This window comes from Bos taurus, chromosome X, assembly GCF_002263795.3.
Source record: "Bos taurus isolate L1 Dominette 01449 registration number 42190680 breed Hereford chromosome X, ARS-UCD2.0, whole genome shotgun sequence".
Taxonomy (NCBI): domain Eukaryota; kingdom Metazoa; phylum Chordata; class Mammalia; order Artiodactyla; family Bovidae; genus Bos; species Bos taurus.
Window position 1 is genome coordinate 19,702,854 of NC_037357.1, and position 121,896 is coordinate 19,824,749.

Here is a 121,896-nt window from a genome sequence, read left to right on the forward strand (position 1 = left end):
TTGTACAACCCCATTTTGTCCTACATAACAGAATTAAGATCCAAAAAGATTTGAAAATTATGGGCTGGAACCAACAAGATGAAATATAAGAGAGACTTTGTATCTGTTAAAGTGAATTAAATTACTTGCACTTTTAAAATTGCCATGTCATATTGCTGACTCACAGAACTTGTGGTCAATTGAAGCCCCTAAGTCTTTCCCCATGCTGCCAAATCAGGTCTTCTTCAGGCTCTACTTTAAAATTGTTAGACATTAAAGACTGTTTTTATTAGTTTAAACTCATTTTCCTAGCTTTTCTGGATGTTTTTACTATTTTAATTTTTTATTAAGCTATAATTTAAGCACAGAGGTCTTAATTATACAGCTTGATTGATCTTCACACATGGAACACACACACACACACACACACACATCACTGTGACCACCATTCAGATCAAGAAACAGAACATTACCAGCACCCAAAAGGCTCCCTTGTGCCTCTTTCCAGACAATAACTCCCACCCCAAGTAACTACTATCCTGATTTCTTACACTGTAGATTAGTTTTGCCTGGTTTTGAACTTGAGATAAATGGAATCATACAGAATGTACTCAACTTTGAATGACTTTCTTTCAAAGTCATTCAAATGGATGAATGACCCATCCATTGTGTCTGTGAGAGTCATCTGTACTATTGCAAATAGTAGTAGGATGTTCTTTTTTGTTTCTAAGTAGTAGTTCATTGAATGTATTGCCACACTTTGTTAATTCATTCTCCCATTGATGGGGAATTGGGTTGTTTCCAATTTCAAGCTAATACAAATAAATGCTGTCATGAACATTCTTTTACATGACTTTCAGTAAATATATGGGTTTATTTTAGGTCTAAACCTAGAAGGATACTTGCTGGGTCATAAAGGACATATATGTTTAGCTTTAGTATATGCCATCAAACAGTTTTAAAAGATGAATGTGATGATTTACAGTCTATGATAGCCAGTTTCATGTGTCCTTGGCTAGGCTACAGACCCCAATTATTCAATCAAATACTAATCTAGATGTTGCTATGAAAATATTTTGTAGATGTGTTTAAAGTGTATGATCAGTTGACTTTGAGTAAGGGACATTATCCTAGGTGATTTGGGTGGGCCTGGTTCAGTCAGGTGAAAGCTTTTGACAGTAGAGTTAAGGTTTCCCTGAAGAAGAAATTCTGCCTCTGGACAGCAGCTTCAACTCATGACTGAGAGTCCCAAGAGTTCCCTTCCTGTTGGTCTACTCTGTGGAATTCAGACTTGTCTAGCCAGCCCCCACAATTGCATAAGCCAATTTCTTGCAATAAACCTCAAAATATATTTTACATTGGTTCTATTTCTCTGAAACCTTACTGATACAGATTTTCTATCAGGGAAGTACTGCTGTAACAAATGACTAAGTGGAAGTGACTTTGTAAGTGGGTAATGAGTGGAGGCTGGAAAATTTTTGGAAAGCATGATAGAAAAATCATTTATTGGCCTGGACAGACTGTTGATAGAAATAAGAATGTTAAAGATTCTTCCAGGGAGGGCTCAGGAGGAAGTAAGAAGCATTGGAGAGAAAGCCTGTATCATCTTAGAGAATTTATATGGCATCATAAAGAGAATGTTGGTAGGATAATTTATCCTCTTCATTTTTCAAATATTGTTGTTCAGTCACTAAATCATGTCTGATTATTTGCTACTCCAAGGACTGCTCCCTGTCTTTCACCATCTCCTAGAGTTTGTTCAAACTCACGTCCATTGAGTCAGTGATGCCATCCAACCATCTCATCCTCTGTCACCCCCTTCTCCTTCTGCCTTCCATCTTTCCCACCATCAGGGTCTCTTCCAATGAGCCGTCTCTTCACATCATGTGGCCAAAATATTAGAGCTTCACCCTCAGCACCAGTCCTTCCAATGAATATTCAGGGTTCATTTCCTTTAGGATTGACTAGCTTAATCTTCTTGCTGTCCAAGGGACTCTCAAGAGTCCTCTCTAGCACCACAGTTCAAAAGCATCAAATACAGATAAGTCAAAATGTAATTCTGGAAAATGTTCAAGTGATCCATAAGAAGGCAAGAAAAAACAGAACAAAGAGAAAACAATAAGCTAACAGATTTAAATCCTAACACCAATAGTTGTATTAAATTTAGTTGGTCTAAATCTATTAATTTAAAGGAGAATGGTAAGTGAGTAAGTGACGTTGCTCAGTCATGTCCGACTCTTTGTGACCCCATGGACTATAGCCCCCCAGGCTCCTCTGTCCATGGGATTCTCCAGGCAAGAATACTGGAATGGGTTGCCATTTCCTTCTCCAGGGGATCTTCCCAACCCAGGGATTGAACCCAGGTCTCCAGCATTGTGGGTAGACACTTTAACCTCTGAGCCACCAGGGACGCCCAAAAATTAAATAGTATGACCCAACTTAATGTTCTCTCCAAGAAACCCACTTCAATCATAACAGCATAAGTAGGTTGAAAGTAAAAGGGTAGGAAAAGATATATCGCACACTGATTAATTTTCTTTAAAAGTAGGAGTGGCTGTATTAATGTCATATAGAGTAAACTTCAAATGAAAACAGAAACTTACCACGTAAAAGAGGGAATATACATAAGGATAAAAGGATCAATGCATGAAGAAGACAGTGATGCTAAACATGTATTCATCAAACAACAGAGTTTCATCTACATGAAGCAAAAACTAATACAGCCAAAACGAGGGACAGGAGATCCACAATTATAGTTGGAGACTTCAGTGCCGTATTCTAAGCAATTGATAGAAAAATTAGATAGAAAATAAGCAAGGGTATATAAGAAGTCAACCATATCATTAACCAACAGTATCTAATGGACATTTACAGAACTGTCTGGCCAATAATAGCAGAATACACATACTTTTGAAGTGCCCATGGAACATTCATCAAGATAGACTCTGTCTTTGGCCATAAAACAAACCCCAACAAATTTAAAAGAGTTCCAATCACACAGAGTGTGCTCTCCAGCCCCAGTGGAATCAAACTATAAACCAACTGGAAACTAGAAACTAACACAAAGATAACAGAAAAATCTCCAAACACTTGGGAACTAAGCAACATAGTTCTAAATAATCCATGGGTCAAAGAAGGAGGCTCAAGGGAAATCAAACAAAACATTGTACAAAATAACAGTGAAAGAATAACACATTAAAATTTGTGGGACACAACTACAGTAGTGCTGAAGGGAGATCTACAGCACTGAATTCTACATTCGAATTTGCAGCACTACATTAGAAAATTAGAAATGATGCAAATCAATAATATAAGCACCCACTTGAAATGGAAAGGCAAGAACTTGAGCTTAAACCAATTTTGAAAAAGAAGCATGAACTGGGAGAGATAATGCTACCATCCCATGGAAGCCTTACTGTATAGCTTCGGTAATCAGTTCAGTGTGGTATGGGCGGGGGTGTAGATACACAGACTGGTGTTTAGCTGGGGTGGGGCAGGTGTTGTCAAAAAGGTTTGCTGTTGTATTAGGCCACCCTTTTTCTAGTCCTTTGGGTAGGGAGAGAGGGCCCCTCAAGGAGCTTTTCTTGTTTGTGCCTGTTGATGGTTCCAGGTTGCAGACTTTCCTGGCTCTTTGTTCTGGATACATCAGAGGCAAGGGGAAACCCAGAGAACTCACGGCTTTGTTCTTCCTGAAGTCCTGGGTTCCCTAGTCAAGTCCATCTTCTTCTTTCCACCTTTTAAAGTCTTTATATTTTTTTTTTATGTCAGATTTTTTTTTTTTTTTTAGTTGTTCGAGGGGCTTTTCCATGTTGATTAGACCAGGAAGTCGGATTTCTTTCTGGGTCTTTTTGAAACCTAATTCTGTCATGTAAGCTATTTAACCATCCCTTCCAAGTTGTATGCCCCTCCCAAATTCAATTAATTTGTCCTCTGGTCTTTATTCCAGTTATTGATAAGAAATCTTGAGCAGAACACAGAGTTATGGAGTCTGTCTCTCTTTTCTTTCCCTTGTGCTTTATTTATTGTCTATCTCTGGCCTGTTAGTGTTTTCTGGCTCACATCCCAAATTCTGCATATTGGCTCCAATTTGTCTATTCCATGATTACTCTCTTCCTATGAATTTATTCTTGGTCTATCACAAAATAGCCCTGCCAAGAAACTCCCATTTATGGTTAAAATATATGAAAAACCTTTTGCTTACAAAAAGATGATGTGATGGTGGTAGCTCTGTATATACATTAGCATGTGGGAACACTATTTGACCAAGAGAACTTTTTTTCCCTCCTCACCCTTCTCTTTTCTGAACCTCAGTCAGGCCTGGAGCATAGACGCTTCTAGACTGCCAAGGAATGCTCATATGAGATGCATCTTTTCTTATGGTCTAAGATTTTATTTTCAAAATCTATCATTTCCAGTGAATTACCAAATGCCAGACACTGTGTTAAGAGCTTTGCATATACTCTTTCTAATCCTCATAGTAGTGTCAGGAAAAAGAAATGAGTATAATAACCATTTTTCAGAGAATGAAACTTAGGCACAGAGAGGGTGAGTGACTATCCCAAACTCACACAGTCAGAATTTGAACCCAGGTCTCTATAACTACAGATCCCAAACTCTTCCTCATGATGTTATATTGCTTTCCCTAATGACTTTGCAATAAAGAGACTGAATCCTTGACTTGGCATAACAGCTGACCCAACTGGCTACACTAATTCACCGTAAGCTCTTGGGTCTCATTGCTGCCTTAGCGTGAATTTCTTTTTCAGCTTCAACCAAATGTGGAGCAGGGCTATGAAGAAGAGGGAGAAGGTTTGGGGAATTTTGATTAGGAGGAGCAAGGGAGTATGGCACCACAGGGATAGTGGTGGTGGTTTAGTCGCTAAGTCATGTCCAACTCTTGTGACCCCATGGACTATAGCCTGCCAGGCTCCTCTGCCCATGGGATTCTCCAGGCAAGAATACTGGAGTGGGTTGCCATTTCCTTCTCCAGGGGATCTTCCCAACCCAGGAATCGAAGCTGGGTCTCCTGCATTGCAGGCAGATTCTTTACCAATTGAGCCATGAGGGATAGTAAAAACCCGGATTATGAGCCACAATTCCAGGGTGGTAGGCCTATCAGGGCAGTGTTGAAGCAAGTGCTCTCACAGGTAAGGATAGGAGGAGGACTGGGCAGAGAGTAAGAAGAGCTCATTTTTTAAAGCATTGTAACATTTTTAAAGTGCATTTTTATTGAGGTATTAGTGATTCACAGTATTATATTAGTTTCAGGTTTACAACATACTGATTCCAAATTTTGAAAGATTATACTCCAATTAAAGTTATTATAAAATATTGGCTCAATTCCCTCTACTGTACAATATATCTTATAGCTTATTTATTTTATACGTATTAATTTGTACTTCTTAATCCCCGACCCCTCTCTTGCTCCTCACCTCTCCCCAGTGGTCAGCACTAGTTTGTTCTCTAATCTCAGCTGTCAGTAACAAGCGGTTTGACTTTGGGTGAATTACTTGGCCTGTCTGCATCTCAATTCTGTCATCTGTCATTGAGATGGTTGGTATATCAGAGGGTACACGCAGATATCCTATGGGCTTAATAAGGCCAACAGAGTTGTTTTGTTTATAACTCTGGCTACATCAGAGTTACTAAAAATCTGATTTTAAACACCTTTAGGAGGGACATGTGCTTTCCAGATCAGCACGTGCTCCACCATGCTGTCTGTCCGCCTTATGTGGGTGGCTGCACTCAGTTTATCTACCAGTTCCTGAAGGTGTTTTGGGTTTTGGCCATTGGCCTGGCGCCTCCATTAACTTCCTAAAGAGATGTCTGGCCCTCATCTTCTATGGATGTTATATTCATCATCATCATATATAAGTCTATGCTAGCAGGCCCCAGATGGTGAAGGAAAGTCAGTCCTGGACTAGGCATTAAAAGGGCTCCAGGCTAGCATCTGCCTCACGTCACTGAGCAATCCAAGGTGAGTCGGGCAACTTTCTGATTTTGTTCACTTATCTGTGAAATAACATGCCCCACTATGTTCACAGTGTCATTGTGGAAACCAAATAGTATCAATAGTATGAAAAATCACTGAAAACCAAGTGACTACCTAAATGTGAGGAATTGGTTACAGCTGCTTTGTTGCCAATAGACACCAGCATAGAAGTGCCTGTTGGTTATAGTGGGTGCCATCCTGATGGGCTGTGGCATCCATTGTGGTGGGTTGGTACCTGCAACAGATCAGTTGTAGGGTATTTTGAGTACCACCCCAGTGGTTGTCTGGAAGGACAGACAAGGACACTGTTGTCTAAATACAAACTGGTTGGCTGCACATTATAACATTTCAGTGTAAAGATTTATACACACCTAATTTGACTTTCGGAGAAGGCAATGGCACCCCACTCCAGTACTCTTGCCTGGAAAATCCCATGGATGGAGGAACCTGGAAGGCTGCAGTCCATGGGGTTGCTGAGGGTCATATACAACTGAGCAACTTCACTTTCACTTTTCACTTTCATGCATTGGAGAAGGAAATGGCAACCCACTCCAGTGTTCTTGCCTGGAGAATCCCAGGGATGGGGAAGCCTGGTGGGCTGCCATCTATGGGGTCGCACAGAGTCAGACATGACTGAAGTGACTCAGCAGCAGCAGCATCAAGTTGACTTTGTTTTTCTTTTTCCTGTGTAAGGAGTGACACATTTGAAAAGGACTATTATTCAGAAGTGTGGGGATTCAAATGCAGTTGAGATGGTCAGGCAGGACCTCTTAATGTTATGTCACCAACTGTAGGAGGCTGCCTGGTGACCTTCAAAAGATATCTCTGCTATCTAACCTTTAGAATCCGTGAGTGTAATCTTATTTGGAAAAAAGATCTTCACAGATGTAATTAGGTTAAGGGTTCAGAGATCATCTGGATTATCTGGATGGAACCTAAATCTAATGATGTGTCCTAATATAAGACAAACATGACATAGATAAAAGGAGAAGAGGAGAAAACTGTTTGAGGATGGAGGCAGAGATTGGAGTGGTGCAGCCACAAGCTAGGGAACATCTGAAGCCAACAGAACCTGGAGGAGGCAAGGCAGGATTCTCCCCTAGAGCCTTTGGAAGCACAGCCAAAACTAAAATAAATAAATAAATACTGAAAAAGAATCACCAAGAACATAATGCCATATGGTATTCTAAGCAGGGCATGGACTCCAGTGTGACAGAAAGGAAGGATGAAGGGAGAGAGGGAGGGAAGGAGGGAGAAAGAGAAAAGAGAGGCAGGAAGAGAGGGAGAGGGGACGACGGAGAGGAAGAAGAAAAAAGGAAGGGAGAGAAGGAAGGAGGAAGAGGAGGTGGGCAGGAAGAAAGGAAGTCTCTATGTTTTCAACAAGCTCACAGTTTAGTAGTTCTCAGTTCAGTCACTCAGTCGTGTCCGACTCTTTGCAACCCCATGAATCGCAGCATGCCAGGCCTCCCTGTCCATCACCAACTCCCGGAATTTACTCAAACTCATGTCCATCAAGTCAGTGATGCCATCCAGCCATCTCATCCTCTGTTGTCCCCTTCTCCTCCTGCCCCCAATCCCTCCCAGCATCAGAGTCTTTTCCAATGAGTCAACTCTTCGCATGAGGTGGCCAAAGTACTGGAGTTTCAGCTTTAGCATCAGTCCTTCCAATGAACACCCAGGACTGATTTCCTTTAGAGTGGACTGGTTGGATCTCTTTGCAGTCCAAGGGACTCTCAAGAGTCTTCTCCAGCACCATGGTTCAAAAGCATCAATTCTTCGGCGCTCAGCTTTCTTCACAGTCCAACTCTCACATCCATACATGACCACAGGAAAAACCGTAGCCTTGACTAGACAGACCTTTGTTGGCAAAGTAGTGTCTCTGCTTTTGAATATGCTATCTAGGTTGGTCATAACTTTCCTTCCAAGGAGTAAGCGTCTTTTAATTTCATGGCTGCAATCACCATCTGCAGTGATTTTGGAGCCCCCAAAAAGTAAAGTCTGACACTGTTTCCACTGTTTCCCCATCTATTTGCCATGAAGTGATGAGACCAGATGCCATGATCTTCGTTTTCTGAATGTTGAGCTTTAAGCCAACTTTTTCACTCTCCTCTTTCACTTCCATCAAGAGGCTTTTGAGTTCCTCTTCACTTTCTGCCATAAGGGTGGTGTCATCTGCATATCTGAAGTTACTGATATTTCTCCCGGCAATCTTGATTCCAGCTTGTGCTTCTTCCAGCCAGCGTTTCTCACGATGTTCTCTGCATATAAATTAAATAAGCAGGGTGACAATATAGGGATAACCATATAAACAATTAAAATGCAATTTGATAAAATTGGTGGTACAGATATTTTCAGGGTACCATGGGAACCCGTAGGGAGAGGTCCCCACTCTGTGAAAGAGGCAGGAGCTGTGGAAGAAAAGAAAAGCCTTAGCAGAATAATTCACTAGGCAAACAGAGGGTAGCAGCCCCAGCTGAAGAAGTACCAGCAAGACTTGAGAAGACAGGAGATACGAGCAAACACCAGCAATGTGGGAGGACCAGAGTGCTCAGTGCTGTGGAGGAGTGTGGGGTTTGGAGGCTCACAGGCACAGAGACCTTCAGTGCCACAGGAAGGGGTCCGGATGGTATTCTAAGAATACTGGAAGCCATTGGGGGAATTTAAGTGGAGAGAAATGAGAATGATACAGATCCAGGATTAACTTCTAAACCAATCATTTCTATCTTCTGTAGGAAGAATCAGTTGAAAATAAGATCAAGCCTGGAGCCAGGAGACCAGATAGAAAGCTGTTGTAAATATCCAGATAAGATGTGTTATGGTGGCCTAGACCCTAGCTATTCAAAGTGTGGTCCAAGATCAGCAGTGTGTATGTCACCTAGGAACTTGTCACACGTGCAGAATCTCAGGCTCCATTCCCCACCTGTGGAATCACAATCTGCAGTATAACAAGATCCCCAGGTGTCCATATTAAAATTAGAGAAGCATTGGCCAAGACTCAGTGGGGTGGGGAGGAGGATATAGACATGAGAGGGTTATTAAGGTGGAACTGACAGGATCTGGTATCAGATGTAGTGATCCTTTTAAAATTAACTTATTTTTCCAGCTACTGACATTTCCATTTTTCATCAGTGAGAGCTCTGACTGATGACACACTCCCCTGGAGTAAGTTCACACCACAGCTGAGGAGCTGGCCTCTCTGTGGGTTTGGAGCTATCTGTAAGACAGAAAGCCCCTGCAGATGGCTCCTGATACAGCTCAAAATCAATAAAATATAAAACAGAACAGTATAGGATAATTCCATGATTTTTTTGTTTGTTTGTTTGTTTGTTTTTATCAGAGCAGATTTGGATTCCAGTTGTTTCAATAACTTCTTTAAATCTTTTCAAAGACAGCAGTTGACTTTCATTTAAAAGCACTGGAGGAGAGGGAGGAATTGAATTACCTTGAGAAGTTTGGAGAAGTAACATGTGACCTCTTTATTCTAGTTGCAAAGGACACAAGGTTTCCTTGCTTTCATTGTGACTATGTTTGTCTGTGTACGTGTGTGTGTTAGTCGCTAAGTCACGTCTGACTCTTTGTGACCCCATGGACTGTGGCCCACCAGGCTCCTCTGTCCATGGGATTCTCCAGGCAAGAATACTGGAGTGGGTAGCCATTTCCTTCTCCAGGGGATCCTCCCAGCTCAGGGATCAAATCCAGGTCTCCTGCATTACAGGCAGATTATTTACCATCTGAGCCACCAGGGAAGCCCTTCATTGCGGCTACATATCTTAAAACCAAGAGTTCACAGGTTTCTATAACTGCTGTTCAAAATATGGGAAATGGTGGGTGGGTTGCTCTGAAGCATCCTTAAATACCAGAGGCTCCAGAGAAGAATCATTCCCCGTGAATAATAATTCCCATATGCCATTTTTAGAAGGAAACTGACTTCACCCATGAGTCACCATGTTTATTTCTATTAGATTAGGATGACAGTTACTTCAGCTGCTGACCTCTTGTTTCTCTGTCCTCTGAAAACTCCAAGGAAAGTTGTCAATTAATGGAAAAGAATAGTCTCCATTAGATCATGGCAGCCATGGTGGAAAAGCTTGAGACTCCCTTCTAATTTCAAGTTAGGAGGAAACTTATTCAGACATTTGTTTAGCACATATTTGCTGGATGCCTACCAAGTTCAAGGCATTGTGCTAAAAGGGTTCTTAGTTGCAATCAACAGGAACTAACTCTGGTTAACCTAAGGAGAAAAGTAATTCACTGGCAGGAAATCAGGTAGCAAACAGAGTTGACAGGAAGGCTGATAAGCCAGGCTTGGAAACGGTCTGAAACTGAGGGAAGTTCAGGGGTCAGCATCCTAGCCAAGCTCACACCCAGCAACAGACTGGACACTGCCCACCACCACTGTCACCACCAACCACTGCCAATGACAACTTGGATGCTACAGCTGCTGCCATCAGAAGGAATTGGGAACTGTCCCTTGCTTCTTTGCAACACTGGCTTCAGATTCCAAGTCCCGACAGGAGGCCTTGGTTGACTGAGCCTAGGTCATTGCCCATGTCTGGGCTGCCAGAGGTCAGGGAGAGTGAATGTCCAGCATTTTCAATTTTCTCAGTGGAAGGCGGGCCCTGCTTCCCATCACAATTCATACAATGGGAGTTCCCTATCATACTCTCTCCCGAAGTGTTCTCATCCTGCCCCTTGCGTTCAAATACAACATACTCATGGGACCCATGTTTCTTTCTCCAGCCAACATCTCTACTGAGCTTCAGACTCATATGTCTACAGGCCTTCATGGCATTTCCATTTGGATGTCTAATTAGCAACTCAAACTTTTCATGGCAGATAAGAAATTCTTGATTCCTCATCTCTGCTCCTACAAGCCTCCATCTCCCTCACACAGTCTTACCTCAGTGAACAGCACCACCAATCAGCTACAATCCCAGGAATTTCCCTCCATTTCTCTTTCTCCCATCCTCCACAACCAGTCCCTAAGGATTTCCCACCAGTAGCTAAGGATGTCCTCTGATTTCTACTCCAAAATATATCTCAAATCAGCCTTCTTCTCCACTTCTCAGCACTACTGTTGGAGCTCAAGCCATTAGCATCTTTTTGCCTGTAACAGTCACCTGTGCCATACAGGGCACAAGTGGAAGCAGATGGCACACTCAAAAGAGATTAACTGAAAAGAATATAATGATTATTAACTATAATTCTGTATATATTATTATTGCTATATATATTATATATTATTACTATAAACCATTATGTGTAAACCATTCAGTTCAGTCACAGAGTCATGTTTGACTCTTTGCAACCTCATGGACTGCAGTATGCCAGGCTTCCCTGTCCATAACCAACTCCCAGAGCTTGCTCAAACTCATGTCCTTCAGGTCGGTAATGCCATCCAACCATCTCATCCTCTGTCATCCCCTTCTCCTCCTGCCTTCAATCTTTCCAAGCATCAGGGTCTTTTCCAATGAGTCAGTTCTTCACATCAGCTGGCCAAAGTATTGGAGTTTCAGCTTCAGCATCAGTCCTTCCAATGAATATTAAGGACTGATTTCCTTTAGCATTGACTGGTTGGATCTGCTTGCAGTCCAAGGGACTCTCAAGAGTCTTCTCCAACACCACAGTTCAAAAGCATCAGTTATTTGGCGCTCAGCCTTCTTTATGGTTCAACTCTAACATCCATACATGACTGCTGGAAACACCATAGCTTCAACTAGACAGACCTTGTTGGCAAAGTAATGTCTCTGCTTTTTATTATGCTGTCTAGGTTTGTAATAGCTTTTCTTCCAAGGAGCAAATGTCTTTTAATTTCATGGCTGCTGTCACCATCCACAGTGATTTTGGAGCCCAAGAAAATAAAGTCTGTCACTGTTTCCACTGTTTCCCCATCTATTTCCCATGAAGTGATGGGACTTCGTTTTTTGAATGTTGAGTTTTAAACCAGCCTTTTCACTCTTCTCTTTCACTTTCATTAAGAGACTCTTTAGTTCCTCTTCGCTTTCTGCCATAAGGCTGGTGTCATCTGCATATCTGAGGTTATTGATATTTGTCCCTGCAATCTTGATTTCAGCTTGTGCTTCATCCAGCCAGGCATTTCGCATGATGTATTCTGCGTGTAAGTTATTAGCAAGGTGACAATAAACACCCTTGTCATACTCCTTTCCCAATTTGGGACCAATCCATTGTTCCATGTCCGGTCCTAACTGTTGCTTCTTGACCTACATGCAGATTTCTCAGGAGGCAGGTAAGGTGGTCTGGTATTCCCATCTCTTGAAGAATTTCCCACAGTTTGTTGTGATCTACACAGTCAAAGGCTTTAGTGTAATCAGTAAAGCAGAAGTAGATGCTTTTCTGGAATTCTCCTGCTTTTTCTATGATCCAGCATATGCTGGCAGTTTGATCTCTGGTTTCTCTGCTTTTTCTAAATCTACCTTGAACATCTGGAAGTTCTTGGTTCACATACTGTTGAATCCTAGCTTGGAGAATTTTGAGCATTACTTTGCAAGCGTGTGAGATGAGTGCAATTGTGAGGTAGTTTGAACATTCTTTGGCATTGCTTTTCTTTTGGATTGGAATGAAAATTGATCTTTTCCAGTCCTGTGGCCACTGCTGAGTTTTTCAAATTCACTGGCGTACTGAGTGCAGCACATTCACAGCATCATCTTTTAGGATTTGAAATAGCTCAGCTGGAAATCCATCACCTCCACTAGCTTTGTTTGTAGTGATGCTTCCTAAAGCCCACTTGACTTTGCACTCCAGGATGTTTGGCTGTAGGTAAGTAGATCACACCTACTAGTAGTCAATAGTGATGGTGTAAACCATTAACTATTGGTCATTAACCAAGGTGAGAGCAGGCCTAAGAGAACAACCCAAAGATGGGGAAGTCTTGGGGAAAGCACAAGGAGCTGCAAGAACACAACTCCAGCCAGGACCTGGCTGAGGAAGGAAGGAAATGGGGCAGGGAGCAATGGCAACGAGTTCCCACATCCCTCAGCTCTCACCTTTGATCACCTGCCAGTGCCTCCCGTGGCCTAAACTCAACCAGAAACCAGCCAGCAAAGAGGCCCTGGAGATGCTATCTATGGGGATCAGCCTTCGAGGTCAGAGAAAGGCAGACAATGAAATGATATAGAAGATAAAGAGGTTAAGGGGAATAACCAACACATCTTCTGATTGGTCACTTTACTTTTCCTATTCCCAATCCCCCAAACTGATTCTCCACAGAGCAACAAGAGTGATCCTTTATAATGCAAGTCATACCATGGGCCTGTTTAACCCATCCAGTGGTTTCTCATCACACATAAAATCAAATCCAAGCTCCTCACTATGGCCTACATTGCCCTTTGTGATCTGGCCCTGCTTCTTTGATTCATCTCCCACTCCTTTTCCTTGTTCACTAAGTTCTAGGCATGTGCCAAACTCAGTCTTATCTTAGAGTCTTTGCATTTGCTATCCCTCTGTCTGGAACATTCTTTCCTCAGCTGACTGCATGGCTTTTTACTTACCCAATTTTAAACAGTCCTTTGTCCAGTTATTTTCTATCACAAGACTTTCTTTCATTTTCTTCATGGTATCAAAGGATTTTGAAACCACCATTTAGTATCTGAGTTCCATTGAAGATGCCTGCGTAATTATCCAAGTATAGATGTCAATTAAATAGTTGGATATATGAAGTCTTTTTCGTGTTTCAGGCTTTGGGGCTTTCTGTTTTTTTCAGTGTATTTTAATTTAATTTTAATTTATAAAAATTCTTCCCAGGTGGCACTAGTGGTAAAGAATCTGCCTGTCAATGTAGGAGAAGCAAGAGAGATGGGTGTGATCCCTGGGTCAGGAAGATCCCTTGGAACAGGAAATGGCAACCCACTCTGGTATTCATGCTTGAAAAATTCCAAGGACAGAGGAGCTTGGTGGGTTATAGTCCATGGAGTCGCAAAGACTAGGACACAACAGAGAGAATGAGAGAGAGATGGGATTAATCATAAGTTTAAAGAGTTGTATACCTCCACCTAACCAACATCACAATCAAGCCATAAAATATCTCCAATTCTCCAGATAGTTCCTCCATGCTCCTCCAGCCACCCAATGATCTGATTTCTATCCCATAGACTCATTTTGTCTGCTCTTGAACTTCATATAAATGAAATCATATGGCATATAGTCTTATGTCTGGTTCCTTTTGTTCAACATAATATTTTTGAGATTCATCTGTGCTGTTGCATATGTATAAGTAGTTTGTTCCTTTTTACTGGAGATTAATATTCCAGTGTATTAATTTACCACAGCTTTCCCTTTTTCCTGTTCATGGATGTATATTTTGGTCCTCCATCAAAGGTCTGTATAATCAAAACTATGGTTTTGCCAGTAGTCATGTATGGATGTGAGAGTTTGACCATAAAGAAGGCTGAACACCAAAGAATTGATTCTTTTGAGCTGTGGTGTTGGAGAAGACTCTTGAGAGTCCTTAGGATGGCAAGGAGATCCAACCAGACCATCCTAAAGGAAATCAGTCCTGAATATTCATTGGAAGGACCGATGTTGAAGCTGAAATTCCAATACTTTAGCCAGCTGATGTGAAGAACTGACTCATTGGAAAAGACCCTGATTCTGGGAAAAATTGAAGGCAGGAGGAGAAGGGGTCAACAGAGGATGAGATGGTTGGGTGGCATCACCAATTCAATGAACATGAGTTTGAGCAAACTCTGGTAGACAGTGGAGGATAGGGAAGCCTGCCGTGCTATAGTCCTTGGGGTCACAAAGAGTTGGACACAGCTTAGAAACTGAACAACAACAACCAGTTTTTGAGTATATGAATAAGGCTGATGTAAGCATTCTTTTGGAGAAGGCAATGGCAGCCCACTCCAGTACTCTTGCCTGGAAAATCCCAAGGACAGGGGAGCCTGGAAGGCTGCAGTCCATGGGGTCGCGAAGAGTCGGACACAACTGAGCGACTTCACTTTCACTTTTCACTTTCATGCATTGGAGAAGGAAATGGCAACCCCACTCCAGTGTTCTTGCCTGGAGAATCCCAGGGACGGCGGGGCCTGGTGGGCTGCCGTCTATGAGGTCGCACAGAGTGGGACACGAATGAAGCGACTTAGCAGCAGCAGCAGCAACAGCAGCAGCAAGCATTCTTTATACAAGTCTTTTTGTGGACCTATGATTATAATTCTTTTGGAGAAACACCTAGGGAGTGAAATTGTTAGGTCACAGGGAAAATGTATGTTTAATTTTAGAAGAATCTGGTAAACAGTTTTCTAAAGTAGCTCACCATTTCCACCAACAATGCATGAGATTTTCCATTGCTCCACATCTTTGCTGACATTTTATGCTGTCAAGTATTTTTATTTTAGTTATTCTAGAGGGTGTGAAATGATTTTTCATTGCATTTCCCAGATGACTAATAACATTGAGAGTATTTTCATGTGTTTACTGGCCCTTCATCTACCTTCTTTTGTAAAGTGACTTTTGCCCATTTTTTATTATGTTTCTGGTCTTTTGTCTGTTACGTGTGTTATGAACACTCTCTCTGATCTGTGGCATGACTGTTCACTTTCTTACTGGTGTCTTTTGATGAGAAATTTTTTATGTTGAGGAAGTTTCATTTATCCTTATTTTTTCTTCTATGTCAGTGCTTTGTATGTCTTGTAAAAAACCTGTTGCCTATCCCTAGGTCATGAAAATATTCTCCTACATATTCTTCTAGAAGCATTATAGTTTTAATTATATTCAACTGAATTTAGGTATATGATGCATCTCAAATTAATTTTTAAGTAAACAGTGATGTAGGGGTTCAAGGTTCATTTTTTCTCATTAAGAATATCTGGCTATGGGACTTCCCTAGTGGTCCAGTGGCTAAGACTCTGTTCTCCCAACTCAGGGGCCCCCATTTGATCCCTGGTCAGGGAACTAGATCCCACATGCGACAACTTAAGATCCTGCATGCTGCAACTAAGACCCAGTGAAGACAAATAAATAAATTAAAATAAATTAAAAGAACATATATCTGGCTATTCTCAGTACCATTTATGAAAAGACTATCCTTTCCTTGTATAACTGCCTTTGCACCTTCATTGAAAATCAACTGTATGTATGTATGTATGTATATATATATATATATATATATATATACACACACACACACACATATAATATTTATTATATTTTTTACAGTTCTCTCTATTCAGGAACATTTCATGCAAAGATGGGCACAATAAAGGACAGAAACAATATGGACTTAAAAGAAGCAGAAAAGATTAAGAAGAGGTGGCAAGAATACACAGAAGAACTATACAAAAAAGATGTTATGACCCAGATAACCACGATGGTATGATCACTCACCTAGAGCCAGACATCCTGGAGTGCAAAGTCAAGTGGGCCTTAGGAAGCATCACTACAAACAAAGCTAGTCGAAGTGGTGGAGTTTCAGCTGAGCTGTTTCAAATCCTAAAAGATGATGCTGTGAATGTGCTGCACTCAATATGCCATCAAATTTGGAAAACTCAGCAGTGGCCACAGGACTGGAAAAGATCAATTTTCATTCCAATCCCAAAGAAAGGCAGTGCCAAAGAATGTTCAAACTACCTCACAATTGCACTCATCTCACACACTTGCAAGTAATGCTCAAAATTCTCCAAGCCAGGTTTCAACAGTTCATGACTGAGGACTTCCAGATGTTCAAGCTGGATTTAGAAAAGCAGAGAACCAGAGATCAAACTGCCAGCATCCGTTGGATCATCGAAAAGCAAGAGAGTTCCAGAAAAACATCTACTTTGCTTCACTGACTACACTAAAGCCTTTGACTATGTAGATCACAACAAACTGGAAAATTCTTCAAGAGATGGGAATACCAAACCACCTTACCTGCCTCCTGAGAAATCTGCATGGCAGGTCAAGAAGTAATACTTAGAAGCAGACGTGGAACAATGGACTGGTTCCAAATTGGGAAAGGAGTATGTCAAGAGTGTTTATTTTCACCTTGTTTATTTAACCTATATGCAGAATACATCATGTGAAATGCCAGGCTGAAGCACAAGCTGGAATCAAGATTGCAGGGAGAAATTTCAATAACCTCAGATATGCAGATGACACCAGCCTTATGGCAGAAAGCGAAGAGGAACTAAGAGCCTCTTGATGAAAGTGAAAGAGGAGAGTGAAAGAAGCTAGCTTAAAACTCAACATTCTGAAAACAAAGGTCATGGCATCTGGTCCCAGCACTTATGGTAAATAGATGGGCAAATAATGGAAACAGACTTTATTTTCCTGGGCTCCAAAATCACTGTGGATGGTGACTGCAGCATGAAATTAAAGACGCTTGCTCTTTGGAAGAAAAGCTATGACCAACCTAGACAGCATATTAAAAAAGCAGAGACATTACTTTGCCAACAGTGGTCTGTCTAGTCAAAGCTACGATGTTTCCATTGGTCATGTATGGATGTGAGAGTTGGACCATAAAGAAAGCTGAGTGCCAAAGAATTGATGCTTTTGAACTGTGGTGTTGGAGAAGACTCTTGAGAGTCCCTTGGACTGCAAGGAGATCCAACCAGTCCAATCCTAAAAGAAATCAGTCCTGAATATTCATTGGAAGGACTGATGTTGAAGCTGAAGTTCCAATACTTTGGCCAGCTGATGTGAAGAACTGACTCATTGGAAAAGACCCTGATGCTGGGAAAGATTGAAGGCAGGAGGAGAAGGGGGTGACAGAGGATGAGATGATTGGATAGCATCACCAACTCAGTGAACATGAGTTTAAGCAAACTCTGGTAGACAGTGAAGGACATGGAAACCTGGCATGCTGCAGTCCATGGGGTTGCAAAGAGTCAGACCATGCCTGAGCTACTGAACTGAAGTGAAGTGAATGTGATGATATAGGAGGTGAGTCTTTGGGAGGTGGCTAGGTCATGGGGGTGGAGCCCTCATCAGTGGGTTAGTGCCCTTATAAAGCAGACCGAGAAAACCTCTCTTTATCTCCCATCATGTGATGACACAGACAGATGATGGCCATCTGTGAACCAGGAAAAGTGCTCTTACCAGACACCAAATCTCTCAACACCTTAATCTTGGACTCTCAGCGCCCCCAAACTGTTAGAAATAACTTCTGTGATCATAAGCTGCTCAGTCTGTGATAATTTTGTTATAGCAGCCTAGACTGAAATGGGTTTGGACTCAACAGCAACACCTCTGCTATTCTAGGCCAAAAGCAAGCAGTGTTTACTCAGGAAGAGGTGACCATGGTGTTTTGTCCTAAACACAAACACTAATGTTCTGATATTCATCCAGTGTGAGGGCCTGTGCTGGGTACGGGGGATACGGAAATGAATGACAGACCCATTCTCTGCCATCGTGGAGCTCATAGTCTAGTAGAGAAAGCCAGATCATTAAGAAGAAAACAAAGAAAGAGCACTTCAGGTTGTAAGGAGAGCTATGACGGGAAAGAGAGGGAGGCATGGGCAGAGTCAAGGGGGGAAGGGAACCACTGCGGAAGGTCAGCATTTTTCAATAGAAATAAGACAAACTTGCTTTGACAGTTTTCATTCTAATGAGGGAGCCAGACTACAAACAAGTAGACAAAAGAATTAACCTAATTGTGGGTTATGATAAAGAAACAACAAAGAAACAAAGGATGGTCAGAGAAGGTCTCTCCCAGGAGGTGCTATTTCAGCAGAGACCCCATGGGTGAGAAGGAACAAGCTAACCCCAGAGCTGGGTAAAGAACATTTCCAACCAGTGGGAACAAGAAATCTAGTCTCCAGGATGGGGAAAAGCTGGTCATTTCCAGAAAGGAGGCCAGTGTGGCCTAGTGGACAAAAGGCAGTTTGGAAGGAAATGAGGTTGGTGAGATCCACAAAGGCCAGCTCACCCAGGGTGAGGAGCAGGATTGTTATTCTAAATGCACAGAGAGAAGAAAACAGTTGCTTGCAGTCTGCTGTTCCTTGGCCTTTTGGTCCAGACTGGTCTTTCTCAGTAAACTTTCATTGGACAGATGGGTACAGGTTGTCAGTGAGAAATATGAAATGTCTGAAAGCAGAATAAACTTGTTGTTCAGTCACTCAGTTGTTCCAACTCTTTTGCAACCCCATGTACTGTAGCCTGCCAGGCTCCTCTGTCCATGGGATTTCCCAGGCAAGAATATTGGAGAGGGTTGCCCAATTCCTTGTCAGGGGATCTTCCCCACTCAGGGATTGAACCCTCGTCTCCTGCATTGGCAGGCAGATTCTTTACCACTGAGCCACCAGGGGAGCACAAGGTATCAATTGCATACCATAAAATTCACCCATTTTAAGTGTACAATTCTCTGTGTCCCTAAGTTTTCTTACAGACATCTACATGAGAACTAAGGAGATTTGTAAGCAGAGGACAAGAACCTTTATCTTTCCTTCAAATAAGGGATTCATATGGGTAATCATACTCTCTGAGCAAACAGCTCTACAATTGTTATATATTCCTTCCAACTAGTCATCTTAAAGATACAGTATTTGTTCCATTTTATAAAACAGAGAGCCTAAGGAGCAGGGAAATTAAACAATTTAGCTGAAGTCAGACATTTAGCCAGAACTAGGACTTCAAAACTGAACTGTTACACAAGCCATATTCTGATTCTAATTGCTTAATATGGTTGGTTTTCCCTGTTTACAGATGGCTATCTTGTGTGTGTTCATCTCACTCAATTGAAGTCCGGAAATGTGAAAGGGCTCCAGGAATTCAAACAACCTTAAGGCCCCATTTCAGATTGCTAAACACAGATTAAGTGTGAGTAATACACTCCAATGCTATAAATGAAGAATAAGATGTTTGCCTCTTTGTTTTTGGAGTAATATATGAAGAGTTTATGTTGACCTTAAAAGTAGGTAGAACATTCCATCACACTGGTCCTGAAATCAGTTTCTCAGAACTTTGGCTAATGGCATGTAGCCATACAGGAATGTATAGATAATTGCTCCACAAGCAGAATGTGAAATATGAAGATATTATAGCAAAAGACCTTAGTATTTTCAAGAATATATTAACAGAAGTATAACATTCAATCCAAACATTTGTAAATTCATCCTGTCATTTATCCAGCAGTTTTGAGCTCCTTATAAAGTATCCTACAGAGCTAAGCGAGGATTTTACCATTCTGAAACCCAAAGTCCCAGAGCAGGACATGTGTATGATCTCTCTAGACTCCAGTCAGCATCGGCTAAGAGTTGGAGAGGGACAGGGAGATCAAAAGGTGTTTGCTGGATCACCTGAGAACCTAGCACAGTGCTGGGAATGAAGTAGGTGCTCAGTAATTGGATTTTAACCTGAAGACAATGGGAGGGAAAACAGTATTTTATTTTCTTATTGTCTGTGCCATTTATTTTTTTTTGTTTGTGCGTTTAAAAAAAACCCTTTTCTTGAGTGTAAGCGTAGAGGTTGGTGATTCTCACAAGCAAACCACACTTGTATAACCAGATATTTTTTAATATCACATTTTTTAATTTTAAAATTTTATTCTTCATTTTTAATTGTAGTATAGTTGATTTACAATGTTCCACGTGCACAGCAAAATGACTCATATATATATATGTATATATGTATATATACATATATATATATATATACACACATACATATGTACGGCATCCCTGGTGACTCAGTGGTAAGAACCTGCCTGCCTATGCAGGAGACGAGGGTTTGATCCCTGGGTGAGGAAGATCCCCTGGAGAAGGAAATGGCAACCCTCTCCAGTATTCTTACCTGAGAAATCACATAGACAGAGGAGCCTGGCAGGCTGCAGTCCATGGGGTCATTAAAGAGTTGGACACAATGCAGTGACTAACCAACAACAGCAACATATATATATATGTGTGTGTGTGTGTGTATATTTTGTAATATATATATATATTCCCTTTCAGATTCTTTCCCATTATAGATTATTACAAATATTGCATATAGTTCCCTGTTTTATGTAAATATATATTTATTTATATAGATATATCAGGTATATCTGTAAGCTGTTCAAGCTGGCTTTAGAAAAGGCAAAGGAACCAGAGATCAAATTGCCAACATCTGCTGGATCATCAAAAAGCAAGAGAGTTCCAGAAAAACATCTATTTCTGCTTTATTGACTATGCCAAAGCCTTTGACTGTGTGGATCACAATGAAACTACGGAAAATTCTGAAAGAGATGGGAATACCAGACCACCTGACCTGCCTCTTGAGAAATCTGTATGCAGGTCAGGAAGCAATAGTTAGAACTGGACCATGGAACAACAGACTGGTTCCAAATAGGAAAAGGAGTATATCAAGGCTGTATATTGTCACCCTGCTTATTTAATTTATATGCAGAGTACATCATGAGAAACTCTGGGCTGGATGAAGCACAAGGTGGAATCAAGACTGCAGGGAGAAATATCAATAACCTCAGATATGCAGATGACACCAGCCTTACGGCAGAAAGTGAAGGGGAACTAAAGAGCCTCTTGATGAAAGTGAAAGAGGAGAGTGAAAAAGCTGGCTTAACAGGACATGGAAGCAACCTAGATGCCCCATCAGCAGATGAATGGATGAGAAAGCTATGGTACATATACACAATGGAGTATTTACTCAGCCATTAAAAAGAATACATTTGAATCAGTTCTAATGAGGTGGATGAAACTGGAGCCTATTATACAGAGTGAAGTAAGCCAGAAAGAAAAACACCAATACAGTATACTAACACATATATATGGAATTTAGAAAGATGGTAACAATAACCCTGTGTAGGAGACAGCAAAAGAGACACCAATGTATAGATCAGTCTTATGGACTCTGTGGGAGAGGGAGAGGGTGGGGAGGTTTGGGAGAATAGCATTGAAACATGTATAATATCATGTATGAAACGAGTCGCCAGTCCTGGATGCTTGGGCTGGTGCACTGGGACGACCCAGAGGGAGGGTAGGGAAGGGAGGAGGGAGGAGGGTTCAGGATGGGAATGCGGGTATACCTGTGGCGGATTCATTTCTATATTTGGCAAAACTAATACAATATTGTAAAGTTTAAAAATAAAATAAAATTTTTTTTAAAAGCTGGCTTAAAACTCAACATTCTGGTAATGAACATCATGGCCTCTGGTCCCATCACTTCATGGGAAATAGACGGGGAAACAGTGGAAACAGTGGCTGACTTTATTTTGGGGGCTCCAAAATCATGCACATGGTGATTGCAGCCATGAAATTAAAAGATGTTTACTCCTGGAAGGAAAGTTATGACCACCTAGACAGCATATTAAAAAGCAGAGACATTACTTGCCTACAAAAGTCCATCTAGTCAAGGCTATGATGTTTCCATCGGTCATGTATGGATGTGAGAGTTGGACCATAAAGAAAGCTGAGTGCCAAAGAATTGATGCTTTTGAACTGTGGTGTTGGAGAAGACTCTTGAGAGTCCCTTGGACAGCAAGGAGATCTAACCGGTCCATCCTAAAGGAGATCAGTCCTGGGTGTTCATTAGAAGGACTGATGTTGAAGCTGAAACTCCAATACTTCGGCCACCTGATGTGAAGATCTGACTCATTTGAAAAGACTCTGATGCTGGGAAAGATTAAGGGCAAGAGGAGAAGGGGACGACAGAGGATGAGATGGTAGGATGATGTCACCGACTCAATGGATATGAGTTTGGGTAAACTCCAGGAGTTGGTGATGGACAGGGAGGCCTGATGTGCTGCAGTCCATGGGGTCGCAAAGATTCGGACATGAACTGAGCGACTGAACTGAACTGATATCTGTAAACCAAATTCTTTACTTATCCCTCCCCACACCATTTCCCTTTGGTAAACATGTTTATTTTCTATGTTCTGTATGTTTCTGTTTTGTAAACAGGTTCATTTGTATCATTTTTAAAGACTCTACATGTAAATGACATCATATATTTATCTTTGACTTACTTCACTTAGTATGATAGTCCTCTAGGCCCATCTATGTTGCTGCAAATGTTACCATTTTAATTCTTTTTTATGGCTGAGTAATATTCCATCCAATGGAGGATTTTTAACAAAGGAATAAGCAAAAATGAGTCAGACATGCCCTTTGCGCTGGAGGAGGTGAGACAGATGACCACAGGGGAGACAGATGACAAAACGACTACATTATAATCCACATGCTGAATGGTCTAATAGAATTGTGTCCGTGGTACCTAGGGACTTGGTGGAGAAAGTGGCTCATTTTACCACGACTTAATGAAGTCCTCCCATTTGTTATGGATATTAAAGGATAAGAGCTTGTCAGATGGAGAAGAATGGAGACAGAACTTTGCACTTAGAATGAGTGTGGACAAAGGCAACTTGGGAAGAAACCCGTGAAGGACAGTGCAGGAGCCCTGGAGCATGAACATTCTTCTGTTGACCCCAAAGCCCTCTCCATCTGATACTCTTTTTCCCTGCCCTCTTACAGCCCAACTTCTCCAAAGAGCCATCTCCTTAACACTGCCTCTTCCTCCTCAGCTCCCATCCACTCCTCAACCCACTTTGATCTATCTTCCAGACTGTACTTTATTGAAAATACTCTTGCTGAGGCAAGCCAACATCCTTGTTGGTAAATAGAAAGGAATGTCTTTTTTTATTTCTATCTTGCCTCTCAGTAGTATCCAGAAGTCAGTCATTGTTTCTTAGGCACAATCTCTTTTCTTGGTTCCTGTGACAACCCACATTGAATTTCTTCAAGCTCCTCCTTCAGTGTCTTTTGCTGGATCTCTCTCTCTGTTTTGCACAGAGAGTAAATTACGAAACACATGAAAAGTGTTTATAATAGTTTATGATAATAGTAAGCACTTAATAAATAATATTTATTATTATGTCAGGTTTTCTGATGGTATCTTTTTCATTTTACCAGTTTTGCTATTGATTTATTTTTAATTTATTACCCAATCTCTAAATTTCATTACTTCTCAGGATTTATGCTTTATATACCATCCATAATTAGAGTCACAAATTTCTAATCTCTAACCTTTTCATATCCACTGAGCCCTTTTTTCAAACAGTAGGCAGAGTATTCTTTTTGAGACTTAACATATCATCTATTTACTGCTGAAATATTGAGTAACTTTCCCCTAAGATTGGTAATAAGGCAAGTATGTCCATCCTTATCACTTTTATTCGATATCATACTGGCATACTGGAGGTTCTAGCCAGTTCAATAAGTCAAGAAAAAGAAATAAGAAGCATATAAATTATAAATAAAGAAGTAAAGCTTTTAATTCAGATAACATAATTGTGTATAAAAATGTAAGGAATCTAAAAAAAGTCACTAGAGCTAATAAGCAAATTAAGTAAGGTCACAAGATACAAGGTTGATATACAAAATTAATTGTATTTCTATATATCAATTATAGTAGTGAAAAATTGGGAAATGAAAATTTTAAACATTATTATTTATGATATCATCAAAAAACTTCAAACACCAAGAGAAAAATCTAATAAAAGACATTTAAGCTCTCAAGATTGGAAAAAAAACACATTACTGAAAGAAATTAAAGACCTAAATAAATGGAGAGATACATCGTGTTTGTGGATTGGTAGAATCAATATATTAGGATGTTAGTTCGTCCAGGAATGACCTATGGATTTAATGTAGTCACATTTATAAGCCCAAGAAATTTATCTTTGTAGAAATTGGCAAGTTGATTCTAAAATTTATATGATAATGCAAAGGTCCTAGCCAAACAATCTTGAAAATAAAAACTTTGGATGATGCACACTATCTGAATTAATACATACATACTCTAAATCTGGGCTTCCCAGGTGGCTCAGGTAAAGAATCACCTGACAACCCAGGAGAACCGGGGTTCAGTCCCTGGATTGGGAAAGATCCTCTAGAGGAAGAAATGGCAATCTACTCCAGTATTCTTGCCTGGATAATCCCCAATGGATAGAGAAGCCTGGCGGGCTACAGTCCATGGGGTCACAAAAAAGTTGGACATGACTTATCAACTAAACATAACTCTAAACCTACTGTGCGGTACATAAAATGGACAAAGAGATCAATGGAACTGAATCAGTTCAGTTTGCTCATTCATGTCCGACTCTTCTGACCCCATGGACTGCAGCATGCAGTCCATATCCCTGTCCATAATCAACTCCTGGAACAAACAAATCTCCCAGAGTTTGCTCAAACTGCATGCCCATCGAGTCAGTGATGCCAACCAACCATCTCATCCTCTGTCATCCCCTTCTCCTCCTGTCTTCAATCTTTCCCAGCTTGAAGGTCTTTTCTGACTGAGTCAGTTCTTCACATCAGGTGGCCAAAGTATTGGAACTTCAGCTTCAACATCAGTTCTTCCAATGAATATTCAGGACTGATTTCCTTTAGGATTGACTGGTTGGATCTCCTTGCAGTCCAAGGGATTCTCAAGAGTCTTCTCCAACACCACAGTTCAAAAGCATCAATTCTTTGGCACTCAGCTTTCTTTATGGTCCAACTCTCACATCCATACATGACTGCTGGAAACACCATAGTTTTGACTAGATGGACCTTTGTTGGCAAAGTAATGTCTCTGCTTTTAATATACTGTCTAGGTTGATCATCGGAGAAGGCAATGGCACCCCACTCCAGTACTCTTGCCTGGAAAATCCCATGGACGGAGGAGCCTGCTAGGCTGCAATCCATGGGGTCGCGAAGAGTCGGACACGACTGAGCGACTTCACTTTCACTTTTTACTTTCATGCATTCGAGAAGGAAATGGCAACCCACTCCAGTGTTCTTGCCTGGAGAATCCCAGGGACGGGGGAGCCTTGTGGGCTGCCGTCTATGGGGTCGCACAGAGTCGGACACGACTGAAGCGACTTAGCAGCAGCAGCAGCAGGTTGATCATAGCTTTTCTTCCAAGGAGTAAGCGTCTTTTTAATTTCATGGCTGCAATCACCATCTGCAGTGATTTTGGAGCCCCCAAAAATAAAGTCAGCCACTGTTTCCACTGTTTCCCCATCTATTTCCCATGAAGTGATGGGACCAGAGGCCATGATCCTCGTTACCAAAAATGTTGAGTTTTAAGCCAGCTTCTTCACTCTCCTCTTTCATTTTCATCAAGAGGCTCTTTAGTTCCCCTTCGCTTTCTGCCGTAAGGCTGGTGTCATCTGCATATCTGAGGTTATTGATATTTCTCCCTGCAATCTTGATTCCAGCCCGTGCTTCATCCAGCATGGCATTTTGCATGACGTACTCTGCATATAGGTTAAATAAGCAATGTGAACAATATACAGCCTTGATATACTCCTTTTCCTATTTGGAACCAGTCTGTTGTTTCATTTCCAGTTCTAACTGTTGCTTCCTGACCTGAATACAGGTTCTCAAGAAGCAGGTCAGGTGTCTGGTATTCCCATCTCTTTCAGAATTTTCCACAGTTTATTGTGATCCAACAGAGTCAAAGGCTTTGGCATAGTCAATAAAGCAGAAATAGATGTTTTTCTGGAACTTTCTTGCTTTTTCGATGATCCAGCAGATGTTGGCAATTTGATCTGTGTTTTCCTCTGCCTTTTCTAAAACCAGCTTGAACATCTGGAAGTTCATGGTTCACATATTGCTGAAGCCTGGCTTGGAGAATTTTGAGTATGAGTTTGCTAGTGTGTGAAATGAGTGCAATTGTGTGGTAGTTTGAGCATTCTTTGACATTGCCTTTCTTTGGGATTGGAATGAAAACTGACCTTTTCCAGTCCTGTGGCCACTGCTGAGTTTTCCAAATTTGCTGGCATATTGAGTGCAGCACTTTCACAGCATCATTTTTGGGGGATTTGAAATAGCTCAGCTGAAATTCCATCACCTCCGCTAGCTTTGTTATAGTGATGCTTCCTAAGCCCCACTTAACTTCACATTCCAGGATGTCTGGCTCTAGGTGAGTGATCACACCATCATGGTTATCTGCATCATTAAGACCTTTTTTGTTTAGTTCTTCTGTGTATTCTCGCCACCTCTTCTTAATATCTTCTGCTTCTGTTGGGTCCATACCATTTCTGTCCTTTATTGAGCCCATCTTTGCATGAAATATTCCTTGGTATCTCTAATTCTCTCTGAAGAGATCTCTCTTTCCCATTCTATTGTTTGCCTCTATTTCTTTGCATTGATCACTTAGAAAGTGTTTCTTATCTCTCTGCTTGTTCTTCTTTGAAACTGCATTTTTATGGATGTATCTTTCCTTTTTCCTTTGCCTTTTGCTTCTCTTCTTTCTCAGCTATTTGTAAGGCCTCCTCAGACAACCATTTGCCTTTTTGCATTTTTTCTTCTTGGGGATGGTTTTGATCACTGCCTTCTGTACAATATTATGAACATCCGTCCATAGTTCACATTAAGAGGATTTCAACACATGCATTTGGGAGTGGGGTGGGCATACAATTCATTCTAGCAAAAGAAATAAGAGTAAACAAGAAATGATCTTTCCTGTGCCTATTGTACACCTAAATTGTAGAAGACTTAAGCATGACTTCTGAATGCTATCATTGTAATGCAGAAGCACATAAGCAAATGTTTAGGAGACTGGAAAACTATTTGTGTTACTTAGCAGCTGTAATGTTGAGAAACATATTTTATGTCTTGTGTTCACTGTAAAAATATAAACAATCTTTCATCTTTGAGTGTTCTTCCAGCTCTTAATTTTTAGAATCTTTTTTAATATTATGGAAGTAGCCATGAAACCAAACCAGGTTAATACAAGCTACATTGACTAACTGAGACATTCCAGAGATTAATGGAGTTAACTGCTGTAAGTTGCAGCAAATAGGGAGGGTCCCAAATTTTGAAGGAGACTTTTTTTGAGGTGGAAGCACCTGCTGAGAGTTGTGGTGGGGTGGACCCAGCTCCCCACCTTGCCCCTCACAGCACTAACATGATTCTTTTGTCTTCCACCCCTGTATCTGACTTCTTGCCTTGGTAACTAGTCTTCATGAGGTTAACAGATCTTTTTTTTTTTTTAATTTTAGAAACACAAAATTATGTCATACTCAAATAATAAGACTCTAGGCATGTCTGTGTAGTTGCAGACACTTCACATGGGTTAACTGATTTAGACTATAACTTGTGTAGCAATTGCTGAGATGGTGGGATTTCTATAGAAACTTGCCTTGCTTGTGTCCTTTACCACTGGTACTTTTCCTTAAAGTTACATCTTCAGAGTTCCAAGAAGATTCAGGAAGTAAGCAGGCTTGCAGACTAAATATACCCTCAGTTGTGTTCAGCTAAAAACCCCAACATGTCTTTCTTATTTTATGTAATAATACATCAATGCAAAACACCATTGTCATTATTTATAGACTGTTGTATAGCTTGATATAATACTCCTCAGGTGTTGAGTGTCTTGAGCTATTGTTTTCTCAAATTCCAACGAAGTCTATAAGGATTCTGTACAAAATTCTGTTAAAATACCTTGTTGGAGAATTCCTGGATCATGGTTTTTCAACTCTGTATTTGATCCTGGTCTATTTGCTAAAGATAAAGAGAATGGAATCTGGAAACCGTGAAGCTCTTAGGTCCTGTAAGAAGAAGCCCTACCCCACCATCCCCACTAACCACTCACCTGGGGCTACAGAGTTACAGAACTTGCCTGTGCTCCTGTAGAGAGCTGTCACCCTGTTTCCATAAGATTAAGTGGGTCTCACTCCATTCTGTCTTTTCTTGGGACAGGAGAGACAAGAGTGATGTAGCTATTGTTTTGTTGCCACCTAAGGAAGCATTTGTTTTATAAATAAGCATCACCTTAGGAATCAGAAGGAATGCCATTTGGCCTTGCAAAATGCGTCAAGATTTATTCATTCATTTAGTCAACAAATATTTATTCAAATTTCTACAGGTGCCAGTCACCATGCTAGATGATAGTATACTACAGTGAACAAAGTTTGTGAGATAAATAAATCTATGACTTCTGTAAATGTGGAACAATATTATCACATTTTAACAGTTTTATGGGGGTATAATTCACATACCAGACAATTCATCCATTTAAAATGTACAGAGCTCTACGGTTTTTATTCTATTCATAGACTTATGAGCTGTCACCACAAACAGTTTTAGAGCATTCTCATCACCTCAAAGCAAAACCCTGAGGACACCCCTGGTGGTCCAAGGGCTGCGGCTCCATGCCCCCGATGCAGGGGCCCAGGGATCGATCCCACACGCTGCAGCTGGGAGTTCGAATGTCACAGACATCCCATGTGAGATCTGGCACAGCCAAATAAATAAACAAACAAAGACTGCAAAACAAACCCTGGAGCCATCAGCAGACACTCCCCATCCCCAAAAGCCAGCCCTAGGCAAAGACTTACCTACTTTCTGTCTCGAATTCTGGACACTTCATATGACTGGAACCATAAATATGTGGGGTTTTGTGACTGGCTTATTTTGCTTAGCATGTTTTCAAGGTTCATCCATATTGTAGCATATATCAGTACTTCATTCCTTTTTATTGACAAATAGTATTCCATCATATAAATTTACCACACTTTATCCATTCATCAGTTGAACAACATTTAGTTTGTTTTCACTTTTTTGCTATTATAAATAATGTCACTATGAACATATATATATAAAACATGTGTGTACACACACACATAAACATACATGTGTATATATGTGTGTACATATGTTTTCATTTTTCTTGGATATATACTTCGGTGTAAAATAGCTGGAACATATGTTAACTCCATGTTTAGCTTTTTGAGGAACTGCCAAACTTTTCTAAAATGGCTGCACCACTTTTCCTTCAGTAATACACGAAAGTTCCAATTTCTTAACATCCTGGAGAATACTAGTTATTATCTGTCTTTTAATTATAGCCATCCTAGTAGGTGTGAGGTGGTATCTCATTATACTTTTTGATCTTCATTTCCCTAGTGGCTACTGAAGTCGAGCATTTTTTCATGTACTTATTGGCCATTTGTATATTTCTTTGGAGAAGTATCTATTCAGATTCTTTGCCAATTAAAAAAGTACTTCTAATTGTGTAAATACACATAACATAAAATTGCAGTGGGTTGCCATTTCCTTCTCCAGGAGATCTTCCCAACACAGGGATTGAACCCGGGTCTTCCACATTGTAGGCAGACGCTTTACCATCTGAGCCACCAGGGAAGTCCATAGTAATTCGATATTTAATTTTTTTTAGAACTGCTATACTGTTTTCTGGAGAAGGCAATGGCACCCCACTCCAGTACTCTTGCTTGGAAAATTCCCATGGATGGAGGAGCCTGGTGGGCTGCAGTCCATGGAGCCGCTAGGAGTCGGACAAGACTGAGCGCCTTCACTTTCACTTTTCACTTTCATGCATTGGAGAAGGAAATAGCAACCCACTCCAGTGTTCTTGCCTGGAGAATCCCAGGGACGGGGCCGTGTGGGGGCTGCTGTCTATGGGGTCGGACACAGTCGGACACGACTGAAGCAGTTTAGCAGCAGCAGCAGCATACTGTTTTCTATAGTGGCTACACCGTTTTACATTCCCACCAACAATGTACAGAATTCCAACTCCTCCACATCCTTCTCCAACATTTATTTCTTTTTAAAAAGTAATTTTTAACTTCTTTCCAGCTTTATTGAGACATAATTGACATATTGTTTTAGGTGTACAACATACTGATTTTTAAAATTTTATACTGAAGTATAACCAATTAACAAACAACAATGATTTTGGTAATATGTCACATTGCAAAATAGATAGCACAATAAGTTTAGTTGACATCTATTAACTCACATAGTTACAGTTGTCTCCTTGTGATGAATTGATTAATTTAACTTTTTTTTAAATTGGAGTACAATTGCCTTACAACGTTGTGTCAATTTCTTGCTGTACAAAGAAGTGATTCAGCTCTGTGTATACATATATCCCCTCCCTCTTGGACCTCCTCCGCCCCTCACCCCCGTTTCAGCCTGTGATGAGAACTTTTAAGATCTACTCAGTCACTGTGGTTTTGACTTTGCAATTCCCTAATAGTTATTTTGAGCTTCTTTTCATGTGCTTATTGGCCACTTGTATGTCTTCTTTGGAGAAATGTCTATTCAAGTCTTTTCTTCATTTTTAAAATTGGATTGTCTTTTTATTATAAAGTTGTACTTTTTATATACTCTGTATACAGGCACCTTGCAAGCTATATGATTTGTGAATGTTTTCTCATGTGTGTGTTGTTTTTTCATCTCCTTGATGGTGCCTTTTTTAAACTGAAGTATATTTGATTTACAATGTTGTGCAAATTTCTGCTGTATAATAATGTGACTCAGTTACACACATACATATATTCTTTTTAATATATTCTTTTCCATTATGGTTTATCCCAGGAGATTGGCTACAGTTTCTCATGCTGTACAGTAAGACTTTGTTGTTTATCCATTCTAAACGTAATAATCATTTGCATCTACTAACCCAAATTCCCAATCCACCACTCTCCCACCCTCACCCCCCTAGGCCAACCACAAGTCTGTTCTCTATGTCTGGTGAGTCTGTTTCCATTTCATAGACCAGTTCATCTGTGTCATATTTCAGATTACACATATAAGTGATATGTGGTATTTGTCTGACATACTTCACTTAGTATGGTAATTTCTAGCTGCATCCATGTTGCTGCAAGTGGCATTATTTCATTCTTTTTACGGCTGAGTAGGGAGAAGGCAATGGCAACCCACTCCAGTACTCTTGCCTGGAGGATCCTATGGGTCGGGGAGCCTGGCAGACTGCAGTCCATGGGGTTGCAGAGTCGGACATGACTGAGCGACTTCACTTTCACTTTTCACTTTCCTGCATTGGAGAAGGAAATGGCAACCCACTCCAGTGCTCTTGCCTGGAGAATCCCAGGGACGGGGGAGCCCGGTGGGCTGCCATCTATGGGGTCTCGCAGAGTCGGACACGACTGAAGCGACTTAGCAGCAGCAGCATTCCATTGTATATATGTATTGATGGTGCCCTGTTGAGGCACAAAATTTGTCAGTTGATGTAGTTCAATTTTTCTATTTTTTCTTTTGTCACTTGTGCCTTTAGTGTCATATCTAAGAATGTTTTCCCTAAGCCAAAGTCACCAAGATATACTCCTATATTTTCTTCCAAAGAGTTTTATAGTTTAGTTCTTACACTAAGGTCTTTAATTCATTCACAGTTAATATTTGTATATGTTATGAGATAGGGATCCAAGTCCATCCTTTTGCATGTAGACATCCAGTTTTCCTGGCAACATTTATTGAAGAGACTATTCTTTCCTCACTGAATGGCCTTGGCATCCTTAAGAAAAAATAATTTATTATATATGCTAATAGGTTAATTTCTTGACTCTCAATTCCATTCCATTGTTCTATATGTCTGTCCTTATGCCAGTACTACCCTGTTTTGACTGTTGTAGCTTTGTAGTAAGGAGAAGGCGATGGCACCCCACTCTAGTACTCTGGCCTGGAAAATCCCATGGATGGAGGAGCCTGGTAGGCTGCAGTCCATGGGGTCGCTAGGAGTCGGACACGACTGAACAGCTTGCTTTCACTTTTCACATTCACTTTTCACTTTCATGCACTGGAGAAGGAAATGGCAACCCAATCCAGTGTTCTTGCCGGAGAATCCCAGGGACGGGGAGCCTGGTGGGCTGCCGTCTATGGAGTCACACAGAGTCAGACCACGACTGAAGTGACTTAGCAGCAGCAGCAGCAGCTTTGTAGTAAGTTTTTGATATTGGTAAGTGTGAGTCTTCCAATTTTTATTCTTGTTTATCAGTATTGTCTTGGGCTATTCGGGATCTCTTGTGATTCCATATGAACCTGAGGATAGACTGCTAGTTTTGCAAAAACAAAACAAACAAACAAACTGTTGGAATTTTGATAGGGATTTCATTGAATTAGTGAATCAGTTGGGGAGTATGCTATCTTAACAATAGTAAATCTTTTGCCCCATTATTGTGGACTGTCCTCATTTATTTAGGTCTTCTTTAATTTTTTTGTACAACATTTGAACAACATTTCATACTTCTCAGAGTATGAGTTTTATATCTCTTTTTAAAATTTATTCCTAAGTATTTCATTTGTTTTGAGGCTACTGTAAATGGAATTTTTCTTAATTTTATTTTCAGATTGTTACTGTGACATTTTGAATAAGAAGTAAAAAATCACCATAAGCAACCTGTAAGTTTAAAAATCAAAGGTTGTTCATATTTTTAGGTTGCTGTTTTTCATGGGTCCCAATGTTACAATAGTTTGCACAGTAATAAAACTTTAAAAAATCATTGCATTAGTATATTTTGTAATGTTGGAAACAATTGACTTCACTAATGGGTTTAATATTATCATAAAAATTCCAAGCCAACCCCATTCTATCTGAAAAAATGTTAATATGAAACTGCTTACTTTGGTTCTTCCAGAAAACTTATCTGCTAATAAAGTAGTTAATATGCTTCTTGGATGAGTGGGTATTTCTATATAGTTTGTTTTCTAGAGGACACAGAAAAATTCCTGGCTACCAGTATTAATCTTCTCTTTTCTTTAATGAACTGAGAATCTGATCCAGTGAGATTAAACTTTTTTTCACAGACCAAGATCTACTCTACTATTAAAGTTCTGGATGAATTTTATTTTTTGCACTAGACATAAATTCACAGCAACTGCTTACCCATAGAGGTTAGTCTGCCATCTCTTGTCCACTCTGGCCCTAAGACATCACAGCTAAGCATGCTCTCCTTTCCTTAGATTGCTGGCTTCCCTTGCTCTATGCTTATTTAGTGAACAACTTCATTACAACATCTAGCATATTGGACAGAACTCAAGTACACAGTGAATATTAATGTATCTCACTTGAAACAATGTCTTCTTTTTGATCTTAAAAAGGGCTCTATGCTAATTAGAGATTTTCAATGTTTACCCAGATTTTGTGTCAACTTTGAAAAGAAATTTCATTAAACTGGAGGCATTTGAGAAGTTGGAAAGAAACTTAGAAAGCCAGGGTAGGGATCCATGAAGCCAAATTCAGCCTGTAGACATGTTTTACTTGGCCTTGTGAATATTTTAAACTATTTAGATTAGTTGCCAACATTGACAAATTAGACAGTTTCACATAAAATCTGGATTTCTGGTTTTTCTTAAAAGAACGGGTAGCGCTGGCCATGTCAGGCCCACCTGCAGCATATGGGGGCAAGTATGCTCCTGGATGTCAAGGTCTTCGCTAACCTGACCTGTCTGACCCAGGTGCCTTTGAATCTGTGACTCCTGAACTAATTCAACCCCTTTTTGAGGTTTGGAGACAGTGTTGTAGCCACGCGTTCTGGGAAACAAACTCACTCAGAAGGACGATGCAGATAGTGGAGTGCAGTTTGTTACACCGGCGGGCCCAAGGCAGAGTCTGCTCTTAGCCAAGGACCTCAACCAGTTTTTGTGAAAACCTTATATACCCTGAGTGTATGTGCCCAAACCCACCTCCCCAAATTCCCTGAAACTAGTCTGAACAAAGGAAGAGAAAGATACAATCAAAGTTAACCCCTGATTCATATGCCTTAAGCCTAGGTAGTTAACAGTGGACAATTATCAATAGTCCTGCGGTCATACCCCAATAAGCATAATAGAATTTATAATTCTATTAGGTTACACAGATAATTAGGGTATTCTTTTAGGCAATGGAGAGTCTAGGTATGAGTCCTGGGGTTCTTCCATCTGGGGGGCCTGGTTTTCCCGTTGGTATGTCGTTTCCATAGATACTGGGCATATAGCTCAAAGTCCACAGTCCGGCCCAAGATGGAGTCCTGCTTTCAAGATGGAGCGTGTTCTGTCCGTTTCCTCCTTCAATAGGTTGGGAGAAATTATACAGGATGCTTGGGGCTGGTCCACTGCGATGACCCATAGGGATGGTATGGGGATGGAGGTGGGAGCGGGGTTCAGAATTGGGAACATGCGTACACCCGTGGCAGATTCCTGTTGACGTATGGCAAAACCAATACAATATAGTAAAGTAATTAGCCTCCAATTAAAATAAAAAAAAGAGGGAGGGAATATGTGTATACTTACAGCTGATTCACATTGCTGTACAGCAGAAACCAACACAACATTATAAAGCAACTATCCTCCAATTAAAAATAAATATAAACAAAAAAAAAACCCTAGTCATTAGCTAATTATCAATTCCTCAATTTATTTTAACTTAAAATGCCCAGAGTATTATTTATAAACAGATAAAATTAAGGAAGGGCTCATTCTTCTAAGTGTTCAAAGGATTTTCTTGCTTGAATGGCGTCTCCGTTGATGTGTTTAGGCTTTTGAAATGTAATTAACTGACAGAGGAGCTTAAAGGAGCCAAACAAAGGAGCTAAACAAAGATCGGTCACATCTAAAAATAATAAAATGTGCTCAGAATCATTATTTTTTAAAGCTGTCCCACCGTTTAACTCTAACCTCCTCTTTACAATTTTCTTTCTTTCCTCTTCTCTTCCTCTGAACCCGTAATTTACTTATAGACCTGGGTAACAAGTAATTTAGTACTTAAACATTCCTTCATTTAATAAATATTTATTTGAACACTTGTGAGGTGCCAGGGGCTGTTCTGGGAGAAGGCAATGGCACCCCACTCCAGTACTCTTGCCTGGAGAATCCCATGGACAGAGGAGCCTGGTAGGCTGCAGTCCATGGGGTCGCTAAGAGTCAGACACGACTGAGCGACTTCAGTTTCACTTTTCACTTTCATGCATTGGAGGAGGAAATGGCAACCCACTCCAGTACTCTTGCCTGGAAAATCCCATGGACAGAGGAGCCTGGTAGGCTGCAGTCCATGGGGTCGCTAAGAGTCGGACACGACTGAGCGACTTCACTTTCACTTTTCACTTTCATGCATTGGAGGAGGAAATGGCAACCCACTCCAGTGTTCTTGCCTGGAGAATCCCAGGGACGGCGGGGCCTGGTGGGCTGCCATCTATGGGGTCGCACAGAGTCGGACACAATTGATGTGACTTAGCAGCAACTTAGCAGGGGCTGTTCTAGGTACTTAGGATGGAATGGGAAAAGAGGCAACCTGTGCAGCTTACACTCTAGTAGGAGAAAGAGACAATAAGCAAATAACAAGACCAGTTCTGAGTTATAGCACTGTGAGGATAGAAAGATGGTGACAACACTACAGTGGACCAGTGACTTGGAGGTGATTAAATTTACATATTTACATACAGTGGTTAAAGAAGACTTGATAACAAGGAACCAGTCATGTGAGGAGGTGGGGGAAGATTGTTCTAAGTGGAGAGAAAAGCAAGTACAAAGGCCCTGAAGTGGAAATAAGTTTTGTGCAGTCAATGAAGGGAAAGGCCAGTGGAACTGGAGCACAGAGAAAAAGGGGAAAGGTGAGGGGAACTGAGATGGGGGAAGGAACCAAGGGCTCTGCAGGTGGTCAGGGATTTCCATTGTGGACTTAAAAAGTATTCACAACCTAAAACTTGATAGGTGTGTTTTATTTGGTGGGAATTTTTTAGGACTTAAGCCTGGGAGGCAGCAGCTTAAGTAACCCTGAGAGAACTGCTCTTAGGAAGCAGGGTAGTGGGGGTGGGAACCAGATTATATAGAAGTTTTGCAACAAAGGACAGGTAGTCTGGACATCAGAAGATGATTGTTACAGAAAACCAGATATCCCAAATGAAGGAATCTAGCGCTTTTCTATATATGGGAAGATGGCAGAGTCTGGGCTCACTGAAAGCATTCCTTTGAAATGCACCTCAGCTGTGTGGGGCCGGTATCCTGTGTTTTCACACCCTGAGCTCCCTTGGGGCTCACTGTGGGCTGTGGCTGCAGTTTGATGGCTGCTGGATGGCAGGTATTCTTTCCTTCCTGAGTTTCCTCAGGCTCACATTGGAGGGGTGCCATCTCTGATGACTGTGACATCATTGTTTACTGATATGACAGGAAATATTCCACTTCTCATCCTCACGATGGCCATGCCTGATATCTCTTGGGAGTCTTCCACAGCAGACTGCACAGTGCTAGGCTTCCCACGTGTCTCTAGCGGTAAAAAATCCACCTGCCAATGCAGGAGAAGTAGGAGAAGCGGGTTCGATCCCTGGGTTGAGAAGATCCCCTGGAGGAGGGTGTGGCAACCCACTCCAGTATTCTTGCCTGGAAAATTCCATGGACAGAGGAGCCTGGAGGGCTACAGTCCATAAGGTCACAACTGAGCAACTGAGCACACTCACACAAGCACTTAGTAATATGTGAAGAAATACTAATCAGTTCATTAGTATTTGACTCAACCAGTTGAGTCAGGGACCTTGCACAGTCATGTAGAAGCAGGCTGTCAGTAGGAGAGCCTGCTGTGGCAGGGCTGAGGAACACCCTATTTATAAGAGATAAAGTTCCTGGGAAAAAACAAGGGGAATAAAGCAAACATGAGGAGTTCTTTGCTCTTTATATCTCACATGGGTCATGAGACCTCTGTAATACTTCTATAGAGAAGTGAGCAAACCTGCAACTTGGCCCCTCAAATGAAGAAGGAGACACTGTAATTGAATGTCACCAGTGTCCATCATCTTGGGTATGAAAGATAGAAATAGGCCTCTTCCAAGAGGAGAAGCAGTGACCAGGTGGGGCTGCAGTGTTTGGCTGCGGACAAGCCTCTTGTGGTCTGGCCCTTGGGGGACTGCGGGTGGCATTTGGTTCGTGTATTGGTAGGGGGGAGGTTGACTTCTGGAATCTGCTCAGAGCTATGACATAGTTCAGAAATTAAGACAGAAATTTTCTGGGCTTCCCTGGTGATCCAATGGTTAAGAATCTGCCTTTAAATGCATGTGACACAGAATCGATTCCTGGTCTGAGAAGATCCCACATGCCGCAGGGCAACTAATACCCCGAGCTGCAACTACTGACCCCGCACGCTGCTGAAGCCCGTGCTCTGGAGCAGAAGCAGCCGTGGTAATGAGAAGCCCACACGCCACAACTAGAGAGTAGCCCCCAGCCATCACAGCTAGAGAAAGCTGCATGAAGCAAGCCGCCGCAGCCGAAAATAAACAAACTTTTTAAAAAAGAAAACTCCCAATAGAGATCAGCGGGACCAGAGCTGGTCCTATCTGTTGAGTGCTAAATTATATCTTGAGTTAAAAACTGAACGGGTTCCACTGAGAACTCCTTCTGGCTGCGGTCTCAGGGTTCTGAATTCTTGCATTCATTGGCTTATTAAAAATGACAGGGAAAGGGGAATCTTGCTGATCTATGACCAAAAATTTTCCCCAAAACAATTATCTAAGTCAATGGTAAATCATGATCCAGTATCTTTTTTAAAAATTATATGAAATGGTGAGAAGCACATATATGAAAAGAAGTCAATGTATAGTGGAGTCAGAGTGCCTGGGGTTGAATACCGGACACCCCTCTCAACTATGCAACCCTTGGTAAGTTTCTTAACCTCTTTGAAGCTTTAGGTTTCTCATCTATTAAATAGGATAATATAGTATCTCTTTTGTAGGGTTTCTAGGTTGGTATATAAGCCCCAATACTCCAACTAGCCTTTGAGTCTCATATTTTTATGGGGCTCCTGGATGTAAATATTTAAGTTTGTTTTTCTCCTCTTGTAAAAAAAGATCCAATGAAACTGTACAAGTAAAGTTGTTTTTAAAATGTCAAGCACAGAATAGTCAACAAGCATGAACTATTTTTCTTTCTTTATTCCTGCCTTGTTTTAAAAAAAATCACATAGAACTAAGGGAGTTTACATTTGTATTGAATTGGCAGCAACTAACAATGTGGTGTCCAAGCTAAGAAATTGGGGGATGGAGCAGATAAGAAAAAGTGACTCCTTAAAATGATGATAATTTCAGCCACTGTCTTCTACTTCATGGCTGACTTCATTGTGAGCTTTGTAGAGAAGTACCTCTTACCAAATTCCCAAATATAGACCTAACTCCATCGAGAATGGCTCTCACTCCTAAATCATTCCAGTCTAGAAAACAAGTCAAGAATTCACTTGCTTCCATTTTTGTTCAATTTTGCCAAACCCATTAATCAATAAACAACATAAATCATGTAGCTCTTCAGAATTCAACTGCTGTTAATAGTTAGCCAACTCTAAACTCGATTTAAAACCAGGCTAAGAAAGCGATGTGTATTTGTACCATAAGCATATATGGTAGAAGTCTGCATGTGGTGATCCGGACTAAGAAAATAATTATGTTGACATGATTTAACCCCAAACAGAACAATTCTCCCAAGCCTAAGCTGATTCTTCCTCACTGGGTCTCTCTAGCCTTCATCAGCTCATAATGCTAAAAAGAGAACCCTAGGCTATGATGTGTGTGACCGTATTTTTGGGGGAAAAAAAAAAAGGTGTTACAGTTATCAGTGGCTTTCAGTCCTCAAGTAACAGAAAAATGGTTGGCAATTACATGTAAATATTCTGAATATGTATGTGCTTCTGTTTTGAATTGCTTTTTCTCCAATGATACTATTTGCTCTTAAACAGTGAATAACTGAAAAATTAATGGATGAAAAGTAATGTTTAATTAACTTGTTCTATCAGATTCCAACCATATCCACTGCTATATTTAGCAACTGAAGTAATAGAGAAAGCTGCTGCAGAATTAGTCAGCACATCAGCCTGTTAAATATCAAAGAGCAGAGGAGGCCTTTTGTCTCAGCATTGAACCAGAGACTGAAAATGCATCTAATTTTAGCATTTCCAGGGGAGGATAAAAAGATGTGAAATGCAGTAATCAGGAAAAATGTCATGCATGGCTTAAATACACATTCGTCAGAAGAGAAATGCTGGGAGAGTGGCGGCATAAAGTAAGAGGTCTGCCTGGAAGCCAGAATTCCTCATCACAAGTAAATTCTTTAAAATAATTTACCATTAAGCTAAGACTCCCATCTACACAAAAGGTCCTAGGATACAGGCTGCTCCAGGAAGCGTGTGCATATAGCTGAAGTGGTTTTGCAGCTGAGGCAGACCCTGAAGGGGCCGACAGCAGGAAGTGGCCTGATGATGGCACTCCCCACAGCAGGGCATTAAGTCCTTTCTTACAAGGTGATCTGGATGGTACATCTCCATGTCTGCCATGCTGTTCCTCACTAAAAGGAACTAGATCTCCTTGGAGAAGGGGCTAATTCCACGTCCAGGGCAAGGAAAGAACAAAGTGCACCTGGAACATCTTGTTATGTGAGACGCTGAGGAAATGCACCAAATTTGATAGACTTTTGTAAAAATAAAAAAATAAAGACACAGGCGCCAGCTAGAAGAGGCTCCTATTAACCAAATTTGCAATAATGTGAACAGCAAAATGAATAAAAGCAGGAATGAATTATAACACACTGAATAATAATAAATAAAGAGCCTAAGAGTCCATTTGTTCAATGGTTGTTCAGTCGCTAAGTTGTGTCCGACTCTCTGTGACCCCATGGACTGCAGAACACCAGGCTTCCCTGTTCTTCAGTATCTCCCAGAGTTTGCTCAAACTCATGTTCATTGACTTGGTGATGCCACCCAACCATCTCTTCCTCTGTCATCCCCTTCTCCTCCTGCCTTCAATCTTTCCCAGCATCAGGGTCTTTTCAAATGAGTCAGCTCTTCACATCAGGTGGCCAAAGTATTGGAACTGCAGCTTCAGCATCAGTCCTTCCAGTGAATACTCAGGGTTGATTTCCTTTAGGATTGACTGGTTCGATCTCTTTGCTGTCCAAGGGACTCTCAAGAGTCTTCTCCAGCACAATTCGAAAGCATCAATTCTTCAGCGCTCAACCTTCTTTATGGTCCAACTCTCACATCTGTACATGACTACTGGAAAAACCATAGCTTTTACTAGATGAACCTTTGTCCGCAAAGTAATATCTCTGCTTTTTAATATGCCATCTAAGTTTGTCATAGCTTTTCTTCCAAGGAGCAAGTTTCTTTTAATTTCATGACTGCAGTCACCATCCGCAGTGATTTTGGAGTTCAAGAAAATAAGTCTGTCACTGTTGCCATTTTTTCCTCATCTATTTGCCATGAAATGATGGGACCAGATGCCATGATCTTAGTTTTTTGAATGTTGAGTTTTAAGCCAGCTTTTTCACTCTCCTCTTTCACCTTCATCAAGAAGCTCTTTAGTTCCTCTTTGCAATGGATGCTAAAATTATCATCCAGATTGGAAAGAAAGAAAAAAGCCCATCACTACTCACAGATAACACAATGTTATACTGATATATGAAAGAACGAGTCTACAGAGCCCACAAACAGACCTATCAGAACTAATAAACAAGTTCAAGAAAGTTGCTAGTTTATCAATACGTAAAAATCACATGTGCCTGAATCAGTTGTTAGTGTGGTGGTTATATAATGACTTTCTGTCATTTCTTCTACATTTATTGGTTGGAATTCTCATATAAATAAAAGGTTTCCCTTATCCTCCCACTTTTTTGGAACTTTTTTCAGTATCAATGAACTAGTTTAAAATTGGGAAAGGAATATGTCAAGGCTGTATTTTGTCACCCTGCTTATTTAACTTATATGCAGAGTACATCATGAAAAATGCCAGGCTGGATGAAGCACAAGCTGGCATCAAGATTGCCAGGAGAAATATCAACAACCTCAGATATGTAGATGATACCACTTTAATGGCAGAAAGCAAAGCAGGGAAGGGAAGGGAAATCCAAAATATCACTTCACAGATTTCTTACTAATTACAAAGGGGGAAAAGGAACCTTTACAATGGGGAAAGCCTGGTAGAAACCGCTGGAACCAAGTGTAAAAATTGTACTGTGGTTATGTAGGAGGATGTGTGTGTGCTCATTGATGTCTGACTCTTTGAGACTCCGTGGACTGTAGTCCATGAGGCTCCTCTGTCCATGGGATGTGCCAGGCAAGAATAATGGAGTGGGTTGCCATTTCCTTCTCCAGGGGCTCTTCCTGGCCCAGGGATCAAACCTGCATCTCCTCCATCTCTTGCATTGGTAGGCGGATTCTTTACCACTGAGCCACGTAGGAAGCCCATGTGGTTATGTAGGCATATGTGCTAATTTTTAGAAAATGCATATTGAGGTATTTATGAGTGAAGTGTCATGTCACATGTAGCCACAGCTACCAAATAATACAGATAAATACATACCTACCTATCTACACACATACAAACAGAGATAGACACATAGCTAGGTGGATATAGATGTCCACACACACATAAAGCAAATGCAGAAAATTATTAACAGTTGGTGAATCTAGGTGAAGTATACATGGATTTTCATTATACTTTTCTTGCAACTGTTCTAAAGGTTTGAAATATTTTAAAATAAAAAGATGAGAAAAAAAGTACAAACAAAAACCCCACAAACTCTCCAGTGATAAAAAGAGAAATTAGCATACATAAAGTTGTAATAATAGATTTTGAAATCAGAATATGCAATAAATCAATTTTAAAAAGAAGAAATCAATTGAATAGAGAATATAAAAACAATAGAACAAAACAAAGATATTTCTTTTAAAGTATCTACAAAATTGAAAGCCTTTAGGACTTCCCTCCTGATGCAGTGGATTAGAATCTGCCTCCCAATGCAGGGGACATGGGTTTGATCCCTGGTTTGGGAAGATTCCACATGCCACAGGGCAACTAAACTCCTGTGCCCCAATTACTGAGCCTACCCTCTAGAGCCCATAAGCCACAACTACTGAGCCCTAGTGCTGCAACTGCTGAAGCCTGGGTGCCTAGAGCCCATGCTCGACAGCAAGAGAAGTACCGCAAGGCAATGAAGGCCCACACACTGCAACGAAGAGTAGCCCCTGCTTGCCACAGCTAGAGAAAGCCCATGCACAGCAGCGAAGACCCAGTGCAGCCAAAAGTAAATAAAGTTTTTAAATTCAAAGCTCTTTTTAAAAAATTGAAAGCCTTTAACTAGAATGTCCAAGGGAAAAAATACTCAAATTATGAAACTGCGAAATGAAAGAAGTTACTTCACTACTGACCTTATAGAAATTAAAAGAATTGTAAGTGAACACTATGAACAAATATTTGCTAACAAATTAACCTAGATGAAAGAAAAATTCCTAGAAAGACACAAACTACTGAAATTGACTTAAAAAACTGAAAATCTGAATAGAGCTTTAATAAGTAAAGAGACTGGATTAGTAATTTCAAAGTTTCACACAAAGAAAAGCCCAGGACCAGATGTCTTCACTGGTGAATTTTAGCAAATATTCTTTTATTAATATAAAAGAATTAATACCAATTCTTCACAAACTCTTCTAAAATGTAGAATAGGAGGAAACCCTCCCTGATTCATTTCATGAGGTGAGTATCATCCAGATACCAAAGCCAAATGAAGACAACATAAGAAGGAAAACTATACACCAATATCTCTGATGAATATGGATGCAAAAATCCTCAACAAAATATTAGCAAACTAAAGTCAGAAGCATATGAATGTATTATACACTTGACCAAGTGGGATTTATCCTAGGAATGCAAGGTTGATTTAACATCTGAAAGACAATCCAAAAAGACATGTGATAATCTCAATACACTCAGAAAAAGCACTTGGCAAAATTCAACATCCCTTCACTATAAAAACACTCAACAAACTAGCAAGACAGAGGCAGTTTCTCTACAAAAAAAAATCCACCACTAATGCAATATTTAATGGTGAAAACCTGAAAGCTTTCCCTCTAAGATCATGTACAGGACAAGAATGTACATTCTTTTTTTTTCTTTTTAGGTGTTTTTCTTTCTTTTAAAAAAATATTTATTTATTTATTTGGTGGTGCCAGGCCTTAGTTGCAGCATGTGGGATCTAGTTACCATGGGAACTCTTAGCTATGGCACATGGGATCTAGTTCCCACCAGGGATGGAACCCAGGCTCCCTGCATTGGGAGCATGGGGTCTTAGCCACAGGGTCACCTGGGAAGTCCCAAGAATGTCTATTCTTATCAATTCAACTCTATGTTGTACCAGAGGTTCTAGCCAGTGTAATCATGCCTAGAAAAAGAAAAAGACATCCAAATTGGAAAGAAAGAAAAAAATCTATCACTACTCACAGATAGGATGATCTTATATTAATATATGAAAGAGCAAGCCTACAGAGCCCACAAACAGACTTCTTAGAACTAATAAACCAGTTCAAGAAAGTTGCAAGTTAGTCTATCAATAGATAAAAATCAATTGCAATTTGATACAGTAGCAATTTAACAGTCCAATAGTGAATTTAAGAAAACAATTCTGTTTATAACATCAAAACGATTAAATACTGTGATAAATTTAATGAAAAAGTATGCAAAATCTGTACTCTGAAATAAAATGCTATTTAAAGTAGGCCTGAATAAATGGAAAGACATCCCATGTTGATGGATTAGAAGACAATTTGTGAATGTGACAATACTTCCCAAAATGATCTACAAAGGCAATACAATCTCTATGAAAATCACACCTGTCTTTTTTTGCAGAGATTGACAAACATCCTTAGTTATCAGAGAAGTGCAAATCAAAACCACAATGAGATACCACTTCACACACACCAGCACGGCTGTACTAAAAAGACAGGAAACAACAAGTGCTGGTGAGAATGTGGAAGAATTGGAACCTTTACATATTACTGGTGGAACTGTAAAATGGTGCAGCCACTTTTAAAACCAGTTTGGCAGTTCCCCAAGAGTTTAAATATAGTCACCACTTGACCCAGTAATTCCACTCCTAGGTTTATATACAAGAGAATTGAAAACATACGTCCATACAAAAACTTGTATACAAATATTTGTAGCAGTTTTATGCATAATAGCTAAAAAGTGGAAACAACTCAAATGTCCTTCAGTTGATGAATGGATAAACAAAATGGAATGGACAAACAAAATACCCATGCAATAGCCTGTTATTCAACCCTATAAAGGCTGAACCTTGAAAACGCTGTGCTAAGTGAAAGAGGCCAGACACAAAAGACCGCGTTGTATAAATTCCTCTACAATGCAACATCCAGAATAGACAAATGCATGGAGTGGCAAGGAGCTGGGAGGGGGGATGGGAAATGACTAGGGGAGCGACTGCTAATGGAGTTTATTTTGGGGTCATGAAAATGTGCTGGCATTAGATAGTGGTGATGGTTGCAACTGTGAATGTGCTAAAAACCTATGAACTATGCACTTTAAAGGGGTGAGTTTTATGGTAAGTGTACCACAATTAAAAACATAAACAGGTGTTAGTTAAGGCTATACTGGCAGTCATATTATATAAACGTATCAAATTAACATGCTACAATATATAAATGTATGAAGTCAAGATGTTCTACAAAAACATAACAAAACAAAGCTTGGAACTAAAATAATAAACAACAAAAACACAGGAGTTGGGGATGGGGTGGGAGAGCTTGTTTGGGAGAAGAATCAGTTCAGTTCAGTCGCTCAGTCATGTCCAACTCTTTGCGACCCCATGAACCCCAGCACGCCAGGCCTCCCTGTCCATCACCAACTCCCAGAGTTCACCCAAACCCATGGCCATCAAGTCAGTGACTCCATCCAACCATCTCATCCTCTGCCATCCCCTTCTCCTCCTGCCTTCAATCTTTCCCAGCATCAGGGTCTTTTCAAATGAGTCAACTCTCTGCATCAGGTGGCCAAAGTGTTGGAGTTTCAGCTTTAGCATCATTCCTTCCAATGAACACCCAGGACTGATTTCTTTTAGAATGGACTGGTTGGATCTCCTTGCAGTACAAGGGACTCTCAAGAGTCTTCTCCAACACCACAGTTCAAAAGCATCAATTCTTCGGCGCTCAGCCTTCTTCACATTCCAACTCTCACATCCATACATGACCACTGGAAAAACCATAGCCTTGACTAGATGGACCTTTGTCGGCAAAGTAATGTCTCTGCTTTTTAATATGCTGTCTAGGTGGGTCATAACTTTCCTTCCAAGGAGTAAGCATCTTTTAATTTCATGGCTGAAGTCACCATCTGCAGTGATTTTGGAGCCCAGAATAGGCACACTCATTCCATTGGGTTAAATCATCTAAATAGAACATATGACTTTCTTTTTACTTTTATTTTTTACTTTTATTTATTTTTTTACTTTACAATATTGTATTGGTTTTGCCACACATCAACATGAATCTGCCACGGGTGTACATGTGTTCCCTATCCTGAACTCCCCTCCCACCTCCCTCCCCATCCCATCCCTCTGGGTCATCCCAGTGCACCAGCCCCGAGCACCCTGTATCATGCATCGAACCTGGACTGGCGATTTGTTTCACATGTGATAATTTACATGTTTCGATGCCATTCTCCCAAATCATCCCACCCTCGCCCTCTCCCACAGAGTCCAAAAGACTGTTCTTTACCACTGTGTCTCTTTTGCTGTCTCTCATATAGGGTTATTGTTACCATCTTTCTAAATTCCATATATATGCATTAGTATGCTGTATTGTTTTTCTTTCTGGCTTACTTCACTCTGTATAATAGGCTCCAGTTTCATCCACCTCATTAGAACTGATTCAAATGTATTCTTTTTAATGGCTGAGTAATACTCCATTGTGTATATGTACCAAAGCTTTCTTATCCATTCGTCTGCTGATGGACATCTAGGTTGCTTCCATGTTCTGGCTATTATAAACAGTGCTGCGATGAACACTGGGGTACATGTGTCTCTTTCAATTCTGGTTTCCTCGGTGTGTATGCCCAGCAGTGGGATTGCTGGGTCATATGGCTGTTCTAGTTCCAGTTTTTTAAGGAATCTCCACACTGTTCTCCATAGTGGCTGTACTAGATTGCATTCCCACCAACAGTGTAAGAGGGTTCCCTTTTCTCCACACCCTCTCCAGCATTTATTGCTTGTAGACTTTTGGATAGCAGCCATTCTGACTGGCGTGAAATGGTTTATTTCTCTGATAATGAGTGACATTGAGTATCTTTTTGTGTTTGTTAGCCATCTGTATGCCTTTGGAGAAATGTCTGTTTAGTTCTTTGGCCCATTTTTTATCAGGTCGTTTATTTTTCTGGAATTGAGCTGCAGGAGTTGCTTGTATATTTTTGAGACTAATTTTTTGTCCATTGCTTTGTTTGTTATTATTTTCTCCCATTCTGAAGGCTGTCTTTTCACCTTGCACAGAGTTTCCTTTGTTGTGCAGAAGCTTTTAATTTTAATTAGGTCCCATTTGTTTATTTTTGCTTTTATTTTCAATATTCTGGGAGGTGGGTTATAGAGGATCCTGCTGTGGTTTATGTCAGAGAGTGTTTTGCCTATGTTCTCCTCTAGGAGTTTTATAGTTTCTGGTATTACGTTTAGATCTTTAATCCATTTTGAGTTTATTTTTGTGTATGGTGTTAGAAAGTGATCTAGTTTCATCCTTTTACAAGTGGTGAACCAGTTTTCCCAGCATCACTTGTTAAAGAGATTGTCTTTTCTCCATTGTATATTCTTGCCTCCTTTGTCAAAGATAAGGTGTCCATATGTGCATGGATTTCTCTCTGGGCTTTCTATTTTGTTCCGTTGATCTATATTTCTGTCTTTGTGCCAGTACCATACTGTCTTGATGACTGTGGCTTTGTAGTAGAGCCTAAAGTGAGGCAGGTTGATTCCTCCAGTTCCACACTTCTTTCTCAAGATTGCTTTGGCTATTTGAGGTTTTTTGTATTTCCATACAAATTGTGAAAATATTTGTTCTAGCTCTCTGAAAAATACTGTTTGTAGCTTGATAGGGATTGCATTAAATCTATAGATTGCTTTGGGTAGTATACTTATTTTCATTATACTGATTCTTCCAATCCATGAACGCGGTATATTTCTCCAGCTATTTGTGTCCTCTTTGATTTCTTTCACCAGTGTTTTATAGTTTTCTATATGTAGGTCTTTTGTTTCTTTAGGTAAATATATTCCTAAGTATTTTATTTTTTTCGTTGCAATGGTGAATGGAATTGTTTCCTTAATTTCTCTGTTTTTTCATTGTTCGTGAATAGGAATGAAAGGATTTCTGTGTGTTGATTTTATATCCTGCAACTTTACTATATTCATTGATTAACTCTAGTAATTTTCTGGTGGAGTCTTTAGGGTTTTCTATGTAGAGGATTTTGTCATCTGCAAACAATGAGAGTTTTACTTCTTCTTTTCCAATCTGGATTCTTTTTATTTCTTTTTCTGCTCTGATTGCTGTGGCCAAAACTTCCAAAACTATGTTGAATATTAGTGGTGAGAGTGGGCACCCTTGTCTTGTTCCTGACTTTAGGGGAATGCTTTCAGTTTTTCACCATTGAGGATAATGCTTGCTGTGGGTTTGTCATATATAGCTTTTATTAGAACATATGACTTCTAAAATGATGGTGGCAGGGAGAGAAGGAGAGGAATAAAGTCATGATGTGGGTCAAACAGATAAACAAAAATAAGTAGTAAAATGATATATACTAGTGGTACCAGTACTGTACATCAAACTTAAAATCATAAAACAAAACCAACTCATAAGAGTGGTTGACTTGGGAGAGAGAAGAGGATAGAACTGAAGGCACTGGCTAATATTAAATATTAATCTGCACCACTTAATTATCCTATTTCCCAAAAGTAAATATAAAGTGTTGACAGCTGTTAATTCTGAGTGGCGGGAACATTGTTTAGTCCTTTGTACTTTTCTTATATAAAATGTCTGAAAGTTTAAAAAAAAAATACACAGGGAAATGTCCTGAATTAGATTTTCAACTCACTTTTATTGATTTCATGTGTGATCTTGAGCAAGTCTATAACTTTTTCCTAACATGATTTTTAGACTGTAAAGAAAGAGAGATTTATCAATTGTACTTGTAAAGATGGGCATGTCAAGGTGGAAAGGTGGAGAAGGAATCTAATATTTGCTGAATATTTGCCACCTGTATGTCTGATATTATGCTCTGCTTTACATGTGGCATGTAATTTAATTTTATCCTCATATTAAGCCTGTGTTTTAGATAATGTCAGTCCCATTTTGCATATGTGGAAACCAGGAGAAGGAAATTAAGTGAGATTAGGTTATGAATGTCATTGAGGATATGTGAAGAGATGTCAGGAGTTGTCATGAGATGTCAGAGATGTCATGATGGGCATGCTAAGGGAAGGGAACCCACCTGTGGGAGATTCAGAGTTCTCCAGAGATTCATTTTAGGAGGTTGAAAATGGGAAGGGGAGAGGAGAGAGGAGAGCTAGAGGAGAGAGGAGAGGGGACAGAGGAGAGAGAGGGGGGAGAGAGGAGAAACAGGGGGGAGAGAGGAGAGAGAGAGGGGAGAGAGAAGAGAGGAGTTCTCCAGAGATTCATGTTAGGAGGTTGAAAATGGGAAGGGAAGAGAGAGAGGAGACAGGAGAGAGGAGAGTGAGAGGAGAGGGGAGAGAGAGGGGGGAGAGGAGAGAGGGTTCTCCAGAGATTCATGTTAGGAGGTTGAAAATGGGAAGGGAATGGAGAGAGGAGAGGGGAGAAAGGAGAGAGGATTAGGGTGAGAGGAGAGCAAGAGGAGAGAGGAGAGAGTAGAGTGGAAGGGGAGAGAGAGAGGGGAGAGGAGGAGAGGAGAAATGGGGAGGGGGAGTGGGGAGAGAGGAGAGAGGAGTTCTCCAGAGATTCAAAAGGGAAGGGAAGAGAAGGAAAGGGATGAGAAGGATAGGGAAAGATAGAGAAGGGCCGGGAAGGATAGGGAACAGTAGGGAAGGATAGGGAAAGGTAGGGAAGGGCCGGGAAGGATAGGGAAAGGTAGGGAAGGGCCGGGAAGAATAGGAAATAATAGGGAAGGATCAGGAAGGATAGGGAAAGGTCAGGAAGTAAGAGGTTATTTTTAGCTGGGATGTTCAGAGGAGCCTGAACAGATTCTTGCATCGTACAGATGAGTCTTTGTAATATTGATGCAATCTGGACTAGGGGAGACATGGGTGAGAGAAGGTATGAAGGATCCATCCATTCATTCAAGAACAATTAACTAGAAACATATCAACCAAATATAATAAAGGAGGCTTGAAAATATCCTGATTAGAATAAACTGTGAAAAACATTTTTGAAACATCTGGGGGAATTCTGAAAGCTGACTGGGTACTTGTTGATATTAAGGGATTTTAGTTCATTGCTTTGAGGTGTAACAGTGATATTGCATTTATGTTTTTTCCCGTCATGTATTTATGTTTTAAAAAGGAAAATTTTTGTCTTTTAACAATATATACTGAAACATTTCTAGGTGGAATATGATGTGTTGCATTTGCTTTAAAAAAGGCCAGTGTGTGTGCACATGTCGGAGGAAACGGATAGGGCAATGTAAATGAAATAAAATTGGTGTTGATCATTGATGAAGGTGGATGTTGGGTACATGTAAATTCATTATACTGTTTTCTCTATTTTGTATATGTTTATTTTTATAATGAAATATTTTAAAAGAAATGTTCATTGAATGCCTACCATGTTCCAAGTAACTAGAGGTATAATCAGGAAAGACACATTACCTGCCTTCAAGAAGCCTATGATCTGGTGGGGGAGAAGATCCCTGAAATCAGCAGGTGTGTAAACAATTACCTGCTGTACTCACAGCATAAACCAATTGCAATAGGAGAAACTAATTCTGACTGACTTGGTCAGGGCTTAATTGCAAGAGGAGGTAAGGTTTGACTGTTTCACTAGTAGAATGTACAGGGCTTGGTGACCTAGTGTATGTGAAAGAAGGAGTAGAAGGATATGGAAGTTTACCTTGGGCACCTGGGCAGTGATGGCAGTCCATTAACACAGACAAGGGATACAGGAAGAGAAATAGGTCAGGGTGGGGCAGACATCAGTGGAATACCTGTGAAATGTAGAGATGTGCAGGAAGTCACCAAAACTGTGTTCTAGGCAGAAATAACAAAGGTTTCCAAAAGGGATGAACAAGGTATGTTTCAAAACCTCCTAGGCCCCAGGCTGATGGCCCCTAGGGTCTGAGAGGGGAGAAAGGGGAGGTAAGCCTGGCTGGAGAGGTAGCTGTGCTCAGTGGGAGTTAGGCTGGGCTCCGTCATTGCCACTATATGTGATGAGCAACAGTCAGTAGGTTTGAGGCCCCTTGTGGAAGGAGACACTTGAACTATGTGGGTTCCATTGCTAAGAGAAGTCATAAAGATGAAGGACTCAGCATCACTTTGTAAAAAGAATCATTTACCAGAAAGAAGCAGCCACTTCAGATGACCATAGTAAAAACTGATTAACTCTCTTCTTTCATCATTTTGGAAGTAGAGTATACTGGTTTGGATTGTGGGCTCTGGAGCCATGCTGCTGCTGCTAAGTCAGATCAGTCGTGTCCGACTCTGTATGACCCCATAGACAGCAGCCCACCAGGCTCTCATCCCTGGGATTCTCCAGGCAAGAATACTGGAGTGGGTTGCCATTTCCTTCTCCAGTGCATGAAAGTGAAAAGTGAAAAGTGAAAGTGAAGTCGCTCAGTCGTGTCCGACTCTTCGCAACCCCATGAACTGTAGCCTACCAGGCTCCTCCGCCCATGGGATTTCCTAGACAAGAGTACTGGAGTGGGTTGCCATTGCCTTCTCTGCTGGAGCCATGCTACTTGGTTTTAAATCCTGGCTACAAAGTTGCTTGACCTCTGTGAGCCTCCGTTTTCTCACCTGTACAGTGGAGATATTATCTAACATGAAGAGCGGGGTCACTGCTCCTTTCATCTGGGTCCTGGTGCGCACAAAGTTTTGTTTGTGCCCTCCAAGAGTCTGTTTCCCCAGTCCTGTGGAAGTTCTGTAATCAAATTCCACTGGCCTCCAAAGTAAAATTCTCTGCGGGTTCTCAGTCCCTCTGCTACATCCCCAGGTTGGGAAATCTATTGTGGGTCCTAGAAGTTTCTTAACAGTGCAAGAATTTCTTTGGTATAATTGTTCTGCACTTTGTGGGTCGTCTGCTTGGTGGCTCTATGGTGGGGTTAATGGCAACCTCCTCCAAGAGGGCTTAAGCCACAGGCTGTGTGATCCTGGGAGCTTCACCCAGAGCCCCTGCCCCTGAAGCAGGCCACTGCTGACCCATACCTCCACAGAAGACTCAAACACAGGTCTGGCTCAGTCTTGCCTGTGAGTGTCCAGGAGTATCCAGTGGAGGTGTGGGTCGGTGGTGGCCTGCTACAGGGTTGTGTGCACTGAGTGTGGCAGTGTGGGCACAGGACCTTTTGAAGGAGGTCGTCATTATCTTCATTACCTCCATAGTTTGGTCTCAGGGCTTCCCTGGTGGCTCAGAGGTTAAAGCATCTGCCTGCAATGTGGGAGACCCGGGTTTGATCCCTGGGTCAGGAAGATCTTCTGGAGAAGGGAATGGCAACCCACTCCAGTATTCTTGCCTGGGAAATCCCTGTAGCCTGGTGGGCTACAGTCCACAGGGTCACAAAGAGTCAGACAGACTGAGTGACTTCACTTTCACTTTCTTCAAATAACAGGAAGGGAACACAGCCCCGCCCTTCAACAGAAAATTGGATTAAAGATTTACGGAGCATGGCCCTGGCCATCAGAACAAGATCCAGTTTCCTTCCTCAGTCAGTCTCTCCCACAAGGAAGCTTCCATAAACCTCTTATCCTCCTCCATCAGAGGGCAGACAGAATGAAAACCACAATCATAGAAAACTAATCAAACTGATCACATGGACCACAGCCTTGTCTAACTCAATGAAACTATTAGCCATGCCATGTAGGGCCACCCAAGACGGACAGGTCATTGTAGAGAGTTCTGACGAAACATACTCTGCGGGAGAAGGGAATGGCAAGCCACTTCAGTATTCTTGCCTTGAGAACCCCATGAACAGTATGAAAAGGCAAAAAGATTGGATACAGAAAGATAAACTCCCCAGGTTGGTAGGTGCCCAATATGCTACTGGAGAAAAGTGAAGAAATAACTCCAGAAAAAATGAAGAAGCTGAGCCAAAGTGAAAACAACACCCAGTTGTGGATATGACTGTTGACAGAAGTAAAGTCCAAAGCTGTAATGAGCAATATTGCCTAGGAACCTGTAATGTTAGGTCCATGAATCAAGGTAAATTAGAAGTGGTCAAACAGGAGATGGTAAGAGTGAACATAGACATTTTAGGAATCAGTGAACCAAAATGGACTGGAATGGGTGAATTTAATTCAGATGACCATTATATCTACTACTGTGGGCAAGAATCCCTTAGAAGAAATGGAGTAGCCCTCATAGTCAACAAAAGAATCCAAAATGCAGTACTTTGTGCAGTCTCAAAAATGACAGAATGATCTCCATTCATTTCCGAGGCTAACTATTCAATATCACAGTAATCCAAATTATGCCCCAACCAGTAATGCTGAAGAAGCTGAAATTGAATGGTTCTATGAAGACCTATAAGACCTTCTAGAACTAATGCCCCCCAAAAGATGTCCTTTTCATCATAGGGGACTGGAATGCAAAAGTAGGAAGTCAAGAGATACCTGGAATAATAGGCAAATTTGGCCTTGGACTACAAAATGAAGCAGGGCAAAGGCTAACAGAGTTTTGCCAAGAGAATGCACTCGTCATAGCAAACACCCTTTTCCAACAACACAAGAGAAGACTCTACACATGGACATCACCAGATGGTCCATACCAAAATCAGATTTTGGAGAAGCTCTATACAGTCAGCAAAAACAAGACCAACAACCAATTGTGGCTCAGATCATGAACTCCTTATTGCCAAATCAGACTTAAACTGAAGAAAGTAGAGAAAACCACTAGACATTCAGGTATGATCTAGATCAAACCCCTTATGATTATACAGTAGAAGTGACAAATAGATTCAAGGGATTAGATCTGATAGAGTGCCTGATGAACTATGGATGGAGGTTCATGACATTGTACAGGAGACAGGGAGCAAGACCATCTCCAAGAAAAAGAAATGCAAACAGGTGAAATGGTTGTCTGAGAAGTCCTTACTAATAGCTGAGAAAAGAATAGAAGAGAAAGGCAAAGGAGAAAAGATATACCTATCTGAATGCAGAGTTCCAAAGAATAGGAAGGAGAGAAAAGAAACCCTTCCTCAGTGATCAATGCAAAGAAATAGAGGCAAACAATAGAATGGGAAAGACTAGAGATCTCTTGAGGAAAATTAGAGATACTGAGGGAAAATTTCATGCAAAGATGGGCACAATAAAGGACAGAAATGGTGTGGACCTAAGAGAAACAGAAGATATTAAGAAGAGGTGGCAAGAATACACAGAAGAACTATACAAAAAAGATCTTCATGATGCAGATAACCACAATGATCACTCACCTAGAGCCAGACATCCTGAAATGCGAAGTCAAGTGGGCCTTAGGAAGCTTCACTACCAACAAAGCCAGTGGAGGTGATGGAATTCCAGTTGAGCTATTTCAAATCCTAAAAGATGATGCTGTGATGCACTCACTATGCCAGCAAATTTGGAAAAAACAGCAGTGGCCACAGGACTGAAAAGGTCAGTTTTCATTCCAATCCCAAAGAAGGGCAACGCCAAAGAATGTTCAAACTACTGCACAATTGCACTCATCTCACACGCTAGCAAAGTCATGCTCAAAATTCTCCAAGCCAGACTTCAATAGAACGTGAACCATGAACTTCCAGATGTTCAAGCTGAATGTAGAAAAGGCAAAGGAACCAGATATCAAACTGCCAGCATCCACTGGATCAAAGCAAGAGAACTCCACAAACACCTCTACTTCTGCTTTATTGACCATGCCAAAGCCTTTGTGTAGATCACAACAAACTGCGGAAAATTCTTCAAGAGATGGGAATACCATACCACCTTACCTGCCTCCTGAGAAATCTGTATGCAGGTCAAGAAACAACAGTTAGAACTGGACATGGAACAACAGACTGATTCCAAATCGGGAAAGGAGTACGTCAAGGCTGTACATTGCCACCCTGCTTATTTAACTTATCTTCAGAGTATATCAGGCAAAAATTACTGGGCTGGATGAAGCCCAAGCTGGAATCAAGATTGCTGGGAGAAATATAAATAGCCTCAGATATGCAGATGAACCACCCTTATGGAAGAAAGTGAAGAGGAACTAAAGAACCTCTTGATGAAAATGAAAAAAGAGAGTGAAAAAGTTGGCTTAAAACTCAACATTGAGAAAACTAAGATCATGGCATCTGGTTCCATCACTTCATGGCAAATAGATGGGAAAACAATGGAAACAGTGACAGACTTTATTTTCTTGGGCTCCAAAATCACTGCAGATGGTGACTGCAGCCATGAAATTAAAAGACACTTGCTCCTTGGAAGAAAAGCTATGACAGATCTAGACAGCATATTAAAAAGCAGAGACATTACTTTGCCAACAAGGTCCGTCTAGTCAAAGCTATGGTTTTTCTGGTAGTCATGTATGGATGTGAGAGTTGGACTATAAAGAAATCTGAGCATCGAAGAATTGATGCCTTTGAACTGTGGTGTTGGAGAAGACTCTTGAGAATCCCTTGGACTGCAAGGAGATCAAACCAGTCAGTCCTAAACGAAATCAGTCCTGGGTGTTCATTGGAAGAACTGATATTGAAGCTGAAGCGCCAACACTTGATGTGAAGAACTGACTCATTTGAAAAGACTCTGATGCTGGGTAAGATTGAAGGCAGGAGGAGAAGGGGATGACAGAGGAAGAGATGGTTGGATGGCATCACCGACTCGATGGACATGAGTTTGAGCAAGCTCCGGGAGTTGGTGACGGACAGGGAAGCCTGGCGTGCTGCAGTCCAGGGGGTCGCAAAGAGTCGGACACGACTGAGCAACTGAACTGAACTGAAGAGTAAATAAAATGAGGAATAAATAAAATGATGCATATAAATTGTCTGGTAGGTAATACACTTTCAATAACAGAATCATTTGTCAGCCCGTACTTTTTGAAGACAAGGCAAGGGAGTTGATAACTTCATATGCTAATAAATGCTTCATATTTCCTTCCCAGGGTGCTTTAAATTCTGTCGAAATCTAAGACCCTTGTCCTCGGGCCTATTTCATTACTCAAACAGAAATGAAAAAGATCAGATCTGAGATCATACCATCTGATTTTAGTCTGTTTAATTTCTTTTTTGCTTCTTGATCCTTTTTTGCTTCTTGATGAAGACAGTACCAGAATGTAGCACACAAGTCCACAATTTGGGCAGCCTCTTTCCTTTTATCTGTTTTGCTTATTCTGCAACACAGTCTCCCACATATTTTAAGTGGAACAATGTGTTTCCATGACCCACAAAAGTTGAGTTCAAATCCAAGGAGATGAAGTGTTAAGAGGCAGATAGGACTGGTCTAGGGTGTAGGTCAAGCATGGGCAATGTGGGAGATCTGGACCTTGCATCTAGTAGGAGCAGGACACAAACATCTGCGGAAGGGAGGAAAGAGTGTGGGCAGAAGAAGGAAGGGGGGAAGGAAAGATGGAGAAACGAAGTGGGGAAGAAAAAAAGGATCTTGTGAGGAATGAACCACAAGTAACGCTTGTTGAATGCCAAGTGGCTAGACAGCTGGAAGGTTCTCTGGGAGAGGGCCCTTCCTAGAGCCCTCCCTCTTGGATGCCTCTGGGCTGTTTAGGAGTTGGGTTCAGTTCAGTTCAATTCAGTCACTCAGTCGTGTCTGATTCTTTGTGATCCCATGGACTGAAGCACGCCAGGCTTCCCTGTCCATCACCAACTCCCGGAGCTTGCTCAAATTTATGTCCTTCGAGTTGGTGATGCCATCCAACCATCTCTTCCTCTATCACCCCCTTCTCCTCCTGCCTTCAATCTTACCCAGCATCAGGGTCTTTTTTCAATGAGTCAGTTCTTTGCATCTGGTGGCCAAAGTATTGGAGTTTCAGCTTCAATATCAGTCCTTCCAATGAATATTCAGGACTGATTTCCTTTAGGATTGACTGGTTGGATCTTCTTGCAGTCCAAGGGACTCTCAGGAGTCTTCTCCAATACCACAGTTCAAAAGCACCAGTTCTTTGGCACTCAGCTTTCTTTATAGTCCAACTCTCACATCCATACATGACTACTGGAAAAACCATAACTTTGATTAGATGGACCTTTGTTGGCAAAGTAATGCCTCTGCTTTTTAATATGCTGTCTAGGATAGCTTTTCTTCCAAGGAGCAAGTGTCTTTTAATTTCATGGCTGTAGTCACCACCTGCAGTGATTTTGGAGCCCCAAAAATAAAGCTGGGAGCTGGCACTCTATTCCCAGAGTTACCTGCAACAGAGTTCATTGTTCAGAAGTTTCTTGGGATCAGGATGGGACAGATTGACTTCTTTTTCTAGCAAGTATGAAGCCACAGCTTCTCCAACCATCCAGAAAGACCAAACTTTAGGGCTTGGAATGGGAAAGGGGAAGAGCTATGCACCAGAGGAAGAAAAGGGAACCTTGCAAGGATGTATGCTCCCTGCTATGGGAGGCCAGTGCCCAGTTGGTGCTGCTGCTGCTGCTGCTAAGTCGCTTCAGTTGTGTCCAACTCTGTGCGACCCCATAGACGGCAGCCCACCAGGCTCCCCCATCCCTGGGATTCTCTAGGCAAGAACACTGGAGTGGGTTGCCATTTCCTTCTCCAGTGCATGAAAGTGAAAAATGAAAGTGAAGTCGCTCAGTCGTGTCCAACTCTTCACGACCCCATGGACTGGAGCCTACCAGGCTCCTCCATCCATGGGATTTTCTAGGCAAGAGTACTGGAGTGGGGTGCCATCGCCTTCTCCGCCCAGTTTGTGCACTAGGGGGAAATAGGAGTTATAACTGCCCTTCCCTGACTCCTCCACCCTCCGGGCCCCTGATCAGCATATACCTCCGCTGTCTTTATACTGGAGAACTTCTTTTCAGCAGGTGGAGGGCCCCCAGCTCTCTTTTCCTCTGGGCTAGGCAGGGATTGACTCCACTGGTAAGCCATCAGCAATCCCTCCCTACTGATTTATCCCTCCACATGCTCTCATCTCTTCAAATGAAAGAGAGAAAGGAATCTTCTCTTGTCCCTACTTGTCCCTCCCATTCCACTCCACTTCTGTTCCCCTTTACAGTGAAACATCTCAAAACAACTTTCACTACTTTAACTCCATTTTCCTCACCTAACCTGTTTCATCAAATCCTTCCACTTCCCCTCTACAGGCACCAGCCTAATAGAAACCACCATCCGCTTTGATAGGAATTATTAGGAAGCATCCTAACTAGTTTTCCCTGTTTTTGAGCCTCAGTCTCCTCTGAACCTTTCTCCACATAGGTAGTCAAGGTGATCTTTTTAAAAATACAAATTGGACCTGGAATACCACTCAACAATAAAAGAGGGCAAACTTCAGACAGGCACAACTTGGATGACTCGTAAGGGAATTAAGCTGAGTGAAAAAAACAATCCCCAAAGGTTACACACTGTATGACTCATTTATATAACATTCTTAACATAACAGAATTATAGAAATGGAGTACAGATGAATGGTTGCCAATGGCAAGGAACTGGTGGGGGTAGGGGGAGGGTGGTACTGGGGAGGTGGCTGAGGCTACAGGAGCAACATGATGGATTCTTGCAATGATGGAAGTATTTTGTATGCCAACTGTGGTGGTGGATACACGAGTCTACAGGTGATAAAATCATGATAAAATTGGATAGAATTAAGTACAAATAAGGTTTCCCTCGGAGAAGGCAATGGCACCCCACTCCAGTACTCTTGCCTGGAAAATCCCATGGATGGAGGAGCCTGGTAGGCTGCAGTCCATGGGGTCGCTAAGAGTCGGACATGACTGAGCGACTTCACTTCCACTTCTCACTTTCATGCATTGGAGAAGGAAATGGCAACCCACTCCAGTGTTCTTGCCTGGAGAATCCCAGGGACGGGGGAGCCTGGTGGGCTACCGTCTATGGGGTCGCACAGAGTCGGACACGACTGAAGCGACTTAGCAGCAGCAGCAAGGTTTCCCTGGTGGTTCAGTGGTAAACAATCTGCCTGCCAATGCAGCACATGTGGGTTCGATCTCTGGGTCAGGAAGATCCCCTGAAGGAAATGTAAACCCACTCCAGTATTCTGCCTGGAAAAATCCATGGACAGAGGAGCCTGGTGGGCTGCACTCTATGGGGCTGCAAAAGAGTTGGACACGACTTACCGACCAAACAATGGCAAAGTACAAATAAAACTAGGGAAATAATAAGATTGGTAGATTATACTAATGTCAATATTCTGGTTATGATTTTGTAGCTTATGATCTTGCATCATACAAGGGGAAACTGGGTAAGTACCCAGTAAAAAATACACGGGATTTCTCTGTATTATTTCTTACAAACATGTGATCTACAATTATCCCTAAAGAAAAAAGGAACAGAAAAGAAATATAAATCAGGTCATGTCATGCTCCAGGGGTAAGTCATTCATTCACTGGCCTTCCATTGATTTTGCAATAAAATGGCTTGTCCATTGACTAGAATGCAGTCCACAATCTGGTCCCTGTCAACCTATCCAGGCTTATGCTGGCTCTCCCTAGGCTCTTCTGGTGCTGATCACAACCACCACCTCTTAGTCTTAAGGAGGTTAAGATTTGCCCCTCCTGGGTTTCATACGTCTGCTTCCTCTTTCTGCAAGGCTTTCTCCTGGCTCTTCCAATAGTTGCCATTTTATAAGTTTCAGGGGCTCGGCTAAATGCCACCTCTACTTTCCTAACCACACAGTTTGCACCCTCTTTTTTCCCTGCACAGGCCTAATGCCAAATCTGATTATTTTCTCACTTCTTGGTCGTCTGTCTTCCCCACTAGAACTGCAAGCTCCGAGGGCAAGTGGAGGGTGTTCTGCTTGACTTTGCCCTATTAGCCTGAGCGCCTGGCAGAGTGCTTGGCACAAGGTGAGGGCTCAGTAAACCGAATGTTGAGTGAATGAATGAGTAGCCACGTGCTGCTCTGCCATCGGTGCTTTTCCGAATGATGTAAAGCCCTCTTGTATGGTGGCTTTTGGCTAATGGTTGGGGATCCTTTCCGCTCCCCCGGCCGATTACTAAGGGGAAGGGTCGCCGGTGGGTCCTCTGGCGTCCCTCAGAACACAGGGCTCTTGCAGTCTGGGGCCAAATCGCGGTGCGCCCCGGACCCGGGCTGCTTTGCAGGGGGGTGCGTAGGTTAGCTGGGGCCCGGGTGACGCCACCTTCGCTCGACTCCCTTTGTTGCTCCCACCTCCCCGGCGCCGGCCGCTGCCGCCTGCAGTGACTCGTGACTCCCCGCCGGCTCGAGGGCTGCGGCGCCAGGGGGGGGCTCGGGCGCCCCCGGCCCGCCCTCCCCTCGGCCTCCCACGCCAGCCGGGGAAGCGCTCGCCCCCGCCTCCTCGGCAGCCACCTTCCCCGCGCGCCCGCGCCTTGCAGTCGGCGGGCCGCTCCCGAGGCGGGGGCACGTGGCCGCGCGTGGTGCGTGGCGCCCCAACCCCACCCGCCCCCGGCCGGGCGGGCTCCGGCGCGCGCGCCCCGCACCGCAGCCCCCGTGGGCCAGGCCCGGGCTGGCGCGCGCCCCGCCCCGCCCCGGCCAGCCGCGCCCGCCCCCGCCCCGCGCGCGCGCGCGCCCTCCCTCCCGCCTCCCCCGCGCGCCCCTCCTCTCGCGCCCCTCCCGCGCCCCTACATCCACCGCCCGGCCGAGGGGGCTCAGTCCGCAGCCGCCGCCGCCGCGCCTCCGTATCGGTGCTGGCAGCGGCCGCCGCCGAGACAGCCGTGCGGGCGAGCATCCCCAGGCAGTAAGCCCGCTTTCTCTCCGCGTGTGAGTGCATGCGTGTGTGCCTCCCGCCCCGTGGGCCCGCGTCCCGGGGGAGCGGCTGCCCTCCTACCCCCCCGCCGCTGCCCGCGGGCTGGCCCCCGGGGCGGGTATCTGGGGCCTCGGGCCTCGGCCGTCCGGCCCGGGGTGGGGACTGCGGGCCGGCCGGCCGCGGGGTCCCCTCCCCTCCCCTCCCGCCGGTGCGTGCCTCAGCCTCCCCTCGGTTTTCGGGCTCTCGTCGCCGGGGTGGCGGGTGGAGGGGATCAGGAGCGCCCTGGAGGTGGGGCAGCGCGAAGGGAGGAGGGGATTCTCCCCATTTTCCTCTTCGGAATGGTGGCGAGTGGGAACCGAGGGTACGGGGCCCTGGGCTTTCTGCCCGGGGGTGGAGGGCAATGGGGGTGGGGCGAGGTGGGGGGCACCTTTCGATTCCCTCAACGAAGATAGCTAGCTGCGGTTACGGGGAGTGGGTAAAGATGAAGTGGGGGGGCGTCCCCTAGGTTTTCTTGAGGGTGGCGAGAATGGGGAGGAAGAGAGGAAGGGAAGGGAGGGGGAACCTGCCTCGGTTCGTACAACGAGGAGGGCGGGCGGGAGTGTGCAAGGGAAGGAGTAGAGGTGAGGGGCTCCCAGGGTTTTTCTCGTCGAGGATGCTGGGGGTGGTTCGAGGAGTGGGGGTGGAGTGCAGAGGGAAAGAGGAGGACATGGAGGGCCCGCTCTGGTTCTTCTCTTAGGGGATGGCGGGGGGTGGGCGAATGGGGGTTGGGAGAGGGGGATTTCAGCTCCCAGCGCGAAACCTAGAGAAGCTGGAGGAAGGTTCTGTAACACGGGTTGAGTCTTAGAAGGTGGATTTTCAAAACTGCAGGGTGTGACCTTTCCGTCTCAAAAAGCGTGAAATCCCAACAAGGTGCCGTCTGTTCTAGGCTCTGGGAGAGAGGTTTCTGCTTTCGAAGTTTCTCTTTTCTCTTCCATTCCTTGCGGCCTCTTCGCAGGCATCCAGGACTAGGTAGAGATTTGGAAATTGGCAAGGGAAGACTTGGTGTGGTTTGTGTTCGGCGCTATATGATTTTCTGCGTTTGAGACTGTACGGGTTTCTCAGGTTTGTTTTGATTGCCCCTTACAATACAAATCCTGTACCAGCGAGACCCCTTGGGAAAAGAAGAGAACAAGGTTTATTAAGGGGATTCCAGGTTTGGTTTTTGAATTTCCTGAAGTGCGAGAGATACGTCGTGGTAGTATTTTCCTTGGCTTTCAGAAGATGTAGAAATAGAATTAAACGTACGTCTTTGCTGGAAGTCCCTTATAGTCATTTAAATTATTCTATCGGGATTGTCTGAGCCCCCTTTGATTTGAATTTGGAGTAGATCCAGTTTTCCTAATTGGAGCCATCATTTTGTAATTGCCTGTAATTCTTCCCTGGGTTATCAAATCTATGGCAAGCTTATAGAGCTGCAGGAATAATTTTTTTTTCGTTATCTTGATTAAGACAGTTTTAATGTAAATTTTATGTTGTTCCTTGGAAATGTGAACATTTGCAGAATAGCATACATTTAAATTATGAGCCCCTTGGAATTTTGCGAAGCCTTTTCCTCCCCAGCTCATCTCCAGGAACACAACAGAACCCTCCCCATTCTTTACACTGAGGAAGCAAGGGCTTCTGGGATGGTTGCTTTGCTTTTGGAAACTCATGCTCATATTTTCTTAGGAAGAATACATATTGAAAAGGCTCAGGCCTTTAATGTGGTGAGGCTATATGTGCTTTCCCATTTTGGTTACATAAGGTTCCAATCTAGTCTTTACCTTTAGTCTTTAAAAATGCTTATTTAACATTTTAAGAGCAAATATAATCTTTATGCAACAGGAAACTGGTCAGATATACCATGATTTGTGCAAGCCACCTACCAATAAGTATATAGTCTTAAGACTACCATACAGATTCTGTAACTATATCTGGTTTTTGAAATTCTGAGTTACCATTCCCATATTGAATTTTTGGAGAACGAAAACATTTTTTTTTCAACCAAGTCTAGATTTTTGAGTGAAAGCTTAAAAAAATGGTATAAGATTTAAATTGGTAAAATTCCCCTTATGTGATACCAGGAAATTGAAGCTAACTTAATGTGTCCAGCTAATGGACCACTTAAACAAGATAATTTATTTGTGTACTGGAAATGATAAACTGAAAATGTTTTAAGTGAAAATAGAGGTTTTGATCTCAAAGATGGACGAGAGTACATTTAAATGAACACTGTTATTTGCACCATTTCTAATGTTAATGTGATACCCAATTCTATACACTGGTCAATGATCTAAAAATAATACATTAAAAGTGCAATTTAAATCTGATATTTTCTCATGTGAATAAAATGCTGGGAGTGGTTAAATTTTTTACAGAGAGAAGCATGTGATGGTGGTGGGCCCTAGAATTTCTCTAGACAAAAGGAGTAAATGAAGTGTCTTTTACCCAGCTTTTTGAGAATGTGGTGTTTGCCCTTCAGGACTGGAGGAGGGGAGAAAAAAAATAAACTTCAAAAATTAACAAAAATATGGTCATATATCTTTCCAAATATTTTTTACACTTGGCTTAGTTGCGATATGCAGGATCTTTCATTGCTGCACTAAGGCTTAGTTCTTCTGTGGCACGTGGGATCTTAGTTCCTGACTAGAGATCTAACCGTGTCCCCTGCATTGCAAGGCGGATTCCTAACTACTGGATGACCAGGGAAGTTTCTCTAAATATTCTTAAAAGTTTTGCTTATATACATTTGAAAAGTAATTTGTAAATCAAGCCTACAAATTAATTTAAGACCTTGACTCTCACCTCTATAAAGTTTTGACGTTAAAAAAAAAAAAAAGAGCTGTTCACTAAAGGATGGACGTGTTAACCTCAACCTCCTGAGGCTGATCCCCCTCTGTTTTCCTGCTTCCCACCTCTGGGTTCCCTTCTTTCCCTCTTGTGCCAACTTTTATGACCTTGTGGGAGTTGAACAAATGTTCATGCTTGCTTGAACTCTAGGCCTTATCTATTTGGCTGCTATCCCCAACTTTTACCTACAAAATTTTTTTGGTTAATTGAATTTTTCAGTTGTTTGGATTTGGAGTAAAAGGGAGTAGACTATAATTATTTTCTCTTAAAAGATCTTTTCTTTCAGCTCCTGTTGGACGAGAGCAAAGAAAGGTTCTTTTTTCTTTTTGGTCAACAGAGTACTTAATTAAGCAGACTATATGACCATTTATTTATTCAACCAACATTTGCTGAGTTACCGCCTCTGTTGGAGGCTCTGTGCTAGATACTCTGTGCTAGATGCACAGTGGATAAGAAATGGCTCCTGCTTTCTGGTGCAGTTATTAAAATGAAAAATAGACAGTGAATTCATTGTGAATAATCGAGAGTTGTCCAGAGTCTTTTCGACTGGACAGTAAACATTCTACAGCCGTGCAAACAGGGGAGCCATTTTTTCTGGGGTATTTACTTACTGCATAAATTCCATCTCACCTTCCCAACGAAGACATAGTCTGTCAGTTTGGGTACTATGATTTATAAGTCATCTTAAGGCCAATGGCCTTTTAAATTTTTTATGTAATTAGGACATAGCAGATTTCTTGATTTTTAAAGTTCAACATTTTGTATGACTGTAGATAGTAATGGGCTTCCCAGGTGGTGCTGGTGGTAAAGAACCCGCCTGCCAGGGCCAGAGACATGTAAGAGATGTGGTTTGATCCCTGGATTGGGAGGATCTTCTGGAGGAGGGCCTGGCAACCAACTCCAGTATTCTTGCCTGGAGAATCCCATGGACAGAGGAGCCTGGTGGGCTACAGTCCATAGGGGCGCAAAGAGGCGGACATGACAAAAGTGACTTGGCATGCACATACAGAGTAGTGAAAACATAAACAGGCCAGCGTTCTTTCCTGTGACTTAAAGCAGCTTCTGACAGCAAATTGGGCCAAAAAATTGATTTTTCTGTGGTAAGCTTTGACTTATGGGTACCAATGAATGATGGAGCGTTCAGGAATAGATAAAACTAAATGAGAGTGCGAGTAAAACTTTGTTCTCCTGTGGGGCTCCCTCCCAAATGTTGGAGAGTTCCCATCTGCGGGTAGTTCTAGACCAGTGATTTTGAACTGGGGCACTTTTGCCCCCTAGGGGACATGGAACAATGTCTGGAAAGAGTTTTGGTGGTCACAGCTTTGGGTATGTCTCGTGGGTAGAGGTCAGGCAAGAGGCTTAAACAGTCTATGATGCACGGAGAAGCCCCCTACAACAGAGTATCACCTGACCCCAATTGTGAATAATGCTGAGGTTGATGTAATTTCCTGTATGAAACACAGTAAAATGTAATTTTAGGAGAGAACACTAATACTGTCTTGATTTGAATAAGGATTTGAGCTTACTTTACTAGTCTTAAGAGTGACTAGTTCCTGAACATCAACCCAAATAATTAAGACTGATAAAAGCTGTCATTTATGGTACTTAACCCTGTGCTAGGCCCCTGTATACATTGTATAGTCACTTCAGTTTTTAAATGAAGAACCATCCTCAGAGAGGTAATTTGCCCTTGGTCTCACAGCTGGTCACAGTTAAACAGAGACACCAAAATTAAGATTGTCTACTACTCCTCGGAAGTTCATGGTTTTGAGCACAACATCATACTGTCTCCCTTGTGGTGTGCTCCATTCAAAATCTTACTTAAAATCAAAATTACAATATGTCCTATATACCATTGAGTTTGCTGAAGAGTAATTAAAACTATGAATGTTAAATTTGATCATATGGAAGTCGGGGGAGAAAGAGAACTGACATTACTTGAAGGCCTACTATTAACTCTAGAAAATATGTGAGGGACTTCCTTGGTGGTCCAGCAGTTGAGAATCTGCCTTGTGGTGCAGGGGATGCAGGTTCAATCCCTGGTTGGGGAGCTAAGATCCCATATGCCGCGAGGCAATAAGCCCTCATGCCACAATGAATATCCCGTGTGATCCAACTCATGCCACAATGAATATCCCGTGTGATCCAACTAAGACCTGAGGTGGCCAAATAATTTAATTTTTTAAAAAAGAAAATAGGAATTGAATTTATACCCATTATGTAATTTGATCCTGACAGCAACTGTGCAAAGTGGTTATGATGCACGGATGAAGTTGGTTAAGTACCTTGTCTAAGATTACACAACTAATAAGCGGCAGTTGGGATTTGAACTTCAGTCCTATGAGTAAGCCATTGTCCCTTGCTGCGTTCTCTGAAGCTTGGGTTGCTGAAGCGGGTGAGGCAAGGAGCCTACTGCAGAGAGGTGAGTGAGTAGTCCTAGGTAAAAAGTCTTTTCAGAGGTAATGTGTTGTAGAAATGGATTACAGCCAGGTGGAGAATGGAGAGGTGAGCCACTATACCTTCCTCAGTTGAGGAGAATGCAGGTCAATATGAAGTTTGTTCTAGAGTTCTACCCAAACTGAAACTGCAGTTGTCATTTTGGAGAACTTTGTAGTCTGTCTACCGTGAAAGTTTTAAACACTGTTTTATAATGGTGAAACTAAAAGTTACCTAATTGCATGTATATCCTTGCCACAGCTTACCTTCTGCCTTTTTCGAACTGTTGTATAGAGCTTAACAATGACAGCATTTAGTTTTGTAGTCTTTGTACACAATTTAAACATTTGTTTTTGCTGTGGACATTGTTTTTACAATAAACGTCATCAAATTCATGCTTGTGTTTTCCATATGGGGGTGTGTGTTTTGTTTTGACAGCTAAATATTTATTTTAACTTTAAATGTGTTGTGTTTTAGAGCATAAAAAGAGGAAAAATGAAAACCAGCCCAATAGCAACCGTATTTTGTCCGGCAAGCTTTTTGTGTGTGTGTGTGGGTAGAAGAAGTACCTCATGTTTCATTTCGTTCACTTTAAAGGAATTTTAACAGTGATCCTCAAAGGCCAGGATGCTGGAAAAAAAAGAGAGAAAGATTATCTAGATAAAATGTACATTTTGATTTCCACATAAAACTGTGAGCAATAGATTCTGATTATAATAATAATGTCCTGATTCTGACTATAGCAATCAGCCACTTGAGTAATCAACCACTGTATGTGGACATGTTTTGTGATACTGCCTGATTTTGTTACCCCTTCCCCCAGGATTTTAGAGTGGACTTGAGAAATCTGGTAAAACTTGCAAGAATACATTCATCATTTTGAAAATCTATTTTTAAAATAAGAACGGCACTTTTTCATTGTGGGGAAATTCAGAAAATACAGACAAGCCTAAAGAAAATAAAAATCAGTTATAATCCACCACCCCCAAATTAGTGATAGTGTTTTGAATTTCTTGTTTAAATGCAGTGATTTTTTTTTTAACGGTGGACCCAAGTCCATTGCAGAATCTCCAGTTTATAAGTGTAGTCTTAGGTTTTTAAAAAAATTTACCAAAAAGTCTGAATTACTGTTGCATCTCTAGATAGAAGTCGTGGTCATGAAGAGTGAAATGAGAATGCCATCCAAGAGTTAGAGAAAGATCATGTGGCCTCCTCCTGTAAGCTTCTGAAAATACCTCCTCCTCCAACTTGAGTAGGAGAATTTCAGCTAAAGGGCTGTTAGAATCCACCTCCCTTTGTTTTACAGGTGAGAAAACTGAGGCTCAAAGAGGCCAAGCGCATGATCCAAGGTTGTATGATGTGTTAATGTTAGAGTTCCAATTTGAAGTTTTAGGTTCTCCATGTGTAGGTAAGCTTTAATTTCCTAATTAATAACTCTTCAAAGCCAGAACCTTCTGTTGGCCTGTCTCTCAAGAGAACAAGTTATTATGGTGAAAGTATGTTAACTATATAGTAAAGGATACCAAAAAGGCCATGATTTTCTTAATTTCAGAAAATGATCAGAACAGTTGTTTGCAGGAGTTTATCATGTTATTTGCTTTATTGAAATTGAACATTAGTGGTGGGAAACCTCTTTTGAGCAGCTAGCCTTTAATTTCTTTTGGCCTGGGAGGTAAGGACAAGTACCAAAGCCTATGGAATATGCCTAGAATCACAGAAATGCAGCAGCAACTTTATGAGTCTTTACACATACTAGCCTGGAAGGCCCCAATTGGAGCCACCGCTGCATGAAAGTTTCCTTTGCCTTTATAAAATGAGATGTCTTAAAATTGTGGGAAAGTTAAAATTGTGGAAAAGAAATTTTAAAGATGTATTTGCTTCCAAACTTGGTAAGTTCAGTTGCAGCAAACACACATGCGCGTGCGCCCACATGTGCGGACGTTGTTTTAAATCTAGCACGGTGAAAAAAAATCAATTCTTCGACTTTCCTCCCTTTCTTTCTTGGCTGTCTTTGTTCTTTCTGTGGCTGCGTGGGTCACTCTCTTCATATCTCCTTTGCCTGAATGTCTATTTTACTCTCAGGGTGACTTTCCTTCTTCTTTTTTTTGGGGGGGGGGTCCAATGGACTCTGCCCACTTGCCTTTTTTCCAGGCTCCCGGAGCCCTCATCAAGTTCCTCTGCCGCCGTGTCTTCCCCTTCCCTCGTTTGCCAGGATTACAGTTAGCCCACCCTGGACCAGGTCTGTTTTTCAGCCTAGGATAGGCAGGGAAGCTGCTCTCTAGAGCAAGTGTGTGGTGAGATCCAGTGTTGCTTGATACAGAAATGTCACTGCTAGAACAGAATTCAACAGAGTACATCCGGTGATTACATAGGCTGCATACACATGTAAACCTTTAACACAAAATCATCCCTTCTCTGTGGCCAGGGGCCCAGCCAATGCTAAAGCTACATGGAATAATGATTATGGATACTCCCTGCCAAGGGCTTACTATTTGAACAAATGAGAAAATTGTACCCTTGCCTAGGGGTGTGTTCTGAAGTAGTTTTTGCTCCTGTTCCTCATTATTGCCTGCTAATGAGTATGTATATTGTCGGTGAGCTGCCAGCTCTTCCCAGCTTCCTGCAGTATGCTGTATTTCTCTTCTGACAATGGGTTTTCCTCTGTATTTAAACCAATGAGATTTGCTTGCACTTTATTTTGGGAGTACTCTAGGTGTAAAATACACAGATAAAAGATACATGTGTACTGGCTTTGTAAGTGCAATGAAACCTAGAAAAAGAAAAGAGCTATCAAAATAAGTCATGGTTGCCAGCATTCTACTTTCTGTAGGTTTTATTTACCCACCTAAAAACTCTGGTTCTTACATATGTTCAGGACATAGTCCATAGTAGACGTTCTAATCACAAGAATTTGCAAAATCCACAAAATTCTAAATATGCTTTTCAGTACTAAAGACATGATAGCTGGCAATGTAGAGATTTTATTGTCAAGGTTGTTTTGATAAGGATGGTACAAAAGTTAATTTCTGTACTCAACAAGTTTTGTTATTCACTTTCAGTTTTAGAGTGCGGATAAGGCTGTTTGGCATCTGTCAGATTAAAAATGTGTGATTTATTGGGAAGACATTAAGGATTGGTTTTTCAGTGGATCTCTGTCAGGTCTACTATAAGACTTTATTCTTGTTTGGGAAGCTGATTGTCAGCGTCTGTGTATAGACATAATTTATCGTCTACACTTCTGTGTGACTAGGTGACCTGAAGTAACAGGTGTCCCCCCAGGTTGCTTATAGACTAAAAAGTACATACAGGCGCACAGACACATCAATTCCAAACATTTTTATATCACTAAACCATAGTGGTGAATTTAGACATTTGAATTAACAAAATTTTCTTTTTCAAAAGTTTGTAAAAAGCACCCTGTAAATAATGATAGCTTCAAATACTTAAAATGTTAAAAAAATATATATCATCAGTCGGATGGTTTCTAGATGCTAAGGAGACACTTTGAGTTCCTTGTCAAAGATTCTACATCTCCAAATACCAGGGTCAGATCAGATTTTCAAATTCTGGACCCTTCCCTTCTGGGCCACAAGATGCAAAAATTTCCAGTGTAGTAAGCACATGTAACCACACTAAGGAAAAGAAATGAAGCAGCCAAGCTAATAGGAGGTAATAGGAGGTTTATACTTGCATCTACAGATAAAACAGTTGGCCTTTTTTGGAGCCACTTTCTAAATATCAACTTCCCCCAATTTATTAAAGAATAACATATATAATTATATATATTTATAGGTGTAGTGTGGTACAATAAATTAAGTACAATAAATAAATCTGTCATAAGTAAATTATAATGGATAAATTAGGAGTTCAGGATGAACATGTACACACTACTATATACAAAATAGACAAGGGCCTACTGTATAACAGGGAACTATATTCCATATCTTGTAATAACCTCTAATGGAAAAGAATCTGAAAAAGAATAGATATATGTATATAACAATAACTTTTCTGTACACCTGAAAACATTGTAAATTTGAAAACATTGTAAATTAACTACACTTCAATTGAAAAATGGTTAAAAATAATATGAAAAAAGGAAGTGTACAATGTGATGGTTTGATATACATATGCATTGTGGAATGGTTATTAAGATAATCTGATAGCCACTCTATCGAGTATAATTTATGTACAGTAAACTACATCCAGTTAAGGCATCTGGGTTGCAGCAGGGGTATACACCCATGAGGCCACTGCCACTCTGGGATGTGGAATATTTGGGGCACTCACTCCCCCTACATGCTTCCTTTCGCTTCTTTTTTTGCAGCACATTCTTCCCTTGCCCCAGTCCCCAGGCCACTGCTGATCTGCTTTTGTGTAAAAGCTGCTTTCTAACTTAGATTTGAAAAGTTTGTGGATCTTCCTTGATCCAAAGACCAGATATAAATCCAAAACACCCTTTTCTTCTGTGTATTTGAGATAAAATAATATTACAGGCAGATTCCAGGTTTGACTTTCTAGAATCTTTTCCTGATTGCTTAAAGATGTGTACTTAAGAATTTTGTCTGCGAGTAAACTATAGCCTCTATTAAATAGTCTCAGTACATACTTGGATTGAAGGGAGATAGAAACCAAGAGAGAAACAATTCTAATAAAATGGAAAAGTGGTATATGTTCTTCTGAAATAGGTAGTGACGTGTCAAATCCCTCAAGGATAGGACACATAATGTAATTTGAATCTTGCTTCATACTTATTCATAGATTAAGACTGCAAGCAATGAGAACAAATGTTTTACACCTGTAGATCTATACCTTCAGCTAGTGTGTGTATCAATATATAATTATTCAGGAATAACCCTATCCCCTGAGCCTTCCGAAAGATTTGAAATGGTTTCAGGGGGAATTTAAAGTGGATGGAAGGTATACCATCTTTACACACTAGTACAAAGCCAGCTTTTCACATGCTGACTGTTGCTTTCCCATTGATATATTCAGTTGAACGAATGATTAGGCAACTGAAGGGCTATAGTAGAGATAGGGGCTTCCCAGGTGGCGCTAGTGGTAAAGAAACTGCCTGCCAGTGCTGGAGACATAAGAGACGCTGGTTCAGTCCCTGGGTCAGAAAGATCTGGAGGAAGAAATGACAACCCATTCCAGTATTCTTGCCTGGAGAAGCCGCATGTACAGAGGAACTTGGTGGGCTACAGTCCATTGGGTGCAAAGAGTCAGACACGACTGAAGCAGCTGAGCGCGCACACACACACACACACACACACACACAGTATTGAGATGCAGTTTTTCCCTTCCTAACTCACTCCCTCAAAATAATCCATGTCACCATAATTTGTGTCTAACAAGCTTTCCTTTCCATTGCTGTCGCTCTGTCCTGCATCTAGTCTCCATCTGACGCTCCTGATTTCGACTGTTTCTGCCCTTCTTTGCTTTTCTTTCCCAGGTTTCTTCTTCCTCCTCTTTTTTGTCTCCTGATACTACTACTTCTCTTACGCTGCTCTGCTTTCTCATGACAAAGCTGTTTTTATAAACATCTCCAGACCAAGTCATCAGCAGACTAATTCCAACATGTCAAATGTCATCTTGGAGATTATTTTTCTGTTTCGTGGTCAGATGTCATCTTGGAGATTATTTTTCTGTTTCGTGGTCAGATGTCATCTTGGAGATTATTTTTCTTTTTGTTTCGTGGTCCAATAATTCAGACTCCTATTAAGTTTGGGGCCATGCTGGTGGTTTGAGAGTTGTGAAGGGTTGGTTTTCAGATAAAGTTGAGTATGTGGGTCTGTTATAGACAGTTGTTGAAACCATGATTCACTGAAAAGGAATGAGTGATGTACATTACAATGTTCCTACAAAACTTACTTTTACAAAGCTAAAGCAATTAAAATGCTCTTGCGGTAAGGAGATTTATTGTTCCTCAAAAAGTACTGGAAAGATTTTGTTTTGTTTTTATTGGGCATAACTTGCAGCTTGTCAGATCTTAGTTCCCTGTTCTGGGATCAAACCTGGGCCCTCGGCAGTTAAAGTGTGGGAGTCTTAACCACTGGACTGCCAGGGCATTCCTGGAAAGGGTTTTTTTTTTTTTTTAATCCTTCAACATTAGTCAAAATCTATAGAATGCACAACATACACCGAGTGAACCCTAATGTATACTATTAAGATTAGTTAATAGTTATCAATGAGGGTTCAACAACTATACAAAATATAATAATGCAGGGTATCAAAAATGGAGGAAAGTGGAAAGGGGTCTTATTAAGGTATGTGGGAACCACTTTCTGTTCAATTCTGTAACTCTAAAAACTGCTTTTTAAAATGTATATAGGTGTATAACACTGTCACTTTGCTGTATAGCAGAGATTGGCACAACATTGTAAATCAACTATAGTACAATTTTAAAATTATTGCCAAAAAATAAAGCTGCTTTAATAAATCTATTATTTTCACTTGAGATTCAGAAATATAATGAATATATCAGGCACGTTTTATTATTAACTTGTAGATAAATCACAGTGTTTGTTTTTAAGTATAGTAATGTAAAAGTTGGACATGACTGAATCTGAGCATAGCATAACGTAAGAGAAGTGCTTCTCACGAGTGCTGTGAGTTGAGTCACGCTGTGCTGTGCTCAGTCACTCAGTCGTGTCCGAGTCTTTATGACCCCCAGCAGGCTCCTCTGTCCAGGGATTTCCCAGGCAAGTATACTGGAGTGGGTTGCCATTTCCTACTTCAGGGGATTTTCCTGACCCAGGGATCGAACCCAGGCCTCCTGCAGGTGGATTCTTTCCCACAGAGCCGTGTGGAAAGCCCTTAACTTAGCCCACAGGCTCCCTGAATAGTGACAGTGTGAGCTCCTGGGAGAGCTGCCCAGCTGCTCACCACTCTCAGGTTGTACAAGAGTTACTGGGCAGCTCAGTGTGAGCACTGGGAACTGTCTCTGTCTGTGGTCACTGAGGCATCGTGCCATCTTTGTGGTGGAGTGGAGCCCCAGGCTTGACAAATTGCCTGCCTTACAACTCAAAGAGCCCCTTTTTGACCCTTGCATTTGTGGTGTCACCAGCAACAGTGACAATCGGTGAGCTCATGCCAACTCTTGGAGCCAGTATCCAGGGCAGAGTTTGATTGCTTTGGACCAAAGGTTATTTCTTGGCTTGTAGTAGCATAAATCTGACACCAGAACCTCCAGGCAATTACCCAGCTTGGCCAATGCGACAGTAAACCTATGTGAAAAGATGAGGTCTTTTAAGGTCTTACTATAAATGATTTCTATATTCCTGGAACTGAGTGAATATTATGAGCATCTTCAAGTACGTGTCGCTTTCTTGAGTTGGCTGTGTGAACAGACCATTCTATGTAGGCGTGGGTGGGTGGGGATCAGGCCTGAGAGGGACTTTGAGGCTGAGGGAGATAAGGAAACATTGGGATGGTGTTAAAGTCATTGGAAGAGAAAAAATGACAAAGCATTAGGAATTAGAACATAAATGAGGGCAGTCACTCAAGGAATGGCTGTCTTGGGGATGTGACTGTTCATGGAATGTGTCCATCAGCTCTGTGATTAGACCCAGGGTCAAAAACTTCATACAGTTAGCTGCAAAATTACTCATGAAGGGGGAGTTGGTTATCAAGTTCACCTGTTTAATGTATTAAATTTCATTGTATATTGGAAGAATTTTTAATGTATGGATCTGGTATATATACTTATTGTTATGCCTGTTATTAGGAAAGCTTTCACATATTTTTTCTTGATTTCAGTGCTTGACTGGTTGACTGTACATGTGGTCCTACCTCTATTGGAAGCACCAGATTTTAATGGGAAGGGGAAAGAAGGGACAGAGAGAATCTCTCCATTGAGTCACAATCCTTGATGGAGGCTCGGGATTCCAGTTTGGCTGCCAACGTCATGGGTTACTGTGGGCCAGTGGTGACCCGAATGGTGGCACAAGCACTACATTCCTTGTGGTCACCCTCACGATTGACACCAAGTTCTGCAAGCTGACTGGATTGTACGTGCAGTTCCTGTCCATTGTAGAGGCAGCAGAAGTAACGGTCTGACCAGTGCATCCTGTGTTCATCCCACAGGTGTACACAGGCTCACTCAGTCAGTCAAGAGGCCTGGCACAGTCTTGCTCCTCCCAGCCAGGCTGCTGGAAATAGCTGGAAAGCCTGTGGAGATGCTGTGATGATGGCAGGCAGGGCGGGTATGTGACAGGGTCTGCCCTGCTTACCCTTCTGCTGCTGCTGCCCTTTGTCTCCTCTTGGTCTCCCTTCCCCTCTGTCTCCTGCTTACCCTGGATTTTTCTGTTAAGGTGCAAGGAAAGTTCAAAAAAAGTTGGGGCCCCTTGGCAGAGGGCATCGAGTCCCCAGAGTAGTGTACTTTAGACTTCCCCCACTGCTGGGCTGTTACAGCTGCATGGGCCTGGTATGTATCAGATGGAACCTGGGGTACTTGTGAAAGTTTCTGATGTACAACTTGAAAGTTGATTTGTGTCACCTCATAAGCTTATTGTTCCTTCCTCTTTTAAAACCCCTCCTATTTTCCTTTTGTTGCTGTTGTTGTTTAGTCATGTCTGACTCTTTACTATCCCATGGACTGTAGCCTGCCAGGCTTCTCTGTTCATAGGGTTTTCCAGGCAAGAATACTGGAGTGGGTTGCCATTTCCTTCTGCAGGGGATCTTCCCAACCAGGGATCAAACCTGCTTTGCCTGTGTCTCCTGCATGGGCAGGCAGATTCTTTACTGCTGAACCACCTGGGAAGCTGAAATTTTCCTTTCTGTGTGTTATCATCCCTATAGCACACTCTGGCTGTGTGTATGCCAATGAGAAGGACTTACTGTGCAGCTAAATTGATTGGAGCAAGGCTGCCCAGTTGTCAGCACTTCGGGAAATGGTTCATAGGATACAAAAGCCAGCTTCTAGAGTAAGAGTCTGAACACTTCCTCAAATGAAATCATCAGATGTTTTCAGTTCAGTTCAGTTCAGTCGCTCAGTCATGTCCTACTCGTTGCGACCCCATGAATTGCAGCACGCCAGGCCTCCCTGTCCATCACCAATTCCCAGAGCTCACTCAAACTCACGTCCATCGAGTCGGTGATGCCCTCCAGCCATCTCATCCTCTGTCGTCCCCTTTTCCTCCTGCCCCCAATCCCTCCCAGCATCAGTCTTTTCCAATGAGTCAACTCTTCGCATGTGGTGGCCAAAGTACTGGAGTTTCAGCTTTAGCATCAGTCCTTCCAATGAATACCCAGGACTGATCTCCTTTAGGATGGACTGGTTGGACCTCCCTGCCATCCAAGGGACTCTCAAGAGTCTTCTTCAACACCACAGTTCAAAAGCATCAATTCTTCGGCACTCAGCTTTCTTCACAGTCCAACTCTCGCATCCATACATGACCACTAGAAAAATCATAGCCTGGACTAGACAGACCTTTGTTGGCCAAGTAATGTCTCTGCTTTTGAATATGCCATCTAGGTTGGTCATAACTTTCCTTCCAAGGAGTAAGCGTCTTTTAATTTCATGGCTGCAGTCACCATCTGCAGTGATTTTGGAGCCCCCAAAAATAAAGTCTGCCACTGTTTCCACTGTTTCCCCATCTATTTGCCATGAAGTGATGGGACCAGATGCCATGATCTTCGCTTTTGGAATGTTAGGTTTTAAGCCAACTTTTTCACTCTCCTCTTTCACCTTCATCAAGAGGCTTTTTAGTTCCTCTTCACTTTCTGCCATAAGGGTGGTGTCATCTGCATATCTGAGGTTATTGATATTTCTCCTGGCAATCTTGATTCCAGCTTGTGCTTCTTCCAGCCCAGTGTTTCTCATGATGTACTCTGCATAGAAGTTAAATAAGCAGGGTGACAGATGTTTATTGACCGTTTATTCTATGGGCAGGGCACTTTGCTAGATGCAGTGGAGAATATTAAAAACAAAAGGGATCTCTTCAAGCAAGGAATATCCATCCTAACTGGAGAAGCTGTTAGAGACACATTAAGGATGTGGTGGAAAGACCACTGAACTGAGGGGGAAGAGGAAGGAGTCGGGAGTGTTGAGTGCTAGCCCAAGTTCTACCAATAACCATCTGATGATCCCTTGGGCAAAGTACTTCCCCTCTCGGGGTCTCAGTTTGGAAAAGGAATTGGACTGGATAATCTCTAAGACTTTCTATATAGATTGGTTCAAAAGCAAATGGGTTAAAAAGTTAAACAACAGTACAGGGTGATAATAGAAGGATTCCAGGAGATAGTACCTTCTCTGTTGCCAAATGAAATATGCATATGATAGTTACTATTATGTGTATATGGTACATATATTTATACTATATAATTGTACTGATTACACAACTATCTTCCCTGGTGGCTCAGATGGTCAAGCATCTGCCTACAGTGCGGGAGACCCAGGTTCAATCCCTGGGTTGGGAAGATCTCCTGGAGAAGGAAATGGCAACCCACTCCAGTATTCTTGCCTGGAAAATCCCATGGATGGAGGAGCCTGGTAGGCTCCAGTCCATGGGATTGCAAAGAGTCGGACACGACTGAGCAACTTCACTTTCACTTTCACACAACTATAGACTAGCATTTATCAAAGTGGTGTCCTTGGACCAGCAGCATCAGCATTACCTGGGAGCTTGTTGAAAATGCAGATTCATGGGCCCCATTTCAGACCCACTGAATCAGAAGCACTGGGGATGCAGCTCAACACTTTGTGTTTCAGTAACCCTCTCCCCTGGAGAAGGTAATAGCACCCCACTCCAGTACTTTTCCCTAGAAAATCCTATGGACAGAGGAGCCTGGTAGGCTGCAGTCCATGGGGTCGCTAGAGTCAGACACGACTGAGCGACTTCCCTTTCACTTTTCACTTCCATGCATTGGAGAAGGAAATGGCAACCCACTCCAGTGTTCTTGCCTGGAGAATCCCAGGGACAGGGCAGCCTGGTGGGCTGCCGTCTCTGGGGTCACACAGAGTCAGACACGACTGAAGCGACTTAGCAGTAGCAGCAGCAACAGTAGTAACCCTCTCCCCCAGGAGACTGGGACGATTGTTCTTAAACTTGGCTCCATATTCATTCATCTGGGGGACCATGAGGGCCACTCAGACGTTACTAGTTGCTTTGGCTTCCTAGGTGCAGCCAATTTGAGAATCTCACTGATTTAGGGAAGGTGACATGCATCAAAGCACCTTTTACTCTGCAGTGGTAACAAAGCTCAGAGGCATGGAGTCAGCCAAAGCTAAAGTTGAGTGTGGGGGGATGGAGAAAAGTAGATTTGAATATGACTGGGAGGCCTTGAGTTTCATGCTAGAAATTTGGCGTTTAGATTGAAGGAGAAGAAAGTTTGGAGGATTGGGAGTGATCCATTCAAGGTGGTACATTTGAACAGTTCTTCTAGCAGCTCTATGAAGACAGGAAGTGAAGTGAAGTGAAGTGAAGTCGCTCAGTTGTGTCTGACTCTTTTGAGAGCCCATGAACTGTAGCCTACCAGGCTCCTCTGTCCATGGGATTTTCCAGGCAAGAGTACTGGAGTGGGTTGCCATTTCCTTCTCCAGGAGATCTTTCCGACCCAGGGATCGAACCGAGGTCTCCCGCATTGTAGGCAGATGCTTTACCATCTGAGCCATAGGAAGCCTGGTGAAGTAAGTAGTCTAGGTCTGAAGTAATCATGAACCAAATTAGGATTGTAGAAATGTGATTATAAGGAAGAAAAGGTATGAAAGCTCTTTGTAGGACAAATGGCTAGGATTCAGTGATAGCTCTGTGGGGAGAAGGTAGGGTTAGAACTAAGCCTTTGGCTCAGGAATTTCTCTTGTTCTGGGATAACCTGGGCCCTGCAGAGGCAGCTATCAGAATTGTCAGATTTTATGCATCTGTACTCATCCTTTGTCCATCGTTGCTTTGATTGTGGAGTTCTAATTGGGTAGGTATTCCCCAATGAGTTATAAAAAAACACAAATTATAGTCACCCAGAAAGCCACCCGTGGTCATCATGGCGGGGTGGGAGCAGGGAATCCTGTTTCTCTTGACAAAAGAATGCTTGGAGTTGTGGGAAAGTCGTAAACTTGGCAGTGACTAATTCAAGCCTATCAGTCAATTCAGTGAATTTTTATTCTATTGTTTGTTTTATTTGGGAACTGTTGTAATAGTCATTGAAAGGACATCAGTCTTCATATTTTTAAAACAAAAATACCATTGAACATTAGGGCAAAGGACAGGATCTCAAGGTTTTACCTTTTAACTTTAGCAAATATTTGCTGCTCCATTTTTCTTGCTGGATTTCGCCATTTGTTGTTGTTCTTTTTTGGTGGTGGTGGTTGTGGTGATGGGTTTTTTTGCGTTGTTCCTACTTGTTCCTCATGCCTCATAATTTTAGTTTATTCTGTTATCGATGACTTTTGTATTCCTAAGTATTCTTAATGTTTTATTTGTTTTTCTACGTTTCTTTAGTCTTTTAAAGCTCATTAGCCAGCAGTTATGTAAAAGCATATGAGGAAAATACCTATAGTGTGTTTTTGTAACCTTAGACCCCCCCCTTCACCCATTTCCCCAACCCCTGTTCTTTGTATATATGAGCTTTTTAAAATAAAAATTTTAGATTGTATATATGAGAAATCATACAGTATTTGTCTTTCTCTGTCTAATTTCACTTACATAATGCCCCAGAGGTCCATCCATGTTGTTGCAAGTGGCAAGATTTCCTTCTTTTTATGTCTAAGTAGCATTCCATTGTATATACATGTTCTACATCTTCTTTATCCATTAATCTTTTGATGGGTAAGAGGGTTGTTTCCATATCTTGGCTATTGTAAGTAGTGCTGCGATGAATGGGGGTGCAGATTATCTTTGGGCTTTTCTTTGGATAAATACCAAGAAATATAATTGCTAGATTATAGCATAGTTCTATTTTTAATTTTTAGAGGACTCTCCATACTGTTTTCTGTAGTGGCTGCACCAATTTACATTCCCACCAACAGTGTAAGAATGTTCCTTTTGTTCTACATCCTTGCCAACACTTGTTACTTGTAGTGTTTAGATAATAGCCATTCTGTGGGTGTGAGGTGATTTTGTGGTTTGGGTTCACATTTCCCTGATATTGAACCAGGGAAATTAGTGATGTTGAAGCGTCGTTTCATGTACCTGTTGGCCATGTGTTTGTGTTCTTTGGGAAAATGTCTATTCACTTCCACTGCCCATTTGTTAATTGGATTATTTATTTTGCCATTGAGTTGTATGAGTTCTTTGTATATTTTGGATACTAGTTCCTTATCAGATATATGATTTGCAAATATTTTTCTCTCATTCCATAGGTTGCCTTTTCACTTTGTTGATCATTTTCTTTGCTGCACAGATGCTTTTTTATTTTATATAGTCCCACTTGATTATTTTTGCTTTTGTTGCAAATTTTAGTATGCCAATTAAAAAGGAATGAATATATTTTTATTTTTCATCCACCCTTTGTGACCAAAAATTCTGTAAATTTGCATCCAGAAATGGCCTGTCGAAAGAGCTCCTTAGTGCTTATTTGGGGCCTGGTGGACACACTGCTTACCTTTCCTCTTTTATTAGTATACAGGTTGTGCATTTCTGGAAGGAAAGACCTTTTATTACTAGTTGGAAACCAGTACAAGCAAATTCTATATTTAAAAAGGTTCCATATATTCCAATGCAATATTTTTAAATGGCTTACTACTCTAACTTTGGAAAAGTTGTGCATAAAAGTCTAAGGATGAATCTAGAAGGATCACAACTTAAAATGTATAATATATCTAATAGATATCTTTTAAAAATATAATCTCTCTTTTGCCAGGTTGAATAAACATAAAACATTTCTCTTTCCAATTTCTGAAGAATATTATATCATATAAAGTAAATGTAGAAACTTGTGTGGAATAGATAATCTTCCAGACATAGAGTGTATTATATTCAATCTAAGGACACAAAATTGGATTTTATTTTATTTCTATAACATAATATCCTTTTGGTTTTTGTTTATGTATTAAGTTAATGTGTTGGTAAAGATTTGATTATGATGTTATAGATCTTGATTATGTTGAAATTATTAAAATGAGGCATCTTTTGTCTTAACTGTTTGTTTATACCAACACATAATTTTACTGGGTAAGAGCCGCTTTATCAGTTCTTCTGCTGAAGGAAAGAAGCCAGTGGCCATCTCATTTGTATTTCTTATTGCATATAATGGTAACATTTCAAATGTGTTTTAGACGTGCATATGCTGATGTCTTGACAACCATAGCAGTGTAAGCATTTGAATCAAAGCAGGATAAATAAGTCTAAGCTGCTGCCTGGTACCATCACAAGCATACCTAATTAAGAAGGTATTTGGGGTTCACTGCTCTTTGGTTTCTAAGGTAGGAGAGAATATTTGGAAGGATATGATTAAGGAATGGTTACCATGACAATTGAGGAGACAATGATTCTATGGAGCTCATCCATTTTGACTGATTCAACTGGTCTTTAGGTTCATTCAGACAGCTGCTGTTTCTGGATGTTATGTTTCCATATAATTCACTGAGTTGATTGGTGATTTGGGGATCATTTAGGCTTGGCTGTCCATAGTGATAGGATCATCAGTATCTGTGACCAAAATACCCTTGTTAAACCTGAAGGAGAATGATTGTGTATGTTGAATGTCACTATAATGTAGCTTCTGGCTTCTGGAATAACATAAATAGTTTGTCTAACTTCACTTATTAATTCTGTCAGGGTGGGATAAGATTAACGTGATTTATTTGAAAGCATGACTGACCCTAAAGTGTTTGGGTTTTATTTTGGATTACTTTGCTGTCATCACATTTTACCCAGTATGTTTGGCTGCTGTCCTGTTTTTACTCTTTGACTTGCGCAATATCATCAACACAATTTGTGTTATGTCTGGTCAGGGCCACAGTTGCACACTGCAGATTGAAAAGTGTACACAACACTATCGCCATGAGTGCCTTTATCCCCCCAACCCCAACTAAATGTTGAGGGCACTAGCCCTGACAATAAAGTGAAATGGAGATACAGATGCTGTTAAAATCTTGCTGTATGTTTTTGTCTTTCTTTGTGGGGTAGTTCTTGAAGGTGAAACCATGAACTCTGCAACCCAAGACTCCTCTGGCAGGGGACCAAGTTGGACCCCGGTGCAGCGAGTTCTGTGTGCTCAGCCTTTGGGCCTTTCTCTCTACTGCCCTCTGGAGGGTGTCAGGGAACATAACACTCAAGGACTCAAGAGAGCCGGTGACTTGGTGTGGTTACTGGAAAACAAGTTCTCTGGCCCCACAAGGCTCCTTAGAGCCTGAGCTTGTAGAGGTAGGGAGTAGACAGAGAGGAAGCAGGGAAGGTACTGGCAGTGTTGGGATCTTAGGGAGGAAGCTATTCTGGTTGTTTAGAGAATGGGATTCCTTCAAATAGAGCCCACTGCATATCGAATCTATCTCTAGGAAAAACTGGTTCCGACAAAGTGAGTAAAATGGACTAGTATCATAAGGCTAGACTGTGATGGATTCAGATTCAAAGTTTAGGTTGGGTTGGATCTACGTAGGGGTATGCTTGGGGCCAACTGTCTGTGGCAGAATATGAAATTATTATCCAAGTTTGATAACATTTCATTCTCTGCCTGCTGTAATCATCGTGATAAATATATATGTGATGTTCACTGAGTACCTTATATGAGTGAGGCCCTGGTTAGGGGCTTTACATGCCCTGCCATCTTGCCAGCGTCCAGTCCCTCTGTGATGTCACTTACCATTATGAGGTTCCCAGAGGTTGTACAGCTGATATAAGGCGGGGCCAGCACATGAACCCAGCCAGTCTGACTCCGGCGCCCTTGCTGTGAACAGCTGTGCCATGCTGCATTCTTCCCACAGCTGCATGAAAGGGTGTGGCACCTTTTAGAAACAGTGAGTTCCGTATGATTGGGGTGCGGGTGGTGGTAGATGAGGCTGAGCCAAGGCTTTTGTACATACATACCATGCTAAGTCCTGGGAGGTAGAAAAGAAATCAGGGATTCTTGTCCCTGTCCCCAAGAAATCGGGGCTTTCTGTCCCTGTCACCAAGAAACTTAAAGTCCTGTAAGACAAATGAGGTAGAACATGGAACCAATGAGACATTGTTCATATGATAGAACAAGAAAATATTGTCTCTCCTTAAGTGTAGGTGGGAAGGGGACTAGAAGGCATTTCTTTGGAGTCAGTCAATTTAAGCATTCACTTTTGAAAGTTAACAAATTTGTCTTTAGATCTGGGGCTTTAGATCTGGCAGACAAGACCCCTGTCCCTATCATCAGCAGACTTGTCCATACTGAATTTGAAGAGTTGTCTTCAACAGTTGTCATTAAGGTCTCTAAATTGATGAACCCATTAGCCTGTTGAACTAACTGGATTTATTTTCGCATTCATTAACATTAAAAAGAAAATCTCTAACCACTGCTTGTTTGATGATCGGCTTGAAACAAGTTGGTTGTGGAGCGTGGGGAGTTTTGAGCCTGGTTATAATCTTTGGTTTTTGTTTGCCTTATTTCATTCAATGGATGCTTCATGAGTGCCTCCTGTGTGCCAGGTACTGTTCTAGGTGTGGGAATGGAGGAGTGAACAGAACAGGTGGGCCTGGGTTGTGGGGGGAGGAGGGCCTTCTCTCAGGGAGCTGTCTTTTCCTTCAAATTCTTTCACTCATGTACATTTCACAGTTGATATAAAAGAGCCTTTGGTGTGGGTTTCAGGATTTCACATGTTGGGGAAGATACAGTGATCACACTTCCTTTCTCCTTAGCCCCAGCCAGTCCTTTCTGAATAATGGGGGGCGGGTAAGGTGGTGATGTCAGCGCTGCCTGTGGGGAGGCCTGGAGGGTGTGGAGAGGGCAGCGTGTCAGAGTGTACCATTTTGTGTGTCAGTGGGAAAAGCACAGGGCACACCTGTTTCCTAGTCAGGCAGAACCATCCATGCGGGGATGAGCCTGCCCACCAGCCTGCTGCCTAATCCTGTTGTTGATTGGAGATAACTTCAGCAGTCACTAAGCACCTCATCTCCATGGCAACACCTCTAAATATTCCTCTGGTGACTTGTGCTCTACATTCTGTCTGGCTCTGAGCTCTCCTGTGGCAAAATACACTAGAGATGTTAAAAGAGCGGGGGGAGACTCAACTAATAAATCTATTCTAAATGACTGAGTCATTTGTTTTGATTACCCGGGTGATTGCCAAATGTTAATTTAAAACTGAAATAGGCCATGAGCTCACTCTGCTAACAATGCTGAGTGTTTGAGCTAATACAGCTTGATAATGAGGGGGCCAGATCCATTGCCGGTGCAAATGTTATATGATAAACAGACATTTGGGGAAATATGCAGAACATCTTGGCAGTTTTCCTTAACTTCAAGAGTTGTAAATACAGAGAAGAAGGTGTTATCGTGAGCCATTTCAAAGGAAGTTGACTTTTGGATCGTGAGGGTTTTTTGTTTTTTTTTTTTAAGAAACTTCTAGCTTTTCTCCTGAAAAGGTAACTTGACCTCTTGCTTCTCATTTTTTCCTAACTTAGGCACATCAGAGGTGGTTGTTAGCGGTGTCCCGCCCTCACCGAATACATCCCGTTCTGCACATATCCACTGTGAGGTAAGTTTTCCCAATTGCCACACATTATTACACCAGTCTCCACCTTCTGGTGTGTGGCGTTCGCATCAACACTGTCCAGAAATCTTTATCTGTGTGGTAGATTTTAAGCGCGTTTGTTTTAATTGAGCTGACCAATGTCACTGCTTACCCTAGATACGAGGTCTCTGGGGATTGCCTTTTCAAGGGTGAAAACATCTCATTTGCTTTTAATTTGGGGGCATGAGAAGTGAATGTGCCAAGCACAGCAGAATAGTTAGAAGGTCGGCCTGAGGCTACAGATCTGCCTCTGGCACCCTGTGGATGGTAGGGAACAGGAAAGCTGCGTGGAGCAGCTCCTGGGCCGCCCAGTCAGCTGTCAGGACTCTTCAGGCCTGGGGTGAGCTGAGCCAAGGTGTGGGGCAGCCGCTCACAGTCTACCAATTTGGAGCATTTCCGTGGGGTCACCTTAATGTGGTTGGCAGATCATCTTCTGAGGAACTGAAGTTCTGAGCGCAGCCGCGTGGGTGTGAGCAGCCGGGCAAGGCCAGTCCTTCCATTTCACATACCCTGGAGAGGCATCCTCCATCCGCCTAGTCCTAGTAGCTTTGGCAGCTTCTGGAGACTCTGTGATGATGCCAGGTTACTCTTTTCTGTCTTTTTTGAGAGATAGGGGATGTTCACCTTTGCAAAAACTGGAACAAGGAACTCTGTAAGACAGTTCATCTAGGCACAGTGTACGGAGCCACAGTCTTGCTGCTCTTTGGACCCCAGTCTCCTTGTGTTTATAAGAGTGGTAGTAACATTTGCTGGCACCAGACCACTCAGGATTTCTAGTTTCATCCATTCAAAAGGTTGCTGCATTTCTGCCTTCCCCTCCACCCCGCCCAGTTCCATGCTCTGTCCCACATGCAGTATAGGGCCTGTCATTTCAGTTAGGGTAGTAGCCTTTGTTACATCTATTTGATACAGAGTTCTCCAGAGATTTTTTTTTTTAATTTTATTTTATTTTTAAACTTTACAATATTGTATTAGTTTTGCCAAATATCGAAATGAATCCGCCACAGATATACCCTCATTCCCCATCCTGAACCCTCCTCCCTCCTCCCTCCCCCTGCCTCCCTCTGGGTCGTCCCAGTGCACCAGCCCCAAGCATCCAGTACCGTGCATCGAACCTGGACTGGCGACTCGTTTCATACATGATATTATACATGTTTCAATGCTATTCTCCCAAATCTCCCCACCCTCTCCCTCTCCCACAGAGTCCATAAGACTGATCTATACATCGGTGTCTCTTTTGCTGTCTCGTACACCGGGTTATTGTTACCATCTTTCTAAATTCCATATAAATGTGTTAGTATACTGTATTTATTTTAATTGGAGGCTAATTACTTTACAATATTGTACTGGTTTTGCCACACATCAACAGGAATCTGCCACGGGTGTACACATGTTCCCATCCTGAACCCCCCTCCCACCTCCCTCCCCATACCATCCCTCTGGGTCATCCCAGTGCGCCAGCCCCGAGCATCCTGTATCGTGCATCGAACCTGGACTGGCGATTCATTTCACATGTGATAATTTACAGGTTTCGATGCCATTCTCCTAAATCATCCCACCCTTGCCCTCTCCCGCAAAGAGTCCAAAAGACTGTTCTATACATCTGTATCTCTTTTGCTGTCTCGCATATAGGGTTATCATTACCATCTTTCTAAATTCCATATATATGTGTTAGTATACTGTATTGGTGTTTTTCTTTCTGACTTACTTCACTCTGTATAATAGGCTCCAGTTTCATCCACCTCATTAGACCTGATTCAAATGCATTCTTTTTAACAGCTGAGTAATACTCCATTGTGTATATGTACCTCAGCTTTCTTATCCATTCTTCTGCTGATGGACATCTAGGTTGCTTCCATGTCCTGGCTATTATAAACAGTGCTGCGATGAACATTGGGGTACACGTGTCTCTTTCAATTCTGGTTTCCTCGGTGTGTATGCCCAGCAGTGGGATTGCTGGATCATGAGGCAGTTCTATTTCCAGTTTTTTTAAGGAATCTCCACACTGTTCTCTATAGTGGCTGTACTAGTTTGCATTCCCACCAACAGTGTAAGAGGGTTCCCTTTTCTCCACACCCTCTCCAGCATTTATTGCTTGTAGACTTTTGGATAGCAGCCATTCTGACTGGTGTGGAATGGTACCTCATAGTGGTTTTGATTTGCATTTCTCTGATAATGAGTGATGTTGAGCATCTTTTCATGTGTTTGTTAGCCATCTGTATGTCTTCTTTGGAGAAATGTCTGCTTAGTTCTTTGGCCCATTTTTTGATTGGGTCGTTTATTTTTCTGGAATTGAGCTGCAGGAGTTGCTTGTATATTTTTGAGATTAATTCTTTGTCCATTGCTTCATTTGCTATTATTTTCTCCCATTCTGAAGGCTGTCTTTTCACCTTGCTTAAAGTTTCCTTTGTTGTGCAGAAGCTTTTAATTTTAATTAGGTTCCATTTGTTTATTTTTGCTTTTATTTCCAATATTCTGGGAGGTGGGTCATAGAGGATCCTGCTGTGACTTATGTCGGAGAGTGTTTTGCCTATGTTCTCCTCCAGGAGTTTTATAGTTTCTGGTATTATGTTTAGATCTTTAATCCATTTAGAGTTTATTTTTGTGTATAATGTTAGAAAGTGTTCTAGTTTCATTCTTTTACAAGTGGTTGACTTGTAAAAACTGACTGAAGTGGTTGACTTCATTGATATTCCTAAGTATTTTATTCTTTTCGTTGCAGTGGTGAATGGAATTGTTTTCTTAATTTCTCTTTCTGATTTCTCATTGTTAGTGTATAGGAATGCAAAGGATTTCTGTGTGTTGATTTTATATCCTGCAGCTTTACTATATTCATTGATTAGCTCTAGTAATTTTCTCATGGAGTCATTAGGCTTTTCTATGTAGAGGATCATGTCATCTGCAAACAGTGAGAGTTTTACTTCTTCTTTTCCAGTCTGGATTCCTTTTATTTCTTTTTCTGCTCTGATTGCTATGGCCAAAACTTCCAAAACTATGTTGAATATTAGTGGTGAGAGTGGGCACCCTTGTCTTGTTCCTGACTTTAGGGGAAATGCTTTCAATTTTTCACCATTGAGGATAGTGTTTGCTGTGGGTTTGTCCTATATAACTTTTATTGTGTTGAGGTATGTTCCTTCTATTCCTGCTTTCTGGAGAGTTTTTATCATAAATGGACATTGAATTTTGTCAAAGGCTTTCTCTGCATCTATTGAAATAATCATATGGCTTTTATTTTTCGATTTGTTAATGTGGTGTATTACATTGATTGATTTGTGGATATTGAAGAATCCTTACATCCCTGGGGTAAAGCCCACTTGGTCATGGTGTATGATCTTTTTAATGTGTTGTTGGATTCTGATTGCTAGAATTTTGTTAAGGATTTTTGCATCTATGTTCATCAGTGATATAGGCCTGTAGTGTTTTTTTTTTGTGGGATCTTTGTCAGGTTTTGATATTAGGGTGATGGTGGCCTCATAGAATAAGTTTGGAAGTTTACCTTCCTCTGCAATTTTCTGGAAGAGTTTGAGTAGAATAGCTGTTAGCTCTTCTCTAAATTTTTGGTAGAATTCAGCTGTGAAGCCGTCTGGACCAGGGCTTTTGTTTGCTGGAAGATTTCTGATTACAGTTTCAATTTCAGTGCTTGTGATGGGTCTGTTCAGATTTTCTATTTCTTCCTGGTTCAGTTTTGGGAAGTTGTACTTTTCTAAGAATTTATCCATTTCTTCCAAGTTGTCCATTTTATTGGCATATAATTGCTGATAGTAGTCTCTTATGATCCTTTGTATTTCTGTGTTGTCTGTTGTGATCTCTCCATTTTCACTTATAATTTTATTGATTTGGTTTTTCTCCTTTGTTTCTTGATGAGTCTGGCTAATGGTTTGTCAATTTTGTTTATCCTCTCAAAGATCCAGCTTTTGGCTTTGTTCATTTTTGCTGTGGTCTCTTTTGTTTCTTTTGCATTTATTTCTGCCCTGATTTTTAAGATTTATTTCCTTCTACTAACCCTGGGGTTCTTCATTTCTTCCTTTTCTAGTTGCTTTAGGTGTAGAGTTAGATTATTTGTCTTTTTTCTTGTTTCTTGAGGTATGCCTGTATTGCTATGAGCCTTCCCCTTAGCACTGCTTTTACAGTGTCCCACAGGTTTTGGGTTGTTGTGTTTTCATTTTCATTCATTTCTATGCATATTTTGATTTCTTTTTTTATTTCCTCTGTGATTTGTTGGTTATTCAGCAGCGTGTTGTTCAGCGTCCATATGTTGGAATTTTTAATAGTTTTTCTCCTGTAATTGAGATCTAATCTTACTGCATTGTGGTCAGAAAAGATGCTTGGAATGATTTCAATTTTTTTGAATTTACCAAGGCTAGATTTATGGCCCAGGATGTGATCTGTCCTGGAGACGGTTCTGTATTCACTTGAGAAAAAGGTAAAATTCATTGTTTTGGGGTGAAATGTCCCTAGATATCAATTAGGTCTAGCTGGTCTGTTGTATCATTTAATGAAAGTTTGTGTTTCCTTGTTAATTTTCTGTTTAGTTGATCTATCCATAGGTGTGAGTGGGGTATTAAAGTCTCCCACTACTATTGTGTTACTGTTAATTTCCCCTTTCATACATTTGTCTTACATATTGTGGTGCTCCTATGTTGGGTGCATATATATTTGTAATTGTTATATCTTCTTCTTGGATTGATCCTTTGATCATTATGCAGTATCCATCTTTGTCTCTTTTCACAGCCTTTGTTTTAAAGTCTATTTTATCTGATATGAGTATTGCTACTCCTGCTTTCTTTTGGTCTCTATTTGTGTGGAATATCTTTTTCCAGCCCTTCACTTTCAATCTGTATGTGTCCCTTGTTTTGAGGTGGGTCTCTTGTAGACAATATATATAGGGGTCTTGTTTTTGTATCCATTCAGCCAGTCTTTGTCTTTTGGTTGGGGCATTCAACCCATTTACATTTAAGGTAATTATTGATAAGTATAGTCCCGTTGCCATTTACTTTGTTGTTTTGGGTTTGAGTTGATACCCCCTTTCTGTGTTTTCTGTCTAGAGAAGATCCTTTAGCATTTGTTGGAGAGCTGGTTTGGTGGTGCTGAATTCTCTCAGCTTTTGCTTGTCTGTAAAAGCTTTTGATTTCTCCTTCATATTTGAAGGAGATCGTTGCTTGGTACAGTAATCTGGGCTCTAGGTTATTTTCTTTTATCACTTTAAGTATGTCCTGCCATTCCCTCTTGGCCTGAAGAGTTTCTGTAGAAAGATCAGCTGTTATCCTTATGGGAATCCCCTTGTGTGTTATTTGTTGTTTTTCCCTTGCTGCTTTTAATATTTGTCAGAGATTTTTAAATATATTAAACCCTAGATAGAAAATATGAAGCCTGGCACCCCATTCCAGTACTCTTGCCTGGAAAATCCCATGGATGGAGGAGCCTGGTAGGCTGTAATCCATGGGGTCGCTGAGTCGGACACGACTGAGTGACTTCACTTTCACTTTTCACTTTCATGTATTGGAGAAGGCAATGGCAACCCACTCCAGTGTTCTTGCTTGGAGAATCCCAGGGACGGGGGAGCCTGGTGGGCTGCCGTCTATGGGGTCGCACAGAGTCGGACACGACTGAAGCAACTTAGCTTAGCTTAGCTTAAAGATATTAAACCCTAAAGAGTGAACAAGTAGGACAGCTTTTTAGAAATGTTTAATCTGAATTTGATCAATTTCATCAGTTATAGTGGTAGTCAGAGATCCTTCCCTGTTTCTCTCAGCTGCCAGCTATGATCAACTCTTCCATTTTAAGGTTAAAGTCCTGGCGTTACTATCAGCCCCAGCCTTTATCCAGAAGGGTTGTTTTCAAACTTTTTTTTAAATGATAAAATCCTGTCCTCAAATAAAGCTTTAGGTCTTACCACAGTCAGTTCGGTCGTGTCCGACTCTTTGTGACCCCATGAATCACAGCACGCCAGGCCTCCCTGTCCATCACCAACTCCCGGAGTTCACCCAAACTCATGTCTGTTGAGTCGGTGTTGCCATCCAGCCATCTCATCCTCTGTCGTCCCCTTCTCCTCCTGCCCCCAGTCCCTCCCAGCATCAGTCTTTTCCAATGAGTCAACTCTTCGCATGAGGTGGACAAAGTATTGGAGTTTCAGCTTTAGCATCAGTCCTTCCAGAGAACACCCAGGACTGATCTCCTTTAGAATGGACTGGTTGGATCTCCTTGCAGTCCAAGGGACTCTCAAGAGTCTTCTCCAACACCACAGTTCAAAAGCATCAATTCTTTGGGGCTTAGCCTTCTTCATAGTCCAACTCTCACATCCATACATGACCACTGGAAAAACCATAGCCTTGACTAGGTGGACCTTTGTTGGCAAAGTAATGTCTCTGCTTTTTAATATGCTGTCTAGGTTGGTCATAACTTTCCTTCCAATGAGTAAGCGTCTTTTAATTTCATGGCTGCAATCACCATCTGCAGTGATTTTGGAGCCCCCAAAAAAAGTCTGACACTGTTTCCACTGTTTCCCCATCTATTTCCCATGAAGTGATGGGACCAGATGCCATGATCTTCCTTTTCTGAATGTTGAACTCTAAGCCAACTTTTTCACTCTCCTCTTTCACTTTCATCAAGAGGCTTTTTAGTTCCTCTTCACTGTCTGCCGTAACTGAGGTGTCATCTGCATATCTGAGGTTATTGATATTTCTCCTGGCAATCTTGATTCCAGCTTGTGCTTCTTCCAGCCCAGCGTATCTCATGATGTACTCTGCATAGAAGTTAAATAAGCAGGGTGACAATATACAGCCTTGACGTACTCCTTTTCCTATTTGGAACCAGTCTGTTGTTCCATGTCCAGTTCTAACTGTTGCTTCCTGACCTACATATAGGTTTCTCAAGAGGCAGGTCAGGTGGTCTGGTATTCCCATCTCTTTCAGAATTTCCACAGTTTATTGTGATCCACAGAGTCAAAGGCTTTGGCATAGTCAATAAAGCAGAAATAGATGTTTTTCTGGAACTCTCTTGCTTTTTCGATGATCCAGCGGATGTTGGCAATTTGATCTCTGGTTCCTCTGCCTTTTCTAAAACCAGCTTGAACATCTGGAAGTTCACGATTCACATATTGCTGAAGCCTGGCATGGAGAATTTTGAGCATTACTTTCCTAGCGTGTGAGATGAGTGCAATTGTGTGGTAGTTTGAGCACTCTTTGGCATTGCCTTTCTTTGGGATTGGAATGAAAACTGACCTTTTCCAGTCCTGTGGCCACTGCTGAGTTTTCCAACTTTGCTGGCATATTGAGTGCAGCGCTTTCACAGCATCATCTTTCAGGATTTGAAATAGCTCAACTGGAATTCCATCACCTCCACTAGCTTTGTTCATAGTGATGCTTACTAAGGCCCACTTGACTTCACATTCCAGGATGTCTGGGTCTAGATGAGTGATCACACCATCGTGAATATCTGGGTCGTCAAGGTCTTTTTTGTACAGTTCTTCTGTGTATTCTGGCCACCTCTTCTTAATATCTTCTGCTTCTGTTAGGTCCATACCATTTCTGTCTGTATCAAGCCCATCTTTGCATGAAATGTTCCCTTGGTATCTCTAATTTTCTTGAAGACATCTCTAGTCTTTCTCATTCTGTTGTTTTCTGCTATTTCTTTGCATTGATTGCTGAGGAAGGCTTTCTTGTCTCTTCTTGCTGTTGTTTGGAACTCTGCATTCAGATGCTTGTATCTCCTTTTCTCCTTTGCTTTTCACTTCTCTTCTTTTCACAGCTATTTGTAAGGCCTCCACAGACAGCCATTTTGCTTTTTTGCATTTCTTTTCCATGGGGATGATGTTGATCCCTGTCTCCTGTACAATGTCACGAATCTCCGTCCATAGTTCATCCAGTACTCTATCAGATCTAGTCCCTTAAATCTATTTCTCACTTCCACTGTATAATCATAAGGGATTTGATTTAGGTCATACCTGAATGGTCTAATGGTTTTCCCCACTTTCTTCAGTTTAAATCTGAATTTGGCAATAAGGAGCTCATGATCTGAGCCACAGTCAGCTCCCAGTCTTATTTTTGCTGACTTGTATAGATCTTCTCCATCTTTGGCTGCAAAGAATATAATCAATCTGATTTCGGTGTTGACCATCTGGTGATGTCCATGTGTAGAGTCTTCTCTTGTGTTGTTGGAAGAGGGTGTTTGCTATGACCAGTGCGTTCTCTTGGCAAAACTCTATTCGTCTTTGCCCTGCTTCATTCCATATTCCAAGGCCAAATTTGCCTGTTACCCCAGGTGTTTCTTGACTTCCTACTTTTGCATTCCAGTCCCCTATAATGAAAAGGACATCTTTTTTGGGTATTAGTTCTAGAAGGTCTTGTAGGTCTTCATAGAACCATTCAACTTCAGCTTCTTCAGCGTTACTGGTTGGGGCATAGACTTGGATTACCGTGATATTGAATGGTTTGCCTTGGAAACGAACAGAGATCATTCTGTCGTTTTTGAGACTGCATCCAAGTACTGCATTTCAGACTCTTTTGTTGACCATGATGGCTACTCCATTTCTTCTAAGAATTCCTGCCCGCAGTAATAGATACAATGGTCATCTGAGTTAAATTCACCCATTCCAGTCCATTTCAGTTCGCTGATTCCTAGAATGTTGGCGTTCACTCTTGCCATCTCCTGTTTGACCACTTCCAATTTGCCTTGATTCATGGACCTGACATTCCAGGTTCCTATGCAATATTGCTCTTTACAGCATCAGACCTTGCTTCTATCACCAGTCACATCCACAGTAGAGAACACCAAACCAGAACTGCCTTGGCTCATGTAGGAGGCTGCAACTCTTCTCCTCCAAGGAGCCCTAGGGCAGTTGAAAAGCTCTGTTTAAGGAGCCAAGGTTTTTGCTCTGTGCCCTTTCACAGGTCTTGCTTTTATTTTTCCACAGAAACAGACACTGGATTGTTTACGGACATACACAGAAAAGCTAAAAACATCCTCCCATCAACTGAGTTGGAAATGCTGGCCAGGTGAAACTTGGCCTATCAGATACATTTTTTGCCCTTACCACTTCCACTGTAGTTTGCAGCCCTGACAAACTTTGTCAGTAAGAAAACTTCAGTAGAAACTATGTGTACAAGACTGTATTCTTAAAATGGAACATTTTAGTTTAAGTCCTGTGAAGGCATATTTGAAGTGGTTTTCTGATATTAACAATTCCCTGGATGACATCTTTGACTAAAACGTAACATCTTTGGGTTTTCTTTGAGAGCAGTGAACTTCTCAAGTGAGTTAATGAAATAGAATGCATTAAGTTCTGCTTCACTGTGACAGAAATCTGTGGCATTGATTTTAAAGTAATAGCTCAACGGTCACGATGTTGTGGTGTCTTATGATGTGTTGATGTGTTTTCCTTTCTTTTATTCATTCATTCAGCCCTTCTGTGGACTGGATCAGGAATATAAGAGTGAGCAAAACAAAAAGAATGACACATTTTGGTTTAATAGTCTTCAAGGGTAGGACATCCCTGGATTATTTTCCCTTCTGCAAATGAGGAAGCTAAAGCTTGATTTTCCTTTTTAAAATAAATTGCCCAGCATTGAGTAGACCAGTATGGGTTCAGGGGTGCAAACCAAAGTCGCCATCTCCAGTTTTGCTCCTTGAGCTGGTGAATTATGTCACCTCCATATGAGCATGTGCAGCTGTGTCTGGGACCCAAATGCCCCCAAAATGAAAACAAATGTAACTGTATTTCACATTCTTGTTTTTAAAAGTTATTTGGAAAAACTGGACAGTTAAGGAAAATGGACTTTGCAGTTTCCACATGAGGATATATTTTATGTTTCTTTAATGATAATGTATCCTGTTTTATGTTTAGCACAGCATTTTTCACAGGTAAGCTTTATAATTGAAGAACTTGAATTTGTTCTCTTTGGCTGCCCAATAGGTATGGAATTACTTGGAACAAAAACTTGAATACAATGTAATTCTTAATGCATACTTGAGCTGGGTATTCTCTGTGTTAGTTTTTGTAGTAGAGATTATTTTGTCAATTAAGGAAGCATTAATTTGACTTCTAGGAAATATTTATATGATTGACATATGGTCACTTTCATTATCGATTTGGCAGTTTTTAATATTCACAAAACAAAATTTGTAAGAGTAGTAGTCATGGTGATTTGATTCGTACCATGTCTATTCATGTGACCTCTCTTCTTGGTGCACTAGTAGTAAGCAGGAAAAGCAGCCCAGATGGGTCACACAGGCTTAAAGACTTTGGAAATCTTCTGTCTAGAGCCAAGGTCTCAAGCTGGTGGGCTGGATCTGGCACACAGAGGTGTTCTTTTAAAATTTTAAGTGAATTGCCAATCATTTAGAAATTGAGAGATTTCACATTTTTTTAAAAAAAATCCAGATTTTCATCTTCTCTTGAAATATCAGAAGATCTGGCAGCATCGAGCCTGCATTCCTGTTGAGCAATGCTAGGCTGGAGCCAAATAGCTGCTGTATCTTTAGATAGAACATGAGCTCTGAAACTTGCCACAGTGTCCACCACTCTGTTATCTCCTTGACACTAAGGACAAGGGTCGGGTGCCATTATCTGAATGTCTTACTATTTTGTAAGACCTGCTTGGCTTTTACACACATGTGACTTTTCAACCCCAGGTCTATTGCGCTATTGCGACTACAAAGTTAGAGCCATCCTTCCTCTCAAAATAGCAGTGTGTGAATTTTCAAGTGCATACTAGGTGATGCTCATTTGAAGGAATACCTTAAAAGGGTTGAGGGTAAACATCTGATAGGAGGGGTAACTTCTGATGGGACCTGATTCAGAGCAGGAGCATCAGTACCACATCTTTGTTTTGGCATGTGAACTTTTAGTTGTGGATCTCACTCTGTGACTGGGGATCGAACCCAGGCCCCCTGCACTGGGCAAGTGAATTCCTAGCCATTGGACCATGAGGAAGCCCCATCTTTTATTTTATATCTTGTTTTTTAAACTAAGTGCTTCTGTTGAAAGAGCGAGATATGTTAAAGGTCACAAATCATGAAGTAGAAATTGAAGCTTTGAAATTTTATAATTACAGGATATATTTATGAGACTCTTATAGAAACTTCTAAAGAAGACCACAGAAAATAGCGTAATTATCAAATCCCTGGAAATATGATAACCTTGTAAACTATACGGTGATCAAACTCTGGGGACTGCCCTGGTGGTCCAGTGGTTGGGACTCCATGCTACACTGCTCTGGCCCCAAGTTCAATCCCTGGTTGGGGAATTAAGATCCTGCAAACTGTGCCACATGGCCACAAAAAACAATTGATAGATCTCAGAAAGGAAGAGGTCAATGGAATCAAATAGATAAAAATGGACTGACAGACTAGATCTTAAGCATTCTCACCACACAGAGACAGAGTGGTAACTGAGGTGCTGACTTGATAGCAATAGTCTTTTCACAGGGTATGCATGTCAAGCCATCACGTTGTATTGTATACCTTAAATATGTACAGTTTTTGTCATTGTGCTTCAGTAGAGCTGGGGCAAAATATTGAAAAGGGAAACAGGCCAGGAAGAGGTTGGTAGTAAATATGACAGGATAATTGGTTTCCATATTGTTGCACGGAGTTCATATAGATTGTAAGGCCTGACATATCAGAGAGTCTCCATCTCTGTTGGCTAAATGAATTCTCCAGTAGGAGATGGGTAAAAGACATTCACTTTCTATCACAAAGTAATGAACACATGGAAAAATGTTCAGCATCACAGATGTGCAAAGATGAGCATATTCAAATAGCAACGAGGTACATTTCTCATCTGTTAAGTCAACAAAACAAAAAGAAAACCTGATGCTACTATGGTTACCTTGGAACCAGTAAACACTTACTCATTGCTGGTAACATTGTAAGTTGGTAAAAAGCTTTTTTGGAACATTATTTGGCAATATATGGCAAAAGTCATAAAGATTGGTACCCCTTGATCCAGTAATCCTATCTGGGGGAAATGTGTCCTAAGAAACAAGCTGTTCTAAGAAAAGAAAAAAGCTGTATGTTATGGATATTCATCACAGTGTTGTTTATAAGGACAAAAATTAGAATTTAAACAATCGCAGCATTAGAGAGAAATGGTTCATTTATTCAACAAATAGTTTTAGATAATAATTATATAGCTTCTAAGTAGTGGAATTCCATGTATCTGTTCAAAATTAAAAATTTTGACACTTGCAAAGCAGTATGAAAGAATTTGTATAATACAACCTGATTAAAAATGTAGAATGCAAAATGGGTATACTCTGCTGTAGTTATACTTGTCAAGTGACATGTACATATGGAGAAGAACTAGAAGGCACCTGGACAAATGTAGTAGCACTCTGAGTTTTATTTGTGTTGTTATCCTGTTGGGACACGTTAGACGTTGAGAGTCTTCAGCTTTTACCTCTTAAGTCAACGCCATAATCACAAGCAGTGATGTGTCCATTGATCACACAGTAGGTGTTTAGTACATAATTGTGAAACACAGTGAAGACTCCTGCCCAGCACCTGAGTGCCAAGCTCTGATAGTCTGGTTCCTTCTTGCTTGCTTCATTCCACCATCCCAGGCTCCCCCTTTTCTTCCTGTGGTCTGTGGCAAGGCATCCTTGGTGTCCACGTGACAAGGTGTAACTGTCTGTCTCAGAGCTTCCCATTGGTGTGGCAGCAGGCCCGGGGGTGGACCTTCACGTGTCTGGATTCTGTGTTCACTTGCAGGGGAGCCATGATGAAGGGCAGCACCCGTTTCAGCTCCTGGTTTCCATCAAAGAAGCAGCTAAACCCCACCTCAGTGTCCTGAGCTTCTCACAGCGCCCCCTCCCCTCCAGCTGTGTTCCCGTCTCCCTGCTCTCAGTATACTTTTCTCCTTTAATTAGGTCAGTTTACTTCATGTCTGTTTTTCTTTTTTGACATGGTTTCCTCTGGCTGTAGGGCCACATATTTTCCCCATATTCATTGCCTCTGGAGCTTCGTGTTGCAATCGTTTTTCAAGGGGAACAGAGAGGCACCACTGCTGAGGGGGGCTGCTGTTGACTCTTTGCCTGCCCTTTGCCGGCATGAGCATTCCTATTTCTTTTGGGCCTCGTTCTGTTTGGTTCATAGTCCTTCATCGTCAGTTATGTTTGGACTGAAAGATACTTAAGTAAAAATAACGGTAAAGTCAGAGAGATGTCTGGCAAAGGTGCAGCACATTTGTTAAGGTTGCTGGTTTATTTATCTCCCCTGTCTCCATGGTGACTAAATCCAGGGCTGGGATTTAATGGACTTAATTTTGACCTCTTGTACATCTCTTGACTTTCCCAGCCTCTGATATAGAGAGAATTCATTTTTACCATAAGAGAGAAACTGCCTCACTTAGAGAAAGTGTCCGAATTGGACTCTGGAAAAGTGGTATCTCCAGAGTCTTCGATTCTTCTGCCATGTTCAATCAGAGTTCATGGAGCACTTGTAGAGAAAGTGAAGTCTTTTAGATAAACATACACATACACACGTAAACATGTGCAACATTACCATTGGCCCCAGGAAATACTTTTTTTCAATTAAAATAAAGTATTGTTAATGTGAATTAACTTTCAGTGAGAACTTTTTAAAAGTGAATCTTTTCTAAGAATATTAAATCAATTGGAACATTGATTGGATATTATAATTTTTTATTTTAAAAAAGTATCTCCTTTATCTATTACATCATTCCAAGTCTCCATGCATAGAAATGTTGAAACCATATTTCAGAGTTCAAATGTATTAAACTAGAAAGGTTAGATTTGACTGGGATTCCCACAGAAGAAGTCAGGTTTGGACATTGGAATTCAAATCTAGTGCTCTGTCCATACCCAAATGATGTGAAATGAAAACATGGATCTCTGAACAGTGAGGTAGGTAGAGTCAAACCATCTTGAACTTGAAGTTGGTTCAAATCATTTCGTAAAACTTTTTATCCTCTTCTGTATGATACTTTGAGACTTACAAGAAAGATACTTCAGTTTTAGGAAATTTAATAATATATCACAAATCGAGTCAGTGCCATATTTAATGCTAGTGTATAGTGTGTTAGTTTACTCATGGATAATTTATCTATTTGCAAGTCCTTTCATCTTCTCTAGGAACAAACTCACATGTGTTAATTTTCTTTAAAACCAAGCAAAGGAATTAGTAAATGATTCATGAGGACTGTACAAAGACTGAGACAAGATAAGCGACTTAAGTGCCCTTACATCCTTATTCCTCAATAAAATATTAGTGTTAAAGTCTGTCATCAAGTTCAGTTCAAGTCTGATAGGAACTTGTGAATACTTAATGTTTTTATTACAATTGTTTAACATCATAAAACTCAATGGATATGGAAGTTGTTTTAAGGTTTTCTCCATCATCAACTCTTCTATTAATAGTACAGAGACTTGAGAAGCCAACAACAGATGTTCACTGGTGAAAGAAATCCATACTTGTGAGACGAATGTTGGATACTCATAAGTTCTGGGGTTGAAACCTTGCTCAAGTGTCTTACAACTGTGAAGTTAGAAAATTTATGAGATTAAGATCATAGTCATATACATTTTATTATGGTCAGTACAGTAAGCATAGCTGAGGTCAAAGCTTTTACAGAAGTTAAAACGTCAAGGCCGAAAGCTGTTAACAGTGCTTGCGGAAGCATAGCAAGCACTTTTATCCTCATCACTATCCACATCCACATCATTATCATCATGTTATCCTTGTGTGTTGAAAGCCTACTGTGGAGAACTGTGCTTATTTCCTCATGTCTTTAATTTTTAATGTTTTACTTTGGTTTTAATAGGTCTAAGGATGAAATCAATTTAAATTTAAAAAGGATGACGTATATTAAAATGTGTTTAGGATAATAGTCTCATTCTGCTGTCCTATCAGCCAGATAATTCCTTCTTTGTATAGCATGTCTCACTGAAGGATCTCCATCTGATGGGTGAACATTTAGTTTCTGTACCAGTTCTTCACCTAAGTAGGAAAGCAGTGGTCCTTAGGTAGTTTGGTGAGAATTTGTGGTCTTTCCAAGACTATGGAAACCTCTTAATCCACATGATATGTGTGTGTTATGACCATTTTTATACCTGCTTTGTGCATGCCTGCTAAGTTGCTTCAATCGTGTCCAACTCTTTACGACCCTGTGGACTGTGGCCTGCCAGCCTTCTCTGTCCATGGGATTCTCTAGGCAGGGATACTGGAGTGGGTTGCCATTTCCTCCTCCAGGGGATCTTCCCAATCCACGTCTCTTATGTCTCCTACACTGGCAGGAGGATTCTTTACCACTAGTGCCACCTGGAAAGCCCATACTTGATTCGGGGGTATGAATTAATAATTCCCTAAGATATTCCAAGTGTTTCTTTCCCAGAACCAGTGGAGTTTTTCTGTGGATTCTGGTGAGGAGTTTGTATGTAGTATCAGTGTACGTGGCTAGGGGATTCCTGATCCATAGTGTGTTATTCACTAAAGTAGGCTCAGATGCTCACTGAGAGCAACCTGCAGGTGTCCATATAATACACTTCACCCTCAGATGCTGCAGCGTGCATATCATTATGTGGTTGCAATTTTGAAATTCTTAGACCTGCTATCAGATTTGCTAAGATTCTGACACTTACTTTGGTGGTGGCTAGGAAAAGATGTAAGTTGAATGTGAAATAAGCTCCATTTTCAGACTCGGGGGACTTTTTATTTTTCACCACCAGCAAGTGAAAAGCACTTTATATTGCTGCCCTTTATCTCCCACATTACATGGTCACGTTATTTGTAGTGTTGAAACTTGAAAGGCCCGTGTAGGAAATAAGAATTGAGGGTCTTGTTTATAGGTGTAAAACTGGAGAATTGGTGTTGAGGATAGTGGGGCAGGAGGTTTGAGTTAAATACTATAAGTGATGAGGAAAGGGATTCCAAAACAGGAAGTTACCAGCATGGTAGCATTATATAAAATCTTGAGAGGGTTCCGTGGCTCTTTATATTACCTAAGGATGGTAGATTTTATAAACACTGACCACAAATAGAGGGTCCTTCTAACCTATTGGTTTTCACATTATATTCCATGGAACCCTATAACTCAGAAATGTTTCAGAGGTTTCACCAACATTTAAATTAGATTTTTAAAGTGCATCGAACTATTTTAAAGACAATAAAAAAGCAACAGACACCCTCAACTGTGTTTCATAGAAAATTTTGACATACGCAAGAACACTTACTGAATGACTTTAAAGTAAGTAAAGGTTATTAATGTCAGCTTAAAATAAAATTTTGAATAACACTTATCTGTCATCCATCAAAGTCAGGATAATATTTCTGTTGTGGGAATAAAGACAAAAGGTCTTCAGTGAGACCATTACACTAAAGCCATGTGTTAGGGCATCGGCCTGCAAAAGCTGAAGTTACATTTTGGTTTCCAGTTACCGTGAGCACTTATCCATCTGTTATATTTAGATTTTTTTTTTCTAGTACCTTTAGGAATCTGGAAACAGATGAGTATTGCTTTCAACTTGAAACCACCATAAAAGGGGAGAGGTAGTCAAGAGGCTGGAGGCGGGCTCCAGTGTCATCCCTCAGATGGGGCCGTGTGAATGGATTAGGGAACCTTGCGAAAGCTCTCTGTCTTGGCCCATAGCTCAAAGTGTTCAACACAAGTCTGAAAATGTATGGGTGCAATAGTATAGTTCGTGAGGAGATTTTCAGGGCTGCTTTGATGATGCTCGAAAAGCCTTACAGTGGCTCTGGCTTCTTTCTTTCACTTGGAGGACGCCGTACTCACTTTGCTCCTTTCGTTCTGGGTTGGACCCCATTCTCTGCCTGTAGTCTAAGCCAGTACCTGCCTTGTTTATCACTGAAGTTGATTTGTTTTTAAGTGTTTGCTTATCTATTTTTATTTTCTGCTAAAATTTTATTATGAAGATTTCCAATTTGCAATGATGGTGTGAAGAACACCTGTATCCCCAGCCTCTGGAGTGTCCCATCAGCATTTGACTCTGCTTGTCTGATGACATATCTAGTCATCCCTCTGTCTGTATCTGTCAGTCCAAATGACTTCGGGATGCATTTCCAAGAATATGTGGTAGATTTCACCAGTCAAGTAAGTTCATGTATTTTACATACTTTGAGTCTGGCTTTTCGAACAATATACAAATATGCCTAAAGTGGCATAGTGTCCCGTGAAAGAAGATGTCAAATAGATGCCCCACGTTTACTGGGCAAAAAAATGAGGAGCCTTATTTTAAAAGTCGCACATTTTCTGGAATTCTGGCGTGGAGTTGGAAAAGAATACTGGCTTATTTTTAAATCTGGACTTTTTTGTGACTCAGACATTGCTGACCCCTGATAGAGAAGGGGGGGTATGCTTGTAAATTTTGTTTTCATCGTTGAGACAGGAGCCAAATAACTTCCAGTTCTTACAGAGAGGCAGGATGTCATCTTTAAAAGTGTTTTAAAAAATACATCAGTGTTGGTCAGTCCAACAAAATCTGTTGCATTTGGAAAACAGGGAAACAATTAACTAAGGACTAAATTTGCTCTCTGCTAGATCCTGTCCCAAACCCTGGTGTCAAGGTGTTAAGTGCAAATTATTAAGAAACACTCTTGTTACAATTGGGAACACTGAGACTGGGATGGAGATGAGAGGTTTTCAGTGTGGCTTTTGCCCCCTTGATGTGGAAAGCATGCCCTCTGTCCTTGCAAAGCTGCATTGTTGTTCTTTTTATTCTCAATCCCAAGAATCCCATCCACACACTCTCCCTTGGCCCCAGGGTTGGCTGGGTATATTTCCTTCTGGAAGTCTTCCCTTGCACTCCTGAGTTAGCTGGCTGAAGAGCCCTTAAAAGCATTTCCAAGGAGTTGGGCCCCCTCCCTATAGGGGCTAATCCCTCAGTTTCCACTTCAGTTCCAGCTGCTGTTGCCTGGGTAGAAGCAGATCTCTTCGATGCTTCCAAGCTGTGAAGCTTCCAAGAAAAATTTAATGTTTAAGAATAAAAAGTTAGGATTGGGGATATGGGTAAAGAACTGGGTGGTTAGATATATCTTAAATGTGTCAGAAGAACATGGATTTTAAAAATTACCTATAGGGTGTTTTAAAAATTTAAGCAATGCCCTGAGACAGACACACTACTTCTTTGAAACCTATTAGAAGTCCTTAGCGCCATGAAAGGATAATGCCCTTTGGTCTTGGAAGAGACTTATTAGGTTGCAAAGGTTTTGATTCCTCTACTACTTACTTGCTCTTTGATCTGAGACTTTCATAAGCTCTGATAATAAAACGGATTTACTGTATATGGTGTAGTAGAGAGGTTTCAAACTGTGTCTAGTTTCTGTTATAATTCAAGTTTTTGAATAATTACTATTAACCTGATTTGATTTTGTTTGAAAACTGTTGTTTTGTATATGAATACTCTATATTCTGTCATTCATATGTACAGGGCCACCCTGGAGTAAACGACATGTCCACAAACAGTTTAGAAACTTCACTTTCTTACTGCAAAACAGATGTTCAAACCACGTAGAAATTGATCAGACTGTGTACCTAGTAGGAAGGTGGAAAGCTTCTAGATTTATGGGGACAGGTGACAGTATGAGCTTCTATTCTTAGTTTGCCCTTGCTCCCCTCTCTTAAGGCAAGACAGTTAATCTTTTTAACATCTCAGTTTATCCATCTGTAACACCTGTACTCTTCTTTCATGAAAACCGTACCTGGTTTATATTTGATAGCATTTGAGGACTTGATATAGAAAGTGGCATCAAGGCACAATTACTCTGTAGAAATTATTCGTATGTTGAATGATAATCTTGACAAATTACTAATTACTACATTTAGAAAGTTACAACTCTGGAGGGAATTGATATTTGATATTGTTGTCCTGTGTGTTCTAAGTTACCATCATAACAGTAGGAAAATAAACCCTGTTTTGGCTGTGTTACAAAGGGATTAACTCACTTCTTCAAGTGGTTACTAAATCTCCAGCCCTCTGACAACAAATAAAAAGTGCTCCTTGTTTTATTTAATTTTTCTGGGGAAAAAAAGTCTTCTGACCAACCTTGGCTTAATTTTTTCTTCTGTGGAGAGCTTTCCAAGTTGTTCTGTTTGTAAAGAATGAAGGATAAACCATACTTAAAGCAACTTAAAATTACCCTCTACAAATAGGCAGAGGAGTATGCTTTTGATTTTTAGATCAAAGCAAAGAACCAAGATTGTGTGGAACTTGTTTATTATATATTTGTTTCCTGCTACTTGTGCCTTTGCAAAGAATCAAATATTAACGAAATAGCAAGAGGATTAAATAATTAGACCCTAAGGAAAACTAGAATACTCGTATGCCTGTTTTCTAAATTCTGTGTCCTTGGAAGTTTTGGGCTAACATGAGAGAAAGAGGATCCTTGCTAGTCCTTTCGCAGTGTTCTGCTACTAGATTTTAGTGGTGTATAAATATGTGTGTGTCTACTATGAAATTGGTTAAGTCGTGTGAAAAATGAAATCCACTTGAAAAATTAAAAGACACTATCTACTGAGGTCCAAAGCCTGATTTTTATATATATTTTTCTTTTCCAGATTTTTTTATACTACTTTTCAGTTCATATAGTACTTGGACACACAGGATTTAATTTGGTTCTTTAAACAATCCTATAGGGAAGGCAGGTCAGGTATTCATGTCTCCATTTTACTGATGAGGAAGAAAAATTAAATTGGCTTGTGATCAGGTAAACGGGCTTTTTGATTCCATGTCTATTGCCCATTCATTGAGTTACAAAACAATGAAGCCAACCAAATGTTCACTGTTCTGTGCATTAAATGGAAGCTTAAAATGAATTTAACTTTTATAATGTTGTCTTCATGTACTTTGACAAACGTAACTTGTAATTGATTTTGCACTTGCTAAAAACTTTCCAAATTAAACGTCCTTTTTCACAGTTCCTGAATTCATCTTTTCTCTATCCACTCCCTTGTCCAGTGTAGTCATTTATATAACATATTTTAGCATTTATTTATGACCTTAAATGAGTAGACAGCTTGAAGAGAATTAAAATTAGTTTGTTTTTGTTATTTTTAGTATACTCCTGGCCCTCTACACTGACCTGCCACAACACCGTGACCGAGGATCCCTGTTTTAACATCGAACAAAAATTACTGGTAGACGTATGTTTTAACCAGTTGCATATATTATGCTGATTTATAAGCATTAACCCCTTTTCCTGAAACCCAAAGAGTTAATTTTGTAAATGTTCACTGTGAGATTGGAGTGGGAGTGGGAGGGAGATTTCTTTTTCTTGTTTGTCGAAGAAACAGGGAGGAACAATCTAAGTTGGTTAAGTCAGTGACAGAGCGGGAGTTGCCTGGCTTCTAAAGTGAAATTTAAAAAAGCAAGTGCCCATTTCAGAAAAGACTGACTTTTGAGATGATAGAAACTAAGTTGCTCTTCTGCTTTACAAAAGGAACACTCACAGGGTCCATTTAAAGCTCTGATGCAGAACTGGAAAATCCCTGACAGGTTTCCATAAGGTGTGCAGTGTTGCCTTCCGGGCGGGCAAGGTGAAGGTCAGCTGTGTGACTCAGCCACACCAGCTCTGGCTCAGTGCTGAGCATGGGCTCCTGTGCCCGTCTGCTGGCCTAGGAGGCCCTGTGCCCAGCTCAGCTGGCTCCAGGCCAGCTTCTCCCCAACTGAGAAGCCACCTTTTATTTTGTTCAGTAGATGAAGAAGAGAATGTGCACCTGTGAAAGTCAAATACCATATATACTTTATACCTTTTCTGCCTAAAGAGTTGATGAACACTAGGCGCCTCCTCAATCTTGAGGGATCACATCTCGGTTGTCCCGGTGCCTCACGGTGCAGCACTGCACCACGATGAGCACATGTGTATGTTGTCAGGATAAGTGTTTGACTCAGTTTATTGTCTTGTAACTCATTGGCCAAGCATTGTGGTTTGGTGCAAAGAGCACTCAACTTGGAATCAAAACCACTTCCTGTCTGTGTGGCTTATTAGCTGAGGGTAACCTTAACGTAGTTGGCACGGGATTTCCAAGTAGTATCTTTGCCTGAACAAAAATAATCTGCCACTTCAGTAAGCTTTGGTGGGTGCTGCCTGATCCACTTGAGATCTCTTCAGCCTTTTCCTTTCTGTCTCTTTCCTTGTAAATCACAATGCTGCTTCTTTTAGTGCAAGTTGACCCTTGGTATTAGAGAAAGGCAGTCTGATCAAACTCACCAACTTTTTTAGTTAATACATCCCATCATTTTAAACTTTGCATATCTCTTACATCAGTGTTTGTAATAATAGACTTGAAATAACTTATATGTCTATCCGTAACGAACTATAAATTGTGGTTCATCTTCACAGCTGAATACCATATACATGTTACAAAAGTCAAGGCTCTTGAAGTACTAACATGAAAACTCTAAGATACATTGAATAGGAAAGGTAAGGTGTAGAAGAGTATGTGTAGTGTATCATTGTTAGGTTTTTTAAAAAGAAAACATTTACATGGCTGTCTATGTTTCATATGCCCAGTATCTCAGGAAACATAAGACACCAGTATCATTGGTTCCTGATGGAGAAAGGGGAATAGGTGTCTGGAACAGGCAGGGGAAAGGAATTTTCACTATATACTCTCTTCTACCTTTTTGTCTCAATATGTATTTTAAAAAGAAAATAAATCCATATGCAGAAACAACGTTCACAGCAGCATTATTCATAATAGCTAAAAAATAGAAGCAGTTCATGTCCATCAACTGGTCAAAGAATGAATAAACAAGCTGTAGGAGAAGGCAATGGCACCCCACTCCAGTACTCTTGCCTGGAGAATCCCATGGATGGAGGAGCCTGGTAGGCTGCAGTCCATGGGGTCGATAAGAGTCGGACACGACTGAGCGACTTCACTTTCACTTTTCACTTTCATGCATTGGAGAAGGAAATGGCAACCCACTCCAGTGTTCTTGCCTGGAGAATCCCAGGGACAGGGGAGCCTGGTGGGCTGCCGTCTCTAGGTTCGCACAGAGTCGGACACAACTGAAGCGACTTAGTAGCAGCAGCAGCAGCAGCAACAGCAGCAGGATATCCAGACAATAGGTATCATTCAGCAGTAAAAAGGAATGAAGTACTTAAACATCCACAACACACAAGAGCCTTGAAAACATGCTAAGTGAAAGAAAGCAGCCACAAAATTTTTGGTCACACATCATATGATTCCATTTACATGAAAATACCCAAATAGCCAAATCCCCAGAAACAGAAAGTAGATTAGTGGTTGCCAGGGGCTGGGAAGAGAGGGAATAGGGGGTGACAAAAATGTTCTGGAATTAGATAAGGGTAATGGTTGCACCACTTTATGAATATACTAAAACCCACTGAAGTGTACACTTTTAAAACGATTAATTTTATGCTGTGTAAGTAGTATCTCAGTAAATAAAATAAAAAACAACTTGGTGAAGTCATGAACGTGGAAACTTTGAGTCACTGTGAACATATAAAACAAGAAACTTTTAAGTTTGCACCAAAGAAATCTTCCTGTTGTAAAATATTTTATATAGCATTGCTGATAACACTGAAAAACTTCATATCCTTAGCTACTTTCACTAATACCCACCAGTGAATTTTCTGTTTTCTAGTGGAACATTGTTAACCCAGTGAAGTCCTGGTTGATAGAATTTTAAGCAAAATTACCAAAGAAAGGATTTTCAGTTATAAGGGATTGAGAAATGGTGGCTGCAGGCATTCCCTACTTCCTACCACTAAGAGAGAAAGTGATGGGAGGTTTCAAAGAAGCCTCAGAATCTTTGGAGAAGCCTGCCCTTCCTCTCCTCACAGCTGACCTCAGGGCAACCCCTGCCCCTAGCCTGCCTCCCCAGTGAGCCACTGAGCCACCACTTCCTTGGGTTGTCCGGGTCATGTTGAGTCACAGGGTTTGAGAAGCCCTTCCTAATAGGAGGGGCTTAGCTCTGGGGCTCTGGGGTGAGATTGGTGGACCTGACAATGTGACCTCTCTTCCCCTAGTCACCAAGTGTTCATAGGTGCTGGGCCATTGCCATCACAGCATCAGCCTGTCCATGGGTTGGTCAGAGAACAGTCTCCTGTCAGTCTTCCCCACTCCAGGTGCTTACACCTGAGCTCATCTTGGGTTGGGCACAGCAGGGTGACCACCGTGTATCCTGGCTCAGGGATGGGTTAGACAAGGCACAATCTCAGCTCTGCCACTTCTGAGACCTTCGGCCTGAGTGTGCTCACTCAAGTGAAGTCTCCCCACAAGCAGCCTTACCTCATCTTGTAAGTGGCCTAAGAAGACCACGTCTTCAGCTTCATGTCCTTGGCATTCTATTCTGAATGAACTCACATGATCCAAGACTAAGCTATGGTTCCTGGAGTACAGGCAGCCTCTTCTTGTTCATCTTCATAGGCAAACTGAAGATCAGAGGTGTGAGCCACAGGGAGCATACCTCATTAATTCGCCTCATCAAAGCAAGGCCTTTTTGATCATGTAGGAAGGTCTGATCATCCACTGGGCTCACTAGGCCCTTACATGTAGGAGGGACGTGGGGAAGATCCTTCCCCAGCCCAAGACTGAGCAGGGGACCTAGATCTAGTAGGTCCTGTCTTTTCACTAGAGGATTAAAAGAGCAGAGTTTCAATCTCCATAGGTTTCTGTAATCTGTAAACCTCCTTGAAAATATGGGAGGGACAGTTCTCCCCCTGGATGGTCCTGCTGCCAAAGACTGATTTCTCTGAATTCCTAGGACTTTCAGAATTGCTCTTGGTGGCCCCAGTCATTCTTGGGCCCAAAATCCTTGCAGCTGGGCTCTTGGCCAAGATCCTGAGCTCTTATCTTTTTTTCCACATGTCCCCTGTGAATTGAAGATACATTCCTCTTTTGCAGGAATTTGCTTCTTGGAACATCTATATTTTTAGAGTGAAATTGAATAAATAAAAATAGGTTGTACTTGCTGCGTGCTAACCGCTGTTATAAATGTTGCCAGTATTTACTGCTTCATTTTTCATGACAGCCCTGTTAAGGTTAGGTACTCTTGTTACCTCCATTTTAAAGATGAGCAGAGTCACAGAGAAGTTAACTAATACGTGCTTGCAGACAACCACTAAGTGGTGGAGGAGGCAAGAGTCAGTTCTAGACATTCTGGCTCCACAGCCCATGCTCTTAGCTACTATGCTGTATTCCTTTGAAACTTTATAAAACATAACCCCATATTAAACTCAGGGAAAATTCTATGTTATTTGTCTTGGAACAATGTTACTTGCTCAAACAATCTCGTATAAAATTAAGACTTGATTTTCTTTTGTGGAAACCTTCCAAAATAGTTATGGTGCGGTCTGAACCATTTCATCTCTGAGTCCTTGAGTACAGTGATCGCCATCACCATTCGTTTGGGTTTTCGTGCCTCTGACAACCCAGTCTTGTTTACATTCAGTCTGTATTCATATGCTTGTTCTCTTTGATTAACATACCCCTGGAAAACTAACAAGAAGGTTTGGGGTTTGAGGCAGACGTGATGGAGGCTTCCCGAGTGTGTGACCTGTGGTGGCTTCTGCCACTCTAGCTGTGGACTCCTTCTCGGGCTGTGTTGGCTGGACCTCATGTCACCATCATTCTGTTTGTGTGCTGGCCGCCAAGTGAGGCTTTCAGTCTTCTAGAACCCCATTTGGCCCTATTGCCTGACAAACCCTAAACTTCCTGAGTGATGCCCAGATCATGGCTGGATGCCTGTCGTGCCCATGTGCTCTCACACTCACTTCTGGGCACCATGACCAACTCCAGAGAACCACTCGTGTTTGCAACTTCTACCCTGAATTGTGGGGCTTCCCCTCTTGGGAGATGAAAGCACCGATGCAGAATGAAGGCTTGGAGTTATTCCAGTCCTTTGATGCCTGAAGATAGGTTGTATGTTACTAGTGAAGATATCACACCCTGAAGCAGGGCTCATAAGGTATTATGATCACACCTCTGGTCCCCTGTAGCAGAGTTAAGAGTAAGGAGATGGAAGCTTATTTGATTTGCTGTTCTTTCCTGTTACATATATTAATCAGCTGGCTAAATTATAGGCTAGGTTCATGGAATGTTTAGCTCTCAAGCATCTATCAAAGGCTTGAAATGTCCATAACAGGTGGGGGCTTGGTAAATGCCAGGACTTAGCATGATTGAATGGGTGTTTTGAGTCATGGCACATGGCAACATGGAACTAAAACAGATAGATCACAAGTGGCTGGTAGAAATAGACTGGGAGAGAATTTTAACACCTAAAATATGACAAAGATTTGTCCTTACGAGCTTCTCGGTTTCATGAAGTGTTCGTTTTCCTCTAATCAAAACTCTGTGTTTGTATTCTATATTTCCTTCTAAAACTCTTTCTGATTTTTCTCACTTCCTCTTTATTTCCTCTTTTAAGTGACACTTCAAATATATATATTTAAATCTGAGATCATCATAGTGGCTCACTGTGAAAGTCATTTCTTCACTGTTGTCCTGATGGTGATTTCTGGTTAGAAGGCCACAGAAACATCTCTGGGATGTGGTTAGGATAGTTCCTACATCTTGGTGAGAGTGTAGGAGCAGTATGGGAAGGGGCAGACTTTGGGGACAGGAGACATTTAAAACTGTTACTAATCATGGAGTGACATTTTCAAAAATCAAATGGCAGAGGCCATGGCACGTGTTGAAATGCTTGATCTGTGAGTCTTACACGGAAATTTTCTGAGCCCTGGTGAATTGTGAAATGAACAGGCCTTCACAGGAGTGAATGAACATTTTCAGGGTGCTCTGCTGGTGCCAGGGCCTTTGGTTCCATGTATTTTATCTCATTTGTAACAGATCTTCCCCTTTGATAGCCACCCTTTCTTGAGCGAAAGCTTCCCCTTTGGGGAGGAAAAATTCCAGGTTCGCTTTCATTTGGATCTTACCTGATATAATTGCCCCTTGTAAGGTTCTGGGGGTCCCCTTGTTTTATTCTTTGACCGGTTGTGACACTGAAGCAGTGACTTTGCAAAATTTGGCTTGTCAGTAAGAAAAAGTACTCTTCTCACCCTAAAGATTGACAGGAACATGAGATGGCAGAAGTTGTCCTGGCCTTTTTCTGGCAAGAGCACTTAGGACAAGAAATACTCTGGAGAGTGTAGCATTGAATCACACCATGTCTCAGAGCATGACTGGGTGCCTTAATCTCACGGTTGGAGTCGCTCGGGAAAATTGTTGGCGGAAGGACTGGGGAGCCTGACAAAGTTAAAACTTGCAGTGTATTAATGTATTAGCAGCAGGCATGGGGAGAAGAAGAATGGAAGAGAAAAATTAAGGGGAAAGTAGTGATAGGTTCACAAATACTCCATTTCAGGTTGTTATCAGCCTGTTGTCTCTGGCTGGACTCACGGCCAAGTAGCTAAACCTGAGTAAGTTTTCCGATTTCTTCAGTAAAAGAAAACTACGGTAAAGGGAGAAGGGTCACCACAAGCCAAGCTGTGAGTGAGGAACTCCCAAGGTGTGGCCAACTGGGTCACTGCATTCGCCATGTTTGACTCTTAGGTTGCACCCCTTTGAACTTTGGAAGTTTGATCCTCCCAGAGTTGTTTGTGAGGTAGAGATTCTGAGTTTCGATTGCAGGGTGAGAATCCCCATGAACATGATTCCACCCGACCTTACCCTCATCCCTATTTCTCTCTCAGCTTGACATGTGGGAAGCCATTAAAGGGGCTTAGTTGTTGACATCTCAGAAGAACCTTGTTATAAAGCTCCACTCTTGCCTACACTGGCTCTGCCTCCCAAGTGCCCCATTGATTCCCTGATCACCCAGAATCACGAATGACCTCAGAAGGGCGGCGGCCTCTCCCATGCAGTGCACCTAAGCTGTCCTTTCAGTCCTGGGCCACAGTGGCCCTTTCAGCTCTCCTCTCCATGCCCACTGCCCAGGGTGCTTTCATGAAGGTTGTCCTCCTGCCATCTCAGGGGAGAACCACCGTTCCCTGTCAGAGCCCCTCCCTGCTTCTGGAGTGAGTGAGTAAGGAAGAGAGGCGCTGTGTACTATGGCTCCCTTGGCTATACGCTCCCGCCCACTCTGGGCTGCATCCTGCCTCTGGAGCAGGCCTCAGTCTTCTCATACTTTTGCTCACACTGTCCCCTTTCTTGGAATGCTCCCTCCCCTTCTCTGTGCGCTGCAGTCTCCCCCATTCTTCAGGGACCAGGGCACATATCACCACAGCCATCTAGCCTTGTCCAGTCCCCCAAACCCGATGTGATCTCTGACTGTGATAAATCTTGATACCACTTTTCCATCTGTCTTGTCGTACGCAGCGTGCCACGCCTGGCCTGCTAGTCATCTGTATGTTGATCTTGGTACACTGCAAAGGAAGGGCTGTCTCTCATTCTTTGTGACCAGCAAAATATTTTGCACTGCACAGTGAGACACGTGTTCAGGAAGTGTTATAAAATCAATGAATGGATGGGGTGGTGTTATCTATAGCTGCAGCCAAAGGTAGGTTAAATGTAAATGCAGAGTGGTTGGATGACAGGAGTGTGTAGCTAACCTCTGAAATGGTTCTCGGGTTCTCCTGTGAGAGGAGACTTAGACATTGTGATGCCCAGCACTCACCAAAAATCATCCTGATGTTTGCTGGAGCAGGCGAGGCTGAAAGGCCTGAAACATGGCCTTTAGACACTAAAGAAATTTGTTCATCAAACAGCAACCAGCTCCACCAACAGTACATGAAGGTGCTTTGTAAACAGGACAGTGATTGTTAAGGATGTTGGCACACATCATGCTGTTAATATGTAACAAAGGTGGCTCAGACACTGAGTAACTGCCAAGGTTTCTGAACCACCGAACCACCTGCTCTTCTTACTGAGAAATTGATTTTCACCCAGCAGAAGGCCTTCTCTGTTTTGGTTTTGTGAAAGTTGTAGCTTTGTGACTTGAGGACATGGGCAGTGGGGACAGATGTCAAAGCAGATGGTGGTCATACCTCATGAATTTTTTAAGAAGGCAGAGTTCACCTCCTTGGTGTAAACTGCAACATAAATGCTGTTGTCATTGCCCGAGTTCCCAGCTCACTCTGGCTTGTTGGAGTTGACTAATTAATGAACGGTCAGAAAGCAGTTCTCTTGCTTCTGTGTTTTTTCTTGTGTTTCAGGCAAAAGAGATTTAGGTGTATTTGCTTATTTTGTATGGCTCTTGGTCTGTCTGTATTGTGTTGCCACCTTTGACGAGGATCAGGCAGATAAGGGAATTACTCTTCTTGCCCAAGGTCCTGGGGGCCCACTGCCGAGCTTATTGTTCAGAGCAGGCCAGACAGACGTTTAAAAATACCTTAGCTCTACCTAAAAATACACCTCACTAAAATCGAAAATTGAGAGTTTGTAAAGGTTAATCATCTGATAAAATAAGAGCATTTCCTCTGAGTGAAAAGTTTGAGTTTGTATTAGGGGTGCGGCATAGTTCAGCCTGGCCGGTCTCCCTGCCAGAATGCAATCAGCTGAGATAAGGAGGCTGTGGAGGCATGGCGGGAGGGCAATGTCACTTCCTCTCTTTCCCCGGGCTTTTTTTTTTTTTTTTTTGACACTAATGTGTAATAAATCTGCCTGTACCATCATGTCATTTGACAGCCAACCAGGAATTATTGATAGTTTTTGCTAACTTTTAGAAAAACTTCTCTTTAAACATTTGAAGAGCATAAGAACCACGAAACCCATTGGTTCATTCATCATGAAGCGTGTATTGCTTACCTGTGGGATCTGGGAACAGGAAACCAAGTAAAGCATGACCTCGGACCTCGGCCCTCGGCCTGCGGGGAGGAAGGAGGGGGTGCGGAGGGGATGCGTGAATAGGGTGAAACCAGTGACAAGCACTAGATGAGACGCGGCATGACCCAGAGTGAAGGTTGTCTCCTTTTCTTACACTTCAATGGCTAAGGCCACTTTTTAGGAATCCAGGTGGGACTATGTCTCCGTTTCATATGTGCCTTCATTAATGCTTCTCGTCTTTAAATACACTTTTTCAACACACAGCTTTCATGGGGAGCAAATTGGGGAAGAGAGTAGGGAGAGTGGGGTGGGGAGCATGGTTGCTCTTTTAAACAGGGTGGCCAAAGAAGATGACACTGCAAAAGTGCCTTGGAGCAAAGCCTTGAAGGAGGCAGAGGAGCAGCCATGAGAGGCTCTGTGCTGAGGGAATGGCTGTGGGGATCTGAGGTGGGGTGTGTCTGGAGGGCATGAGGCTGAGGAGGGGCAGGGATGAAGCCAGAGAAGGGTCAGGACAGAGGTGGGGGACAGACTCACAGGCCATCCTCAGGACCTCAGCTCCTCCTGGAGCTCCATCCCAATGACCAGCCTCCAGCCAGCGTCTGGCCTGTGAAGCCATTAGAGCGTGTTAGGCTGCCATGTTTTTGTCCGTATTTCTACCTTTACTGTCCCTGGCAGTGAAAAGCAAGAGATTTTGTTTATAGGACAGTGTCTCTTCCTTGGCGTACATAGTAGGTATATATGCGTGTATGCTGCTCCCTCCTGCCCCACGCTGACACTGAGGAGATATGTGGCTAGAATTGCCCTCTTCAGTATTCTGCTGATCTCTAGTGCAGACCAAGGAGGACAGAGATAATGCCCTTGATCTGTATATTCTTCATGTCTAATCCCTTTTAATTATACTGGTAACAGAAGTTTATCTCTTATAGTTACTTTTATCATTAACAGCACACAAACTCTCCAGAAGACCAAGTGCAAGCTCTTTAGGCATATAAAGTGGATTAATGAGGGTGGCTCAGCGTTAAGGTATGCCAGGGCTGAGTCTAAATTTTATTCCGGTACAGGGATCACTTTCTATGTGGCCTCTCTGGCTCTGGAGCTAATTTGGATGCTGAGTAGCCCCACAGGTATTTATATGTAGTGTTTGGTATTTTTACTGGGTCCTATTCTTCTCCCTTGGATCACCTAAAATGGTTAAGAATTTTCTAGTGGGATTAAGGTTGTGATCTCTGGGGAGGGGTGGGCCATCTGCTCTTGGTTATTTTTGTGTTAGCCACTTCCCCTTAAATGTATGTTCACAACTGAGCCGCAGCCTTATCAGCTGGGCTCGAGGGAAGACTGGCGTAGGTGCTGCTCCTGAACTTGGTGTCTGAGCCATGGCTTCCCATAGACACTCAGGTAAAAGCTTCATATTCTTTATCTTCTAGCAAGCACAGTTTTATTCAGGCACTGAATCCATCATTGGTCTAAAAGATACTTTTCGATGAAAGTATTTTAGTCTTGTCTAAATAGTAAATAAGTCTAACTCATCTCTGTTCTGTCCTTGCCTTCTTCAACTGCTGTTTTCAAGACAAAAGATTATTCTTACTCAAGTAAAATCATCAGTTTGAGTAGTATATTTTTTAATACATAAATATACTACTATATCATACAGTTTCCAGGACATCTTATGAAGCTGGAGGAGACTGTGTGAGGAAGGAGGTTTTCTTTGTTATCAGGATTTTTTTGTTGTTATTTATAAGACACAAATCTTCATCTTGACAGTGCTATAAATCGAATTTAAAGTATTTGGAAAAGGTCAATCAGATACAGAGCTGGAAGGAGGAAGATTTATAACTAAGAAAGTCCATACTGATTTAACCATACCTTCTCCTTTTCTGAGCTGTGTTTTGAGTCTTCCCGAAGAAACAGCTATGATACTTTTGATATGACACGTAGATTATTTTTTTTAACTTTACAATATTGTATTGGTTTTGCCATATATCAACAAGAATCCGCCACAGGTATACACATAGATTATTAACTGTTCTCATCAGAAAAGGGGTCAAAGCTTCAGAACCTCTGGAGCATCATTATCATTACAATGAGAGTTTTCCTGACATTGAGAAAGCCCTTTGGCCATGGACAGGACTCCCGAGATAGAGCCAAAGACCTGAAGGGGGGCCATTTTCCCCAGAAAGCCCAGTTTTCTGGAGTTAGCCTGCTGCCTGTCTCTCCTGCAAAGCCAGGAACGTCGCTGTGGTTCTGTTGCCTTCTGCCTAAGTAACAGTTCCCTTTCTTAGCAACCAGGCACTTTGTGCCATCTCTCAGCTTTCAGATTAAGGGGTTAAGTAATGATCAGTGGCAGTCTTTTGGAAAAAACATTTTTGAAAACTTGTAATTGACTGTCAATATTGAAACAATGGAAATACTTTTAAACTTCTCTTTTGGTATTTAAAACAAATACACTATAATGGAATGCACTGCTTTAGGGAATCAGCATGCAATGTCTTCCTTGTTCCCAAGTGTTCAAGAGCAGTCTGTTTTTCTCCCCACCCCCAGGAGCCCCTTTACAAACACGGCACCACACGCCTGAGATTGTGGTAAGCGGCCAGCATACACTTTCTTTGGGTGTAGACAAACTAGTCAGCTGTAGCAGTTGTTCCAGTGGACCTTGAACGTGTGTTAACTGGTAGAGTAACTCCCTGTTTTATTTACTAATTAAATGACAGAATGGGGAAATATATTTCAAAGGTGACACGTTTATAACACACCCAACCTTGGGTGTTTAAATGGCACCAAATCCTGACATTACTTTTATGTAAATCTGAAGGCTCTAACTCTGACTGGACAAACTGCTGACACCGTCTAGATGTTTTTTTCAATCAGGAACTATTTTAATAGTTTATTTTAATCAGAACGCATCTTCTGTTGCATTAGGTTCATAGGTCCGTGAAAGCAGTTGAGAAAGAAGTGCTCACAGAAAGAAGCCCCATAGTGCCCTGAAAAGGACTTTGTGTGGACAGAGTAGAGGCTCTGATGACTGAATGGATCTTAATCCATTTTTAGGGACCATCCACATACTGAGAGGACCTTTCAAGGACAAAAACTGATGCTTTTGTATTGAATACTTACCGTTTGCAAAGTTCTGCAGGTTTCATTCCTTACCCTTTGGCCTTTAAAGTTGCCGATGGGGCAGATGGGAGGGCAGTGAAATCATGTAGCTCCCTTTCTAGGCCGGAATATAAAGGGAACAGTGGGCAAGGGGAGAAGACCCAGTGAACTGGCTTCCGGAAATCACAGCAAAGTGGTAGTGAGAAACCTTGTTCAAGGGTGAGACTGAACGTTTTGTACTTTCAGTGACTACCAAACGGCCGCCTGCTACTTTGCTACAACTAGAGAAACGGACAACACACGTTCTGTTGGCTGCCAGGTCAGCGGGCCTTTCTCTCCGGTGTGAAAGGCAGAACGTGCTGCATGTATTGTGTGCGACGTTCAGAAAAGCTCTGTGTCAGAACAGAGCAGTTCTGGGAGAGGATCTGCCCAGGGAAGGTTCAGGGGCACGGAATGCTTCACTGGATCGTCTCTACACAGCCCCCTCCTGATCCCAGGTGTCATCTAAGCTAGGTTACCTGTGACCAATGAGCCAAAAGAGAAATTGCAGGCAAGCCTCCTGAACGTGGTCTGTTTGTAGGGCAAAAATGACTTTCGAATTGTCTGTGAAATTCTCTGAAAGCCCACTTCTCAGTGGTGCCTCAGAAGCCCGCCCCGCGTGGGGGGCACCTCCAGGTGTGCGGGTGTGGCTGCTGCATAAGCCTCCCTTTCATCAGCTGAGGCTTCGCTCTGTTGAATGTTCTCAGGAAAGCAGTATACCCTTTCTTTAGAAGCCAGCATTTGTACATGGAGTGACTAATGTCTTGTCCTGGACTTAGCAATTAACAGACCAGAAATAACCTGCATTTTTTCCCCATTTGAGTTGCTGTTCATTGTTTATACTGTATATTATGCCACTCGTGGAAAGCACATAGTTAGAAAAATGCTACCTAGTCATAATATTCACTTTTTCCTTAGATATTCTTATTGTGGGCCACTTGGGCAGGAGGGGGAGAATGCAGATTAGCAAGAAATCCCTGAGAGAATATGTATAAAACAGAAACAAGATTATTAAATACAAATTGTATCTTTAATGAGAGGTTTATAATAAACAAATGTTGTGTAATGTTGTATTTCTTGTATGTGTACATGATTAAATTGAAAGCCCAAACTTTTTATTGAGATACTGAGGTTTATATAGGGCCCTCTTAGCATGTTGGATATAGCTCAGGAATTTTCTGAAAGAGGAAGCTTGTTTATTAAGTGAAAAATGATTTGTCTTTTGAAGCAGGCATAGCGAGAAAGTTAGGCTACCATCTTGGAATAAATACTAAAATTTGATCACCCAGTCACATTTCCAGCTGCATTCCAAGTGGCTAAGTCTATAAAGGACTGTCACCTAGACATCAGCACCTTAGAGTCCCATGAGCAGTCCCTTGATTTTCTAAAACAGAAATATTTGTTATTAAATGTTTTTAATAAAAGAGGTTTTAAAAGCTGAACAGCGATAACTCACCTCCACTCAATCCATAGGCACGAACTGTGGGACCCATGTCGCCTGGGCCCTGGATCGGGTCTCCAGGGCTGCTAGTGTACTTGCAGTCATTCCTGTGATAGAGGAACCTCACTAGCACGCAGGGGTGAGGGCCACACTGTGAAGTAAGATTAGTCAGAGATCTCCCCTGGGGCACACATGTTCTGGACAGGGACAGGCAACCTTGAAGGAAAGGATCGTTCTAATGTTATGTATCCAGTGTCTCATCTTTTGATTGATGACCTGCACTTTCCTGATAACAGCAACAGGCCAAGGCAGAGAGATCTGGAAATTTTGGAAGGTTAAAAGGTTTTGTATTTCACAAACTTAGAAATTGCTAAGGACGTAGAAAATTGTTCCCTAAGAGCTAAACTCCTAAGTGGATCTCATTCAGTAAGATTAAAGAGGAGATAAAAATGCCATCTTCACCATTTTTTCCCTCTAGTCTCTTATTTCTAGCAAAGGGGAAAAAAGGAAAGTGTAGAGATTTTCTCTCATAAAGTCAGATCTTCACGGTGGATCATTTTGGTGGAGCCCACAGATCAGAGTGTTTGCTGTCTTTTAGGAACTTCTGTCTGTCTCTGCATTGTCATTTATAAGCCATTTTCTTAGAGTTGTTGATCTATTTGATGACAAGTAGTAACAATATTTTGCTCTTGTGCACATTATCCATATTTTATGCAGAGTTCTGTTGTGGTAACTATTTCTGCAGCAGGAATGTATTACCCCAACTTCTACCTAAGTATTCTGCATGAAGGTTTGAAATAGTTTTTGACCAAATAACCATAAAGTTAGAAAAACACGAGGTAATCTCATTCAGGTTGCCCAAGTTCCACTTTATTTGGATTTATTGCAGAAAGTAACTAAAGTTCATGAATTGACATCGACATTGTTAACATGCTTCGAGTATTTCCAGCCTGTTTACTTATTAGGCAATAAAGCTTGCATTCCTAGAAGTGCCTATTTTATCTTGACAAATAAGTGTTTTCCACATACATGAAAAAGGCTCAAGTCAGCTGTGGAAATTGTTCTAAAAGGGTATGCCCTTTGAAATCTGTCACTCCATCTGGATACAACTCTCTAAGTATACTGTGGCGGGACATATGAAATAACCCTGGACTTTTCATCCTACAAGAAGAAGAAGTAATGCCTATAGTGAGGATTCAAAAACACCAAGTGGTCAGACTTTTAGAACTTAGTGGTACCAATTAACCAGGGGTTGAGTCACTGAATTTTCCTTCTGCTTGGTTGACAACCATGTACTGTAGGTGCTGAACAGTTTCACTGGCAGAGTCTGTTTTCAACATACTCTTGTTCTGCCGTGTTCATTGCTGAGCCATGGATTATGGATTAGTTCACTGGGTGCCTAGAAACTCTGAGCAAGTCATGTTCCAGAACGTGAAAATTAACCAGTGAAGAACTTGGCATTGGTAAAATAGTTATTTGAAAGTATGTGGTTTTAAGCTGGGAAGGGCTTGGCAGGTAAGATCTTATGGTACTGTGGACCACAGTGGTTTCCTTCTCTCAAAAACCTCTACATAGAATTCACTGTGTTTTCTGGTAGTCTTTTTGGGTATGACATTTTTGTAATTTCTGTAAATGGTAAATTTACATGTAAATGTAAATGTAAAAATTCTGTATTTTACCATAAAGCTAGGACTCAGAAATGCCACGAGAAGACCAGCCTTTAGGTGGGTCTGTGTATGGTACTCTGGGATACAAATATCAGAATCCATTTCTATTTTGGATGATATCAGAAGAGAGTGATATATATTAAAATGAGTTGGGTTCAGACTTCTATAGACTTTGGTAAGAGGAAGGAGGGATCTTCAAATATGGTCCAAGAAGATAGTCTGTGAAGGACTAAATCCGCCATGGTTACTAGCCACACAGGAAGCCAGCGCTGTCTAATCTTACAAATTCTGATTACCTGCCAAATGGCATTTAGGAGCCACTGATAATTTAATTTCCTGGCGCTTACTGTTACTGGAGATTTATTTGGTTTTCTCCATGAAGCTCTTAACAAGAAAGTAAATCTTTGTTGAGTGTACATTTCAATATGGAAAAGCTAATAAGACAAGGATTTTATGTGGCATGTGAAAGGCCAACAAGAATGAATTAAGGAGAGCGATTGTCAACATTCTGTCCCTGTGACAGGGCACTGTGTCCCGTGTACACAGGGGCTGAAGAGAGTTAAAAGCTCCCTTAAGTACGCAGTGTGTGGTTCAAGGAGATAGACCCTGGTTTCCATCATGGCTCTGCTTTTCCTTTCTAACCCAGTTATGTAGGGGGGCACCCCAGTTTTCTTTTGGGGGAAAGTACCAGTAAAAACTTTTCTCGGTCTCAAATCTCTGAACTGTGACACAACTGTCCTAAGCCCCTGTCTTCATAGAAGAATGTCACTCCTTGTCTTCAGTCGTCAGGTGTCTGGAGAGGAGGGTCTGTCTGTGGGAGCTGTAACTGATGGGGTCGGGGTGGGTGGGCGGGGGAGACGAGCACCCGCCCTTGTCTGGAGGCTGCTGGTTCTGAGTGAGAGTTCACCGCCTTCCCTGGCGCTGCTCAGACACAGGGTGTGGTTTCCTTAGCTCACTCTGCTGTTTGGTTGCCTGCGGCAACAGGATCCAAACAACGTGGACATGTGTTTGTATAAAAAAAAAAAAAACTGGAATGGGACCCAAAGTGGGAGTCCGGGGCTGTTCAGTTAGCGGAAGAGCTACGGTGAGTACCAGGCAAGTGCTCGTTCCTCTTCCCTCCTTTCTCTCTAAATTAGTCCTGGGATGTTGGCTCACCCAGTAACCATGTTTGTGGGTAGCTGGAGAAAATAGTGTCTGTTTTGGTGTTTCCTGGGCAAATTAAATAATCATTGTCTATTTACCAGTGTAAATTTCTTTTTCAGGGAGAGAGGAAGAAATTAGCATATGCTTACAAAAGTTGGGAGCTAATAGAAACTCACATTTGTTATCTTTTAAGTAGCAGGATTCAGAGTGCTTTTATGGGCTGTGACTTTGGGGTGGGGAGGGGGCAAGGGGAGTTGTTCATAGGAACAAAGTGGAAGGGGTTCTTGGAATAATCAACTTAAAATCTTTTAAAAGTCTTTTTTGCCCAGATTATACTTTACAGTTGCAATTTTTTTTTTAAAAAAGCAAATGTCCTAAATCGTATAGTTTATTAACCATATTGATCTTCACATGCTCTAACAAAGGGGAATTTGATTTTGGCTCATCTCAAAACCAAATGTCACTATGACAGATAGTTTTCAGTTGCAAAACTGGCTGGTACCTAAGGAGATGCCATTTAATAAGTCCTCTTTTGCCTGAATGCTTGGGCTTCAAAAGTTAGTAAAGTATCTTGTAATAAATCTTTAGGATCTTTGTAGGGATTAAAAAGTGCTCTGGCATGTTTAAAATAAATGCAGACATTTAAACTAAATGGACTAATTATTGCTTCCATGCCTAGTGTGGTCTAGAGTCAGTAGTAAGTTTTTGTTCAGATGAACTGAGCTTTGCAGCTAGGAGAGCGGGGCCTCCAGATAATACTCTCTGTGCTGAGAAAGTTGGGGAGGGTGACGGGGCTCCTGGTTGGGTCTCTGGTGAGGATCTGGGCACCTCCTTCCTGTGAAGGGGGAGCCCACGAGCTGCCACCTGCAGACTCGACCCAGAGCAGCCATGTCCTTTGGTGTAGACCGGCCTCCCCTCTCCAGGCCTGCCCATCCCAGCCCTGCCCTCGCTCACCAACCGTACCCCCCCTTCAGGGTGCCAGGGACTCATGGCAGGATGCTTTTTGTCACGGGTGTCTTGGTGAGGTGCCTGTTGCCTGGGTCCAGGGTGGCCTCCCTGGAGCCCCTCAGGCACACTCTCCAGCCTAACCCTTGGTCTTTGTCCCTCTTGTTCACCCCCTACAGGTCCTTCCAGCTATAAAGTAGGCACCATGGCTGAGAAGTTCGACTGCCACTACTGCAGAGACAACCTGCAGGGGAAGAAGTACGTGCAGAAGGACGGCCACCACTGCTGCCTCAAGTGCTTCGACAAGTTCTGCGCCAACACGTGTGTGCAGTGCCGCAAGCCCATCGGCGCCGACTCCAAGGTAGTGGCGGCTGTGGGGGGCGGGCGGGCGGGGCCGGGGGGGGGTGTGGATGGGGCCCTGGCCCTTCTGCTTGGGCTCTGGGCAGGGGGGCGGGGGGACTGTGTGGTCTTGTGGGAGGTCTTGCTTACCATGCCCGGCTACTGCTCGGTTCCCAGGAGGTGCACTACAAGAACCGCTACTGGCACGACACCTGCTTCCGCTGCTCTAAGTGCCTCCAGCCCTTGGCCAGTGAGACCTTCGTGGCCAAGGACAACAAGATCCTGTGCAACAAGTGCACCACTCGGGAGGACAACCCCAAGTGCAAGGGCTGCCTCAAGCCCATTGTAGCAGGTACCAGCCACACTCAGCCCCGGGGCAGCCAGGGAGGAGGCCCTGAGGGCAGACGTGGCAAGGGGTTGCTTGCGGGGATGGGGCTGGAGCCGCGGGGAGCTGATGCTGGAGTTCAGCGTATATATGCACGCATATATATACCTGAATATATGTGTACACATATATGCTTGCACACACGCACACACCTGGCAGCTAAAAGAACACTGGAGAGAACTGTCTGTGGCAAGAGAAGGAAGTGAAAAGTATGTAGCGCTTTCTCATTTGGGATAGTAAGTGATCGAAGCATGCTTCTTCCTTAAGGTGTAATTACGGGTCACATTGCATCTCTGTATCCACAAAGGCCATGGGGGTGGGGGAGTGGGGATTCAGGCATCTGACCCTAAATCACTACGGCGGGGTTCCCTTCCTGAGAGTCTGGGTGGGCATGACCACATGCAGGACATGGTGGAGAACTCCCCCGCATGGGGCCAAGCACTGGCAGGGCCTGCATTCCATCCACTCTGGAGGGCCCAGGCCGCACCCCGAGTGGATGCAGCCCCCTGCAGGGCACTGCCAGTGGGGCTACCCCTTCGCTTCCCCCCCCCCCCCGCAGGAAGATCAGAACGTGGAATACAAGGGCACTGTCTGGCACAAAGACTGCTTCACCTGCAGCAACTGCAAGCAAGTCATCGGGACAGGAAGCTTCTTCCCTAAAGGGAGGACTTCTACTGCGTGACTTGCCATGAGGCCAAGTTGCCAAGCACTGCGTGAAATGCAACAAGGTGCGTGTCCGGGAGTTCTAAGTGTTTGACAGTTTGCAGAGCACTGGCACACAC

General features: G+C 41.8%; 1 protein-coding gene across 7 annotated transcripts; it reads left to right on the forward strand.

Moving 5' to 3' along the window:
- Nucleotides 1-60,298: 60,298 nt before the first annotated feature.
- On the forward strand, nucleotides 60,299-121,462 carry LOC112445030 (four and a half LIM domains protein 1-like). Of its 7 annotated transcripts, XR_009493486.1 has the most exons (5): nucleotides 81,530-81,620; nucleotides 83,254-83,327; nucleotides 103,391-113,460; nucleotides 120,570-120,751; nucleotides 120,907-120,947. XR_009493486.1 is itself a non-coding variant. In XM_024988465.2 (4 exons), exons 3-4 carry the CDS (start codon nucleotides 120,596-120,598, stop codon nucleotides 121,318-121,320), a joined length of 570 nt encoding a protein of 189 aa, XP_024844233.1. In that variant the 5' UTR covers nucleotides 60,299-60,435; nucleotides 83,254-83,327; nucleotides 120,570-120,595; the 3' UTR covers nucleotides 121,321-121,455. The 7 variants fall into 7 exon arrangements, 6 of the variants coding, with proteins under 6 accessions (XP_024844233.1, XP_024844232.1, XP_024844234.1 ...); XM_024988465.2 differs by lacking the exons at nucleotides 81,530-81,620; nucleotides 103,391-113,460 and adding an exon at nucleotides 60,299-60,435 and having other exon boundaries at nucleotides 120,907-121,455; XM_024988464.2 differs by lacking the exons at nucleotides 81,530-81,620; nucleotides 103,391-113,460 and adding an exon at nucleotides 60,299-60,412 and having other exon boundaries at nucleotides 120,907-121,455.
- Nucleotides 121,463-121,896: the final 434 nt, after the last annotated feature.

Excerpts from the sequence above, each read along its gene's own strand:
- LOC112445030 (XM_024988463.2), top strand. The coding sequence starts at position 113,439 with ATGGCTTCCCATAGACACTCAG. Across the intron at positions 113,461-120,569 it reads GGCTTCCCATAGACACTCAG|GTCCTTCCAGCTATAAAGTA; the intron begins GTAAAAGCTTCA and ends CACCCCCTACAG. Across the intron at positions 120,752-120,906 it reads CCATCGGCGCCGACTCCAAG|GAGGTGCACTACAAGAACCG; the intron begins GTAGTGGCGGCT and ends CTCGGTTCCCAG.